Source organism: Musa acuminata, chromosome BXJ1-8 (assembly GCF_036884655.1).
Source record: "Musa acuminata AAA Group cultivar baxijiao chromosome BXJ1-8, Cavendish_Baxijiao_AAA, whole genome shotgun sequence".
In the NCBI taxonomy this organism is placed as follows: domain Eukaryota; kingdom Viridiplantae; phylum Streptophyta; class Magnoliopsida; order Zingiberales; family Musaceae; genus Musa; species Musa acuminata.
Genome location: NC_088334.1, coordinates 28,433,525 through 28,537,941, shown reverse-complemented (window position 1 = coordinate 28,537,941; position 104,417 = coordinate 28,433,525). Strand labels below are relative to the sequence as shown.

The 104,417-nt window shown below is 38.9% G+C and overlaps 1 protein-coding gene across 2 annotated transcripts; it reads left to right on the top strand.

Moving 5' to 3' along the window:
- Nucleotides 1-23,723: 23,723 nt before the first annotated feature.
- LOC135587695 (UPF0400 protein C337.03-like) lies at nucleotides 23,724-75,227 on the top strand. Of its 2 annotated transcripts, none has more exons than XM_065079376.1 (8): nucleotides 23,724-24,066; nucleotides 25,891-26,004; nucleotides 27,138-27,385; nucleotides 31,061-31,180; nucleotides 31,318-31,459; nucleotides 45,037-45,176; nucleotides 45,279-45,314; nucleotides 74,227-75,227. In XM_065079376.1, the coding sequence occupies exons 2-8, from the start codon at nucleotides 25,929-25,931 to the stop codon at nucleotides 74,995-74,997; spliced, it is 1,533 nt and encodes a 510-aa protein (XP_064935448.1). In that variant the 5' UTR covers nucleotides 23,724-24,066; nucleotides 25,891-25,928; the 3' UTR covers nucleotides 74,998-75,227. The 2 variants fall into 2 exon arrangements, with proteins under 2 accessions (XP_064935448.1, XP_064935447.1); XM_065079375.1 differs by having other exon boundaries at nucleotides 31,312-31,459.
- Nucleotides 75,228-104,417: the final 29,190 nt, after the last annotated feature.

Here is a 104,417-nt window from a genome sequence, read left to right as displayed (position 1 = left end):
AGGATTAGGTGTTAATCCTATAACCCAAGTAGGGGCCAATTGGGCCCGAGTTCGGACTGGTTTGGGCCAAGTTTGGAGCCCAACCAGTGAGCTGAATTGGCTTAGGCAGTGGCACCGCCTAGACTGGGCGGTGGCACCGCCTAGCACCCGAGAGCTGGGCGGTGGCACCACTTGACTGGGCGGTGGCACCGCTAGTCCACTGTCAGTGTCAGACACTAATAAGCGGTGGCACCGCCACTGACAGGCGGTGGCACCGCCGGCCTCGGAAACCCAAGAGAATTCCAAATTTGGAGCCCAAATTTGAATCCTCTTGAGGCCTATAAATACCCCTCATTTCTCAGCAGAAAATACAACCTTTTGAGAAGCTAGAAGTTGAGAAAAGCTTTAGGAAAAGTCTTGTTTTCAATAGCTTGAGTGTTCACCTCCTTTCTTTTCATTGAAATCTTTGTAAAAGGGTGAACCACTTGTAAGAGGTTGTAAGAGGGGTGTATGAAGGAGGTTGATCTTCGCCTAGTAAAGGAAGATCATTAGTGGATGCCGGTGGCCTCGACGGAAGAGGAATCGGAGGAGTGGATGTAGGTCACGATTGACCGAACCACTATAAACTACCGTCTTCTCTGGTTTGCATTTATCTTATTGTCATTTATATTACTGCAAACCATCTTCACTTTGATGCTCTACTTCTTTGTCTCCTTCTTACATATGCCTTTAAGTTAAAACGCAATCGAAACGGTTTCAAACGAAACATAGCTTTTATCGTACGAAGTTTCCGTAAGTGTTTAAATCGTCGAAAGTTTATCATACTTTACCGTTGCACTAATTCACCCCCCCCCCCCCCCCCCCCCCTCTTAGTGCTGCTCCGGTCCTAACACTTTATAAATATAAGGGTTTCAATAGTTAATAGGCTAGAGCTTTTTGCTTCATCTCCTATTCTCCTCCCCCTCTCCACCTTAGAGCAGGCCTGGAGTTTTGAGGAGCGTCATCACAGCCCTACTATATGTGTGGATAACTGCTAGAGAGGAGGGTGCTTGACCTCCTTCACTTTCTCCTAGAGATCTGTAGGGATTCAAGGATATACGATCGCCCTCTGTAACATAATCTATTTCACACGTGGTTTTCTATTTCGCGGAGTTTTACGCACCAATCTTCATACGACGATGAACATCTCTTTAGGAATTGGGGATTTTATTTTTTGTTCTTCCACTGCATATGTGATGTCGCCCCCAAGATTTCCCAATAGTGGTATTAGAGCCAGGTTATTCGAGCTAAAATTAGTTTTGAACTGTATGTGTTATGTTTTCGAGAAGTTTTTGACGTCAAAATCATTAACACAAAAGCAAGAAAGGGCAGCAACTATTGTTGCCCTCACTACCATCTGTGTGCAACAGGCTTGCTGTCGGCGACCGGCAGCCTACGGGGGCCTGCAGCCCGTTGGCGCTGCCACACACAGCTTGTGTGCAAAGGCGCCACGGGGCATCGGGACCTGTGGTTGTTGCGCCCGCATACAATAGCGCCGTGGGGCAGCAGCGCCTATTGTCGTTATGCTAGCAAGGTGAGGCGCAGCAGGGCAGCGGTGCCTGCAAGCGGTGCCCCGCGGCCAGAACCGCTCGCGGGGGTGGCACCACCCACGGGCAAGGGCGGCGCCTCCGCGCTCCCCACCACACACGCCGTCGTTGGCAAGGTGGTGATGGCCATAATAGGGAAGAGGGAGAAAGGGGCTTAGGGTTTTCTAGGCAAAAGATAGTTTTACCCTTAGAATTTTAGAAATTCAAGATTCTATCTTTTACCCAAATTATGAAAATTGCCCCTTAGAATTCAAAAAATTCCGTACATGTCATTGATTTAAAAAATATTAATTAATTAAAAGGTTTAATTGATTATATTTTTATTATCTTATAGTCCTACATGACGATGATTTATACATGTGATGTATAATATGTGGACGGATGATCATGGACCGTGTGATGTACGTACTTGTGATTATTATTATTGGGGCTTGCGAGCCTCTATTTTATTTCTTGTTTATTATCAGGCCTATGTACCTATTATTAAGTTGTAATCACATAGGGAGGCACAGCAAAAGTGTAGAAGCGATAGTGGGACCTACGAAACGGACGATCGCGATGCATGGAGATGCGTCGAGATGCCAATGGAACCGACGAGGACGAGATGGACGATCACAGGGCATGGAGATGCACCACTACACACATAGATCTTGATGTGAGTGATTAGGCCCACTGGCTCGGGCCTGATGACATTAGACTGTGGTCCATGATCATCCGGTGTAACTATTCATATGACGTGTGATTGTTTATACACCTACTAGATATGAATATATATATTTACATATGATATAGATATATATTAAATATATATATCTGTGACATGTCATATTAGGAGATTAAATTAAAAAAATCCCTCTCTCGACAATATTAAGTCAGTAAACGTAAGGCAAATTAGATTGACCCACGTGGCCTTCCATCGTTATAGGTAAGGACCGATTCTCGATGTAGGTTGAGTTGGTCGAATCCCTTGAGGCTCACCTATATCGTGATTCGCTATCTTGCCTACGACATAGAGATGTCACCAGTGACTTGAGGACATCGTATGCTTGGTCAAGTCCCTTGAGGGAATATCATCGAATCAGACTCATCTTGTAACGATGGTGTTGACTTAACCGAACATCATGGTTGGTAAAGTCCCTCGAGACCATGGTGATTCGGAGGCCAAACAGGATGAAAATCATAAGGAGTTGTAATCGACAAGAGTTGCCTACATTTCGGGCTTAGTGTGATTAGATGAGTCCCTCGAGGTTATATTAATTCACTGATTATATCCCGATCCCCACTTGAAGTTTACCGGAGACTTCTGTTTCACGTGCTGAGGGTGTCGCGTGACTTGCTAGCAAAATAGTGGGAGCATATTAAGATAGAAGTCCAGTAAAATAGTGCTAGTAAAAATAAACCGGAGACTTGCCAGTTTATTTTTGTAAAATCTGCATGCTATTTATTTCTGCTGTATCTTTATTTTCAGAAAATGTCACTTTCAAATCTCTCACATCGCATACTTGATGTCAATTGCCTTACTAGTCTAAATTATATGGATTAGCTCCACAACTTGAGAATTGTTCTCACGACGGAGAAAATTGTATAAGTCCTTGATACAATGATGCTTACGCCCAAGGAAGGGGTAAGCAAGGATGAGATCACTCACTACGTGAAATACATTGATGACTCCACTCTTGCTCAGTGTTACATGTTGGGATCTATGACTCCTGAATTACAGAGACAATATGAAAAGATGAATGCCAGATCCATTCGCCTACATGTCCGCAAACTGTTTGAGGAACAGGAAAGGACTCAACAATTTAAGATATCTAAGAGCCTTTTTCGCACTAGGATGATTGAGGGGATACTGGTTCAGAATCATGTCCTAAAGATGACTGAGTGGATAAAGAAACTCACAGGTCTAGGAATGGTCCTAAAGGATAACTTGTGTGTGGATCTTGTGCTTCAGTCCCTACCAGATTCCTTTTCACAATTCATAATGAATTTTAATATGAATAAGTTTTAGGTGACTCTCCCGGAGCTCATCAATATGTTGAGGGAGGCAGAGAGCACTATCAAGAAAGAGAAGCCAATTCTCTACACTAGTGAGATCATAAAGAAAAGGAAAGCAGAAAAGTCTCTTAAGAAGGGCAAGGGCAAGGGTAGACTAGATAAAGCAAAGGTTGCTAAGAAAGACCTGACAAAGGATAAAAGCCAATGCTTCCACTATAGAAAATATGGGCACTAGAAGAGGAACTACAAAGAGTATCTTGCAGAGAGGGCGAAACAGAAGCTTGGAGAAGCTTCAGGTACATTCATAATAAGTCTTCATTTGTTAGACTCTTAAGATAACACATGGGTATTGGATACCGGTAGTGCTCATCATATTTACAATTCATAGCAGGTTCTAGCAAGACCTAGGAGACTGGCGAGAGATGAGATGAACCTCAAGATGGGCAATGGAGCAAAAGTTGCTACAATAGTTATTGGCGAGGTCATCCTACATCTACCTGGTAGAGCTATTATTGCATTAGATGCATTTATTTTGTTCTTTATATTATCAAAAATATTATTTTCATTTCATGTTTGACAGTTAGTGGATATAAATTAGTTTTTGAGAACAATGGTTGTTCAGTATTATTAGATGATGAAATTATCATAAGAGGAACATTGTATAATAGTTTGTTTATGCTAGACTCTACTCCACATATCATGAATATAAGTGTATCTAAGAGGAAATGAGATGAGGTGAATAGTATATATCTGTGGCATTGTAGGCTAGGTCACATCCATGAGGGAAGGATTCAAAAGTTGCTAAAGGATGGATATCTAGATCCATTCGACTATGAGTCATATGCAACTTGCGAGCCTTGCCTTCGTGGAAAACTGACCAACTCTTCATTTAGTGGAACTAGAGAAAGAGTCACTAAACTACTAGAACTCATATATAGTGATGTATGTGGACCCATGTCAACTCATACCATTAGTGGTTACTCCTACTTCATTACTTTTATTAATGATTTCTTAATGTATGGATATATGTACTAAATAAAGTACAAGTCCGAGGCTTTTGAGAAATTCAAAGAGTATAAGAATGAAGTGGAGAACTAGACTGGAAAGAGTATCAAGACTCTTCGATCAGATCGAGGAGGTGAGTACTTAAGTATAGAGTTTACCTAGTTCCTCAAAGATCATAAGATTCTATCCCAATGGACACCTCCTTGTACACCTCAGCTCAATGGTGTATCTAAAATGAGGAATTCATACGCTATTAGATATGGTACGGTCCATGATGAGTTTTGCTAACCTACCCATCTCATTCTGGGGATATGCCCTAGAGACCGCAGCTTACCTTCGGAACAGAGTTCCAACTAAGTCGGTAGTGTCTAGACCATATGAGATATGGAAAGGGAAGAAGCTTGATCTTAAGGTTGTTAAGATTTGGGGCTACCCTACAAACGTTAAAAGACACAACCCCGATAAGTTGGAATCAAGAACAGAGCGGTGCAAGTTCGTGGGATACCCTAAGAAAACTTGTGGGTATTATTTCTATCATCTCAAGGACCAAAAGGTCTTTGTAGCCAAGAGAGCGGTGTTCTTTGAGAAGGAACACATTCTTGGTGAAGATATTGGGAGCATGATAGAGTTGAGCGAGGTTGGAGAACCTAGCTCAAGCACCACTATACAGCCTGAGTTTGTTCAGGTACCTAACGCACAAATTCCAACTTTACGTAGGTCCGGCAGAGTATCTCATCCTCTTGAGAGATATGTGGGACATATTAGAGAAGAAGATGTTGAGAATATTAATCCTCAGGCCTACGAGGTGGCTATTATGAGTATAGACTTCGGGAAGTGGCAAGAAGCCATGAATTCTAAGATAGATTCTATGTACTTCAACAAGGTTTGGAACCTAGTTGATACACTCGAGGGTATTATACCCATCAGTTGCAAGTGGATTTTTAAGAAAAAGATCAAAGTAAATAGAAATGTAGAGACCTATAAAGCAAGGCTAGTGGCTAAGGGGTATCGTCAAAGGCAAGGTGTTGACTATGACGAAACCTTCTTACCCGTAGTCATGCTAAAATCCATCTGAATTTTATTGGCTATTGTAGCACATTATGATTATGAGATCTGGAAGATGGATGTGAAAACCACATTCATCAATGGCAACCTCGAGGAGGAGGTATATATGATATAGCCCGAGAGATTCGTATCCAAGGGCTACCCAGATAAGGTGTGCAGATTGCTTAGATCCATTTATGGACTAAAGCAAGCTTCCCGAAGTTAGAACATAAGATTTGATGAGGCAATCAAATCTTATAACTTTGTTAAGAATGAAGATGAGCCTTGTGTGCACAGGAAGGTAAGTGGGAGCAAGGCTTGGTTATCTAGACACTTCTCCATGAAGGACTTAGGGGAAGCATCCTATATCTTGGAGATTCATATCTATATCTATAGAGATAGATCAAAGAGGATGCTTGGCTTGTCCTAGTTTAGGTATATAGACACCATTGTCAAAAGGTTTAGCATGAAAAATTCCAAGAGAGGTCTCATACCGATAAGAAATAGGATATCACTTTCTAGGAGTATGTTCCCAAAGACTCCTGAAGAAAGAGCAAATATGGATAAGATACCCAATGCCTCAGCAATAGGGTCTATCATGTATGTCATGCTATGTACCAGGCCTAATATAGTGCATGCTATGAGTGTTATGAGCAGGTATCACGCGGATCCAGGCTTGGAGTACTAAAAAGCAATAAAGTATATCCTTAAGTACTTGAGAAGGTCTAAGGATCTTTTACCAGTATATAGAGGTAGTAGCCTTAGGGTTGAAGGTTACACGGACTTGAGTTTTCAGTCCGATGTCGATGAAAGCAAGTCGAATTCGGGGTATGTTTACATCTTGAATAGAGGAGTAGTGTGCTGGAAGAGTTCCAAGTAAGATACTACTGTTGAGTCGACCATAGAGGTGGAGTACATTGCTGCAGTAGAGGCAGTAAAAGAGGGAGTCTGGATGAAGAAGTTCATCAGAGATCTAGGAGTCGTGCTAGGTAGCGAGGAGCCGACTCCCTTATATTGCAATAACAACATGGCGTTTACATAAGCAAAAAAATCCAGATCTCATCAGAAATCTAAGCATGTTCTGAGGAGGTTCCACCTGATCAGAGAGATTGTGACTCGAGGAGATGTAGCAGTAGAAAGAGTTCTATCCAAAGATAACATTGTAGATCCACTAACAAATCCGTTGTCTATGATTGTCTTTGAGCATCACAAGGGTCTGATGGGGATCAAACACATAGGTAATTATCTTTAGGTCAAGTGGGAGATTGCTAGTCATAGGTGATCAGCTCAATTATGTGTTTGAAAGGAAGAATCGTACGCTGTTAGACATGAGTACCGAATTCTTTGAGTTAGCAATTCCCCTCACCTCTGTGAGCTTTGCATAACTCTTTTGGTCATTGAGCAACTCATTACACTTTGCATGGTCTCATCCTTTACCAAGCGTCTTGCTTGCCTTGAGTACCATCAAATATTGTTGTCAATGTTAAGTTGTAGCTCAAACTCAGCCAACCCAACCTTTGTGCGCTCCGCATTCTTCCAAGCTTGCTTGTTCTCATGGTGCCTCTTGTACGAAGGGTTTGGCCATTCCTCTGAATACCAATCTCAGATGCCCGCTCCTTTGAGTGACCCCTTTTCCCTACATCTCCATGCCTGTTTTCCCCCAAAGAGTCGCGCGTGTACTAACTGCCCTCAGTGCAACCCTGCTAGGTCCCTCACATTTTCATGCCAAGTGTTTCTATGAGCGTTTGTCCTGCTCTGATACTATCTGTCACAAACTTAGCTGGTTTTGCCTAAGTCGTGTGGCACCCTTGCATGTCCATCTACAAAAGTCAGCCTCCCCGAAACCTCCCATGGTCCCTTAGGATTGGTTAGAGAAAACACCTCACTTGGGATCCACAAGCAAACATTTCCGAAAACACTTCATAGACAATGTAAATTACAAACAGACTTTACAAGCTCTGAACGGTTATACAATAAAGGGTCAAAATGGTCCATTACAGACTAAATATCTCTCACAAGTGTCTACATGACACGATCTTTATTTACAAGCCTAAGAAGACTACCAAACCTAACTAAAATGGGGTTGTTAAGCCTTCGATCGTTCCTCTACATGCTGTGCAAAGCATGAACAAACAGAAAGACATAGATATACATAAGTACTACATCAAATATCCTGTTTAAAACTTTATCCGTGACAACCTGGGAGACTAAGTCTCCCAGGCAGTGCCACTGTCGGCCAGCTTTTAGGATCCTGGTTGGGCCATGAATCCGGCCCAAACCAGCCTTGTTGGGAAATCATAGGGGGGGGCGACATCATATGCGCAGCGGAAGAACAAGAAAACAAAAATCCCCGATTCCCAAAAAGATGTTCATCGTCGTGCGAAGATTGGTGCGCAAAATCCGCAAAAACACAAAACTGCGTATAGAGATTGTGTTACCTAGGGAGATCGTATATCCCTGTTTCCTTGCAGATCCTTAGGAGAGGGTGAAGGAGGTCAAGCGTCCTCCTCTCTAGCGGTGATCCACACAGCAGGGTTGCGACGACGCTCCTCAAAACTCCAGGCCTACTCTGAGGTGGAGAGGGAGAGGAGAATAGGAAGGGCAAGCAAAGACTCTAGCCTATGAGGCTGTGAATCCCTCCTATTTATAGAGATCCCGTGTCAAAACCCTAATGGGTCCTTTCCCTAGTGGGTATTGGATCTGCATCCAATAAGACAAGGGCTCCGTCGGATATCTCATATCCGAACCTCTACTCATCGCAATGCCTACCATATGTGTGTGACCCTCTAGGCCCAATATCGAGCTGGCCGTGAGTCATACCTGTCAGAACTCCTTCTAACTCAGTGAATTATTATCTCTGTAATAATTCACTCGACTCATCGACTACGGAAGTACTAGGCCACTACGCCGTAGTCCCCAGACGATACAGGGGAATCCAATCCATTGGACCTGTCTGTCCTCAGTTACCATGTACCTATAGTCCCTCATCCATCTAATATCCCAGAGACCGTATATCGAGCATGGTGCTGTCAGACCCATACGGTTTCTACTCGAGTCTCGCTCTAATCGGATTCTCCCGGAGAACTCTTTCTCTCTCAACCTGAATGACCCTGGCCAGGGATTTGTCTGAGCAAGAACACATGGGATATTCCTCTCATGATACCGAGAGTGGATGATCCTCTATCGACACTCAATAGCCCTCGTAAGGTCGACTACCACTCCCAATGACCAGCTGTACTAGATCTGGGAACAGCCAAACCTATAAGTCTGGTATCAAAGAGTGGAGCACTCATACAGGACATCCTTGGTGTCTCAAGTCTAAGAACCAGATACACCACTAGGACTACGGAATCATTGTCTGACAATAAGGCATCATCAACCATCCAGCATTCCGTAAGCGGATCAATCAGTGAACTCATTCTCCAATGAGCACCTGTACTGTATCCCTAGTGTCCCTACACGAGCAGCTATGAGACCAGCTGCATCCATCATATGGACGGGTATACAGCACACTAGTCTATCCGGTTATCACGATGTCCCTCTCGAGTAACCTATGACCGGGATTATTTAGGATATGTGTTTAAAGGTGAATCGATCTCATTATCGTGATCTCATCACGATCCGATTCCCATTGCACAAATCCAAGGACATCACAATATATATGCATTTATGCAATAGTTATAAAGTGATATATGCCAAAATATAATAAGCAAAAAGATTCTGTATCAAGTCACACGTGCCATCACTCACGTGATTGGCTTGCTGGGCACTTATGACTAGCAATCTCCCACTTGACCTAAAGCCAATCACCTATGTGTCTGATCCCCATCAGACCCCTGTGACGCTCAAAGACAATCTGAGACAATGGCTTTGTTAGTGGATCTGCAATGTTATCTTCGGATGGAACTCTTTCCACTGCTACATCTCCTCGGGTCACGATCTCTCTGATAAGGTGGAACCTCCTCAGAACATGCTTAGATTTCTGATGAGACCTAGGTTCCTTCGCTTGAGCAATTGCCCCGTTCTTGTCGCAATATAGGGAAATCGACTCCTCACTATCCGGCACGACTCCCAAATCTGTGATGAACTTCTTCAACCAGACTCCATCCTTTGCTGCATCTGATGCAGCAATGTACTCCGCCTCTGTGGTCGAGTCAGCAGTGGTATCTTGCTTGGAACTCTTCCAGCACACTGCTCCTCCATTCAAGGTGTACACATACCCTGAATTCGACTTGCTATCATCGACATCAGACTGAAAACTTGAGTCAGTGTAGCCTTCAACCTTAAGGCTATTACCTCCATATACTAGTAAAAGATCCTTAGTCCTTCTCAAGTACTTAAGGATACACTTTACTGCTTTCCAGTGCTCCAAGCCTGGATCCGCCTGATACCTGCTCGTGACACTCAGAGCATGCGCTATATCAGGCCTAGTACATAGCATGGCATACATGATAGACCCTATTGCTGAGGCATAAGGTATCATATCCATGTTCGCCCTTTCTTCTGGAGTCTTTGGGGACATACTCGTAGAAAGCGATATCCCATGTCTCATCGGTATGAGACCTCTTTTGGAATTTTCCATGCCAAACCTTTTGACAATAGTTTCTATGTACCTGGACTTGGACAAGCCAAGCATCCTTTTGGATCTATCTCTATAGATTCTAATCCCCAAGATATAAGATGCTTCTCCTAAGTCCTTCATGGAGAAGTGTCTAGATAACCAAGCCTTTATTGTGGATAGCATTCCTATGTCATTCCCAATGATGAGGATGTCATCCACATATAACACCAAAAAGCTAATAGCGCTCCCACTTACCTTTCTGTATACACAAGGCTCATCTTCGTTCTTAACGAAGTCATAAGATCTGATTGCCTCATCAAATCTTATGTTCCAACTTCGGGAAGCTTGCTTTAGTCCATAAATGGATCTAAGCAACCTACACACCTTATCTGGGCAGTTCTTGGACACGAATCCCTCAGGTTGCATCATATACACCTCCTCCTCCAGGTTCCCGTTGAGGAATGCGGTTTTCACATCCATCTGCCAGATCTCATAATCATAGTGTGCTGCAATAGCCAATAGAATTCTGATGGATTTTAGCATTGCTACGGGTGAGAAAGTTTCGTCGTAGTCAATACCTTGCCTTTGACGATACCCCTTAGCCACTAGCCTTGCTTTATAGGTCTCTACCTTTCCATCTACTCCGATCTTTTTCTTAAAGATCCACTTGCAACCGATGGGTACAATACCTTCGGGTGCATCAACTAGGTTCCAAACCTTATTGGAGTACATAGAATCCATTTCAGAATTCATGGCTTCTTTCCACTTCCCGGAGTCTATACTCATAATAGCCTCCTCGTAGGTCTGAGGATCAATATCCTCTATATCCTCTGCTCTAATATGTCCCACATATCTCTCAGGAGGATGGGATACTCTATCAGACCTGCGTAAAGTTGAAACTTGTGTATTAGATACCTGAACAGACTCGGGCTGTAGAGTGGTTCTTGAGCTTGGTTCTCTAACTTCGCTCAACTCTATCATTCTCCCACTGTCTCCGCCAAGAATGTGTTCCTTCTCAAGGAACACTGCTCTCTTAGCTACAAAGACCTTTTGGTCCTCGAGATGATAGAAATAATACCCACAAGTTTCCTTGGGGTATCCCACAAATTTACATCGCCCTGTCCTTGATTCTAACTTATCGGGGTTGTGTCTTTTAACATGGGCAGAGCAGCCCCAAATCTTAACTACTTTAAGATCAGGCTTCTTCCCTTTCCATATCTCATATGGTGTAGATACCACCGACTTAGTTGGAACTCTGTTCAGAAGGTAAGCTGCGGTTTCTAGGGCATATCCCCAGAATGAGATGGGTAGGTCAGCGAAACTCATCATGGACCGTACCATATCTAATAATGTACGATTTCTCCTTTCAGAGACACCATTGAGCTGAGGTGTATAAGGAGGTGTCCATTGGGATAATATCCCATGGTCCTTGAGGAAGTGAGTAAACTCTGTACTTAAGTACTCACCTCCTCGATCTGATCGAAGAGTTTTGATACTCTTTCCAGTCTGGTTCTCCACCTCATTCTTATACTCTCTGAATTTCTCAAAGGCCTCGGACTTGTACTTCATTAAGTACACATATCCATACCTTGAGAAATCATCAGTAAATGTAATGAAGTAGGAGTAACCTCCAATGGCATGAGTTGACATGGGTCCACATACATCACTATGTATGAGTTCCAACAACTCAGTGGCTCTCTCTCCAGTTCCACTAAATGGAGAGTTGGTCAGTTTTCCACGAATGCAAGGCTCACAAGTTGCATATGACACATAGTCGAATGGATCTAGATATCCATCATTTAGCAACTTTTGAATCCTTCTTTCATGGATGTGACCTAGCCTACAATGCCACAGGTATGCACTGTTCAACTCATCTCGTTTCCTTTTGGACACATTTATATTCATGATATGTGGAGTTGTGTCTAACATAAATAAACCATTATGCAATGTTCCTTTCGTGATGATCTTATCATCTAATAATATCGAACAACCATTGTTCTCAAAAACAAATTTATATCCACTAACTGTTAAACATGAAATGGAGATAATGTTTTTGATAATAGAAGGAACAAAATAACATGCATCTAATGCAATAAAAGCTCCACTAGGCAGATGTAGGGCGACCTCGCCAACAGCTAATACAGCAACTTTTGCTCCATTACCCATCTTGAGGTCCATCTCGCCTCTCTCTAGTCTCCTAGGCCTTGCCAGAACCTGCAACGAATTACATATATGATAAGCACTACCGGTATCTAATACCCATGTGTTATCATAAGAGTCTAACAAATGGAGACTGATCATGAATGTACCTGAAGCTTCATCAAGCTTTTGTTTCGCCCTTTCTGTAAGGTACTCTTTGCAGTTTCTCTTCCAGTGCCCATCTTTACCACAGTGGAAGCACTGGCCTTTGTCCTTTGTTGGGTCTTTCTTAGCAACCTTTGCTTTACCTTGTTTGCCCTTGCCCTTTCCCTTCTTAAGGGATCTTTCTGCTTTCCTTTTCTTTCTGGTCTCACCAGTGTAGAGAACTGGCTTCTCTTTCTTAATAGTACTCTCTGCCTCCCTCAACATATTGAGGAGCTCTGGGAGAGTCACCTCAAGCTTGTTCATATTAAAGTTCATTATGAACTGTGAAAAGGAATCTGGTAGGGACTGAAGCACAATGTCCACACACAAGTTATCCTCTAGGACCATTCCTAGACCTGTGAGTTTCTCTATCCACTCAATCATCTTTAGGACATGGTTCTGAACCGGTGTCCCCTCAGTCATCCTAGCACGGAAAAGGCTCTTGGATATCTCATATCGTTGAGTCCTTCCCTGTTCCTCAAACAATTTACGGACATGTAGGAGAATGGATCTGGCATCCATCTTTTCATGTTGTCTCTGTAACTCTGGAGTCATAGAGCCCAACATATAGCACTGAGCAAGAGTGGAGTCATCAATGTACTTCACGTAGCGAGCGATCTCATCCTCGCTTGCCCCTTCTTCGGGCGTAGGCATCACTGTATCAAGGACGTACACGATTTTCTCCGCTGTGAGAACAATTCTCAAGTTACGGAGCCAATCCGTATAATTTGGACCAGTGAGGCGGTTGACATCAAGTATGCCACGTAAGGGATTTGAAAGCGACATTTTCCGAAAATAAAGATGTAGCAAAAATGAATAACATGCAGATTTTGCAAGAAATAAACTATCAAGATATGGACTTCTATCTTAATATGCTCCCACTATTTTACTAACGAGTCACGCGACACCCTCAGCACGTGAAACGGAAGTCTCCGGCAGACTTCTAGTGGGGATCAGGATCCAATCAGCGTCTTAGTGTAACCTCGAGGGACTCGACCAATCACACTAAGCCTAAAAGGTAGACAACTCTTGCCGATCACAACTCCTTGTGATTCCCGTCCTGTTCGGCCTCCGAATCACCATGGCCTCGAGGGACTCGACCAACCATGATGCTCGGTTAAGTCAACACCTTCGTTACAAGATGAGTCTGATTTGATGATATACCCTCGAGGGACTCGACCAAGCATATCATGCCCTCAGGTCACCGGTGACATCTCTATGTCGTAAGCAAGATAGCGAATCGCGATATAGGTGAGTCTCGAGGGACTCGACCAACTCAACCTACACCGGGATTCGGTTCCTACTCATAACGATGGAAGGCCACGTGGGTCAATCTAATTGCCTCACGTTTACCGACTTAATATTATCGAGAGATGTTTCTATGATTTGGTCTCCTAATATGACATGTCACACATATACATATTTAATATATATCTACATCGCATGCAAATATATATACATATCTAGTATGTGTATAAGCAATCACACCAGATGATCATGGACCACAACCTAATATGATTAGGCCCGAGCCAGTAGGCCTAATCACTCACATCAAGATCTATGTGTGCAATGGTGCATCTCCATGCCTTGTGATCGTCCATCTCGTCCTCGTTGGTTCCGTCGACATCTTGATGCATCTTCATGCATCACGATCGTCCGTCTCGTGGGTCCCGCTATGGCTTCCACGCTCCCGCTGCGCCTCCTCATGTGATTACAACTTAATCATAGGCACGCAGGCCCGACAATAAACGAGAAATATAATGGAGGTTCGCAGACCTCAATAATAATAATCACAAGTACACACATCACACGGTCCATGATCATCCGTCCACTCATCATACATCACATGTATAAATAATCATCATCATGTAGGACTACTAGATAATAATAAAAATAATAATCAACTAAACCTTTTAATTAATTAATATTTTCCGAAATCAGGGATATATAGGGAATTTCTCAATTCCTAAGGGTATTTTCGTAATTTGGACAAAAGATAGAAACTGGAATTTCTCAAATTCCGAGGGGCAAAACTGTCTTTTGCGCAGAAAACCCTAATACCCTTTCCCCTTTTCGCTGCTGCGCCGCCGCCGCCGCCACCCTGCTGGCGGCGGCTTGTGCGGCGAGGGCGAGGGCACTGCCCTCGCCTGCAGGTGGCACGCCCGCTGGGGTCGCTGCCGCTACAGGTGGGCGCCCCCGCGGGCGCCGCCGCCTTCGCGGGCGGTTCTGCCCGCGAGTCAGCGCCCGCAGGTGGTGCTGTCTCGCTGGCGGCCGCCCCTGCGGGGTTTTTGCCCGTGGGAGCAGCGGCCACAGGCGCCGCTGCCCTGCGGTGCTTCAGCCCGCGCTGCTGCCCCGCGGCGCCTCTGCCCGCGGGCTCAGTGGCCGCAGGCGCTTCTACCGAGCGGGCTGCCAGCCCCGCCAGCCGCAAGCCTGCTGCAAGCAGACCGCCGGCCGGCTGCTGCAGGCACAGCGCTTGCGCATGCGCCGGCGCTGTGCTGCCTGGCTGCGACTGCGGCTGGCTGCAGGCATGCAGATCGAGGGCAGCAACTGTTGCTGCCCTTCCTTGCTTTTGCGTCAACGATTTTGACGTCAATATTCTTCCTAAACACAACACACGCAGTTCAAAAACCAATCATTCGCACGAACAACCTGGCTCTGATACCACTGTTGGGAAATCATAGGGGGGGGGCGACATCATATGCGCAGCGGAAGAACAAGAAAACAAAAATCCCCGATTCCCAAAAAGATGTTCATCGTCGTGCGAAGATTGGTGCGCAAAATCCGCAAAAACACAAAACTGCGTATAGAGATTGTGTTACCTAGGGAGATCGTATATCCCTGTTTCCTTGCAGATCCTTAGGAGAGGGTGAAGGAGGTCAAGCGTCCTCCTCTCTAGCGGTGATCCACACAGCAGGGTTGCGACGACGCTCCTCAAAACTCCAGGCCTACTCTGAGGTGGAGAGGGAGAGGAGAATAGGAAGGGCAAGCAAAGACTCTAGCCTATGAGGCTGTGAAATCCCTCCTATTTATAGAGATCCCGTGTCAAAACCCTAATGGGTCCTTTCCCTAGTGGGTATTGGATCTGCATCCAATAAGACAAGGGCTCCGTCGGATATCTCATATCCGAACCTCTACTCATCGCAATGCCTACCATATGTGTGTGACCCTCTAGGCCCAATATCGAGCTGGTCGTGAGTCATACCTGTCAGAACTCCTTCTAACTCAGTGAATTATTATCTCTGTAATAATTCACTCGACTCATCGACTACGGAAGTACTAGGCCACTACGCCGTAGTCCCCAGACGATACAGGGGAATCCAATCCATTGGACCTGTCTGTCCTCAGTTACCATGTACCTATAGTCCCTCATCCATCTAATATCCCAGAGACCGTATATCGAGCATGGTGCTGTCAGACCCATACGGTTTCTACTCGAGTCTCGCTCTAATCGGATTCTCCCAGAGAACTCTTTCTCTCTCAACCCGAATGACCCTGGCCAGGGATTTGTCTGAGCAAGAACACATGGGATATTCCTCTCATGATACCGAGAGTGGATGATCCTCTATCGACACTCAATAGCCCTCGTAAGGTCGACTACCACTCCCAATGACCAGCTGTACTAGATCTGGGAACAACCAAACCTATAAGTCTGGTATCAAAGAGTGGAGCACTCATACAGGACATCCTTGGTGTCTCAAGTCTAAGAACCAGATACACCACTAGGACTACGGAATCGTTGTCTGACAATAAGGCATCATCAACCATCCAGCATTCCGTAAGCGGATCAATCAGTGAACTCATTCTCCAATGAGCACCTGTACTGTATCCCTAGTGTCCCTACACGAGCAGCTATGAGACCAGCTGCATCCATCATATGGACGGGTATACAGCACACCAGTCTATCCGGTTATCACGATGTCCCTCTCGAGTAACCTATGACCGGGATTATTTAGGATATGTGTTTAAAGGTGAATCGATCTCATTATCGTGATCTCATCACGATCCGATTCCCATTGCACAAATCCAAGGACATCACAATATATATGCATTTATGCAATAGTTATAAAGTGATATATGCCAAAATATAATAAGCAAAAATATTCTGTATCAAGTCACACGTGCCATCACTCACGTGATTGGCTTGCTGGGCACTTATGACTAGCAAGCCTAACTTCGGGCCTAGTTGGCCCTTAACATAGTTGATGGGATTACCTCCCAATCCCAACTCTAATTATATGCTAACTATGATTCCTAAGACATATTCTAAGCATTCTAGTTCTGGTATGTCAATTGCTCTTCCAGCAAGCTTCTGGCGATCTTTCGGCGAACTTCCGATGAACTCCCAACAATGTTCCGATGGACTCCCGACAAGCTCCTAGACTTCACGACGATCTTCTTGGCGAGTTCCGATGAGCTTCTTTGGCAAGCTCCTAGACTTCTCAATTGGTTCCGGCAGAACTTTTGACGAACGTTCGGACTTCCGATGAACTCTCGAACTCCCTATGAAATCACGTTCTTAACTCCGAGACCTCATTTTGCTTTATGTCTTGCTATCGTAGTTAATCCTGCACACATAAAAATACACTATGATATAGACAATTATTACTAAGCATGAATCATATCGTCCGGCATGTCATTGGTCTATCGATACTTCGTCCGATTCTTCGGCACATTATCCTCTCTTGTGGCCTATTGCCCAATCGGCCAGTTGACCTCTGTAACTCCGATATTATTGGTGCAATATCCGCTCTTCTTTACTTGATGCCCGAATCCATGGCCCGAAGCCTTCTGTCAATACGTCGATTGATCCTCCGGCCCGACGTCTAATTTTTTGACATGTTTTCCTCCGGCCCAACATGATTCTTCCTGCTTTAATTGTCTCTCCTTGATCGAAGTATCTCGCGTCACTCAAAACACATATCAAATCATAAACACTTTTCAATTATTTCATTATCAAAATATGAGATTCAACAATCTCTCCCTTTTTTATGATGACAATCAATTGATGACGAAGTTAACCTTAACTCCCCCTATCAATATACCATATTGATAAAACTTTGAATTCAAGCTGAATTCAAGTCATTGCAAATATCATCATGAATATTTGCAATACGTCATCATACATAACATGATCATACTTCTCCCCCTTTGTCATCAACAAAAAGGAGAAGTTACAACTATCAAGTATTTGGACCTAGAAGTTCAAATCATTGCAATATAATCATAATCTTCAGTTTTATCATCATACAAGCTAGCAAATTTAGCATCACTTTACAACATACATAATCATTAAATCATCATTAATTTTAAAGACATGAAAGATAGCAAATTATGCAAGTTTGCATTTTTGTTTCTTAAGATAGGCAATCTATCAATTTTTTGGTGATGTTCAAGAGAGCAAGCTTTTTCTTCTCTTTTGAGAAGTGCCATTTTTGCTTGCTTTGTAAAGTGCAAGCTAGCAAAATTTTACATTATTTTATAACATGCAAGCTAGCAATTTAGCAAGTGTTACTTCTCTTTGAAGTATGAAGCCAGGAAGTTTTTTTGAAAAATAATGCAAGATAACAAGCTAGCAAGATACAATGTTTTACATGAAGTAAGCTAATAAGTTTTGTATCTTTTTGTGATATGTACATTTGTAATTTTTGCTTCTCTTTAGATATGCTAGCAAGCAAGCAAGTTTTTCTCCTTGCAATTTGTGAGCTAGCAAATTTTACACATATGAAAGTTGGCAAGATTTTTGCATCTTTTTTAGATGAGCAAGCTAGCAAAATTTGCTCCCCCTTTGTCATTGTCAAAAACAAGGGAAGAATACAATGTTGTAGTTCTTTTCCCTTTACAAAAATTTTCAAAGTATGACAAAGATAAAGTATCAATCTTATTTCAATATGTATGTGCATCATTATGGTTTAAATTTACAACATGCACAATTTTAAAACTTTGTATATGGTATCCTTACTTCATGCATGACATAAATAAATCAATCACCATGGACAGATCATACATGATATTCATGCATTCATGCTACATCATTTTGGCAACAAATCATAGCATTTCAAATCATGATGGTATCTAAATGTCAAATTATATTACATCCTATCATGCATGATCATAACTTCTCATTTGTTTGCATCAACATAAATTCATGATTATGTCATGCATAATTTCATATCATCATATGAAAAATATCAAGAGAATTTTAGTGATGAGATATACAAATTATGAAGACAAATTGTGAATATCAAGAGACATATTATGATTCTTTTTGGATAACTCAAATAGCGAAAAGAAAGAATCATAGTAGACAATCTTGATTTATAAAAAGAATTTTCAAGTTATAATTCTGAGAAATCAAGAGAAACCATGATTCATTTTAATAAATCTCCTCTTAAATAAATAACGAAAAGAATTCTTAGGAAATCATGATATAGATAAAATTCATTCAATCTTGTAGGAGAACAAGATATTAATTCATGCATATAAAATCTTATGATTCACATAGAAAATCTCCTCTTTAGTAAAATACTAAGAAAAATCGTAGGAGTACAAAGAAGAGATCTTGATTCATAATAAAGCTTAATTTATAAATATCAAGGAATCAAAATCATGATTTTGATAAAACTCATTCAAATTCAAATCGTCAAAACCATCAAAATCTCAATATTTCTTTCAAGAGATTCAAAATGGCATAAATAATTTTATTGATCTCTTAGTGAAAAATTGATAAGGTAGGGATTGAGAAGTTTTCAAGAAAAATGCTTTTCTCTTTTTGTTTCTAACTTATTGATTGATTTCATACATGTATGTTCTTTTCTTTTATGCCAAATCCATGTATCATTCATTAATACAAAAAAGAACTTTCAAAAGATCACAAAGACTATCATATCTTCAAATATAAAATCATCATTTCTTCAAATCATCATGCTTAATTAAATATAAAATCATCAAGTATGATACTTACATTATTTTATATAAGCATGCCTTTGTCATTTATGTCAAATCAAGACATGTATCCTTTTTTAAATCGAAAAAGCCACTTTCATTATGGTAAAAATCAATAATCCATAAATCGCAAGAATTATCACGCATAATTTCAAAAGATACACTCATTAAATATGATTTTACTTCAAATCAAACATGATTTCATAAGGCATTTTTAATCAAAAATAATTTTTTTTTATTTATTATAAAATATGTAATTTTTATAATTATTTTTAAAATCACTAGAAAGGTAAGCATGATCCGATTTTATTTTTGTATTTTCATTAAAGATGCAATTAAAAAAATATATAATTTTTCTAAACTAATTTAAGAACAACTCATAAAAAGCATTATATAATTTTGAAATAAATTAAAAGAGTTTCGTTTGAGTTGTTTACCTCATTGTCGAATACTATTAAGGCGTAGTTTGCTACCTCGCCTTTATTGATTTTCTTTTTATCTTCGGATGAGCTCAATTCGTCCAAAGTCACCTTCTTCTTCTTCTTCTTCTTCTTTTAAAGTAAATTTTTAATTTTTTATTCTTGTTTTAAAATTTTCATGAGGAGTTCAAGTTCACAATCACTTGAGCTTATGCATAAGTAGTCTTCAATTGTTCTAAGTCCAAAATCCTTCTTATTTTTTGGAAGATGATTCTCAAGTTCTTCACATGCATTGCACGTAATTTTATAGATCATCAAAGACCCTATAAGTTCTTCAATTAGAAAATAGTTCAAGTTCTTTGATTCTTGTATTGTCGTTATTTTCGAATCCTAATTTTTAGAAAATAATTATAAAATCTTGTTAACGAGTTCAAAATCTAAAAAACTTCTATCAAGTGCTTTTAACTCATTGACGACATCCGTAAAATGGGTGTACATATCAACAACAGTTTTACTTGGCTTCATTCGAAAAAGTTTAAAATCAAGCATTAAAAGATTGACTTTAGAATCTTTTCCATAAATTCAAATCTAACGAAAGCAAGAAAACTCTCATTCGAGTTTTTCAATATTTGTAGTTCGTCCCATTAAACAAGGGAGAATGAATGAGAGAGTGACCCTCTTGAAAGTCGAAAAAAATCATTTCTCTTAAGTGTTAAACTAAATGAGAAATACGAGACTCTGATACCAACTGTTAGGAATGAGTCGGCACTAAGAAAAGGGGGGGGGTGAATTAGTGCTACGGTAAAATCACGTCGGTTCTGAAAAAATCTTTGTTTCATATGATAAAACCAATTTCATAAATGCTTAACTTTGAAGGTAATAAGAAGAGCGTAACAAGTAATGAGAAGGTAGTTTGCAGTTTAAAGTAAATTGCTCAAAGTAAAGGCAAACCAGATTTTTATAGTAGTTCGGTCGTCGTGACCTACATCCACTCCGCCGATTCTTCTTCCGTCGAGGCCACCGGCATCCACTATCGGTCTTCCTTCGATAGGCAAAGACTAGCCACCTTTTACAACTCGATTATCCTTTTAATCGGGATTAGGAGATAACCTTTATACCCTCACTTACTCCTCTCTCAAACTATTCTAACACTTAGAACTTTTGAAAGGAGTTCACATAAGATTGCAGTAGCATTTCTTTTTATTTTTACTCTCAAGTCTTGTATATCTTAATCAGGGATGAGAGAGATATTTATAGGCCTTAAGTTGATTTGAACTTGGAGCCTAAAAACATCTCATCTCGGGTTTCCTAGGTATGGGTGGTACCACCGCTTGGCATCCTGACACTGGGCGGTACCATCGCCCAATCTAGGCGGTACCACTACTTGATAGAGCTCGAAGACCGAGCTCTGGTAGTACCACCTCCTGACAGGGGTGGTACCATCACTGGCAGCATTTACTGCCAACAGTACCACCGCCTAGTCTGGGCGGTACCATCGCCCATACCACTTGGGAGACTGAGTCTCCCAAGCGGTGCCATCGCTGGCCAGGCTTTCAACATCTTGGTTGGGCTTTGAATCTGGCCCAAACCATCTCAACTTCGGGCCCAGTTAGCCCATAACAGAGTTGATGGGATTACCTCCCATTCCCAACTCCAATTATTTACTAACTATGATTCTAAGACATATTCTGAGCATTCTAGTTTTAGTATGTCAATTGCTCTTCCGACGAGCTTCCGACGATCTTCCGGCGAACTTCCGACGAACTCTTGGCAATGTTCCGGTGGACTCCTAGCAAGCTACTGGATTTCACGATGATCTTCTTTGCGAGTTCCAATGAGCTTCTTTGGCAAGCTCCTGGACTTCTCGGCTGATTTCGGCAAAACTTCTGACGAACGTCCGAACTTCCGATGAACTCTCGAACTCTCAACGAAATCGCATTCTTGACTCCGAGACTTCATTTTGCTTTATGCCTTACTATTGTAGTTAATCCTACACATATAAAAATATACTACGATCTAGACAATCATTACTAAGCATGAATCATGTTGTCCGGCATGTCATTGGTCTATCGACGCTTCGTCCGATTCTTCGGCGCATTGTCCTCTTTTGCTGCCTATTGCTCAATCGGCCAGTTGACCTCCGCAACTCCGATATCCTTGGCATAATATCCGCTCTTCTCGACTCCATGCCCGAATCCATGGCCCGAAGCCTTCTATCGATACGTCGATCGATCATCCGGCCCAACGTCCAATTTTCTAACATGTTTTCCTCCGGCCCAACATGATTCTTCTTACTTTAGTTATCTCTCCCTGATCAAAGCATCCTGCGTCACTCAAAACACAGTTCAAATCATAAACACTTATCAATTGGTTTCATCATCAAAATCCAATGTAAAAAATATTAGAAATATCAAATAAAATTTTGAAAATAGGAAAAACTATATTTTTGTCCACATGGAAGCAAAGGTTTCCTGAAAGTTTTAACTTGTGTTGACCAATTTTTGACCCAGTTATACAGTGTTTGAATTGCTTAAAAAGAATATAAGTGAGTGTAAATTATGGTTTTTTGGGACCACACTTTCAGAATATATTCTAAGCCTATTTATAAGTTCAAATGTTATAAAATATTGAATGAAAACATGACATTTTATCAACTTTTATTAAAATAAAAAAAGAAAATTCGGAATATTTATAATATAAAAATATCAAACAAAAAATTTAAAATAGAAAAAAGTTGTATATTTTTTATTGATATGAGAGTAATTCAAAGGTTTCCTGAAAAGTTTTAACTTGTTTTGGCTAGGTTTTAACTGGGTTACAGAATTGCCCCCAAAACAGTATAAGTGAGTCTAAATCATGTTTTTTTGGACCACACTTTTTCAATAAGTTTCAAAGCTATTTGGAAGTTATTTTAAAGATATTTTTAAAGCACATTGTAGTATTTTTTTTTGGGTTAAATTTAACCATTCAAGGGTTGAAATCAATTTTTATGGCTTAAAAATGAAAAGTAATGGTAGACCTTTTCAAATTTATGTTGAAGATTTAATAAATATAGAAATGTTTTTATATTTTTTATTTTTTAAAATATATAAATATTATTATTATATTATTCTTCATTTTATAGTTAATAATATTATTTTTAAATTTATTATTTATAATCTTTTTTGATGATTTAAAGTAATTTTTTATTTTTTTAATATCGATTGATATATTATTAAATTATTTTATATTATTCATTTTAAATTGGTTAAAGTTTTTGGTTGGTTCAATCAATTCAATTGAGTGGTCATTTTTAAATCTTCAATATAATGAATTTGAAAGGGGAAAGAGATAGAGAGGATTTAACTTTTTAAGAGAAAAACGTAAAAGGTGATTGAAGATTAATTTTTGTCATTTTAAAAATTTGAGACTCTCCGTTGAAATATTTGGAAATGAGAATGTTTATTGAGAATTTCATAAAATAAAAGGCTTTTCTAAAGAATTTATGTATATTTTTATACTGTATTATAGTATTGGACTGGTTCATCCAGCGGATCGATCTATAGAAAAAGGAAGGGGAAAAGAGAGAAAAAGGGTAGGTGGTCTTTTTTTTCCTTCCCAAAATTCGTCCAAAACAAATTCGTTTTTTATATCTAGAAAGCATGGCTACTAGGCCTATGCATCCGAATCCGGATTCGGCCCAGATACGGATCCGACTACCGAACACGGGCCCCGTCGGAGTATTATTCGGCTGCTGTCGGACATTACCCATTTTCACCCCCGCGTTGATGACGATGATTTGGAACACGTAAGGCTATTTTAGGAAGATAAAAGAAGGGAACCATGGTAGGAAGAAAGGAAAGGGGGAGGAGCACGGACAAGTCGATGGTCTTATCTCACAAGTCTTTTGGAGCCCGACTTGAATCCATTCCCTTCGCATTCCCTTGCCTTCGCGACGTCAAAACCCACAGGCGTCTTCGAGCAGAGTGGCAAGTAGTTGTTTTGTCACTGACAAAGACGAAGCAGCGAATTATTTCCCTCTCCGTAACAAAGAAGGGGAACTAATTAAGACGCGAGGAGCCCTAATTCTTCCTCCCCCGACCCACCTTTGGATATCGTGAAGAAGCGCAGGAGGAGAATGCGTCGATCCACTGGGCTTTTTCTTTCCTCGACAGGCTACTCTAGCCTCGCCAGGCCGCAATAGATTCTGCAGGTCGGATTGCCTGTGGTTTTGTGGATCGAGGGTTCTGTTCTCCTTCGTTTTCTGTTGAACTAGTTTCTTTTTTAGTTTTATGTTTGTATGCGAATTCTTAGTAATCCTCTTGTAAAAGAGGTTTCTTTTTATCTTTAGTTTTAATATCAATGGTGGTGAGTGATATCTTTCGTGGAAAGTACCAGTTTTGACATTTTATTTTGGAGTCTTTCGGCATGATATACTTTCAAGTTTATTTGGTGTTTGATTATTTAGCTCAATAATCAGGACTTGATTTTCTTTAGATATACTGATAAGTAACTTTGACTTATTTAGCTTAATAATTAGGACTTGATTTGCTTTAGATATACTGAAAAAGGGTAACTTTGACCTATTCACTTGGGGCAGTAAAGTTGACCTCAGTATAAAACAGTTGTCAGATTCATTAGAGGTTGAATGTTTACCATCTGAGCTTGTTACCTATCTTTTTGTGGGTTGTCTTAGTGGTATTATTCTACTTGTTGTGTAAGTAAAGATAAATCTGCAAACCTTTCATCTCTACTGTTGAATCTGATTATTTCATGATACGCTGGACGCATCAAATATTTGATATACATGAAGAAGGATGCATGTAAAATATATGGAAATGACTTAAATATTGTGGAAGGGAAGCTTTTATGTAGCATAGTATCTAGGACCTTCCTTCACTACTGCATAGAAGCTTTTGGCTGCTAATTATTAACCTACTCAGCAGCTTTTTATGAAGCATAAACACTTCCAAATAATGCCTGTTGTTTCTGTGTCATATGCATGTTGGGCATTGATACATGTGGAACACTTCTGGACAAGTGCTGGATAGTTCAGAATATATTAGGATTCTTTTACCATCTATACTTAAAATTATTAATGAGTAGAGGACATTTAAGTCATTTAAAATTGACTTCAGGATGTGTTAAACATATGGCAATATGTACACGATTTGGATTTATAATTTACTCAATGTTTTATGTTTGGGTTCGAAGTGATTTTGTGAACATTTGCTGCTTATATAATTGTTGTAATGCTTCTCTTCAGTTTAACATTTGATGATCATAATTTGCTATATACAGTTTAAATTCGCAATAATGTATCAAAGCATGCCTTCATTTCGATGTGCATGTCATCTTGTGTCCTACTTCTGTAAGATTTGCCATTTGTGTGTATTCTTGTCGTGTTGTGTTTGAGTCCTATGTCCATGTTCATGCTTGATGGGCAGCATTATGAACTTGCAGAACAAGTTATCTTCAAGTAGTTAGTAGTCAAGTCGGGGCTCTCTTGTATCAATGCTTTGAGGCAAGGCTGTAAATACTACATTAGATTTATAATAGCAAGGTATATGGAACATCTTCATAGTTCACTTATAGGTGGACAAATTGGCATCAATTATTGTAAGAATAGGCAACATTGTAAGACTTCCAAAAAATCCAATGGATATCCATTATTGTAAGAAGAATATAAATAGAGAAAGGCATCATGGAATTATTAGCTTCTCTTTGGCTTAGTTGGTCTATGATTAAAGTGTCTTTGCTAATTGCAAAGGCCCCTATAGAAGATGATTCTGATAATGATCTGTGCTCCAATTGGTTTCTTGAAGGAGACCTTCTGAAAACATGATTTAAGTGGCATGGTGTGTTTTGGTTTTGGAGGTTTTATAAGAGCATTGTTGTTAAATGCTGTTGATATGCTGGTTTAAACTGGCTTGATTTGGTTTAAATTCTTTCTTATTGAATTTATTTAAGAAGTATATACATGTTTACTAAGAGTTCATGTTGATATGCTTTTTATTTGATCTACCCATATTTGCAGGTTGTCATATTTAACTTTCAAAATATAGGGCAGGAACAATGAACAGTTCGTTTAATGGGCAGATTTTGGTCGACAAGCTTGTCAAGCTCAACAACACACAACAGAGTATAGAGAGTATCCTTCCATTTTCATTGATGTAAACTCATTTGGCAAGTCAACTATAGCAGTGTAGTACTTGTAATATTTGGTGTTGTTTGTAGCTTACAGTTAATGAACTAACCTTCATGTTCATGATGTTTAGAAGTTTTCCCAGGCTGTATAATGTAGTCATGTGTTGCCTTGCCATAGTGCTAGGTTGACCATTAGAAGAGCACCTTTGCAAAGCCACAAATTGTGTTATTTGTTGTTGCTTTTAGAGATAGAAATAAATGTGTATCTGGTGGCACATTCTTAGTTAATGATGAAAAGAGAGATTTAATAAAGTAGATAAGCCATCATATAAATTCTCACTATTCAGGTGCTTTTATATTTGTAGTCATGACAAAAGAGAATAACTGAAATGATCTTTAATGATAAATCAATGTGTCTAGTAAAATTTGTCTAAAGTTGTCTCTCCCAAGTTTTAAAATTTTGGTGCAGACTGATATTTACTGGTTCGATCAAGCACTAATGTTGAAACATATAACTCAAGAATGGTACAAAATCATTCATTATTTATTATTTTTTATCATATCCAAATCCAATGATACTGGATTGTGCGGATCAGTATACTGGCCAATATATTAATATTGTACCAATCTAATAGGTTATTGAAACCAGAATCAGACTGATTCGATTATTGCTCTGTACTTTATAATTTCTTCAGACAACACCATTGAGAGAAATAAGTTAACACTTCATGTGACTTCCTTTTGGATGCATTTTTAAACACCTTTGTGCTTATTTATTATTTTGTCATATAATTGAAATTAATGAATTTGCATTCTTCATATTTTTAGTTTACTTAATGTTGAATTTGTTGATCCAAATACAAATAGATCAAGTTAGATAGTGCTAGTGAAGATTTAAAATTTGTTCCATATTGGTAGTAGATTTCACTCTTAGCCAGAAGCTTCACATAATTGTGAGCGTGCATCTCTTTTTGGGAAAAAAAGCTATGATTATGCCCGTAATAGAAAGAATATTCTCTAGTCCAGTTGTGAGGATAGAGTCTTCATTTCTTTCTCTCATTTCATATTTGTGTAGGCATAATTTGCAGTATGCATGATTATCCTCACTCATAATTTAAGTATACTTAACTTGAATAGCGTTATCACATTGGTGTATCTTCCATAGAAACAAAGCAAAGCAGGTTGTCGAAACATGGCAGTGTCAATTTTATTGCGCTCCAAGAGATCAGCGAATATGCTTTCTATATCTAGCAAATGATATTTTGCAAAACAGCAGGCGAAAAGGCCTGGAATTTATTAATGAATTCTGGAAAGTTCTCCCTGGTGCCCTTAATGATGTATTTAATAATGGGGGTGAGTTTGGAAGAAACACTGTAATAAGATTGGTAAGTAGAATCAATTTATTTCTCTCTTTCTTTGGCATGCTTGTAGTAAGACCTTTAATTAAATTTATCTGACTTATAATTCACAGTTGGTTTCAAATTTAAGTTTGCTTACGTGTCATTCATGGTTGTGTATCTAGTGAATATTTCTGAATATTAAACAGCTCTTGTTTACTTAAGCCATATGATGGGTGCTGACATGGAACTTACATAGTGTAGAAATATGCCTAATTTTTCACATATTTCTGACAAATTGTTGCTGTAGAATTTTTGTGCATTATCCATGTATATCTGATTTTGTTGGATTTTAATTTAGTTTTAGTATCATATCTGTAGATTTTTGTGCACGTTATCCATGTACATCTGGTTTTGTTGGATTTTAATTTAGTTTTAGTAAGGGTAACATAAGATGAATTTGGAACATTGCTACAACTACAACCTAAAGGAAGATCCTTAATTAGTGTGAGGAATATATTTTAACTTATAAGATATCTTTGATGGAAATTGTTACTGCTTATATATGGCTAACTTCCAAATTCTGTCACAATGATTGTCACACTTGGCCCAACCTGTACTCTAGAAAAAAGCAAATGTAACTCCCATAAATATTATGTATTATCTTGTACAGTTCTTCTCTGTTGCTAAAATGCTTCAATATTATGAAGTTATCATGGTTGCAAACTTACCAGACCATGTGTACTGTTAGATGAGATATTCAACATCGAGGAACAAAGTTCACTTAATATTTAAATTGCTAATGATCTATGGAAGTTGCATGACTTTTCAGTTTCGGTGGACATAAAGTTATAATGTTGAATTAATTTAATTTAATTTTACGCTTGTCATTGATTACTTGTATCTGCAATTTATGTATAGGTTCCATGGAATGTGTTCTGTTAGCAATGACACAACCTAGTTGAAATGACAAATTTTGAAGGTACAAAATTGAATTAACAATTAGAAAAAAAAATAATATGCTACAAAATATCTAGCACTAACAATGCTCAGAAACCCTTTTACATAGAAAAATGCTCCAACATATATGAATCATCAAAGGAAACAGAAAAACAAGTTTAATATCAAAATCCATCTTCTGCAATTATTAGTGGCAAATCAAGGAGAAATAATTGCAGATAACAAATCAAGGAGAATTGTTGCAGAAATAATTGCAGATAACAAATCAAGCAGATAACAAAATCCACCTCGTATGTGGGTGGCTAGACACCTCCAAGCTGCGATAACAAATCAAGGAGAATTGTTCTTAAATTCTAGAGATTAAATAATTTCTTCAATAAGTTAGAAGTATTGGTTTGGTGGCAGATATCAATATGAGATACTTTATAATTCCCACAAAAGAAGCCCAAAAAGACACCTAGAGGATCTAAAGTATCAATCTTTTATGCCTGTCATGTATAGTAGTAATTACTATGATTATCCCCATGTTATGCTCACTAGGATATTTTTGGGTTTCTCCGGTGGATGTCAAAAGCCTCCATAAGTCAAAAGTCAAATTTGCAGATTGTCCCTTTATTTGATGGAGACGTTTATGTATAATGTTGTAGGAATATGCAATTAGTTTTAGTTGGATTCATGGTTCATATTCTAGATCAACCTAAGCCCTCTATTTCTTGATTTAGTGTATCGACACTTCTACTTAAATAGACTAGAAAAAACTGTCAGGAGTAACGTCCACTCTCAGACTTGATGGCTGGGGCTTATTGTGTATTCTTGCTGCATCCTGTCTGTGAGAGACCACATAAATCTTTAAAGTTTTCAGGTTTGATTCAGTCCATCTAAATGTCATTTTGTTTACAGTGTAAGACTTCTAGGAAAAGGAAATCTTTCATTGGTTTAGTCTGGTATTGATCAACTGCAGGATTTCATAGACTTTTATAAGAAAAGAAACTCTCTGGTGGGATTATTCAGTCTATTATCTGAATCCAAATGGGATCCCTTTCTTTTAAATGAAAGGAAAGGCTGCCTGTTCCTATTCATACCTGAATGTATCGAACCACCATCTTTGTCTTATATTAACTTTCTATTGTTTTGCCACTAAAATATTCCCAAATTGACCATTAAATTTGATTCTGAACTGAAAAAGGGACCTACCTAATAAATGATTAACTAACAGACAGATTCTTATTATATTGTTTTGAACTTTTGATCCTTTCTTAACTGCAATAAAAGTGACAGCAAGCTACCAGAAAAATGCCTAATAATGATACAAAATAATTTATACACAATCTCGATTTAGTTATTTTAAACAATATGACAAGTTGACAACAACAAATGATAATGTCCCAACTATTTGGGATCAGCTAAATTGATATTATTCTTATGATTTGAGCATCGTACAAGGCAATATCTCTAGTTAAATCAAGAGCAGTCACATCCTTTTTTATTGATACTACTAAAGTTCTCTTGGGCAACTTTTTTTCCTCTTATCACACCACTAATACTACTGGATTCATCTCATCCAACCACAATATTGATAGTCTCTTCTTTGGATGATGCACCTTTATTTTATTCTTTGTTGGGGTTATACCTAATTATTCATGAAAATATCTTTTTATGTCTTCATAGGTAATTCCGCACATCTACCTCGACATGTTCATCTTAGCTGCGTAAACTGTTTTTTGTACCTGTTTCTTAACTGCTTAACAGTCGGGCCGACCTTTTTTAAGCAGTCTTTCCTCAACATGATCCCTCTAACTGCAGATCAGGGTTCATCCAATTGTTTTGGCTAGAAATAATTATGTTCTCATGGTTATTTGTCTTTGTATCTTGTTGGATCCTTGGTTATGTACAAATTATCAATTGATTAGATATCACTATCCCTAGAGCATCAAGCTTTTGAATCCAACAACTAGGTCAAGTGCCATGAGCCATAAACTATCAGTTCATTACATATACATGCTGAGATTTGTGATCCAAGTTCTAACTAGGTCAAGTGCCATGAGCCATAAACTATCAGTTCATTACATATACATGTTGAGATTTGTGATCCAAGTCTTCACTTTATATGATATCAAAAATACCTATCAGATTATAACACAAGCAGTAGACAGGAGAAAGAATTTATTAGTAGAAGAAAAGTAGGATTAGATTAACATTTGTATTTATATAGAGATGTTTCCTTTTGAATGATGGGAATAGAAGGTTCTCGATGCTAAAGGTGCATTGTTCATATAAACTTTTGATTTCAGACATGCTTGGCGATCAAGTCTATGTTGTACATCTTTCTTGCAATTCAGTATTTGGCAACACTATGTTATGGATGTCATTTCATTCAACTGAATGCCTAGTTTTTATTTATGTACAATTGTTTGATCGATTGTAGTGTTTCTTTGGTTCTCACTTGGATTGCTAAGGCTGTTATCATGATATGTTGCTCTTTCGTGACTTGGGTGATTAGTATTTGAGTCATGGAAATGGCCTCTTTGCTTGCAAGGGCAAGGTTACACTTCTCCTTAGACCATATCTTAGCGGTAGTCTTATGTGCCGGGCTTGGATTGCAAAATATATAAGAATGAAAATTATTCTATGATGTGTCATTTGTTTAATAGGCCTTCTACATAAAACTGTTTGTTTTGTTACCAATTTTTCATTCATTTGCAAAATTTTATTTCAACCTAAAATTTTAATCAGCCACCTTTTGATTCTTCTAAATATCATCAGATTGACATATGGGAAGAACGCAAAGTCTTTGGCTCTCATGGGCAAGTTCTTAAGGATGATGTCTTCGGAAGAAATATTGATAATAAAAATAGAAATGAGAAGGGCATTACATACAAGTTGGTAAGGATTTCAAACATTTAGTCTAATGTGTATCTTGCCATGCTGAAATGTTTGTGCAATGCCATATTTTATATACTAGAGCTGTTAATTAAGATTACATGCATCACCATCTGCATGTTTGCCATTGATAGAAACAGCCTGCTGGGGAACAGCTGGAGAAGCTCATTTCAGGCTATAATCATGTTTATGGTCTTCCCTTTGATGAAGATACTTTATTTGGAAATTATCAAGCTGCCATTAACTATATCGAGAAAGTGCATAAGGAACATGGAAATGACTGTAAGTTGAATGACTCTTAGACTTTCATACAAAGTGGAAATACATCAAATACTTAGTCGACATGATAGTTTACTTCCTTTCTACAGTTTCTTAGAATTCTGCAAATTTATTGCATCATGAGGCTAGCAAATTTTTTAGTCCTACTCTAGGGCCAATAAAATAATTGATAATACAAATATGTTTTATACTATTCTTGTTCTGAATTACAAGGTTTCGACCATATCACTCTGCTGTCTATGGGCATAAAATAACCTCTGTAGATTGATTTCATCTGACAAATGGATTACTAACAGGACTTCGGCCTAGTGGTTAAGTTGTCTCTTTATCTTGAATATGTTCTAGATTGAATATTTGTGGAGGTGATAACCAAAAAACCGTATGTACAAAAATGAAAACTAAAAAAAGAAGTTGACATATGAATGTAACTTTATTTTGTAGGAAGGTATCTTTCTGAGCACTGCTAGTTTGGAAACTTCTAAAGATGTAAGATCTTACCTATAAGGACACTTTAAAATCCCAGTTTCTCTTTTGAAAGAACTCTATTTTATTAGCTTCCATAAATAGATATGAAATGACAAAATTACATGCATGAAAAATTGGACATCATTAACAAATAGTTGACTTTATTCAGAGCCTAGACCTTAGTTATCAGAAGTGTACTATCTTTAAGCTTTGCTTATGGTTGCCTTTTGGAGCTAAGTTTTCTACCCTTGCTTTTTCTCAGTGCATGTTTGGCTTCTGAATTGCTTGCTTGAGAACTACTTTTATTCTTGTTTACTCTGTTGGTGAGACATTTTTGTTTGCTTTACACATAGCTTCATTTTATTATATAATGCTTTAATAGTTGGATCCTTTTTGTTTCTTTTATTTTTTGTATTCTGGACATTTCTCACCCTTCAAGAGAGAATCTCCCTAGGACTTTTTTTCATACTTATATCTTAACATTCTAAATTCTCATCTTGACATTCTTCCTTCTTCTTCCTCCTCGTCCTCCACCACCTCCCCTTCTTCCTTCCTCTTCTTCTTCTTCCTCCACTGCCTCCCCTTCTTCCATCCTCTTCTTCCTTCTTCCTCATCTTCCTCCACCACCTCACCTTGTTCCTCCACTTCTTCCGTTTCCTCCTCATCTTCCTTCGTCGCCTCCTCTTCTTTTTTCCTCTTCCTTCTCTTCCCTCCACTGTGCCTATTCTTCTCTTTCGGTACGTACTGGTTCGATCACAGCAACAAAATGGGTCCGGTGCCAAAATTGCAGTCCTTGACAGTAGCAATAATATCTATGAAATTTCAGTTGAAATAATAATCAGTGATTTAAAAAGCGTTAGGCGCCAAAATGCGCCAAGGTCCAAAAACGCCCGAGGCGGTGCTAGGCGCTTGCCCGAGCGAAGCGAGGCGCTAAAATATAAAAAATATAAAATATAATTAATAAATATAATTATTTAAAATTTTAAATAAAAATATGCTATTAAATTAAAAAAATCTAAGATACAAAATCAAAATAATATATTATTAATCTAATAAATACAAATACTATTATTAGTATACTGTTAACAGTATACAGAAGGAGAAGAAGGAAGAGGAGTGTAAGGGGGTGTTGACAGAAAAAAGGAAGCGGTAGCGATAGTGGCAGCGGGAGTGGCGACAGCGACAACAGTAGCGAGCAGCGGGAGCGGCGACAGCGACAACAGCAGCGAGCAGCGGGAGCGGGAGCGAGAGCAGGAGCGGCGAGTAGCGGGAGCGACAGCGACAACGAGCAGGGTTAGGGTTGGGCAGCGACAGCTGATATCGGTGCTTTAGTTGGTTCGATTGAACCAACTAAAGCACCGGAGACCGAACCAGACCTAAAACGTTGGTTCGGTCGCCTGGTTTAACCCAGGCGCTCGCCCGAAGCGCCCAGGCGGCGCCTCTTTGAAGCGCGTCGCCTGGAAGTGAAGCGAGGCGCTTGGGCCTCGCCTCGCCTCGCCCGAGCGTCTTTTTAAATCACTGATAATAATAATAATTACAATTATTAATTATCACTTTAAATTAATCTTTTCCAATAATAATAATAATAATCTGTTCCAATAAACTTCAAAGTTGAGACAACAAAAGCTGATTAGTGCCAGCAAAAACTAACGCATTGGAAGATGATGAGATTAATTCTCTCCACAACTATGTATGAGTATGTAAGCCCTTAGGCATATCATTAGATACTATCCCTTATTTGCAATAAATTCAGTTCTCTCTCGTCTTTTTCCATCTCTCTCTTTTTCTCTATCATCCCATCCTCGCTCTTGTCATTTCTCTTGATTCTCTCTTGGAAGTGCTACTTTCCCCCAAAGAATAGCACTCTCCAATAAGAAACTCATCCTATAAATTTCCTATTCTCTGCACTCTTCATTTGCTCCCTATGGTGCTCCATGTTGATTATTTTTTATAACCACCTCCATGGATACATGGTATGCAGTGTGCACCATAGTCATCTAACCCCTTTGCCTTACTACAAAGGTTGGATGTAAGTTGTGACTACTAGATTGATACTTTTGTACATTTTAGTATCGATCAACATTTTTTGTGAATTTTTATCCTACACTTCTTGCAACTATGTTACCCTTATTGAGAATATGAAAGGGCTACTGCAGTGATTATTGATTGAAGAACCCATCAGGGTAGAGATCTCAGTTATCTAAGCATCACTGGAGAGTACCCTATTATTTCAGCAGTTTCTTGATATTACAGGTTTCAAGTAGCTCCCAACCAGCACAAGTCCAAGGAGGAACAAACTAAGCATATGAAGCTGATGACTACAATTTGCACCCAAAACATTACACTGAGAAATCCTATAACTCATCCAATAATTCCAGGTCCTCCATTACAAAATTAGCCCAAAACAATGATTGCGAGGTCTAAGGACAACCATTCATAACACATATTGACTCACTGTTATATAAGTGCTTGGTTATGATAAGCAGCCTATTGTGAAATTGATTTGTTACTCCATTGACACTTAAGACGAGGATGAAGATCTCAAGGACATGGTGATTCAAACGATTACACAATTCGACAATCAAATCAGAGGCATCAACAACCAATTTGAAGTAGTAACACAAACTTGCCAAGTAAGATTATAACCATGTAATCACACTATGGTCCTTACTGGATAGATTAGATGATCACATAAGTTCTCATTATTGAATTGTCAAGGTATTTGGGATGAAGAAGAACAAAAATCCAGCATCTGATTTATTTCACTCAGTCCCAAGTTACTGCAAGGTGAAGAAAATTTCTGCCTGCAACAGTCCTGTAGTCCAGCACACCACGATCATCTGGCCCTAATCAGCCATTTGAAAATAACTTCTGCAGGTCCGCAAGGCAGTATCCTATATGCTCAGAAAATACATACCAAATTGTGCCTGATTCAGACTCTAATTCATCACTCTGATTGACATCAAAAGTGGAGAAAAGTTAATGGCTTTGGTTATTATGTTACCTTTCTAAAGAGCCTGATATGGCCATTATTTCCGGCAAATTGGAACTCGACACATGGAATCTAGCTGGAATCCAACATGCCACTTCAGCTACCAAAGATGATGAAGATTGAGTATGCATCTAAAGAGAGTATTTATGGCAGTTATAAGTACAAGGATATATAAAGTGACATCTCATGTATGTTTTCATAGAAAACTAGGTAAACTAACACTTATGGGCTTTAGACTTCCATGGACGCATGCTAACTTGACTGTTAGATTGGTTTGGTTGGATAAACCCTCGACGCAATATGACACATACTAACTTGATATTCGGAAGGGTTTTATCTGACAAGCCCTCGGCTCAATCTTTTTCTGGAAGTGAGATTCAAAATGTGGGCATTTTTTGCACTTAAACTAAGTAAAATAAAGGATTTTGCTGCCTTCGAGAGAATCTCTCTCGGCGCAATCTTTTGTTGGAAGTGAGATATAGAATATGGGCATCTTCCGTCGTTAAACTAAGTAGAGTAAAGGATTTTGCTGCCTTCAAGAGAATTTCTCCCTCATCTAAGTTCCGAATACTTAACAACCTCTCTCTTCCAAAATAATAACACTCAGAAAAACAAGTTTCGGTACTTGGTTTTTTCCTTATAATTTTGATTTCAATGGCAGTTGAAGGCATAGTCCTAAAATATATAAGGCTAAAATTATCATGGATTTTAACGGATGGATCTGAATATGATTTCAAAAGAATTTATATGTTTGGGTCAGTCCTCCAAAGGTACTGTCAATCTGATTCTTTTTAGTATATAATTTAAATGTCATAATGCATGCCAGATCCCCGTTGCAACAGATGCAACATAAGGACATGTTCTCCTAAGTCAACTTAGAGGCACAACTGAGCTATTAATATTGGCCTATCATGTTAAAAGGATATTTACAAAAGCATTGCTACCACAAGGTTCAACATCACTAGCTTGGGGACTTTGTTGCAATTCACATCCTACACAAACCTCGTTAGCTTAATCTAGAACATCATTAGACCATTCCTACTATAAAATTAGCTTGTATTGGGTGATTCAAAGATCTAGATTGGATCACATTAGTCCAGTGATTTCAATAGGCACTCGGGCGAGGCGAGGCAAGGCCCGAGCACTTCAAAGAGGCACCGCCTGGGCGCTCGCCCGAAGCGCCCGGCGCCTGGGCTTAGGCGAGCGCCCGGGTTAAACCAGGCGACCCCGGTGCTTTAGTTGGTTTAATCGAACCACTAAAGCATCAATATCAGCCTCACAACATCCCTCTCGCGACTTTCCCAACCTTAACCCTGCTCACGATTTTGCTGTCGACATTTCCTCTCCGCTGTCGTTGCCTCTCTCCATTGTCGCTGCTCTCCGCTGCCACTGCCACTATCGTTGCTCGCCGCTGCTGTCGCTGCTCGTCGCTACTATCGCTGCTTGTCGCTCCCGTTGTTGTTGCTCGCTGCTATCGCTATCGCTACTCTCAGTCAGCAGCATCGGTGTTACTCAAGGTATGCAATACCATACCGTACCGGTGCTTCGAGGTTGGCTCAGTACGGTACGGTATTGGCGTACCGAGCGGTACACTAGGGTTTACTGAGCGATTTCCTCTTACTGTAGCACGGTCTGTCCGGTAGCGGATGGTTCGCATGCCGGTATGTCGTCGGACTGGTACGTATCGCCCGTACCGGGCGGTTGTTAGAACCCTTAAAGATTCTAAACTTGGGGTTGATCTCTTTAGGGGATCGGCCTCCTTGGAACTTTATAGGGGTTCCTCTCTCCAAGTTGCTGCTCAAAGGCTGCAGAAAAGATTCATCTATTGCTCAAGAAAAGAGAAGGAATACATGGCTATTTATAGGGCTTCTAAACCCTAACTCCTAATAGGACTCCTACTTAAGACTCTTACTTCTAACCAACTCCTAATATGACTCATACTCAAGACTCCTATTCCCTTACAACTCCTAATTCTTCTCTAAGAAAAAACCTCCTAACAGAATGTCCCTTTCAATTAGGACTCTCCTAGTTAGGTCCTAACAGAGTGTCCCTCTCAATTAGGACTCTCCTAGCTAGAGTCCTAACAGAATGTCTCTCTCAATTAGGACTCTCCTAGCTAGAGTCCTAATAGACCCACCCTCTTCAAATCAGCCTTGTCCTCAAGGCTGAGATTCCATGAACTCAGGGAACCGGGTCTTCAGCTCCTCATATGGTTCCCATGTGGCGTCTTCAAGTGGTAGATTATTCCAATGCACTAGTACTTCAGTAGAGGGATGTCAGCGACGCATCACGATCCTGCGATCGAGGATGGCCTGTGGTTGGGCTTGAATAACTCCATCCTCAGTTGTGTTGGGCAGTTGGATCTGGGGTGACTCGTGTTCTCCCAACTTGGGCTTTAGGCATGATACGTGGAAGACAGGGTGAATTTTGGCATCTTCAGGTAATTTAAGTCTGTATGCCACGGCTCCAATACGCTCTGTGATCTGATAGGGCCCATAAAAACGTGGGGATAGCTTCATGGAGGCTCGAGTGTTGATAGAGAGTTGCTTGTATGGTTGTAGGCGAAGATAAACCCAATCTCCCACTGAAAATTCTCTTTCACTTCGTCGTGTGTCGGCTTGCTGCTTCATTCTGGCTTGAGCGGTAGAGAGATTATCTTTTAACAGTTGTAAGAGTTTGTCCCTATCAATCAATTCTTGGTCAACCTGATCTACCTTGGCCGAGCCAATTACATACTTTGGAATCACAGGTGCTGGTCGACCATACAATGCTTCATAAGGGGCACATTTTGTAGATGAATGATATATAGTATTATACCACCATTCGGCCCAAGGAAGCCATTTTGCCCACTCTTTTGGTCGGTCGCTAGCGAAACACCGGAGGTACGTCTCTAAGCACCTATTTACCACCTCTGTTTGGCCGTCAGTTTGTGGATGATATGCTGTGCTCATCTTGAGTTTGGTGCCTTGTAACTGAAATAATTCGGTCCAAAATTTACTAGTGAAGATCCTGTCACGATCACTTACGATGGACCTTGGCATCCCATGCAGTTTAACAATATTTTCTATGAAAATCTGAGCAATACTAGCAGCAGTGTAGGGATTTCTCACAGCACAAAAATGAGCATATTTCGTAAGTCGATCAACCACCACGAGAATCGTGCTTTTACCTTTGGAAGATGGCAGCCTTCAATGAAGTCCATGGAGATGTCAGTCCACACTGAGTCTGGTATGGGTAGTGGTTGTAGCTTCCCTGGATTTGCCACAGTTTCACCCTTGTGCTGTTGACATACATCACATTGTGCCACATATTCAGCAATAATTTTTTTCATCCCTCTCCAATAAAAATTTTGCTTCACTCTTTTGTAGGTTCTTAGGAATCCAGAGTGCCCTGCTGAAGGTATAGAGTGCATTTCATGCAAGATGATTGCGATGCAAGGGGAGTCAGGTATAAGCACAATGCGACCTTTGTAGCGTAAATCCCTCGAATCCCAGGTGTAGTGGGCTATTGCACTTGGATCCTCCTCCAATTTTTTTATGATCTTGCTGATCTCTGGATCATTCTTCCATTCTTCCCTAATGTCCTCGAGAAGACCGGTGGTAGGAAGGGAGATGGCTGAAACCTTAGCTTGTTCAGGTAGCCGTGAGAGTGCATCTGCAACAACGTTTTCTTTCCCCTTTTTGTAAATAATTTCATAATCAAATCCAAGAAGTTTGGTTACCCATTTTTGTTGCTCAAGGGATGATATCTTTTGCTCCAAAAAGTACTTTAGGCTTTTATGGTCAGTTTTAATTTGAAATCGCCGGCCGATCAGGTAGGGTCTCCACCTCGTTACTGCGTGTACAATGGCAAGCATCTCCTTATCATATACTGACATATTTTGATGGGAGGGAGATAATGCCTTGTTAGTGTATGCGAGTGGTCGACCATTTTGCATGAGAACGGCTTCAATTCCGACTCCAGATGCGTCGGCCTCAATGATGAAGGGTCTATTGAAATCTGGTAGCGCAAGCACCGACGTCGTTGTCATGGCTGCTTTAAGTTTGTCGAAGGCAGCAGAGGCTTTGTCCGACCATTGGAAAGCATCTTTTTTCAGTAAAGAAGTGAGTGGTGCACTGATCTTCCCATAGTCCTTAACAAATTTTCGGTAGTAGCCCGTTAGTCCAAGGAACCCTCGCAGTAATTTCACGTTTGTAGGTTTCGGCCAGCCTTGCATTGCCTCAATTTTTTTTGGGTCTACCGCCACTCCTTCTTCTGATATTATATGCCCAAGGTACTCTACTTTTTGCTGGAGAAAGCTGCACTTTGGTTGCTTAACAAAAAGAGTATTCTCCCGAAGAGTCGTCAAAACAATCCGTAAATGCTGAAAGTGAGTCTCAAGAGAAGGGCTGTAAACGAGAATATCATCGAAAAATACCAGCACAAATTTACGAAGAAAGCTCCGAAATATATCATTCATGAGACTTTGAAAGGTTGAAGGAGTATTAGTGAGTCCAAAAGGCATTACCAAGAATTCATAATGGCCATCATGTGTGCGAAATGCAGTTTTTGGAATGTCATCGTTACATACCCGAATTTGGTGGTAACCGGATCGGAGGTCCAATTTCGTGAAGACTCGAGCTCCTTTCAATTCATCAAGAAGTTCATCCACCACTGGTATTGGGTATTTGTCCTTGACGGTGATGCCATTTAAAGCTCGGTAGTCGATGCACATCCGCCAAGTTCCGTCCTTCTTGCGTACAAGTAGCACCGGTGAGGAATAGGGGCTGCAACTTGGTCGAATCACCCCTGTTTCAAGCATCTCCTTTACGATCTTTTCAATTTCATCTTTCTGGAGGTGAGGATATCGGTATGGTCGAGTGTTCGCTGGTGGCTTGCCCGAAAGGATTGGAATTCGATGGTCATGTTGCAGAGAAGGAGGAAGACCGCGCGGTTCGGCAAATATGTCGGCAAATTCAGTAAGCAATTGGGCAAGATTTTGATCTTCAAATTCTATTTTCTTCCCCTCTGGTTGCTGCTGGAGGTGCATAAAAAAGGCACCATTTACCTTGTGTAAAACTTTCTCCATTCGTTGGGTCGAAACAGTGGTAACGTTGCTTCCGCGCTTCCCGCGTAGGATGATCTGTTTGCCCTTACAGTAGAATTTCATAATTAATTTAGAAAAGTTCCAAGAGACATCACCTAGTGTAGTCAGCCATTCTATACCAAGCACTGCCTCATAGTCATTGATTGGTAGGAGGAAAAAATCGGTGATAATTTCTTGGTCTTGTAGTAATAGTTTCACCTGCGGGCATCTTTGGTCGCACTTTAGGATTCTACCGTCGGCAACCTTTACATCGAACTTGCTGCAACCTTCAATATGCAGTGCCATCCGAGCAGCAACCTTACTATTCAGGAAGTTATTAGTGCTACCCGTGTTGATGAGAACAGTGATCGGCTGTTGTTTGAGAAGGCCTCCAACTTTCATCGTTTGCGGATTTGAATAGCCGGCTAGTGTGTGTACCGTAATGTCGGTCGGCTGTGGCTCTTCTTCCATGTCTTCTTCTTCATGTTCAAGGCTCTCTTCTAGATGTTCAATGACCTCTTCTTCTACTGGTTCAATCATAAGAAGTCTACCTTTTTTACAGCGATGCTCGCGGCTCCACGGCTCGTCGCAATGCCAACATAACCCCTTCGCAGATCGCTCCCGAAGTTTTTCTCTTGTTAACCTTTTCGGTGCAGGGACTCGGTTGATGGTAGGGGGGGCTGAGGGCTTTAGTATTGTAGGTCGTGGAGTGATCCTTGTCCTCCGGGCTTCATGGTTCAATCTCTCCTCTTGAAGTCGTGCGAAAGAGATGGCTGCCATAAGCGTGTATGGTTGTCGCGCCTTAACTTCTCCCCGGATCTTCGGCTTTAAGCCCTCAATAAAAGTCCCCAATAACTATTTTTCAGACCAATCACGAGTTTGATTAGATAATCTTTCAAACCTGGTTTGGTACTCCTGAATGGTGGAGGTTTGTTGGATCTTTGCTAGTTGTCCGTCAATGTTCTCGTAATAAGTTGGTCCGAAGCGGATCAGTAGTCCTTCTTTGAATTGTCGCCATGAAAGGGCTCCATAAGTGTGTTCAAACCAGTCAAACCATTGTATGGCATCCCCTTCAAGATGTATAGCTGCAATTTCCACCATGGATGCATCCGCAGTTTTATGGTACCGAAAATATCGCTCAGCGCGCGAGATCCAACCAATTGGGTCTCCTTCTTCCCATCTAGGGAAGTCCACTCTCATGCGCGAATAGTTGGGGTCGGTCATAGAGCCTCCCCTCTCTTGGAAGTCATCTCTTTGGGCATGATGTGATTGGTTAGAGCTCTCTCCTTGATGTGATTTCTTCGGGCTTGGTGGTCGGCCCAAACTGAATTCGGTAAGGAGAGTCCAAATCTTATTCTCCATTCGTGCCTCAAAGGCTTCAAATTTAGCATTGATTGCCTCCTCAGATGCCATAGTATATGACTCCAAATCTGTGATGTTAAGATCTCTCTTTTGTTGACGAGTTAAAGGCATGTATAGGTTTGATAGAAATCAGTGAAAGTTTGCTGCAGAATTGTGTTGTCTTGTACGAGCAAAATTATCGTCGAAGAAACAGCAGTTTCTTGACGAAATCTCCACAAAAAATTTGAAAGATTTGAGGAGAGAGTTGACAGCATTATCTCAGTTTATATGATAGCAAGGATGTCCATCAAGAAAATTTCGACAGTAACAGCAAGAAAATTGGTGTAAGTTGCGATAGCAGAATTCTCGTCGAAAAATTTCAGCAACTTACGATGAAAATTTGCAGCAATATAGGAACGAAATTTTTTTTTTTTTTTTGGATTTTCGGATAGGGATAAATAAATTGCAGCAGCAGTAAGGTAGGAAACCAGAACCTGTTGCAATTCACGGGGAGATCAAAGATTGATCTGCGGTGGTGGAGATGATGGTGGAATTTGGCGACGATCTTTTAAGCAATTGTGAGAATTTCTTTGGATGGTTGTGGAGGGTTGATGGATGGCTGTGGAAGGGCAGCGAGACGCCAAGAACGCTGCTCTGATACCAGGTGTTAGAACCCTTGCAGATTCTAAACTTGGGGTTGATCTCTTTAGGGGATCGGCCTCCTTGGAACTCTATAGGGGTTCCTCCCTCCAAGTTGCTGCTCAAAGGCTGCAGAAAAGATTCATCTATTGCTTAAGAAAAGAGAAGGAATATATATGGCTATTTATAGGGCTTCTAAACCCTAACTCCTAATATGGCTCCTACTTAAGACTCTTACTTCTAACCAACTCCTAATATGACTCATACTCAAGACTCCTATTCCCTTACAACTCCTAATTCTTCTCTAAGAAAAAACCTCCTAACAGAATGTCCCTTTCAATTAGGACTCTCCTAGTTAGGTCCTAACAGAGTGTCCCTCTCAATTAGGACTCTCCTAGCTAGAGTCCTAACAGAATGTCTCTCTCAATTAGGACTCTCCTAGCTAGAGTCCTAACAGCGGTACCATTCGAAATTGCATACCATGGTGTTACTCTTACGCTGCACTCTTGTTATCGCTACTGTTGGCACTATCGTTACCATTGCCGCTGGCACTATCGTTGCTTGTTGCTATTGTCACTGCTCTTGCTGCCGCTGCTCGCCGCTGTTGTCTTACTCTTACTCACTCTTCTCACATCGACTCGATAGTATACTGTTAACAGTATATTAATAGTATACTGTTAACCGTATACTAGTAACAATATTTTTTATTTATTAGATTAATAATATATTATTTTGATTTTAATATTGCTATTTTTTATTTTATTTAAAATTATTGTTATTGTTTTGAATTTTGAGACTTTTTGTTAATGTGATATTGTGATTTTATAAGATTTTCTTAATTTAATATCATATTTTTTATTTAAATAATTATATTTATTAATTATATTATATATTTTTATATTTTAGCGGCTCGTTTCGCTCGGGCGAGCGCCTAGCGCCTCGGGCGTTTTTGGACCTTAGTGCCTATTGGCGCCTAACAATTTTTAAATCACTGCATTAGTCAAAAAGTAATATGAGATGCTGCATTAGCCCTAGCTTGCTCAACCACTGTAACAAGTCATCTAGGGCTAGAGTTTAGTATGGTTGAATTGGCTTTATTTGGATTTTTTTAGTCATTCTGAAGGGCTTGATACTATTCCATTAGTTGCTAACTAGCATGAAATCTTTTCATCTAGGTCTGGGCCAACTTCTACCAGAAGGATTCGACAAAGTCTGAAGATTGTTTCTTATTTTGAATTGAGCTAGAGTCATAACTTATGTATAATTGTAGGACCTTTAATTGGAATCAGATTCAGCCCAACTAGGATTTGACCATCCATGGCAGTCCTAAGCAACTCTAAGAAGGAGAAAATAGTCTAGGTCAACCGTATTCTAAATTTGAAACTTTTTCTATGTTTTTAGTTATTTTAAGAAAGATTTCATCTTTTCTAATTAGCTGGTTTAGTCTGTCAAAATACTCCTTTCGTGAGTTTTATTGGTGTTCCATAGTCCCTGAGTAGAGGTTTAGCTAATTATACCTATTACAGCCAATATTTTGAAAATTCTAGAAGTTTCTCTTACAAGTTTTTCTCTTATAAGATTAGTTTTTTCTCTACGACTTTGAAAACTCTCTCTCTCCAACACCCCACCCCCCCCTCTCCTTTCTCGTGCCCTCCCAACCCTCCATTCCCTCTCCCATTCTTTCTGCTTTTGTTCTTTCTTGCAGGTGCTACTTTCTCTTGCAGAAAAGTGGTTACTGGATAGGAGCCCATACTTTTAGCACCTCTCTTCTATGTTGCAGGGTACTTGAGTCAAAGGTATTTGTGAAGAAAATTAAATTTGTGGTCTGGCTTCTCACTATCAAAGAATTCTTTCTCTGTAAGCCTTTGATTTGGATTGTGTTGTTTCTTTCTTTGGTTCCTTTGATCAACTATTCATGTTCAGTCTCCTAAGTTGGATTTCTCATAGGGTCTTGACAGTTGACATCTAAAATTTTCTCATGGATTTAATCTTTCGGAAACTAACTTTATCAGAAACTAACTTTTTTGTTTCGGTTTGGAGATTCTAATACATAAAGCTAAAGAGTCAAGCCTTTCCCTTGTCTCAATTTATTGATTAGGCATATTGTTTTTCTAGTGTTGATGTGAAGTTGACAATCAGTCTTAAAGTTCTTTATGTTTTCCTTAAAACTCTCTTTTTGGAGTTGTGTTCCACAGCTGACTGTGTTTTCATATGAAATATTTGGATAGTTTAAACTAAGGTTCGCTGTACTGTACCGTACCGGCATTTCGACCCGGGCTTGGTACGGTATGGTACCGGTGTACCGGGCGGTACATCAGGGCGTACCAAACGGTACGCCATGGTGTACCGAATAATTTTTTTATTTTTATACTGTAGCAGTATTACAGTATAGTACTGTAGCATTATAGCGGTACCGGGCGGTTCGTGTCAGGGTCTGCCGTACCGAACTGTACCGCCCGGTACGGGCAGTACGTACCGGTCCGAGTGCACTGTAGAACTGTAGCAGTGCACTGTAGCACTGTACAGTACTCGGTACGTCTGGGTGTACCGCTCGGCACACCTGGGTGTACCGCTCGGTATACCGTACCGTACCGGTACCGAGCCCAGGTCAAAATACCGGTACGGTACGGTATTGCGAACCTTAGTCCGTGTACTGATAACCTGTTGGACCGGTACATACTGCCCGGTACGGGCGGTACGCTTCGGTACGGCAGATGTTGGTTTAAACTTTAAAGTTTGATCTCTATCTTCTCCAATATAATTTGTTTACTCTGAATTCATCTTAATTTGTTTTATATTATTTTTTCCATTGTAGATTACATTCAATGTACTAGGTTTCCCCTAGTTTTATCACCAAAGATAAAACAATTCATTTCAAATTGCAATTTTGTTTCATGACTATAAAAAGATCGATTTATATGTATGCTTGAGTAAATATGTCTTCATGTTTCGTGGTAATATGACTCCTTTAAAGGTGGATGTTTGTTGAGCAATATATTTCAACGCATACTAATCCACTTGATATCTCTTTTTGTGATGTGTTTCATCTTTCTTTTTGTTTTATCATATGTATGATAGGGAATTCCAATGGATCTGAAGTAGTTGCGGAGTTGCAGACACAGCATGGCAGACTAGGAGAATGCATTGAACACCTAAAATCAGTTGAATCATCTAGAGCAACTCTGGTTACCTATCTAAGAGAGGCACTACATGAGCAGGTGGGCAGCTGGTTCATTGTTCTCAAGGCTTTGTGCAGGTTCTCTCTTTTTTTTTTGTGTTTATAATTTTAATATGTTTTGATAACTGTTTTGTGTTTTCAGGAATCAAAGTTTGAACAAGTCCATCAACAACTTCAGGTACACTTCTTTCACATAAGATCTCCTGTTTATTTCAGTTGACATATTACCTCTGACGAGCTCTTTGTTGAATTTTCAACTTCATGAACCTGTGACTGTCACACCCTAGTAAACCTAGATTCAGTGTGCTAGCTGAAAATTAGTAAAACAAAAATTTACTCTTATTTTATAGTAAAAATTGCTGCTTTTTCTTGCTGATAAGATGATTTTTTTTTGAATTGATATGCTTTTATAATGCAAGTAATATCGAGTCTTGATATGTTGGTCTCAGGATGGTGGAAGACCAAATAATTTATGGTAAAGTTACTGTATGGGAGTCATGTAAGGTGTAGTGCTGGATTAAAAGGAACTGTTCTGCATAGTAAGAGGCTTTAATTTCAAATATTTTAAGGAAGTCCTTGTACTTAAATACTTAAATCCTTGTACTTAAATATTTTATGTTGCTACACTTTATATTTAAAACCAAGATGGTTGCATTGAGCTACGTGAGCACGTGGACAAGTTTGTGTTCGTAAGTTATGAATGGGCAATTTCTTGGTGAACTTTTTTCTTTTTGGAAGGAAAATGCAGCTATAATTTTTTAAGAGCCAAGTATAAAAGAGTTGATTGGAGCCTCATCTGCAAAGAAAAAGAGAGTAAGGAGTGAGATCTACCAAAAAGGGCTTGTGAGTTGAGAAAACTCGATGCTTTGAGCTTCTCATTTGAAGGAAAAAATATCCCTGAATAACAACAACAACAAAGTTGTAAGTCTCACCTATTTGGGGTTGGCTACATAGATTTTTGACTGTCATTAAGATCTGTAAAAAATTGTATGCTTAGTTAAGTTTAAAGTATTTAAATATTTATTTATTGTTTCTATTTAAGTCTTTTTAGATATTCTTTTGTCTCTCCGTTTACTACTAACATTAATCATTTCACTTCTTCTAACTACTGTATTTGTAGGTTTCTTAAGCATATGCCCATACCGTCTTAAGCGATTATCTCTCATCTTATCCTCTATCAAAATGATACCTAATTGTTCACGAATAAAAATATTTCTTTTCCTTTCTGTCCTAGTAGTTCCATATATTTATCTCAACATTCTCATCACAGCAACACTTTTTGTATATGTTATTTTTTAACTACCGAACACTAAGAATCATAAAAGTATTGTTGATCTCACAATTGTCTTTTAAAATTTTTCTTTTAATTTCAAAGGTATTAATTGATCACATAAGACTCCTAATACCCCTTACCATTTTAATCATTCTGATTTTACAGTAAGAATAATATCTTCATCAATCTCTCAATCTTATTGAATAAATGATCCAAGATATAAAACTTCTTGTCCATCCAACTTAACTATATTCTCCTACCTATTCCTAATATTACTAAAATTGTATATCATATATTCAGTTTTAGTCCTATTTAATCTAAAATCTTTAGCTTCTAAGGATTGCCTCAGTAACTCAAGTTTTTAATTTATTTCACTTAGGCTTCCATCAAGTAAGATAATATCATCAGCAAATAATATACACTAACGACTAAAGAAGTCTATCTTATAAATGACTAATAAGTTCATTCATTATCAATGAAAATGTAGAGATTTAATACAAATCCTTGATATAATCTATTCTAGAATTCACTAGACATACTCCATATAGTTTTAACACTAGTACTTATATTAGTGGATATACTTTTATTTTTTAACCTATCATAATATATCTATATCTCTAGGAATTTTATCATAGACTTTCTCTAAGTTAATTAAAAGTTAAAAACCATATGCAAGTCTTTCTTTCTCTTTATACTTTTCCATTGATTGACTTAATAAATGAAAAACTTCAATGATTGATCTTCTAGGCATAAAACTAAATTGATTTTTAGATATATTTATTTCAAGCCTTATCCTAGTTTCGTAACTCTTTCCTAAAGTTTTATAGTATGGCTCATGATTTTAATTCATATATAGTTAGAACAGTTTTGAATATCACCTTTATTCTTATAAATTAGTACTATAAAACTCTTTCTTCATTTATTAGGCATCATTTTGAATCTCATAATTTCCTTAAATAAGCTATTTAACTAAGCTATTCCTTTGTCCCCTAAACTTTTCCAAATCTTGATAGGGATACCATCAGATCTTATACTCTTAATTATATTTATATTTTTTAAAGCTTCTTTTACTTCACTAGCTCTAATTTTACGAACAAATATATGATTATTAAATCTACTATTATTTATCGTTAAAGTTAAGCCTTGTGTGGAATGCTCATTAAATAATTTATAAAAATATTTTATCCATCTTTCTATAATTTCATTATCATCAACAACTATTCCTTGATCTTCGTCTTTAATGCGTCTAATATTACCTAAATTCTTGCACTTTCTTTTCCTACCTTTAACAATTTAATAAATATCGTTTTCACTATCTTTAGTACCTAATTTATTAAAAAAATTATTACAAGCTTTATATATGCTTTTTTAGCCTCTTTTTTAGACACTTTATATCTTTTAAATATTTTCTCATTTTTATAATTTTATCAATGTTTAAAACATAATCTTTTAGTAAAAATTGCTTTTTGAACTTCCTTGCACCACCACCAACTCTCTCTTAAAGCTATACCTCTACCTCTGGTTTAATTAAGGATCTCCTCCTTTGTCAAGCTCCTAATCTTATTAGCTATCATAGTCCAAATAATATTAATATTATCCCCTTCCAAGTTGTAAGTCGTCCTCCTTTCCATTCTATTCTTAAAAACCCTTGCCTTATCATCTTTAAAATTCCACCATTTAGTCTTAGTAAGTTTTTCTACTATTTTCTTGTTCCACTTTCTATAACAAATATCTAATACCATCAACGTATTGTCATGGATGATTGTCTCGCACCTGCAACACCTTTGTCAACGAATCGTTCGTCGCTTTTATTTGCTTGTACATATGTTTGGGCAGCATGTTTTGCCTCGTTTGTGTGTTTTGCTTGAAAACTGTAAGCAGAAATAGTTTGCGAGACTACAGAGCGATCGCTCGCCAGAATGGGCAAAATTACCCTAAAATGGCTTAGTTTTCACATGCCATGGCCTATTTTTTGTAGGATGTGGTGCAGAGAAAAACGTTAGCCATCTTAGCACCTTAGAACCCCTAGAGTGGCACCTGGATGGACGAGGATTTGGGGTAATGTTGGGCATTGATTGGATTCACAAGTTCGTACGTTAAGCCTACAGGAACTTGCCAACACCCCCGACACCCAGTGAGTAGTTAGTTGTTTGCAGACTTACGACTATTCGTATGCCTTCTAAAGTCCTTGTTTTCTCCTTCTCTTTTCTCTCTTGCACACCAAGTGTTTACTAAATTGCTTGTAAAGTTGTCCGCTTCGTGAGATGTCGGGATTTGTCCGCTGCTCGCTTTCAAACTAATCAGTTTGCTCTTTTATAAGTCCTTCGAGACCTATAAGAGGTTACAACTAGGCTGACCCTTTATGAACGAATAACGTAAGGGTATCTTACGACTTAGGCAATTCCAGCTAAGTCCATGACATTGTGGTATCAGAGCGGGTAAGCAATTCGAGCAAACAATGAAAGTTTCGCAATCTTGCCGTGACTAAGCATCGTGGAGAATCGAGCAAGATGGAACAAGTTGGACTATTGCCCTAAGCAATCGCAGGTGGGTTGCAAGTTGCAAACTTGCTCTTAAATTATTAGTGTCGCTCAAGAGGAGCGCGATAGCGAACAAAACAAGCGAGAAGTTGATTGTTCTCCACAAGTGGAGGAAGTGCAACCCGGAGCATCAACTGGGAAAAGAAGCCACTAGGAGAGGCTTACAACTGTGGAAACCAGCCTTGACATTCTTGAAGCGAGTCTAGAGGAACTCTACTGAGGCTAACGAAGACATCTTGGGATAGAGAACTCACAAAAGGAGGCGGAATCTTGGATTGACAAGGTTGAGTCCCGAGTAGATTAATTAACGGAAGACACCAAAGACTTCATGCAACACCTACACGAAGTTATGGCAGAACTCACGTCTAGGATTACATTGCTGACAAGGGCTCTGAATGCGAGAGGGAGCAACACTCACGTTGCTCTGGCACAAAACTTGAGGGCACCCGAGTTGCATTGCTATGGGGGTGCCAGGGACGCAAAGGAGTTTGAGAATTTCTTGTTCGATATTGAATAGTATTTTCGAGCTACGAGGCTCGATTGAAGAAACTAAAGTTTTGATAGAAACCATGTATTTGAATAGGGATGCAAAACTTTAGTGGTAAATACTAGTGATTTAAAAAGTGCTAGGCGTCAAAAAGCGCCAAGGTCCCAAAACGCTCAAGGCTCTAGGCACTCGCCCGAGTGAAGAGAGGTCCTCTGAAATATTGAAATATAAAAAATAATATAATTTAAAATATAATTATTTAAATAAAATATGATGTTAAATTTAAAATATACTGTTAACAGTATATTAATTAAGTTAGAGGGGGAGAAAAAAATATTCTCTAAAATTTTAAAATATAAAAAATATATAATATAATTAAAAATATAATTATTTAAATTAAAATATGATATTAAATTAAAAATATACTGTTAATAGTATATTACTTAAAGTTAGAGGTGGGAGAAAAAAATGTTAACAGTAATAGAGGGAGATAGCAGTAGCGTCGGAGGATTAGTTTAAGATAGTTGTGGTAGCGTTGTGAACGACAATAGCGGCAGTGGCGGAAGCTATGGATAGTAGTAGCAGCAATAGCGAGGGAAGTTGCAGACAATAGTAGCGGCAACAACGGAAGCTGCGGATAACAGCGACGACAACGGTGAAAGTTATGGACAGCAGCAGCGATAGCGATGGAATCTCCAAAGGGCGTCCGTCGGTGGTGGAGGAACCTGTAGTCCTCTCTCTCGATGATAAAAGGAAGCGACAACGGAAGGAAGCTATGGGGGTTGTCAGACTCGTTCGTCAACAACAAAGGAAGGCTCGGTCCGTTGCGTCTACAGCAAAGGTAGCGGTACAAAGCATCGGCGGCGGAGGCAGAAGCAGTGCTAGGGTTCCTCGAGGTCGTGTGGGTGTGAAGCATGGCTTTTGAGGTAAGAAACTATGAATCGAACTAGCCTTAAACTGGTTCGGTTCGCCTAATTGAATCGGGCGCTTGCCCGAAGCGCCCAGCGCCTGTGTTCGGGCGAGCACCCAGGCGACGCCGCATTGAAGCGCGTCGTCTGGTGTACACACGAGGTACTCGGGCCTCGCTTCGCCTCGCCTCGCCTCGCCTCGCCTCGGTCGAGCGCTTAGGCGAGTGCCCGAGCGCCTATTTAAATCATTAGTGAACATGTTGGGAAGAGTCTAACAAGGCTAGTGTCGATTTGACACATGGGAGGACTTGATGTGGGGGAGTTGATAACTCAGTTCATACTCGAGAACACGGAGTTCATGGCAAGAAGGAAGCTGAGACAACTCCATTAAAGTACTTCCATTCGGGACTACATAAAGCAATTTTCTACACCGATATTGGACATACAAGACATATCCGAGAAGAACAAGCTGTTCAACTTCCTCGATAGCTTGAAGTCATGGGCACAACAGGAACTGCATCAAAGGAATGTCACCGATGTGGTCGGGGCAATTGCAATTGTGGAAAGGCTCATTGAATTTGTTTCCTTGGAGGCAATGGGGAAGAAGAAACAATCTTTAGGAAATCACCAATCTAAGTTATTCCCGAGGGAAGGAGTCCGGAAGCAACCAAAAGAAAAGGAGTTCCCATAAATGGCTAAGCTCAAAAGGCATGGTCTTAAAACCCGACGAATGCTTCTTGTGCGGAGGACTGTATATTGTGAGGGAGTACTCACAAAAGTAAGTACTCAATGCATTGACAATATCAATCCATACCCCTAGTCTAGACAAGGGCCAGGCCGTTGCCCTTAGTTTGAGTAATTCAGAATCTAGCAGTGACGATGAGGTGTCGCAAGGGCCTCGCATGGGAGCAATGCATTTGTTGAATACATTGCAGGGTTAAGTGGGGGAGAACATGATGACGAAGCCATAAAAAGTAGGGAGTAGTGAGTTGATGTATGTTGACATCAAGCTAAATGGCCGAGCAACTCGTGCGATGGTGGACACGGATGCTACCCTAAATTTCATTGCTGATCGAGAAGTAAGGTGACTTGGGTTGAACTTGGAAAAGAACCCAAGTCGGATGAAGGCTATGAACTCAAAGGCTAAGCAAATCCTTGGACTGGCCAAGGGGGTCCCCATCGAGATCGGGATGTGGAGCAGAGGCACAAACATGATGGCGGTGCCGTTGGAAGACTTCCAAGTGATCCTCGGAATGGAGTTTATGCATACGACGAAGTTGGTGCCAATGCCATTCCTGAACTCTCTATATCTGATGGGAGGCGATGACCCTTGCGTGGTTCCAGTTTCTCGAGGAGGAATCAAGGACTTACAACAAATATTTACTTTACAATTGAAGAAGGGGGTGCGAAAAGGTGAATTAACTTTTGTGGCGTAGTAAAACTAGATCCACTTGATATAAAGGCTACTCGTGAACCTGCTGTGGTGGCGGATGTTTTGAAGGAGTTCACTGACGTTATACCACTTGAGTTGCCAAAAACTCTACCGCCATGCGGAGGCATAGATCATTGCATCGAGTTGGAGTTGGGAGTGAAGCCTCTAGCGAGAACCATATTGCATGGCCTCTCCAGAGTTGGTAGAGCTCAAGAAGCAATTAGATGAACTACTAAGCGGTGGTCTCATCCGTAGTTTTAAAGCACCATTCAGAACTCCAGTCATCTTCCAAGAGAAACAAGATAGGAGCCTTTGATTATGCATCGATTATCGAGCCCTAAACAAGGTGATGGTGAAGAACAAGTATCCCATCCCACTCATCACGGACTTGTTCGACCAACTGGGCAAAGCGAAGTATTTCTTCAAATTCGATCTTCGGTCAAGTTACTATCAGGTGCACATTATTGAAGGTGATGAAGTGAAGACTACCTATGTGACCAGGTATGGAGCGTTCGAGTTCTTGGTGATGCCTTTCGGCTTAACCAATGCTGCGGTCACATTTTGCACTCTTATGAACCAATTATTCAAGGAGTATTTGGACAAGTTTGTGGTTATCTACTTGGACAATATTGTCGTTTACAGCCCAATGGTCGAGGAGCATATCGAGCACCTTCAAACAATTTTTAAGGTTCTCAGGGAAAACACCTTGTTTGTGAAAAGGGAGAAGTGCTACTTTGCTCAGACGGAGTGGGGAACACCAAAGAAGGTACCGGAGTTGAGATCCTTGGTTTCGTCAACTATTATTGGTGCTTCATAATAGGGTACTTGAAGCGCGTAGCTCCACTGAAATAGTTGCTAAAAGAGCAGCCTTGGCGATGGTCAGACAAATGTGGAGCGGTATTCCAAGGCCTAAAGGCTGCTATGTTGGAAGAATCGGTACTCAAATTGTTGAACTATAGGAAGCCTTTCGAAGCCTATATAGATGTTTCAGACGTCGCTATTGGGGGAGTACTTATGTAGGAGGGTCATACGGTGGCCTACAAGAGCCCAAACTCAACGAGATCGAGCGGCAATATCCGGTGCACGAGAAGAAGATGACAATGGTGGTCCATTGTCTACGAGTTTGGCGGCACTACTTTCTCGGAACGTGATTTGTGCTAAGGACGGATAACATCGCATTGAGTTACTTTTAAATTCAAAAGAAATTCTCTCCAAAGCAAGCACGGTGGCAGGACTTTCTGGCTGAGTTTGATATGGCAATAGAGTACTAACCCAGAAGAGCAATTATCGTGGCCGATGCATTGAGCCAAAAAGTGGAGCTAGCGAATGCCATGCAGTTGGAAAGCGGAGGCCAAGCAAGTTAGTTGCACTCCAACTTCCTTTCCAAGATCAGGGATGGATTGTATAGTGTCTCCCAAGCAGTAACCTGATGCAACTAATTATAGAGAGCAAGGCATAGCGATTTTGGGTCTAGATGGACTCGTCGACACCAAAGTGTCTCGTACTTAGCTGGAATTGCCTAAGTTGTAAGGCACCCTTGCAGCAGTGTCATGAACTTAGCTGAAATTATTTAAGTAGTGAGGCACCCTTGCATCAATGTCATAGATTTAGCTAGGATTGCCTAAATCGTGAATCACCCTTACGCCAATGTCACAGACTTAGCTGTGATTGCTTAAGTCATAAGGCTCCCTTGCGTTATCCGTCCGCAAAGGGTCAGCCTAGTTGCAACCTCGCTCAAGTCCCGTAAGACCTATAAAAGTGCAAATTGATTCGTTCGAGGAAGGAGAAAACAAAAACTTTAGAAGGCAAACAAACAGTCGTAAGTCTGCAAACGATTGCTCACCGGGTGTTGGGCGCGATGGCAAGTTCTCGTAGACTTAGCGTGTAAACTTGTGAAATCCAATCAACGCCCAACACCATCCCAAACCCCTATCCAGCTAGGTGCCACCTGAGGGGTTCCAGTGTGCTGAGATGGCTGACGTTTTGCACTGCACCACAGCCTGCAGAAAACAAGTTGTGGCATGCGAAAACGAAACCAGTTTGGGGCAATTTTGCCTGTCATGGTGAGCGATCGCTCTACAGCCCTGCGATTTGTTTTTGCTTACAATTTTCTAGCAAAAACACACAAAACCAAGGTAAAACATGCTGCCAAGTATATGTACAAGCAAACAAAAGTGATGAACGGTTTGTTGACAAATATGATATGGGTGTGCAACGATTGTTCGTGACAAAAGGGAATATAGTTTATGTTCATCAAGATATTGCTCAATAGCGCAGTGGAAGCCGATGGGACTTTTGGAGTCGTTGCTCGTACAAGAAAGGTCGTGGGAGAGCATTTTCTTAGACTTCATATCAAGCTTGCCGGTAGTAGGGGGACTCGGATAAATACTCATGGTGGTTGATTGGTTTTCAAAGTTTGCAACATTCATTACTCTGGAGTGCAGCAATGAATGTTGCAGACTTTGAAAATCGTTCAACCTCCTACACTGCTCAACGGAGGAGGCAGCCAAGTTGATGATGAAGAATATGGTGAAGTATTGGGGAGTCACGCATAATATCATCAGTGGTCGAGATGCGCGGTTCTTGGGATGATTTTAGACCAAGCTATTCAAATTGCTGGTATTTAAGTTGTGTTTCTCCATAAGCCTCCACCCCCAAACGGATGACCAAATTGAAAGAATAAATTCGCTCCTTGAGCAATATCTTCGGCACCACGTGAGTGCCAACCAACGAGATTGGGTGAAACTATTGGACATAACCTAATTCTCCTACAATTTGCAGTGGAGCTCTATGTCCAACAAGAGCCCCTTCGAGATCATTACAGGATTGCAGTCGTCGACTCCTCACACCATGGCAATCGGTTATAACAGGAGTGGTCTATCAACGTATTATTTTGCAAAGGAATGACATCAAAATGCAGATATTGTCCGGGCTTACTAGGAGAAGGCAGCCAAAAAGATGAAGTGAGCAGATTTGGGAAGGCGACTATAGGAGTATAAAGTCGGTGACTTGGTGTTGGTGAAGCTCCAACCAGTATCACTCTAGTTCTTTAGGCATAAAGTACACAAGGGACTAGTGCATAAGTATGAAGGACCTTTCTCAATTATCAATAGGGTAGGCAATGTCTCCTACAAGTTACAGCTGCCAGCTCAAAATTCACAATGTCTTCTACGCAAGCAACTTGAAAGCCTACCACTTAGATCCGCAAGATGCTTCCTGAAGTATTCCAACTCGACTACCCCCACCAGATCCTCCTAAGAAAAGTGAGTTGAAATTATTTTGGCGGATCGCAAAATAGCTACCCAACGGAGTAGAGTAGACAGAGTACTTGGTGAAGTGGTGAAAGCTTCCCTATATAGAAGCCAGTTGGGAGCCCGAAGATGTCCTACGACATAAAGAAGCAATCATCAAAGCTTATCGGCAAGTGTCGACGAGGGTATTGACAGTTTAATTGGGGAGAATGTCACAGATGGTCGTCGCGCATTTGCAACACCTTCGTCAATGGATCATTCGTCGCTTTTGTTGCTTGTACATATGTTTAGGCAGCGTATTTTGTCTTGTTTTTGTGTGTTTTGCTTGAAAACTGTAAGCAGAAATAGTTTGCAAGGCTGCATAGTGGCGTTTACCAGAATGGGCAAACTTGCCCCAAAATGGCCTAGTTTTCACATGCCATGGCCTGTTTTCCACAAGCTGTGGTGTAGAGAAAAACGTTAACCATCTCAATACCCCGGAACCCCTAGGGTGGCACTTGGCTAGACGGGGGTTTATGGACTAGTTTTACGGGAACTTGCTAATACACCCGACACCTAGTGAGCAATCGTTTATGAACTTGTGATTGTTCGTTTGTCTTTTAAACTTCTTGTTTTCTTCTTTCTCTATTTTCTCTCTTGTATACCAAGTGTTTACTAAATTATTTATAAAGCTGCCATCTTCGTGAGACGTCGGAATTTGTTCACCACTTGCTTCGAACTAATTAATTTGCTCTTTTAAAGGTCCTTCGGGACCTGAGCGGTTGTAACTAGGCTGATACTTTGCGGATGGATAATGCCTCACGACTTAGGCAATTTTAAATAAGTCTGTGACAGTATGTTAATTTATTAAATATTTGTCAAGCATAACTTTACAATTCTTATAAATAACTTTATCTACCTTCTAGTGAGAAAAAAATCTTGACTATAATTTTGACCACCTCTTATAAGTAACAAAATGCTCACCTCTCTTCTTAAAATAAGTATTTACAATTATCAGATCATACGAAATTACAAAATCCAAAATCATACCACCATCTTCATTTCTCTTCCTATAACCAAAGCCCTCATGCACCCCTTTATATTTACTATATGTTTTCCTTACATGATCATTTAAATCTCCTCCAATTATAAGTTTTTTGATTATAGGCATTCCTTGAATAATATCATCGAAGCTTTCTCAAAATTCTATTTTGGTTTGATCATCTAATTCAGCTTAAAGGGTGCAAGCACTAATGACATTCAAAACATCTTGTCTTCTGATAAATTTTAGAACTATAATTTCATCTCCAAATCTTTTCACATCTACAATATATTCTTAAGATTCTTATCAACAATAATTCTCACACCATTTTTTGTTTAACTTTTCTAGTATACCAAATTTTATATCCAGTACTATACTATCAATCTCTCTAGATTTTTTCTCTACCAACTTAGTCTTTTGTAATATTTAATCTTCTTTTGATTATAGTGTTTACCAATTCTAATCCCTTTCTTGAAACTTAGAATTGTTGTACCATCCGAAATGATATGGTATGGGCGGTAAGTGTGAGCCAATACGTGGACCACCCCGTTTTTGGTGGTATGATTAAAATAATAATAAAAAAGTGGTGGGCCCTTGTCCAACTCAACGTTAAAAAGAAAAAACAAACAAATTAGGGCTCACGAACGTGAGCCCCCTTCTTGCTTACTATGTCGTTGCCCTCGTCATTATCGCTTCGTCATTTTTGCTTTCGCTACTAGTACGATGCTGTTGCTTCATCGCTATCGCTATTGCTTCGATGCTGCTTCCTAGGTACACTGTCGCTACTTATTCTCCTTCTCTTCTTTCTTCCTCCGTGCTTCCTCTTCCTCTGTTTCTCCATTGCCTTTTCCTTTTCACCCTCTTTTTCTTCCTCGTCGAAACATCGGTGTACATCAGCGTACCATGTGTTGAAACACTGGTATGCACCAGTATATCATGTGTCGATACACCAGTATGCACCGGCATACCGTATGTCAATACACTGATGTACCATGTCTCGATACACTAGTACTAATCGATACGTATTGGTTTGGCAGATCATGAAAATAGGATTGGTACTTGAAACTGCGAACCTTGGTTGAAAGTGTACCTATATTCTAAGTTGCTAACCTAATCCTTTGTTCTTGGACTAACTTCTTTACTCCTATTGGTCTAAAACATCGAGAGAACCCTTGCCTACTTTACACCACATTCGAGCGTCGATGTGATTGGTCACTTTCGGGCGACCTCCTAGCCCACTATTTGTAATTCAGGGTACCTAGGTGGTGCCTCGTGTCACTTTCTGGTGATGACTGAGCTCTATACTGAAATCGTTTAAGATCTATGTTTATGAGATTTGATATAATTTTACGTCAGTTGTTAGTGACCTAACGCAACCCTCCACATTTTTTTTTCGGACTTGGGATTGGCATTGGCTAGTTGTCCCAAAATACACTCCTCAAAAGCCAGAGAATAGGAGAAATTCCTTTTACAAAATTAATGATCATTGAATTGGATTTGATCCAAATAGAGGAGAGTTGTAGTGAGGTAACTGCTTTGAGGTTGTGGAGCAGGGATAGTGTTTCCACCATCAACAAGCTAGTGGTAGTACTGTGTCCGCCACCCAACCATATCAATTCACTAGTCTGGGATTTTATGAGGAAGTCCACAATTACATAGACTGTCATAAAAGAACCATCAAATTCAAGGAAAAAATTGAAGCTTACTCGCTCAATATCAAGGTATCAAATTCAACGCAAAAATTGAAGCTTACTCACTCAATATCAAGGGTATCACAGATATTCTTAATAGGGCCTTCAGGACCTTGGTTGGACTCAAAATAGTCACCGATAGCGACCATAACCTTCCTAAGAAGGGTAGAAGAACTGGTAGAGTGGTTGCGATACTTAGCCTCATTGAGGTTGTTCCATAAAAACCCAAAGGATGTCACGATAATAGAAAGGAGGCGGGATAGAGAAGGTTTGTTTAGAAGAGAGCATTCCTCCACTCAATTCCCCAAATACCGTGAGTGAAAGAACTGAAAATAAATTTTTAATTGTTGCTATAGAAGTTACCAAAAGTACAAAGCAAAGTTGCACTCGAATAGAATGTGGGAAGATGAATCCACATACAAATGGCAAACAAAACAAGGGTCCTCTACTGACAGTGGAGTATGTTGGAAATATAGTTAGATGTGGGTAGTTGTTTTTAGAAAACTTTCCGAAGAAAAATTTTGATTTTGGGAGCAACCTTGAGGTGCTAAATTGCCTTCCAACCCTGCCATGGTTCTTTTGTAGTGTAGTATTTAGTAAGGTGCTTATAGGCACTACTGATAGTGGTGTTGCCTGAAGGGCTAAGAGTCCAAATCTAGGAGTCATCATTAGGATTCTGAGAAAGGTGACTGACCTGGACACGAGCCATTAGTAAGGGGTGAAACAAAGACCCTAAGAATTATAGTATTCCATTGGGAATTAGATATAAGGTCAGACACAAGGGTATAGTTTCTCATTTCATTCACCTCAATGCCAGTTGGCTATCTATTAAATGGAGTGTTGTCAAGCCAAGGGTCTTCCTGGATTTTAGTAGAGGACCCACTATTGATGATCTTGCAGAAACCATCCTGGATGCTGGTAGTTTTAATAATAGATCTGTCGGTTGGGGAGACATTCCTAGTGTTGGAAGACACCCAAGGGTGGATATTGCCATATATGAAAAGAAAGAGTGTAACCCAGGCTGGGAAATCGCAGATCGACATCTCATGCGCCGCGAAAAACAAAACCAGATTTCCCAAAGTCAAGTACTTAGTCGTTGTACGATGATTGGTGTGCGAGAAAATTGCAAAATCGAAAATCACATGTATTATGTGAGAAGCGTTCCCCGAGGAGATCGTATATCTCTGAAATTTCCAGATCCGATGGAGAGGATGAAGGAGAACTCGCATACTCCTCTCTCAATCCGAACGACCCTGGCCAGGGATTTTATTTGAGCAAGCACACATGGGATATTCCTCTCGCAATACCGAGAGTAGATGATCCTCTACTGACACTTAATTGTCGTCGTAAGGTTGGTTGTCATTTCCTAGAACCGGTTGTACCAGTTTTGGAACTTCCAAACTTGCAAGTCCGACATCAAAGAATGAAGTACTTATACAAGACATCTTTGGTGTCTAGTCTAAGGACCAGACAATTGGGACTACGAAATCGCTGTCTGACGTCAGGTATCATTAACCATCTAACATTCCATATGCGGGTCAATAAGTGAACTTATTCTCCAATGAGTACTTGCACTATACCTCTAGTGTCCCCACACGAGCGACTATGAGACCAGCCGCCTCCATCATATGGACGAGTATATAGCACACCGGTCTATCCGGTTATCTCGATGTCCTTCTTGAATAACCTATGATTGGGATGATTTATGGTCTATATTTAAAGGCGAATCAGCATCATTATGATTCGATTCCCATTGTAGAGATACAAGGACATCACAATATACATCCCGATAATATATGATAAAATGTCAACAACATGTAGGTGATTGTTGTTGTAGGGCACCTATAACAACAATCTCCCACTTGACCTAACGCCAATCACCAACATGTCTGATCCCCATCAGACCTCTGTGACGCTCAAATACAATTTGAGTCAATGGTTTCATTAGTGGATTTACAATATTATCTTCGAGTGGAACTCTTTCCACTGTTATATCTCCATGGGCCATGATATCACTAATAAGCTGAAACCTCCTCAGAATACTTCTAATGAGACTCGGGTTCCCTTGCTTGAGCGATCGCCCCGTTATTGTCGCAATATATGAGAATCGGTTCCGCGTTGCTCGATATGACTCTCAAATCTGTGATGAACTTCTTCATTCAGACTCCCTCTTTTGTTGCTTTTGCCGCAGCAATGTATTATGCCTCTGTGATTGAGTTAGCAGTAGTATCTTGCTTGGAATTCTTCCAGCTCACTATTGCCCCATTCAGGGTGAACATATACCCTGAATTCAACTTGCAATCGTCGACATCGGACTGGAAACTCGAGTTCGTGTAGCCTTTAACCTGGAGACTACCTCCTCCGTATACCAGTAAAAGATCCTTAGTCTTTCTTAAGTACTTAAGGATACATTTTACTGCTTTCCAATGCTCTAAGCCTAGATCTGCTTAATACTTGCTCGTGACACTTAGAGCATGCACTATATTAGGCCTGGTACATAGTATAGCATACATGATAGATCCTATCACAGAGGCATATGTTATTCTATCCATGTTTGCCCTTTCTTCAGGAGTTTATGGGCACATATTCTAAGAAAGTGAAATTCCATATTTCATCGGTATGAGGTCTCTCTTGAAATTTTCCATGTCAAACCTTTTGACAATGGTGTCTATGTACTTGGACTGGGACAAGCCAAGCATTCTCTTGAATCTATCTCTATAGATCCGAATCCCCAAAATATAGGATGTTTCCCCTAAATCCTTCATGAAGAAGTGTCTAGATAGCCAAGCCTTTACTGTGGAGAGCATTCCTACATCATTCCCAATGATTAGGATGTCATCTACATATAATACCAAGAAGGTGATCGTGCTCCCACTTACCTTCCTGTACACACAAGGCTCATCTTCGTTCTTAACGAAGTTATAAGATCTGATTGTCACATCAAATCTTATGTTCCAACTTCAGGAAGCTTGCTTTAGTTCATAAATGAACTTAAGCAACCTACACACCTTATCTAGGTAGTCCTTGGACACGAATCCATCATGTTGTATCATATATACCTCCTCCTTGAGGTTGCCGTCGAGGAACGTGTTTTCATGTTCGTTTGCTAGATCTCATAGTCATAATATACAGCAATAGCCAATAGAATTCGGATGGATTTCAGCATAGCTACGGGTGCGAAGGTTTCGTCATAGTCAACACCTTGCCTTTAATGATCCCCTTAGCCACTAGCCTTGCCTTATAGGTCTCCACCTTTCTATCTACTTCGATCTTTTTCTTGAAGATCCATTTGTAGCTAATGAGTACGATACCCTTAGGTGCATCAATAAGATTCCAAACCTTGTTAGTGTACATGGATTCCATCTCAGAATTCATGGCTTCTTGCAACTTCCCAGAGTCTATACTCATAATAGCCTCATCGTAGGTCTGAGGATCAATATCTTGAGTGTCCTCTCTACTGATATGTCTTACATATCTCTCAAGAGGGTGTGACACTCTACCAAACCTGCACAAAGTTGGAACTTGTGTGTCAGGTACCTGAACAGACTCAGTTTCTGGAATGGTGCTTGAGCTAGGTTCTCCAACCTTGTTCAACTCTATCATGCTCCCATCGTCTCCACCAAGAAAGTGTTCCTTCTCAAGGAACACTGCTCTCTTGGCAACAAAGACCTTTTGATCTTCGGGGTGATAGAAATAATACCCACAAGTTTCCTTAGGGTATCGTATGAACTTGCATCGTTCCGTCCTAGATTCTAACTTATTGGGGTCGTATCTCTTAACATAGGCAGGGCAGTCCCAAATCTTAACAATTTTAAGATCAGGCTTCTTCCTTTTCCATATCTCATATGGTGTAGACATTATCGATTTAGATGAAACTCTATTCAGAAGGTAAGCTACGGTCTCCAAGGAATATTCCCAAAATCAAATGGGTAGGTCGACAAAACTCATCATGGATCGCACCATATTTAATAGTGTGCAATTCCTCCTTTTTGATACACCATTGAGCCGTGGTGTATAAGGAGGTATGTCCAGTGCGACAGAATCCCGTGGTCCTTGAGGAACTAGGTGAACTCCGTACTCAAGTATTCTCCTCGATCTGATCGAAGAGTCTTAATACTCTTTCCAGTTTGGTTCTCTACTTCATTCACTCCCTGAATTTCTCGAAGGCTTTAGACTTGTACTTCATCAAGGACACATGTCCGTACCTAGAGAAATCGTCAGTGAAAGTAATGAAGTAGGAGTGACCACCTATGGCCTGAGTTGACATGAGACCACATACTTTGCTATGAATGAGTTCTAGTAACTCAGTGACTCTCTCTCCAGTTCCATTAAATGGAGAGTTGATCATTTTTCTACGAAGGTAAGGCTCGCAAGTTACATGACTCATAGTTAAATGGATTGGATATGACCTAGCCTACAATAGGACAGGTATGCACTGTTCACCTCATCTTGCTTCCTCTTGGACGTACTTACGTTCATGATAGTACCTGAAGCTTCTCTAAGTTTCCGTTTTATCTTTTCTGTAAGGTACTCTTTGCATTTCCTCTTCCAATGCTTGTCTTTATTGTAGTGGGAGCACTGGCCTTTATCTTTCGCTGGGTCATTCTTGGCAACCTTTGCCTTGCTCCGTTTGCCTTTGCCCTTGCCCTTGCCCTTTGCCCTTCCTACGGGACTTCCCAGCCTTCCTTTTCCTTTCGGTTTCACTAATGTAGAGAACTATTTTTTTTTCTTGATGGTGCTCTCGGGCTCCCTCAATATATTGAGGAGCTTAATGAGAGTCACCTCAAGTTTGTTCATATTAAAATTAATAATGAATTGGGAAAAAGAATTTGGTAGGGATTGAAGTATAAGATCAACACACAGGTTATCATCTAGCACCATTCCTAGATCTGTGAGTTTCTCAATCTACTTTATTATCTTTAGGATATGGTTCTGAATCGATGCCCTTTCAGTCATCCTAGTACGGAAGAGACTCTTGGGTATCTCTAATCGCTGAGTTCTTCCTTGCTCCTCAAATAGTTTACGGAGATGCAGGAATATGGATCTGACATCCATGTTTTCATACTGTCTTTGTAACTCAGGAGTCATAGAGGCCAATATATGACACTGAACAAGAATGAAATCATCTATATACTTCTCATATCTGGCAAACTCTTCCTGAGGTGCTCCTGCCTCAAGATATGATATGACCGTATCCAAGATATATACGATTTGTTTTCCCTATGAGAACTTTTCTCAGGTTACGGAGCCAATCCGTATAGTTTGGACAAGTGAGGCGGTTGGCATCAAGTATGCCACGTAGAGGGTCTGATGGTGACATGTTTTTGATAAACAGAAGATGTAGCATAAATAAATAACATGCAGATTTTTCAGAAAAATAAACAATCAAGATATAAACTTCTATCTTGATGTGCTCCAACTATTTTTCTAGTGAGTCACGCGACACCCTCAACACGTGAAACGAAAGTCTCCGGTAGACTTCTAGTGGGGATCAGGATCCAATCGGCATCTTTGTGTAACCTTGAGGGACTCGACCAATCACACTAAGCCCAAAAAGGTAGGTAACTCTTGCCAATCACAACTCCTTATGATTCTTATCCTTTTTGGCCTCTGAACTATCATGGTCTTGAGGGACTCGACCAACCATGATGTCCAGTTAAGTCATCATCATCGTTATAAGATGAGTTTGATTTGATGATATGCCTTGAGGGACTCGACCAAGCATACCATATCCTCAGGTCACCAGTGCTCTATGTCGTAGGCAAGATCTCAAATCGCAATATAGGCGAGTCTCGAGGGACTCGACCAACTTAACCTACATTGGGATTCGATTTCTTTCTATAACAATGAAAGGCCACGTGGGTCAATTTAATTGCCTCACGCTTACCGACTTAATATTATCATAGGAGAGGATTTTGATTCAGTCTCCTAATATGACGTGTCACTCATACATATTTAATATATATTTATATTGCATGCAAATATATATACTTATCTAGTAGGTGTATAACAATCACATGCACAAGCACACCAGATGATCATGGACCACAACGTAATATGATCAGGCCCGAGCTAGTAGGCCTAATCACTTACATCAGGATCTATGTGTATCAGCACATATTCATGCCCGGTGATCATCTATCTTGTCATCGTTGGATATGTCGGCACCTCGGTGCATCTCCATGCGTCGTAATCGTCTGAATTAGCCTCGAGGGTCCCACTGCCACCTCCAAGCTTCCGCCGTGCCTCTTCATGTAATTACAATATAATTACAAGCGCGCAGGCCCGACAATGAACGAAAAAATAAAAGCTTGTAGGCTCCAATAATAATAATCACATACACACATCACATGGTCCATGATCATCCTCCCACATTATACATCGCATGTATATATCATAGTGATTTCAATAGGCGCTTGGGCAAGGCGAGGCGAGGCCCGAGCGCCTCGCTTCATTTCCAAGTGGCGCGCTTCAAAGAGGCGCCGCCTCGGCGCTCGCCCGAGCCCAGGCGCTGGGTGCTTCGGGCGAGCGCCCGGGTTAAACCAGGCGATCGAACCAGCGTTTTAGGTCTGTTTCGGTCTCCGGTGCTTTAGTTGGTTTAATTGAACCAACTAAAGCACCAATATTAGCCTTCCTCTTGCAACTTCCTATCTCTAACCTTGCTCGTCGCTACCGCTGCCACTGTCGCCACTCCCACTTCTCGCAGCCGTTTCTCGTTGCTACTGTTGCCACTATCGTCGCTCGTTGCTCCCGCTGCCACTATCATCGCTCGTCGTTCTCGCTCCCTTTCCCGCTACTCGCTGCTACCGCTGTCGTTGCCGCTGCCACTGTCGTCGCTTGCCGCTCCTGCTCTTGCTACCGCTTCTTGCTTCTACCGCTACCACTGCCACTGTCGCCGCTCGCCTCTATCGCTCTCGCTCCCATTGTCGTTGCTCACTGCTACCTCTTCTCACATCGACTCGATAGTATACTGTTAATAGTATATTAATAGTATACCGTTAACAGTATACTAATAACAATATTTTTTATTTATTAGATTAATAATATATTATTTTGATTTTAATACTGTTAATTTTTATTTATTTGAAATTATTGTTATTGTTTTGAATTTTGAGATTTTTTGTTAATGTGATATTGTGATTTCGTAATTTTTTTTAATTTAATATCATATTTTTATTTAAATAATTATATTTATTAATTATATTATATATTTTTATATTATAGCACCTCGCTTTGCCCGGGCAAGCGCTTGGGCGAGCGCCTAGCGCCTCGGGCGTTTTTGGACCTTGGCGCCTTTTGATGCCTAGCGCTTTTTAAATCACTGATATATCATTATGTAGGATTACTAGATAAATAATAATAGTTAATTAAACTTTTTAATTAACTAATATTTTATGAAATTCGAGATATGTAAGGAATTTTTTGAATTGTGAAGGGTATTTTTGTAATTTAGATAGAAATGACAAGACTTAGAATTTTTAAAATTCAAAAGGGCAAAATTATCCTTTTAACTAAAACCCTAATCCCCTTATGCGGTGGCCACAACTTCTTGCGACGTCGCCTCCTTGCTACCGGCGCCAGTGTGGCGACCGCAACTCCTTCGGCTGCCGTGTTGTGTTGGCAGGCGATAGTGTGGCGTCGCCTCGTGCGTAAGCCTATGCACGAGGCTGGCGGCCTGCCTATGGGCATTCTGCCCGCAGGAGATGCCCTTGCTGGCAGACGTCCGCCATCCGACGGTGGCTCTGCCTGCGGGTATTCTACCCGCAGGCGTTGTCCCTGTCTACAGGTGGCCTGCTCTCGAGCGCCTTGCCCGTGGGCACTGCCTCGACGGGCAAGTGGCTCCTCCACAACTCGCGTGCACGTCGCCTTCGATCGATCCACCGGGCAGCAATAATTACCGCCCCTGTTTCCTTCATTTACGTCAACAAATTTGACGTTGAAAGATCGCTCTAAAGACAACAAGGCACCTTTCTGATCTGAAAACTACGTCAAACGCAGCAAGAACACGTAAAACAATTCTACGCGATTAAACACAACACATGTAGTTTAGAAGCCAATCATTGCACGATGAACTTGGTTCTGTACCACTGTTGGAAAATCGCGGATTGGCTCTCATGCGTAGCAGAAAACAAAAGCAAAACTAGATTTTCTAAAGTCAAGTACTTGGTCGTTGTGCGATGATTAGTACGCAAGAAAACCGCAAAACAAAAAGACCGCACGTATTATGTGAGAAGTGTTACCTAGGGAGATCGTATATCCCTGAAATTTCCAGATCCGATGGAGAGGATGAAGGAGAACTCGCATATCCTCTTTAGCGGTGATCCACACGACAGATGCAACGATGACACTCCTTAGATCGCTGTGGGATCTCCCTCTCCACGCGCACCACAAGGCTACCAGAGCCAAGGAGGAGGAGAGGAGGCTGAGGAGAATAGGAGGGGCAACCACCAGAAGTTGTAGCCTATGAACCGTGAGGTTCCTCCTATTTATAGACGTGCAAGCAACTTAACTCTTAATGGATCCTATCCTTATTGGATATTAGATCTCTATCCAATTATCCAATCTTATTGGATCTCATCTATAGGATCCAAACTAGGGGCTCCGCGGATGTCTCATATCCGCACCTCTACTCGTTGTAACATCCACCATATGTGTGTGATCCTCTAGGCCTGATACCGAGCTGGCCGTGAGTCGATCCTGTTAAAACTCCTTTTGACATAGTGAATTATCATCTTCATAATAATCCACTCGACTCATCGACTATCGACGTACTAGGTCACTACGCTATAGTCCCCAGACGGTACAGGAGATCTAATCAATCAAACCTGTTTGTTCACAATTACCATATATCTATAATCCCTCATCTATCTAATATCCTAGAGATCGTATATTGGACATGGTAATGTTAGGCCTATACAGAATCCTGTTCGAGTCTCGCTCTAATCGGATTCTCCTGGAGAACTCCTCTCTCAATCCGAATGACCCTGGCCAGGGATTTTGTCTGAGCGAGCATACACGAGATAATCCTCTCGCGAAACCGAGAGTTGATGATCCTTTGTTGACACTCAATTGCCTTTATAAGGTTAGTTGTCATTTCTGAGAACCGGCTGTACTAGATCTAGAACTTCTAAACCTGTAAGTCCGGCGTCCAAGAATGGAGTACTCATACAAGGCATCTTTGGTGTCTTAAGTCTAAGGACTAGATACACAAATGGGACTACGGAATCGCTGTTTGACGTCAGGTATCATTAACTGTCCAGCATTCTGTAAGCGGATCAATCAGTGAATTTATTCTCCAATGAGCACCTGCACTGTACTTCTAGTGTCTCCACACGAGCGACTATGAGACCAGCCGTCTCCATCATATGGACGAGTATACAGTGCACCGATCTATTCGATTATCTCGATGTCCTTCTCGAGTAACCTATGACCGGGATGATTTATGGTCTGTGTTTAAAAAGCGAATCGGTCTCATTATCGTGATCTCATCACGATCCGATTCCCATTGCATAGATCCAAGGACATTACAATATATATCCAGATAATGTCATAAAATGCCAGTAATTGTAAGCAAAGAGATTGTCACAGTGTGTCACAGGTGCCATCACTCACATGATTGGCTTGTAGGGCACCTATAACTAACAACCCAAAGTGTGTTGTCATTGGTTAAGGATAGGTGTTATACGTTTGGCACAAATAGCTCTATTGACAAGGACATGGTCCCTTTTACCCAAGCATGCTTGATCCTTAGAGAGGGTCATGTTGTCCCAAGCAACAAGATGTATCCTATGCTGGTCTCGCTTTTCATTCTGAAAGAAATTACATGAAAGCTTCGAAAATCTAGCAAGCAACTTGTTGGAAACCCAAGAACTTAGCAAAATGTGATCTAGGAGAGAACTGATGACAGAGTTAATGAGCACCTGTTTTCTAGCTTGAGTTAGCAGAAGCCTTTGTGCCACCCTTGGATCTTATCGGGGGCTTTGTCTAGGAGAGCATTTTGGTATCTGTCAGGCAGTCTACCTCTAGATAGGCATTTAGCACCATTCATGAACTACTTTGTTAATGGTTGAATGAGATTAGAAAAAGTGGTTGACTTTTGAAATGGAGTTGAAGATGCAAAAAGGTAGTCCCAACACTGAAGAGGTTAACTAATAAGAAATAGGGTTGGGAGGATTTTGAGATCAGGATTGTCATGCCACACTAATCTTTACACATACAAAGGTCTATATTCTGGAGAATGGTGAAGTTGTAGTTAAGGTTTCTAGTCTTGGACCCAGACCTATACCAGTGGTCCTTGGCTAGACCAGTATGTGTTGTGTTCATACTGGCAACAATCAAAGATAAAATAGGGAGAAAATTGGGGAGGAGAAGGATAAGGAGAGAAAAGGAGTAAGCGAAAGGTGATAAGGAGCAATGGAAGAGGAGGCAAACAATACAGATACCTAGCAGCAGAGTGGTGGTGGTTGGTAGTGGTGAAGCGGCAGAGAGAAGGAAGAGACATAGGAGAAAAGGAGAGAGATAAGAAGAGAAAAGGGAGAAGCCACAATGTGGGAGGAAAGTTTGAAAAAAGGAAAGAAGACAGCCGTAGAACATATAAAAAATTGGAAGTATGGGCTTATCACCTGGTGCCCTTGGTCTTAACTATGAAAACCAGATGGTGAGTTGGTTCGATAGGTTTACTATCCCTGAATCGGATCAATAGAAAATCATCTTGACTTTGGAAAGACCGGTAAATACTGGTCAGTGCAGACCGGTATGGCTAGTGTTTATACCTTTGTTGTAGCATAATTGATAGGCTATTTTGTTTTTATGTTTCTAAATGCTGTAACTTGTTGGGATGGTGGAAATTTCTAGGTATATGTCAACAATATTATCATTGTTTTATTTTGTATTAATTCCCAACTTTGCATTGTCAACAATATTCCATATAGAATTTCGTATTCAGGAGGTTTATGGGTGACTATGTCCTCATCCGGTTCAATTGAACCAGAGATCCAAATTGAGTCGACTTAGGCTCGATCCAAGCTAAGTTGAACCAGGTTGGCACTTGCCTCTCCTACGGCTGGGCTGTGCCCGGTTGAAGTCGCCCTCCTAGCCCACTTATCAAGCTCTCAGGCCTTGCATGGGGGCCTAGGCGAGTGCTTGGGCGATCGGTGAGTTCACTAGTGGGAGGGGCTTCTTAGTCCCACTTTTCTCTATCTTGTCTTTCACACCTCCCACCTCTCCTCTGAAGATGCAAGTTAGATCCATGAAGGTTTAGCTTAGGCTTAATTTGAGCCTTAGAATCATGTCATTTCAATCTATGTCAAAATATTTCAATTACATATGTAATGTACTTTTATTTTCAATTGTAATAAATTGCGACTAGTATATTGTATTTTGGATGAATTTGAATCAGTATCAGAGCTTCACTTGTGTTATTTATCGATAGTCCCAAGTGTATATTTAAATTTTTGTTAGATCTTATGAGCATGGATTTTAAATTATTGTAAGACTTTTTGTGCCCTAAAGTGACACATGACGTCTTCACTGTTTGGGACCCTCTTAGATGTGAATATAGGCAAGAATTCTTATTTTGGACAAAGTGGGTAAAGAAGTTATCTCAAGATTATAGAATTAGACTAATAACTTTAAGCACAACAACATTTTTGTAGACGTGATTAGAATTGGTATATATAAGGATTACAAGGAGAGAATTGGCATAATTTGTTCATGGAAAACTGTGGATCGGGGAAATGTTAAGGAGACCGATAAAACTTGACATCAGTTTTGGTATATTGGAAAAGTTAAACATGGAATAATGTTTATATTATTGTAGATTAGCAATTCGATAATAAAACTCAGAGGTGGAGAGGGTTGGGGATAGAATTTTAGTATTAAAATAAAATTTTAAATACTGAATGTTATAAATGCTTATGTTTCTCAAATAAAATTAGATGATAAAAAAATAAAAGAAAATTTTGAAAAAAATGTAGTTGAAATATTCATGAAATACCTTGAAGTGAAAAACTTATCATTGGTCGTATAGGAAGAGAATATGGAGAATTTGAAGGAGTGTGTGTTTATGTTTTGGGTGGGAAGGAGGGTGGGCGGATTTTGGTTTTACAATTTTATGATCTCATGATTGTTAATGATATTTCAAGAAAATCATATAACGTTATTCATTGGCTAAAAGTGTGGTGATTAAAGGAAGAGGGGTATTTTTATTATGTGTGAACATCATGTGTGCTTTAAATTAAATAGTAATTTGAATAAGATATGTAAAATGATTAATTTTTGTGGTATGAGAAGAGGTAGAGGAAGACATAAAAAGATCTTAATAGAAACTATAAATAAAGATTTAATACTTTGAACTTAATTAAATATGACTTTTTACGGATCTTAATGACAACAAATGATTCATGTAGTCGATCCTAAATAGTTATACCTTCGGTTTTATTGTTGTTGTATGTGTAATGCCCATCCATGTATTGAGTATTAGAGTGCTCAATAGTTAAAAAATATATACAAAACATTAGTGTAGTTGAGATGGGAATGATGAGGTGGATTTACAGAGTATCTGGAAGTGATATAATAAAATTATTCCATTCTTAAATAATTAAAGTATTTTTGATAAAGGATAAAATATATTAAGAAGTTATAAACATATTTAGAGAACTATAAATGTTATGGTTATATGAGGTGAAGAAAACTTAACTACAAAACAATGAACGGGCTTGAATTGATCAATAGTTTTGCCCTTAATATAGCTTAGTGGTGAGAAAAAATTCATAAAATCCATACAGCTTGCTTTTAATAGTTAGGATATCATGTCTTCTTGTTGTTGTCGTTACTATTGATGTTAGAACCATAATTAAGTACCAGGCTTAGGAGGATCTGTATCTAGTTACTTGTGTTTTTGTTGGAGTTAGAGATAAATACTTGTGATTATGGCAGTGATTTAAAAAGCGCTAGGCGTCAAAAGTTGTCAAGGTCAAAAAACGCCCGAGGTGTTTGGCACTCGCCCGAGTGAAGCGAGACGCTAAAATATAAAAATATATAATATAATTAATAAATATAATTATTTAAATAAAAATATGATATTAAATTAAAAAAATCTTACAAAATCACAATATCACATTAACAAAAAATCTCAAAATTTAAAACAATAACAATAATTTTAAATAAATAAAAATTAGCAGCATTAAAATCAAAATAATATATTATTAATCTAATAAATAAAAAAATATTGTTACTAGTATCAAGGTAAGCAATACCGAATAATACCGCCCGTTACGGGCGGTACGTATCGGTCCGACGGTATATCGATACGTGGACTGTTCGTTACCGGGCGGAACGAATAATAATAATAAAATAATATTTATTTATTTATTTATATATTTATTTATATATTTATTTTTTTAGAAAAAGGCTCGACGACGTCACCGAGGCAACACAACGTTGCCTTTTTCGACGATGTCACCGAGGCGATGCGACGTCGCCTTTTTCGGCGACGTGACGTCGCCGAGGCGCTTATATAAATAAATAAATAAATATATATATATATATATATATATATATATATATATATATATATATATATATATATATATATATATATATATATATATATGGGGCGACGTCGCCCTGCATGGGGAAGGAAAAGGCGACGTCGCCGAGGCGATGTGACGTCGGCTTTTAAATAAATAATATATATATATATATATATATATATATATATATATATATATATATATATATATAAAATCTTTTATATATATATATAAAATATATATAACGAATGGTATACCGTTCCGAACCGTAACGAGCAAACGTCGAAACGCTGGTACGGTACGGTATTTCGAACCTTGACTAGTATACAGTTAACAGTATATTGTTAATATACTGTTAGCAGTATACTATCGAGTCGATGTGAGAAGAGGTAGCAACGAGCAACGGCAGCGGGAGCGAGAGCGGGAGAGGTGAGCGGCGACAATGGCAGCGGTGACGGTAGTAGTGAGAAGCGGCAGCGGGAGCGGCAAGTGACAACAGTGGCAGCGGCAACGGTAACAGCGGCAACTGTAGCAATGAGCAGTGGCAGCGGGAGCAGGAGTGGCGACGGTGGCAGCAAGCAGCAGTAGCGACGGTAGGAGCTGGAGCCGCGAGCGGCGATAGTGGCAGCAGTAGCAGCGAGCAACAGGAGCAAGAGCGGCGGGCGGCGATAGTGGCAACGGTAGCAGCGAGTAGCGGGAGCGACAACGACGAGCAGGGTTAGGTTGGGAAGTCACGAGTGGAAGGCTGATATCGGTGCTTTAGTTGGTTCGTTTGAACCAACTAAAACACCGGAGACCGAACCATACCTAAAACGTTGGTTTGGTCGCTTGGTTTAACTCGGGCGCTCGCCCGTAGCGCCCGCCGCCTGGGCTCGGGTGAGCGCCCAAGCAGTGCCTCTTTGAAGCGCGCCGCCTGGAAATGAAGTGAGGCGCTCGTGCGAGGCGAGTTCCAAGCACCTATTGAAATCATTGGATTATGGTTGATTGGATAACACATTTTGTCGAACTTCTTACCTTAGGATAATTAGAAGCCTACTTAACAAGAAATCCTATTATGTGGTGTCTACTTAAGGGAAAGCATCTGCCCCTATATCCTATTCTGTGGTGTCTAGTTACTTGTGTTTAGATTTGATAATTGAATTTACATCATTTCTTTTGGCTGTTAGCAACTTTTCTTATGTCTCTTATCTTGCTTGATCATCTATTTTTTTCCTGCTCTATTTCCTAGCCACAACATCTTCCCTTCTTTCTGTTATGCAGGAAACTAATAGTTGAATCAACATCAGTTTCTCTTTCCTAAGCTTTTCATTTCCCACTATTGGTTGTATTCTATTTTACAACATCCTTTTTCAGCCTAACCGAAAGCTAACCAGCCTTAAGAAAGTGCTAACTTCTAGCATTGGCATGCATTGGGTAAGGTTTGTCTTCTTGGTTTTTTCCTCTCTACTACTAGTCATTGTAGCTTCACCAACACCAGGCTTCCTCTAGTTGTCAAGTGATCTTTTGAGAATTGAACTTAATTTGCATTGGCCCTAGTCAATTGCAGTTAGGTGAACAATGAAATCCTAGGAGCAAGATACTTTTGATGGTATGAAATCATTCATAACTAAAGGTAGATAATTTTGATGGTGTGAAGTCGTAACATGTTAAAGCATAAGATGAAAGGAAAGGGTGAAAGGTGGGAAGGATTGTTTTCATTAGTTCTAGGTCATATCCTCTCTACAGTGAACCAAATTAATTTTGACCATTAAAACTCCAACTTTATTTGCTCACCCTATATGATCTTTTTGTTATGTTCCTTCTAATCTTTAATAAGATTAAGAATCTTTTCTAAATTTTATTACTTTTTGTATGTTGATGCTGTGTTAACCCTTCAAAAGCCATTTGAATTACTTCTAGGGATTCCATAAATTTAGTCATCTACATATAAGTATTCTTGCAATTGCACATAATTCAACAGAATTTCCTTATGGTGAGTAGTAGAATGATCAATCTCTATTCTAACTGGTGAAACTTCACATTATTAACTGCAACAATGGTTCTTGTAATTTTCCAAATAGACTTGCGCTTGTACAAAATTTTTGTTTAGGTCCCAGTATCATTAATTTCGTCATCATTATTAGTAATTGGGCTATTTGGAGCAATGACAAGGTTGATGTTGCTATCCGCGGGGATTATGTTTTTCTAATATGATCTGGTCATTGTTATACTAACATAGCCATTAATCGCAATTCTTATTTTTGCTCAGTATGGGTCAGGACAACCCCTTTTGTAGTATACTACATTCTCCCACTTCACACACATTGCCAATGAATTTATTGAATTGTTTAAAATATATAGATTAGTAAGACTATTTGCAGTGTGAGCCATGATGTCATGGTAAGGTTGCTCCTTTTCGGTATAGCTGACTGGGGTTCAAATTGCCAAAGTACTGTCTGTTTGCAGTGTGACTGCACTCATTAATTCTCCTTGGACATCACTCCACATTGGCAAAGAGTCTTATGTAATGAACCACCCTTTTTTCACAAGAAGTGATAATTGGCCTAGGTTCTGTAACTTTTTAATAAATTTGCACCATTTTTCAGAAAATACAAAGATAAAGAAACCTGATTACATTAACACATCTTGGCACTACATCAGAGAAGATTGAACTAAAAACAAGCATCAAAATAACTTAAGGCTTCAGATTTTCCTTAGTTTATAGTACTAATGAAAATGAAATTGAAGATTGGAGAACTAAATGGTATTCTACCTTTCAATAATGACAATACCTGACTGTCCTTATTTCAGTGTCCGCTAGTGGACTTATCTTTATGGATTAGCCTCTTATGACAGCTTTATTAACACTTTATGGTCATGGTTTTTTGCTAGTTGGGATGTTTTTGAAGCTAAAAATTTGCTGCTTTTATAAAATTCATGATGGTTCTCTATGTCACGTCTTTTTAATTGTTCCAGGCTGCTCAATCACGATATGAACAATCAGTCAACTTACTTAAACAGCTCAATGTTGGCTCTTCATCACCAGAACCAAGGCTTAACGGATCATCATCATTCTCTGATGCCATAACTCACATCCCTGAGTCCACAGCTTGCAGTGGTACTCAAACTACTCCAGTAAGATACACCCAGGAAGGGCCTCCTTCAGACAGTAATGCTCCTGTTGCTGTAGAGGGGAACCAGAAGGCAGCTGCTGCTGCTGTTGTGGCACAGCTTGCGGCATCCACTTCCCCTGCCCAGATGCTGAGCTATGCCCTCTCCTCCCTAACTTCAGATGGTGCTGTTGACCCCTCAAATAAAAAAGACCATTCTGATAACAAAAGACTGAAAGTAGAGGACAATATGCCTTCTTACGTGCCACTGCTTCAGCCACCCTTGCCTCCATTCCCACATCCTGATTTGTTGAGTCGGCCTCCACTGCAGCTACCATCTCCTGTTACACATCCAAGCTCAACTGTGGAGCCGCCACCACTACCACCTCCTTTCCCACCTGTACCACCACCACCTTCATCTGTGACACCCCAGTTCATGCAGATTGCTGCTGGACCTGCAACAGGCATGCCTTTTGGTTATGGTCCACCTCCTCCGCTCCCGAATTTCCCAATGCTTGGCATGCAGCCCTATCCAAGTGCTTTAAATCCATACCATGGGTTTCAAGCATCAGAGGGCGTCAATCATTTAGGCCAACCGCCATTGCCAGCTGCACCACCACCATTGAGCCGGCAATAAGAGCTAGAGAAAAATGGTTAGGGAGCTTCAGATGTGCAGTTATTAAAAGAATCCCTCTTTATATATAAAGAGAGCTAGAGAAAATCGTTTGTCTTCTATATAAAGAGGGATTTCTAGTTGGCATGTCCTTGTAGTTTTGGCTATAAACATGTAATGCAGATACCTGCTTCATGACACTCGACATTAACCATGTCCGAAGATGAATCAGAGAATTTGATATTTGATGGTCATCTGAATGAGGCACAATGTTGTTTATTTGGAAACCTATTGATTCCGGAACGAATGTTTAGAAATCATAGTCTTTATTTTGTTTCTAGAGAACATCAGTAGCTTTGGCAGCCTGATGCTCCAAAATTTAGCAGGTAATTGATGTGGATCAAAGTGGGCTATATATATTCTATAGGCATTTATAATCAGGCAGGGAGCTTTATTGATGTAGAATGAAGCTCAACTGGATTGACGATAATGGAAGAGGCATATATGTTCCCGAACAGGATTCGTGGGGGAAAATTTGGTAACACCTATCTGCCAAGCCATCAAATTATATAGTCCAACCATTGGCGCATAGCAGCGCATAATGCTACAATGTATGTTTATGAGCCTTTTACAAGCAGTTGTTCACTCTCTCTCTCTCTCTCTCTCTCTCTCTCTCTCTCTCTCTCTCTCTATATATATATATATATATATATATATAGAGAGAGAGAGAGAGAGAGAGAGAGAGAGAGAGAGTCAACATCTGCTTGTAAAATATTTACTTTTTGAGGTTTGACGTACAATAATTTTTATATGATTTGATACCTATGCCCTTATTATTCCCCTCTTTCCAATGGATCAACGGTATGTGGAGCCCTTGTAAGATTCTTAGCTTTTACATCAAATCTAACCTGATGTTCCCTATGAATCCTCAACCAAACTTAGAAGAATAGCAATAAAAATATTTGTGTTGCATCAAATCACCAGAAGAACGTCGATTTGATAAGGGATTATCGTGGACTTAGACCAAGGCGTTGGTGATGAGTCCCAAATATCGAACACTGGCTGAATGAGCTCTTAAATCCAGTCCTTCATTTACTAATCAGACCTTCCCAAGTAGGTCTCAAATGAGTAACTAGTTGGTTGCTGAATGAGAGATCGGCAAATTGTTGACGAGGATTCAATTTTGGGACCTGAAATCAAGTGATTTGTTAAAGATTTGATTCAATCACATTGTTGAAGAGGATTCAATTTTCAACGCCACGATTCTTTTGGTACATTGTTACATAGGAAGATTTTCTCACAGAGAAGAAAGAGAAGCAAGAAAAGATTTTTGGAACAAGCAATAAAATCCCTCTTTATAGAGAAGAGAGGATCAGTGATTACAGCGTAAACGGTAAAAATCAATTACCGAAGGTAATTAATTAAAAGAATGGTAACGTAACCGATAAGCAAATAAGGAAAATAAAATTAATAAGTAAATGAAATATACATTTTTGGGTTTTCTTTTCTTAAGAAAACGTAACACGTTACGAGGTATGGACACTATAAAATTTGGTACCTCGTGGTTTATGGATCGCACGACATTTATATTTCATTTCTGTTCTAGTTTGAGCTGCTGTGATTAATCTCTAAGATATAAATCATCGATGATTCTGAAAAAGGCTCATCTTTTCCTGTTTTACCCTTCTGATTTCTCGTCGTAGCAGATTCGCTTCCAAGTATGGCATGCACAGAATCTAGCAACTTCGAAAAAGAAACTTGTCTTACTGTTGTCATGAAAACTTGACCTGAAAGTGTGATAATTTATTGCTGATTTTAATGTGGGATGGAGCTATAGCCTTTAATTCTATTCGGTAGAGTTTCATCTTTTCCATCACCTTAGGCTGAGTGTCTAAAAGATCAAGCAAAATTATTTAAATTATTAGCGACCATAGTGTGTGATAGATACTATTCGTGGAGTTGCAATTTAACGTGGTGAGAAAAAAAAATATTAATAGTGTAAGCATAAAATATGTAATATAATATATATAATATTGGAAACAATCTTTTATGCTATAATTGAAATCAAATAACATTAGATCGGTTTTAAAAGAAGAGAGAGAACTTAGATTGATGGGTTTATGGAGATTGAGAGAGAAATTTTAATATCTTAACTGCGTCCTCTATAAGATGAGATGTCTTGTTTAACCTTTAGGAGTCTTATTTATAAGTTATTATGAGAGTTCCTTCCATGAAGAACATCCCCTAAGGAATCATATTATAATATGAACTTTTTTTTTATTGGCCAATATCTGTCATTAGAATCCAATTAATTCTATTATATATTTTATCCAATTATAAAGGGCCACATACATCTAACATTCTTTTACTTGCCATTAATTGATAAGATATAAAAGATATTTAAAATTAAAATAAATAAAATAAAATTTGTTTGAAAACAATTTTACCTAATTGGATTTCAAAAAATTTTGAAAAGCATTTTATACATGGTCATAAATTTTAAAAATAAGTCAATAAGTCTAATAAACATAATAATACTACATTAGGTCCAACTATCAATGTGAGTCATAGCGGTTGTATATCATCAATGTCATATTCTTTTCTATATACTACAATATTGTTAGTCTTTTCTAATATAGTCCATGATGACTCATGTAATTTGTCTTGTCAAGATAGTCCTATTATTACATTCAACTATAATATGCATAAACATAAATATAAATAAGATACTAAAAATAAATAACTTTAATTATGCAAAAGAAATATCAATAATATCATCCACCTACATATGTGTTACCATATCTTTTATGGCTTGCTCACAAATCCCATTCTAAGAACATGCTCTTAAATTTTTTACATTGTAAAACTTTGGTAAATGGACTAATAATTTAACACTTACTATTTCTAGACTCTTTCTCTAATCACCAAGTACTTTATTTCGATGTGCTTGGAACTACTAGAGTATTTGTCATTTAAGAAAAGAAAACTACTATGGTATGATCACAAAATATCTTCAACGGTTTAGCAATTGAGTCAAACACACCAAGTCCTGAGATGAAATTTTATTGCCACAAAGCTTGATTTGTGGCCTCAAAGCATGCCATAAATTTGGCTTCTATTATTGATGATGCAATAAGCAATTGCTTTGTACTTTTCTAAGAAATTTCCCTACCAACTAACATGAATACAAATCTTATAGTCTCCTACTATCGAGGCAATTTGCAAAATTAGCATTTGAATATCCTGTCACTTCAAGTTGATCTGATATCCTGTATGTGAGCATATAATCTTTCATCCCTTGTCGATATCTCATTACTTCTTTGCAGCTTTCCAACGTCTCATTCTTGGGTTGCTTTGGTATCTACCTAGATTTGTAACTACAAAACTAATATTTGATTTTGTATAGGTTTGAGCATATAATAGACTTCCAACTATACACTCATAAGAAATATTTTTCATTTGATTCATTTCTAAGTCATTTTTTGGGCATTGATTTTGGCTGAATTTTTCACCTTTGGTAATAGGTGTATCATTGGCTGAGTAAAGCTGCATATTAAATCTCTTCAAGATACGATTAATATATCCTTTTTTAGATAATCCTAATAATCTTTAAGATCTCTCTGAATATCTCAATGCCAATAACATAGGCTGCCTTATTCATATCAATTATCTTAAAGTTCTTGCTGAGAAATATCTTAGTTTCATGTAAAAAACTAAGATCACTACTAGTAAATAAAATATCATCCACATATAAGACCAATATAATAAATTTGCTCTCATTTACCTTTAGATATATGTACTGATCAACAGTGTTTTTCTTAAATCTGAAGGAAGTAATGGTATCATGAAACTTTATATACCATTGTTGGAAAGCTTGTTTAAAGTCATAAATGAATTTATTAAGTTTAAAAGCCCAACTTTCTTTTCCCTTTTCTATGAATCCTTTAGGTTATTCCATATAGATTTTTTTATTCAAATCCCTATTCAAAAATGTTGTTTTCACATTCTTCTGATGAAACTCAAGATCATAATGAGCTACTAATGTCATGACGATTCTTAAAGAGCCTTTTCTAGAAATTGGAGAAAAAGTGTCATTGTAATCGATGCCTTCTTTTTGAGATAAACCTTTGGCCAGTCTAGCTTTATATAATTCGATATTGCCCACTAAGTCACGTTTTGTCTTAAAGATTCATTTACAACTGACTCTTTTTCAATTATTGGACAATTCAACGAGTTCCCAAACACCATTCTAGACCATTAATTTTAATTCTTCTTTCATTGTATTATACCATTTTTTAAAATCGTTACTTTCTATGGTTTATAAAAACGATAAGGGGTCTCTTTTTATTTTTATATCAAAATCTGATTTTTGTAGATATGCCACATAATTATAAAAAATAATATGTTTCCTTTTCCTTTGAGATCTTCTCAAGGTTGCCAATTATGATTATTCTATAAGATCATCAATGGCGACATCAACCTCACATGAGAGTTCATCGATGTTATTTTATTGTTCATCCTCATCAATTCTCTCATTGATTTGAGGAACAAAAATTTCTCGAATAGGAGATGATATGGGAGAATTAACCTGAATCTCCTCAATATCAAAATTGATCCTTTGAGAGTTTTCACTCCCACTTATTTCATAATTTTCTACGAATCTTGCATTATTAGATTCTACTATCCTCGTACTATGATTATGGCAATAAAATCTATATCGCTTAGATTTTTCTAGATAACTAATAAAATATAGAAATAGTTCTTGGATCCAATTTCTTTTTATATGGATTGAATACTCTTATCTCTATAGGATATCCTTAAATATGTAAATGTCTCAAACTGGGCTTCCTACTAGTCCATAAATCAAATGGAGTTAATGAAACTAACTTACTAGAAATATTGTTCAAGATGTACATAGCTATTCTAAGAGCATCACCTCACATTAACTCAAGTACAAAGGAATAACTTATCATGCTCTTAACCATATCCATAAGAGTATGATTTCGTCTTTCAATAATATCATTTTGTTGTGGCACATATGGTAATGCATATTAAGCATAAATACCTGGTTGTTCTATGAATTTAGCTAAAGGACCAACATTCTGACCAAATTCATCATATTTGCCATAAAATTCACCATCCTCGTCAGATATGATAATTTTAACTTTTCAATCTAATTGTCTCTCAATCTCATTTATATATACTTCAGAAGTATTAACGGTCTGAGACTTTTTATATATTAGATAAACATATTTATATCTGGACAGGTCATCTATAAATATGATGAAATCTCTTTCTCTACTAAAATAAGGAATATGAAGTGGTTTACAAATATCAATATGAATAATCTCATACAGTGATTTACTTCTTGTGGCATTTTTTTTATATCTTTAGTTTGTTTTCCCTTAGTGCAATATATACAAACATCAAAATAAGTGAAGTCTAAATGTTCTAAAATGTTATCATTCACTATCTTTCAATTCTATCATTGGAGATATGTCCCAATTTTCTATGTTATAGTATAAAAGATCTTTCATTATTGAAACTATGTTTCAATCCAATACTTGATTGTAGGGTCAATAATATCTTTGCAAACTCAAGATTCAAATTAATTCTGTATAAACCATCACATAGAATTTCAAAACTAACTTTTATTAAATCATAAAATATATTGAGTTTATCATTCCCAAAATAAATACAATATCCTAACTCATCAATTCTAGATAGAGAAATTAAATTTTTAGAAATAATAGGAATATAACATGCATCAACAAGATCTATCAGACCCGTCTCTAGGCATAAACGATAAGTCTCCATTGACATCACTTTCTCTTTATGATGATTTCCCATACTGATGAATCTTTCATGTTCTTTCGGTTTCTAAATTGAAATAAATCTTTGCATATTATTGGTAACATGAGTTGAAATACTAGAATCAATCTACCAAGTATTACAAGGAACTTCTATAATGTTTGATTTGAAACATACAAAGGTCGAGTTTATACCTTTCTTTTCGAACCAAGTCTTGCGTTTAATATAGTCCTTTTTCATATGTACTTTCTTGCCACAAAAGAAACACTTTATTATAAGAGTTTTCTTTTTATTAGTTAGTTTAATATTTCCAAACCCGACATATTTCTTTGATGAATGATGCTTCAATTTTTTTTTCTTGTTACCAACTCCTTGAGTAGCAATCATGACATTATATGAACTTTCCTACCTTAATCTCAATTCTTCCTAAACACATATACTAGTTAACTCATTCAAGTCTCATTGATCCTTATTAGTATTATAGTGAATCTTGAATTGGCCAAACTGAGAAAGAAAAGAGTTAAGAATAAACTGCACGAGGAAAGACTCATCAACATTCATACCTAGTGCTTTTAGTTTTGTAGCTTTATCAGCCATATTGAGAATGTTATCCTAAATTCCTTGAGCACCATCATATTAAGCTATAGTTAGTTCTTTCATTAGCGTGCCAACTAATGATTTATTAACGAATTTAAATGTCTTTAATAACTTTTAAATATTCTCATGCGCTAGTTGCAATCGATAATGAAGTCTATATATTATTTGCAATTGTCAATCTTATGAACATTAAACTAAGCCTACCAGATCTTTTCCAAGCCTTCATTTCATTAACTTATTCCATAGTACTTTCATCAGTCAAGTCTGTGGACTTTCAATAAGAAATTCTAAATTAAGATCTAATATACTCAATGTGAATTGCACATACTCTAACCATTCTGAATAATTTGATTCAGAGAGTACAAAGACACTAGAAGCATAAGAATGTATGGACAAGAGTACAGATCTTTTCCAAGCCTTCATTTCATTAACTTATTCCGTAGTACTTTCATCAGTCAAGTCTGTGGACTTTCAATAAGAAATTCTAAATTAAGATCTAATATGCTCAATGTGAATTGCACATGCTTTAACCATTCTGAATAATTTGATTCAGAGAGTACAGAGACACTAGAAGCATAAGAATGTATGGACAAGAGTACAGATCTTTTCCAAGCCTTCATTTCATTAACTTATTCCGTAGTACTTTCATCAGTCAAGTCTGTGGACTTTCAATAAGAAATTCTAAATTAAGATCTAATATGTTCAATGTGAATTGCACATGCTCTAACCATTCTGAATAATTTGATTCAGAGAATAATTTGATTCAGAGAGTACAGAGACACTAGAAGCATAAGAATGTATGGACAAAAGTATCACTATAAAATATAAAATAACATTAATGCTTTGAGTTTTCAAAATTTGATGAACTATTAATATCATCTATATTTTATCTTTAGGTGAAATATTGACGTATCCAGTATTCACTCAAAATGAGGACTAACACCATCCTTGTAGAATAGTATCGCTACATTTGGGTATAAAACCCTAAACTACAAGAATATCCAAAATAGTATCATCCTATCCCATCACATAATTATTTGAAATAGATTCTCTTTTGGGATTATCTAAACATCCTAATTATGTGTATCATTATGAATATTATTTTCTTAATATAATTTAGGACTAATTCTTTAATGTGCTTTTATAAGTTATTGATTTAGATCACTTTGATGGCTACAAGATCAATACAATAATATAAAATATAGTTTAAAATATCCTATAAATGATAAGACTTTTATTATAATTCATATCCCAAAAGCTTATTATCCTAAACCACTTTGGTAGCTACAAGTTAGATAAAACTTAGGAAGATAAGTTACAAATAATATTCATCAAATTTATTTAATTTAATTTATGCTAAGTAGTTCAATAATAGAATAATAACCATAATAGTTATTGAATATTAATCAGTAAAAGAAAAAACTCATATAATAATAATAATAATAAAAATATATAAATCATGTCTTCAAATGAAAGATAGATATTAATTCATAATTTCAAATATATACATGTGAATAACCAAATGAATATCCAAGAACAATAATTAGATTTTGTTTATCATATGTAAAATGTAATCAATAAGTCATATGAGAAAACTATAAAAGAAAATCATAATTTATAATTTTTAATTAAATAATCAAAATATAATCATGATTAAATTCAAACATAATTATAATAAATCATATTTATCAATTTTATAATTGAGGATATAAATTTGAAATTCTCAATTTCATAAGGGTAAAACTATAATTTTATTAAAAATATATAAGGTGTAATTATGACATTTCTAAAGGGCAGAACGGTTAAAATACTAAAAAGTATTTATAAAATATAGAAGGGCAAAGTTGTAGTTTAATCAAAAGGCAACCCTAGGGCAAAACTATAATTTTACCAAAATCCCTACTGCCTACGCTGTCATCGCTTGCGCATGGCTACCGCTACCGCGACACTACCTATGCCCACACACGATTGTCACCTGGGCGCAGCCTGTGCCTGTGCATGGTCACCGCTTGCATGGTCATTGCTTGCACGTGGTTGTCGACTGTGCAACCCCCCTACAACACCAACTCGATGTGCGAACGTCACTTGGGCACGGTCGCTGCCTGGGTGCGGCCTGCTACCCTCGTGCGACCACCGCTTGGTCGCGGGTTCTGCCCATGCGCGGTCGTCGCTTGTATGCGCAATCGCCCGTGCGATTGCTTGTGCGCTTGTGCGCGGCTGTTGCCTATGCCCGACCGTCGCTTGCACGATCAGCGTAGTGATGGCCTGGCTGCTACGATGTGCATTCGCCGATGACTGCTAATGCTGCTACGACACGCACGCTGCTCGGCGCAGTTGCTACCGCCAGCAGATCCGCTGGTTGTACGTAGCAAACTCGACTATAGTGTTGTACAATGACCATTGCTGCTTCGTGATCATTCAAGATCGCATTACAAGAAATCTAACATTGCCTGCAAGTAGACAACAAAAAAGAAGAGATATAAATTTAGATCAACAAAATATAGATCATTCAAGCATCATAAATAAAAATAATAGATCTAATATATTTAATCTCAAGAACCAAGGCTCTGATACTAATTGTAAACATAAAATCCGTAATATGCTACTTATAATGCGGAAGCAATCTTTTATACTAGGATTGAAATCAAATAACATTAGATCGATTTACAATGCAATCTGAAAAGGATCTCTGTGTGATATGTAAAAGCACCGTATTTAGATCCAAAATCTGTAAGGAGAACTAGACTCTCAATTTTTTTTTTCTATCCTTTTATAGGACCACTTAGATTGATGGTTCAGAGAGGTTAAGAGAGAAACTATAAGTTATTTATAGGCGAGAGCAGAGGGTGTAGGATAAGTTATTTTGAGAGTTCCTTCCATCAAGGGCATCCCCTAAGGAATCTTACTATAATATTTTTTTCTATTGACTAATATTTATCATCACAATCTAATTAGTTCTATTATATATCTTATCCAATTATAAAGGACCACATAAATCTAACAACCAGGACATGCATCGTGACAATGACAATCAATGTTGGAAACAAAGATGGACAAAGACATCAATATAAGTAGTAGCATAATTCAAAAAATAAAAATCTATTTCGACAATCTATTTGAGAACTAAAATAAAAATAAAGAACTAAAATAACTATAAAAAAAAACCTTACATCATTTATAGTGATATATTTGAGAGAAAGATTCTTGATCCTTCTTTGAGTAGATTTAGGTATCATGGGAAGATTGATGAAGGTACTGGAAAAACAAAATTTGGAAAGAAAAAAGAAATATCTAATTATATAATTATAGAGAGACGCCATGAGCAGCAATAAGCTCAGATTTCTGTCATTTCTCTTTTGTTGAGCAACAAGCTCGGATATCTCTCTTACTGTCGTCTCTCGTTCAATCCCGATCCCTTCGAGTTGTCGAGGGGGTAATAGAAAATGGCTCCAAAATGCATTAGTTTGCATCATTTGAAGCTTTGCAGGGTGGGAAGTTCAATAGAGGTGGGAGAGCGTACAACAGCAATCGCGTCCGCCAAACCGATTCAGCTGGCAAGCAGCAGCAGCCCAATAAATCACAGAAAGTTGAGGCCACCGCATGACCATATAATCTCTCGAACCAATCCCATTCCTTTCGTGTCGCTGCCTCGAGTAGCATACGTAGAAGATATGTTATCAGATCAGATCGTGTATGCTCTTTCTTCTTGTTAGAATATTGCATGCGAATAGCCAAATGAGTTCCAATGAGGTTATTGCCTCCGATTACTTCCACGTATCGGTTGGGTTTGCATCATATCATATCTACTTTCGGATGGTATATTATTGGATCGTGGATGGAGGTATAAGCATTAAAAAAAATTCATAAGATGTTATTATTATATAAAAAATTTTAATATCAGAATTAAAATTAAATAATAATATATTAAATTTATGATATGTACCTTTCGATATAATCCAGAAAAATATTTATATGATCTGCAAGAGCACATCAATCTAGAAAGAGAATTAGATTTATCTTCTTCTCTCTTCTTATGTTTCACAGGATCACTATAATTGATAGATTAAATATTAGAAAAAATAAAATAAGAACTATAATCTTTCAATGACTAATTCATGTGACTAAGAGAAAATGAGAGAAGATATGTAATCTCTCAAAAATATCACGTATCCATGTCTCCACATATCATCTAGTTAGTTCTTAAGAGGTCATATATATTTATAGGTGAGGGTAGAGAATCTAGAATAAATAATTAGGAGAGTCTCCCATTAAGATCATCTCCTAAATAATTCTATCATAATTGGACTTCCTTTCTATTAGTTGATATCCATCATCAAAATTTAACCAGATCTATAATATATCTTACCTAATTAGATATGACCACATAATATAATATTCTCCCACTTGGTCTATTAATTAATAAAATATAAAAAAATTTAAAATCAAAATAAAAAAAATTGTTTGAAAATAATTTTATATAATTGGATTCTAAAAAAAATTAAAAATATTTTATACATGGCCATAAATTTTAAAACAAATCAATAAGTCCAATAAGCATAATAAGACTACATTTAAGTCCAAGTACCAATACAAGTGTAGTTGTATGTTATCAAATATTATGCTTCCTTTTATATACCACAATACTATTAATCTTTCCTAATATAGTTCATAATAACCTATGTAATTTATCTTGTTAAGATAATCCTGTTATTATGTTCAATTATAATATATATAAATATAAATATAAATAGGATAGTCAAAATAAATAACTTTAATTAAATAAGAAAAATATCAATAATAGCTTCTACTTAAATATGCATCATCATATCTTTTATGGCTTGCTCACAAGCCTCATTCTAAGAACATATGCTTTAAATATTTTAGACTATAAAGCCTTGATAAATGGATCAGTAATTATCAAGGTGTTATTTCTTACGGATTAAAACAAGCTTCGAGAGCTTGGTATGAAAGACTATCTTAAAATTGCATATAGTGGGTGAGCTCTGGTAGTACCACCACCTGATAGGGTGGTATTACCGCCTAGTAGGTAATAATTGTCGATGGTACCATCGTCCAGAACACTTGGGAGACCGTTCCCTAGGTGGTTCCACTGCCCCAGTCTAACGATGCCATTGCCAGACAAGGTCCAGCAACCTAGTTAGGCCTTGAATCCGACCCAAACCAGTCCAATTACGAGCCTAGTTGGCCCTTAATAGAGTTAATGGGATTACCTCACAAATCTAATCCTAATTACATGCTAACTATGATTCTTAAGACATATACTAAGGAAATCAAGTCCGATTAGTCTAAGTTTCTTCCAGCGAGCTTCCGGTGATCTTCTAGTAAACTTTTGACAATCTCTCGACAATATTCCAACAGACTCCCGACAAGCTTGTAGACTTTACGATGATCTTCTTGACGAGTTCCAATGAGCTTTTTTGGTAAGCTCCTGGATTTTTCGGTCAATTCCGATGGAACTTCCAACGAACGTCCGGACTTCCGATGAACTCTCAAACTCCCGACGAAATCTCGATCTTGACTCCGACAGTTTGTTTTGCTTTATGCCTTGATTGCTATTGTAGTTAATCCTGCACACTTTTCTCAACATATAGAATTAATCAAATAATTTACTAATTGATTTCAACATCAAAATCTGAGACTCAACAATCTTCCCCTTTTTTATGACAATAATTAATTGATGATGAAGTTAACCTTAACTCCCCCTATCTATATGCCATACTTGAGAAAAGACACTTTTGAATTCAAGGCACTTGAATTCAAGCATCAAACTAATAAGTTATATTCATTTAAACTTATCAATATGTATATCATGATACTTATCATGATTTACCGATTCAAAATATAATACTATATATTTATCAATAAAAATTATGTCAATATATGACATCCACTTTCAAATCCAATATAGAGAGATGATAAACAATCATCATTTTCATGTACAAATGACAATTCATCAATCCATGGCATGATATCAATTATAAATAGAAAATGAAGCTAATGATACCTTATCATAATGATAGACATTTATCAAGCATTCATGAAACATTTTAAGTATCTACAATGATGCATATGCAATACATTTTGATATGTTTCAAGTATTTGCGATGTGTTGCAATGTATTTGACGATTCCAATTATATTTCAAATATTTGTAAAACATTCAAGCATTTACAACAAGATACATTTTATACATTTATCTCAATCATTCATAATGCCAATTTGTTATCAATTTTTCACATTTCTCCTCCTTTGTCATCGACAAAAAGGAGAACCATTCAACAATGCAAGTGTGGTAAAAAAAATTCAAGCAAGTTCTATACTAATTTATCCAAGCCAAAAAGGAAGGTAAGCAAAACCTTTGCATGATAACTTCTTTTGGATAAGCTAACATTTTTACTTTGGATGCGCAAAGGCTTTTCGATTCTTCTTTAGATGTGCAGGTTTCTTTCTTCCTTTGTCATAAAAATAAGAAGAGGAAGAAGGGTAAGGAAGGAATTCATCAAGAACTAAATTTATGAAATGATTTGAATTAAGTCAAATGAAAATAAATAAGTTTCAATAAAGAGAAGGGATTCATGAAAAAGATCAAGATATCCGTACAAAATCAAATCCTCATTCTTGCAAGTGATCATCATGTACTAAAAATTCATAAAATTCTTCTTTCATGAGAAGAGCAAGGAGAAATTCATGGGAAAGGAGCATCATATGAAGGATAAAAAAATCCACGAATAAAATTTCATAAATCAAATCTGTTTCTCATTAAAAATTCACAAGAGTGAAATCCGTGAGAGATGTATTTGTTAATGAGTTACATGAGTGAAGGACCAAGTGTATCAAAAAATAATTAAGTGAAGGAGCAAGGGTATATATTTGATACCAAGTAAATTGATATTCTAGATTTCATGAAAGCTTTAAAAAATCGAGAAAGTCTGAAAAAGATATACAACAAACTTATGCATTCGGATAATTTAACATCCCTAACTCTTTTCTAATAAAATCAAATTATTCTTCATTTAAAGGTTTTATAATTATATCGGCTAATTGATATTTCGTATCAATAAACTCTAAAGATATGTCATGGTTATTAACAAGATCTCTTATGAAATGATGTATAATGTCAATATGTTTAGTTCTAGAGTGTTAAATATGATTTTTTGTTAAATATATTGCACTTATATTATCACATTTTATGGGAATATTCTTAAGGTGAATCTTATAATCTTCTAATGTATTTTTCATCCATACAACTTGTGCAACATGCACCAGCTACTATATACTCCGCTTCGGTTATAGATAATGCAACCGAGTTTTGTTTCTTGAAAGACCAAGAAACAAGTGTATGACCTAAGAATTGACATATTCCAGATGTACTTTTTCTATTTTCTCTACATCCAGCAAAATCTACATCAGCATAAGCAATTAATTCAAAGTTTTCATATTTTGGATACCATAATCTTAAATTAAGGATTCCTTTTAGATATCTAAGAATTCTTTTAACTACTTTAAGATGAGATAGCTTAGGATTAGATTAAAATCTAGCATAAAGTCTTGTACTAAATTTGATGTCTGGTCTAGTTGCAGTGAGGTATAGTAAACTTTCGTCCATGTCTAACTTAGTAAAGGTACTCATCGGAGTTTTAATAGCTTTTGAACTATCCATATTAAACCATTTTATCAATTCTAATACATATTTGGTTTGACTAAAAAAAATACTATCACTAAGTTGTTTGATTTGTAAGTCTAAAAAGAAAGTTAGCTCACTCATTAAACTCATCTCAAATTCTTGACTTATACTCTTAGCAAACGATTCGCATAAAGATTCATTTGTAGAACCATAAATAATATCATCAATATAAATTTGAATAATAAGAAAGTTATTTTCAAAATTTTTAATAAACAATGTAGTATCGACCTTGACTTTAGAGAAATTATTTTGGATAAGAAAGGAGCTAAGCCTTTTATACCAAGCTCTCGGGGCTTATTTTAATCCGTAAAGAGCTTTGGTTAACTTAAACACATGATTAGGAAAAAAAAAGTTCTTAAATCTGGGTAGTTGTTCAACACACTTCTTCGGAAATAAAGCCATTTAAGAAAGTACTTTTAACATTCATTTGAAATAACATAAAATTATTACTACTAGCATAGGCAAGGAGCATCCTTATGGCTTCTAATCTTGCCACATGAGCGAATGTTTCTTTATAATCGATACCTTCTTCTTGGTTGAAACCCTTGGCCACTAATCTAGCTTTGTTTCTAACCACGATATCAAATTCATCTTGCTTGTTTCTATTGAATCTCGGATTTTGATAATGAAGTCAATTGATCGGTTAATTGATTTAATCTATATTATTGAGTTAAGTGTGCAGGATTAACTATGATAGATTGAAGACATAAAGAAAGTTTACCGGAGTCAAGTTTGATGGGTGTTCGAGAGTCCCCCGAAAGTCCGAAGAATCGTCGGAAGTGCTGTTGGAACCAACCGAGAAAGAATCAGGGACTTGCTGAAGTTTTCGGAAGTCTATCGGAAAGATCGTCGGAGATTTGCGGAGATCACCAAGAAGGTTCGAATACTTGCCAAAGACTCGTTGAACTCGCCACAAGACCGGGAGCCTGCTAGGAGTCTACTGGAAGAAATCCGAGGGTGTATCGGAAGTCCACCGAAAGTTCATTGGAAAGCTCGTCGGAAGGAAACTCGACGTTGCCAGTTAAAAATTTACTTAGGGCTATGTCTTAATTTCATAGTTTATATATAATTTGGGTTAAGATTAAGGGTTAATCTAATAACCCGGTTAGAGGCCAATTGGGCTCGAGTTTAGACTGGTTTGGGCCAAGTTTAGAGCCTAACCAGTGAGCTAGAACAGTCCAGGCGGTGGCAGCGTTGGATTGGGTGGTGGCACCACCTAGAACCCGAGAGGTCCAGCAGTGGCACCGCCAGTATACTGTCAGTGTTAGACACTGACAGGCGGTGGCACTGCCAGAACTGGGAAACCCAAAAGTAATTCAAATTTGGAGCCCAAATTTGAATCTTCTTAGGGCCTATAAATACCCCTCAATTCTTAGTAGAGAACATACCTTTTTGAGAAGTTAGTGTTAGGATTGGAGCGGCACTAAGAGGGGGAAGGGTGAATTAGTGCAGCGGATTAAAACGTTGGTTTCGACAAATCTTTCGTACGATAAAAATCGGAATCGAAAGTGCTTAACTTGAAAGCATATTCGCAAAGTTGTGCAGCAAAGGTAATGAGGAAATAAAGCAAGTAAGAAGGTTTGCAGTAATGTAAATAGCAGTAATGAAATGCAAACCAGAGATTACACCGTTTTTAAAGTGGTTCGGTCAAGTGACCTACATCCACTTGCGAGGCCCCTCTTCGATGAGGCTCCCACCTTCCACTAGCAAATCTCTTGAAAGGGAAGGGTGAATACCCCTCTTACAACTTTTTACAAGCGGTTCACTCTCTTACAGATTTTCAGCAAGAAAGAAGGAGGTGAACACTAGCAAATTGAAAACAAGACTAGCTAAGACTTTTCTAAGGCCTTTCTCTCAAACAATTGCTGCTCAAAAAGTTGTAATCTCAACTGAGATTTGAGGGGTATTTATAGGCCTCAAGAGGATTCAAATTTGGGCTCCAAAATTTGAATTCTCTTTGGGTTCCCGACGCTGGCGGTGCCACCGCCAGACCCTTCGGTTCACTTGTTGGGCTTCAAATTTAGCCCAAACCAAGTCTAATTTTGGGCCCAGTTGGCCCCTAACCAAGATATAGGATTATCTCTTAATCTTAATCCTAATTACAAGTGAACTACATAACAAAACACATCCTAAGCAAGTTTTCAACCGCGAACGTCGAGTCTTGTTCCGGCGAGCTTTCCGACGAACTTCTTCCAACGGGCTCCCAACAAGCTCCCGAACTTGTGATGACTTTAATGAGTAGCCGAGCCTTCTCGGTGATCTCCGTGAACCTCCGACGATCTCTTCGGCGAACTTCCAAAAATTTCGACAGGTTCCCGATTTCTTCTCGGTTGGTTCCGGCAGCATCTCCGACGATTTTTCGGACTCTTAAACGTCCATCGAACTTGACTCCGGTATTCTTGCTTTGTGTTTTCTGGTTATCATAGTTAATCCTGCACACTTAACTCAATAATATGGATTAGATCAATTAACCCATCAATTGATTTTATCATCAAAATTCGAGATTCAACAATCTCCCCCTTTTTGATGATGACAATCAATTGATGACGGAGTTAAACATAACTCCCCCTATCTATATGCCATATTATGAGAAGATAAAAACACTTGAATTCCATCCCATTGAATTCAAGCATAAACCGATAAGTTCTAACCGTAGAACTTATCGTTATTCTCATTAAGCATAAGTAAATGCGAAACTTTGATGAAAATCCTTTTCAAGTCGAATGATAAGAGACAATTTTTACTACGATAGGAGATAAAGATTTTCAACATAAATTTTATGATATACATGTTAGACATGCTTTCAATATGATCAATCGATCTTGCGATATTCTCAAAGATTTTGCAAGGCATATAAGACATTCATATCAAGCTTTTGCAATTCATATAAGTCATGCTATTAAAATGATACAAGTCATCACTTTTCTCCCCCTTTGTCATCAACAAAAAGGGAATGAGACTTGAAGCACATAATTTGTCATACAAAGATTTTATCATTCAGCATTGATCATACAAAGATTTTATCATTCAAAATTAAGTATGCTAAAATATTTACGCAGAGTTCATCTTAAAGGAAAATTCAGCATTCATCCATATTATCAAATCTCTTCTTTCTATAAATAACAAAAATTGTAGATGTACAAGGAAGAGATTGGGATAAGAAAAAAAATTTCAAGTAGTAACTCTAATAAGTCAAGATCATAATTCGAATACAATTCCATTCAAATTCAATTCGTCAACTTGAAACTCATAATCAAGCCATCAAAATCAATTTCGAGATTCAAAATATCATAAAATCATTAATCTTGATCAGATGGCAGCGGTGTTTGACTCAAGATAATTTAACATGTCATTTAGAATCGAAAGAGAAGGATCAGATTCACCGAGGAACGGAGAGAGAATGAAAAACTTTACGAAAAATCCATTCAAACAAGTTTATTCTTAGGGACAATTTAACATACCTAATTCCCTTCTAATGAATTCAAATTGGTCTTCATTCAAAGCTTTTGTAAATATATCTGCTAATTGATGCTTTGTGTCAATGAATTCTAGAACAACATCATTGTTAAGGACATGATCGCGTATGAAATGATGCCTAATGTCGATGTGCTTAGTTCTAGAGTGCTGAATTGGATTTTTAGTAAGACATATGGCACTAGTATTATCACATTTTATGGGAATATTTTTAAAGTAAATTCCATAGTCTTCTAATGTATTTTTCATCCAAACAACTTGTGCACAGCATGCACTTGTAGCAATGTATTCGGCTTCCGCCGTAGATAGTGCAACTGAATTTTGTTTCTTGGAAGTCCAAGAAACAAGTGCATGTCCTAAAAATTGGCATGTTCCAGATGTACTTTTTCTATCTATCCTGCATTCGCCAAAATCGGCATCTGCATAAGCTATTAAATCAAATTTTTCAGATTTTGGATACCACAATCCTAAATTTGGAGTTCCTTTAAGATACCTAAATATTCTTTTAACACTTTTAAGATGAGATAATTTAGGATTTGATTGAAACCTAGCGCAAAGTCCTACACTAAACATAATATCTGGTCTAGTCGCGGTGAGGTAGAGTAGACTACCTATCATTCCCCTATATGTTTTTTGATCGAAATTTTCACTATTTTCATCCATATCTAACTTAGTCGAAGTACTCATAGGGGTGTTTATTGCTTTTGAATTATCCATGTTAAATCGTTTTAACAATTCTAATGTATATTTAGATTGGTTAAGAAATATACCATCACTAAGTTGTTTGATTTGTAATCCTAAAAAGAAAGTTAATTCACCCATTAAACTCATTTTAAATTCATGACTCATACATTTGGCAAATGATTCACATAGTGATTCATCCGAAGAGCCAAAAATAATATCGTCAACATAAATTTGCACAATAAGAAAATTATTTTCAAAATGTTTAATAAACAATGTAGTATCAACCTTGCCTTTGGTAAAATTATTTAAAATAAGAAAGGAACTAAGTCTTTCATACCAAGCTCTAGGAGCTTGTTTCAAGCCATAGAGAGCCTTAGTCAAATTGAATACATGATTAGGAAGAAGAGAATTTTCAAATCCAGGAGGTTGTTCGATATATACTTCTTCGAAAATAAAACCATTCAAGAAGGCACTTTTGACATCCATTTGAAATAGTTTAAAATTATTACTACTAGCATAGGCAAGGAGCATCCTTATGGCTTCTAATCGAGCCACGGGAGCGAAGGTTTCTTCGTAATCGATACTTTCTTCTTGGTTGAAACCTTTGGCCACTAATCTAGCCTTGTTTCTAACCACGATACCAATTTCGTCTTGCTTGTTTCTAAAGACCCATTTAGTACCAATGACTAAATGGTCACTAGGTCTAGGAACAAGCTTCCATACCTTATTCCTCTCAAATTGATTCAATTCCTCTTGCATTGCGATAACCCAAAAATCATCTTTTATGACCTCGTCAATGCATTTAGGTTCGATTTGAGAAAGGAATGCGGCGTTAGCACAAAAAAATTCTTGAAAAAGGAACGAGTTTGAATCCCTTTTGATGTATCTCCTATAATTAGCTCCTTTGGATGAGCATCTATATATTTCCATTCCTTAGGTAAGGAAATTTCGGAAGAAGGTGCATCCAAGTTGCTATTTTGAGGAGGGGGTTCATTTAAATTCAAATTATCAAAACCAAGATCATCATCAAAATTATTTTTCTTTAAATTAGAAACTTCATTAAAAACTACATGAATAGACTCTTCTATTACTAAGGTTCTTTTGTTAAAAATCCGAAAAACCTTAGAAACGGAAGAGTAACCAAGAAAGATGGCTTCATCGGATTTAGCATCAAATTTTCCTAAGGCATCTCTTTCATTCAAAATAAAGCATTTACAACCGAAAACTTTAAAATAGGAAATATTTGGTTTTTTGTTATTCCATAATTCATAGGGAGTTTTTGATAAGGATGGTCTTATTAGGACTCTATTCATGATGTAACAAGTCGTATTTACGGCTTCGGCCCAAAAATACTTAGGTAAACTATGTTCATTTAACATAGTTCTTGTCATTTCTTGTAGGTTTCTATTTTTTCTTTCAACTACTTCATTTTGTTGGGGATTCCTTGGAGTGGAGAAGTTGTGATTGTATCCATTAACTTCACAAAAATTTTGAAAGTCATGGTTTTGAAATTTGCCACTGTGATCACTCCGAATTGATGAAATCATGAAACCTTTTTCGTTTTGAGTAAGTTTACAAAATTTAGAGAAACATTTAAAGCAATCACTTTTGTGAGCTAAGAAATAGGTCCAAGTGTATCTAGTATAACCATCCACAATTACAAACGCATATTTGCTTCCCCCTAGACTTGTCGTGTCAATTGGTCCAAATAAGTCCAAATGAATCAATTATAATGGTCTAGTGGTGCTAATTTGAGTTTTTGGTTTGAAACTAGTTTTTATTTGTTTACCTAGTTGACATGCATCGCATACTTTGTCCTTAATAAACTTTATATTTGGAATTCCTCGCACTAATTCTCTAGATGAGATCTTAGATATTAGTTTCATGCTTGCATGGCCTAGTCTCCTATGCCAAAGCCAAGCATCATCATTTAAAGTGGAGAAGCACATTGTTAGGACTCTAGCTTAGAGAGTCCTAATTGAGAGGGACATTGATGTAAAACTGTTAGGACTCTAGCTAGGAGAGTCCTAATTGAGAGGGACATTCTGTTAGGACTCTAGCTAGGAGAGTCCTAATTGAGAGGGGCATTCATGTAGGAGGTTTTTTCTTAGAGAAGAATAAGGAGTTGTAAGGGAATAGGAGTCTTGAGTAGGAGTCCTATTAGGAGTTGGTTAGAAGTAAGAGTATTAAGATGAGTCCTATTATGAGTTAGGGTTTAGAAGCCCTATAAATAGCCATGCATTCCTTCTCTTTTGATAGGCAATAGATGAATCTTTTCTGCAGCCTTTGAGCAACAATTTGGAGGGAGGAACCCCTATAGAGTTCCAAGGAGGCCGATCCCCTAAAGAGATCAACCCCAAGTTTAGAATCTGCAAGGGTTCTAACACCTGGTATCAGAGCAGCGTTCTTGGCATCTCGCTGCCCTTCCACTGCCATCCATCAGCCCTCCACAACTGCCCAAAACAATTCCTACAATTGCTTAAAAGATCGTCGCCGAATTCCGCCATCATCTCCACCACCACGGATCATCCTTTGATCTCCCCGTGAATTGCAACAGGTTCTGGTTTCCTACCTTACTGCTGCTGTAATTTAGTTATCCTTATTCAAAAATCCAAAAAAAAAAAACTGTTCCTATATTGCTGCATAAACCTTTTGTCACAAAGTTTTCATCTCTACGACGAAAGATACATTGCAGAATTTCAACCGCATAGTACCATTTGTTTGATCCTGCTACTGTACTTTTTCTATCCAAATTTCTATAAAATTTTTATGACATCTTTGACACTTCCTAACAGCAGATTTTCCTTTGGTTTTTTCAAAAAATTCTCAATATAAACCATTGATCTTTTACGTCAAATCTGCTATACTTGAAAATCTGCACTGTAAAATTTCAACCGCATAGCACTGTTTGTTTGATCTTGATACTACATTGTTTCTATCCAAATCTCTACAAAATTTTTATGATAGCTTTGACACTTCATAACAGTGGATTTCCCTTTAGTTTCATTAAAAAATTCTCAATATAAACCACTGATCTTTTACGTCCAATCTGCTATACCTAAAAATCTATGCTGCAGAAAATTTCAGCCACATATTGTTGCCTTAACCCATCTATTTGCAATCTTTTTTGAATGAAATTTCTTATACACTTTATAGATCATCTTAGCTTCTATCTAAGATTGATCTATTAAGAAATTCATCTCTAAAAATGATTTTATGTTGCTGCAAATTTTCGTCGTAACCCGTTGAAATTTTTCGACGAGAATTCTGCAATCGCAACTCGCACCAATTTCCTTGCTGTTATACTGCCGAAATTTTCTTGATTAAATTAGATATCCTTGCTGTCATATAAACTGTGATTTTGCTATCAATTCCCTCCTCAATTCTCTCAAGTTTTTGGTGGAAATTACATCGAGAAACCGTTGTTTCTTCGACGACAATTCTACTCTTACAAGATAGCACATACTTGCTGTAACTTCCACTGATTTCTATCAAACTTTTGCTACCATCTACCACAGATCCAAAACATTCATCCATAGCCCTAAAACTCCACTAAACCACACTCTCAAACTGTACCCAAAACAGCCACAAAACAAGCCTAAATCGTAGCCTACATCCATCGATCCACCAATCCTTTCGACCATCACTTCTCTCAACTATACATGCCTTTAACCTAACAACAAAAGAGAGATATTAACATCATAGATTTGGAGGCATATACTATGGCATCTAAGGAGGCAATCAATGTTAAATTCGAAGCCTTGGAGGCGCGAATGGAGGATAAGATTCGGACGCTCTTTACCGAACTCAGATTGGGCCGACCACTAAGCCCAAAAAAATCATATCACGGAGAGAGCTTTGCCCAATCGCACCAGGCTCGAAGAGATGAGTTCCAAGGGAGGGGAGGCTTTATGACTGAACCCAACTATCCATGCATGAGAGTGGACTTCCCTAGATGGGAAGAAGGAGACCCGATTGGTTGGATCTCGCGCGCGGAGCGATATTTTCAGTACCACAAAACCGCGGATGCATCTATGGTGAAAATTACAGCTATACATCTTGAAGGGGATGCTATACAGTGGTTTGACTAGTTTGAACATACTTATGGAGTCCTTTCATGGCAACAATTCAAAGAAGGACTGCTGATCCGCTTCAGACCAACCGATTATGAGAATATTGATGGACAACTAGCAAAGATCCAACAAACTTCCATCATTCAGGAGTACCAAACCAGGTTTGAAAGGTTATCTAATCAAACTCATGATTGGTCTCAAAAATAGCTATGAGGACCTTCATTGAGGGCTTGAAGCCGGAGATCCGAGGAGAAGTTAAAGCGCGACAACCGTATACGCTTATGGCAGCCATCTCTTTCGCACGACATCAAGAGAAGCAATTGAACCATGAAGCTCGGAGGACTAGGGTCGCTCCTCAACCAGTAATATTGATGCACTCAGCCCCCCCTACTATTGACCAAGTCCCTACACCAAAGAGGTTAACAAGAGAAGAGCTTCGGGAGCGATATGCAAAGGGGTTATGTTGGCATTGTGACGAGCCGTGGAGCCATGAGCATCGTTGTAGTAAAGGGGGACTTCTTATGATAGAACCGATAGAAGAAGAGGTCATTGAACATCCAAAAGAGAGCCTTGAACATGAAGAAGAAGATGTAGAAGAAGAGCCACAACCGATCGAAGTTACGGTACATACACTAGCTGGCTACTCAAACCCGCAAACGATGAAAGTTGGAGGCCTTCTCAAACAACAACCGATCACTGTTCTCATCGACATGGGCAGCACTAATAACTTCCTAAACAGTAAGGTTGCTGTCTATATGAACTTACCTATTGAGAATTGTAGTAGGTTTGCCGTTAAGGTCGCCAACGGACGGATTTTGAAGTGTGATCATAGGTGCCCGCAGGTGAAACTATTGCTGCAGGATCAAGAGATAATTGCAAATTTCTTCCTCCTCCCTCTTGATGATCATGAGGCCATACTCAAAATTAAATGGTTGATGACATTAGGTGATATTTCTTGGAATTTTATGTAACTATTTATAAAATTTTACAGTAAGGAAAAATAAGTGATACTGCATGGGAAACGTGAGGGCGACGTAACAATGATTTGCATACAACAAATGGAGAAGGTTTTGTATAAAGCATGCAGGGGCTTTTTGGTACAACTTGAGCAGCAAATTAAAGGAGAGCCAATAGAATTTGAAGTTCCAAACCTATTTCCTTTGCTTACTGAATTTTCAGATATATTTGACGAGCCGCACAACCTACCTCTTATTCGTCGGCATGATCATTGTATAATGATTTTTCCAATCAAATCTCCAGCAAATACTCAGCCATATCGGTATCCACATCTCCAGAATGATAAAATAGAAAGGATTTTAAAAGAGATGCTTGAAACAGGAGTTATTCAGCCAAGTTGCAACCTCTATTTTTCACCGGTGCTACTTGTACACAAGAAGGACGGAACATGGCGAATATACGTTGATTACCGAGCTCTCAATGGCATAACTATCAAGAACAAATACCTTATTCTAATAGCAGATGAATTGCTAGATGAAAGGGAGCATAAATCTTCACAAAGCTGGACCTTCGATCCGGGTATTATCAAATACGAGTGTATGAAGAAGTCATACCGAAAACCGCCTTTCGAACACACAACGGCCACTACGAATTTTTACTTTCTTCAACAAAAGGTGAAATATCTTATGCATATCATATCAGAGGAAGGTGTGATGGTGGACCCCTTCAAAATTGAAGCAATGCAAAACTGGCCTACCCCGAGGAACATAAAATTGCTACATGGCTTTTTGGGTTTAACAGGCTACTACCGTAAGTTTGTGAAAAACTATGGAAAGATCAGTGCACCACTTACTTCCTTACTGGAAAAAGTGCTAGTCATAAGTGCCCAGCAAGCCAATCACGTGAGTGATGGCACGTGTGACTTGATACAGAATCTTTTTGCTTATTATATTTTGGCATATATCACTTTATAACTATTGCATAAATGCATATATATTGTGATGTCCTTGGATTTGTGCAATGAGAATCGGATCGTGATGAGATCACGATAATGAGATCGATTCACCTTTAAACACATTTCCTAAATAATCCCGGTCATAGGTTACTCGAGAGGGACATCGTGATAACCGGATAGACTGGTGTGCTGTATACCCGTCCATATGATGGATGCAGCTGGTCTCATAGCTGCTCGTGTAGGGACACTAGGGATACAATACAGGTGCTCATTGGAGAATGAGTTCACTGATTGATCCGCTTACGGAATGCTGGATGGTTGATGATGCCTTATTGTCAGACAACGATTCCGTAGTCCTAGTGGTGTATCTGGTTCTTAGACTTGAGACACCAAGGATGTCCTGTATGAGTGCTCCACTCTTTGATACCAGACTTATAGGTTTGGCTGTTCCCAGATCTAGTACAGCTGGTCATTGGGAGTGGTAGTCGACCTTACGAGGGCTATTGAGTGTCGATAGAGGATCATCCACTCTCGGTATCATGAGAGGAATATCCCATGTGTTCTTGCTCAGACAAATCCCTGGCCAGGGTCATTCGGGTTGAGAGAGAAAGAGTTCTCCGGGAGAATCCGATTAGAGCGAGACTCGAGTAGAAACCGTATGGGTCTGACAGCACCATGCTCGATATACGGTCTCTAGGATATTAGATGGATGAGGGACTATAGGTACATGGTAACTGAGGACAGACAGGTCCAATGGATTGGATTCCCCTGTATCGTCTGGGGACTACGGCGTAGTGGCCTAGTACTTCCGTAGTCGATGAGTCGAGTGAATTATTACAGAGATAATAATTCACTTAGTTAGAAAGGGTTCTGACAGGTATGACTCACGGCCAGCTCGATATTGGGCCTAGAGGGTCACACACATATGGTAGGCATTGCGATGAGTAGAGGTTCGGATATGAGATATCCGACGGAGCCCTTGTCTTATTGGATGCAGATCCAATACCCACTAGGGAAAGGACCCATTAGGGTTTTGACACGGGATCTCTATAAATAGGAGGGATTCACAGCCTCATAGGCTAGAGACTTTGCTTGCCCTTCCTATTCTCCTCTCCCTCTCCACCTCAGAGTAGGCCTGGAGTTTTGAGGAGCGTCGTCGCAACCCTGCTGTGTGGATCACCGCTAGAGAGGAGGACGCTTGACCTCCTTCACCCTCTCCTAAGGATCTGCAAGGAAACAGGGATATACGATCTCCCTAGGTAACACAATCTCTATACGCAGTTTTTGTGTTTTTGCGGATTTTGCGCACCAATCTTCGCACGACGATGAACATCCTTTTGGGAATCGGGGATTTTTGTTTTCTTGTTCTTCCGCTGCGCATATGATGTCGCCCCCTTATGATTTCCCAACAGTGGTATCAGAGCCAGGTTGTTCGTGCGAATGATTGGTTTTGAACTGCGTGTATTGTGTTTAGGAAGAATTTTGACGTCAAAATCGTTGACGCAAAAGCAAGGAAGGGCAACAACAGTTGCTGCCCTCGATCTGCATGCCTGCAGCCACCTGCAGCGGCAGCCGCAGCCGCAGCCAGGCAGCACAGCGCCGGCGCATGCGCAAGCGCTGTGCCTGCAGCAGCCGGCCGGCGGCCTGCTTGCAGCAGGCTTGCTGCCGGCGGGGCTGGCAACCCACGGGCAGAGGCGCCGCAGGGCAGCGGCGCCTACCGCCGAAAGGAAGCGGCGCCTGCCGCCGCAGGGCAGCGACGCGCGACGCCTGCCGCCGCTACTCCCGCGGGCGAAACCCCCCTCACAGGGGCGGCCGCCTGGCGGGACAGCACCGCCTGCGGAGGCAGCGGCGCCCGAAGGGGGCGCCCACCCGCAGCGGCGTCGCCGCCAGCGGGCGTGCCGCCTGCAGGCGAGGGCATTGCCCTCGCCCCGCCGCACAGGCGCCGCCGGCAGGGTGGCGGCGGCGGCAGCAGCAGAGGGGGAATTAGGGTTTTGGGCAAAAAGACAGTTTTGCCCCTATGAATTTGATAAATTCCAGTTTCTGTCTTTTGTCCAAATTACGAAAATACCCTTAGGAATTGAGAAATTCCCTACATGTCCCTGATTTCAGAAAATATTAATTAATTAAAAGGTTTAGTTGATTATTATTTTTATTATTATCTAGTAGTCCTACATTATGATGATTATTTATACATGTGATGTATGATGAGTGGACGGATGATCATGGACCGTGTGATGTGTGTACTTGTGATTATTATTATTGAGGTCTGCGAACCTCCATTATATTTCTCGTTTATTGTCGGGCCTGCGTGCCTATGATTAAGTTGTAATCACATGAGGAGGCGCAGCGGGAGCGTGGAAGCCATAGCGGGACCCACGAGACGGACGATCGTGATACATGGAGATGCATCAAAGATATCGACGGAACCGACGAGGACGAGATGGACGATCACAAGGCATGGAGATGCACCATTGCACACATAGATCTTGATGTGAGTGATTAGGCCTACTGGCTCGGGCCTAATCATATTAGGTTGTGGTCCATGATCATCTGGTGTGATTGCTTATACACATACTAGATATGTATATATATTTGCATGCGATGTAGATATATATTAAATATGTATATGTGTGACATGTCATATTAGGAGACCAAATCATAGAAACATCTCTCGATAATATTAAGTCGGTAAACGTGAGGCAATTAGATTGACCCACGTGGCCTTCCATCGTTATGAGTAGGAACCGAATCCCGGTGTAGGTTGAGTTGGTCGAGTCCCTCGAGACTCACCTATATCGCGATTCGCTATCTTGCTTACGACATAGAGATGTCACCGGTGACCTGAGGGCATGATATGCTTGGTCGAGTCCCTCGAGGGTATATCATCAAATCAGACTCATCTTGTAACGAAGGTGTTGACTTAACCGAGCACCATGGTTGGTCGAGTCCCTCGAGGCCATGATGATTCGGAGGCCGAACAGGACGGGAATCACAAGGAGTTGTGATCGGCAAGAGTTGTCTACCTTTTAGGCTTAGTGTGATTGGTCGAGTCCCTCGAGGTTACACTAAGACGCTGATTGGATCCTGATCCCCACTAGAAGTCTGCCGGAGACTTCCGTTTCACGTGCTGAGGGTGTCGCGTGACTCGTTAGTAAAATAGTGGGAGCATATTAAGATAGAAGTCCATATCTTGATAGTTTATTTCTTGCAAAATCTGCATGTTATTCATTTTTGCTACATCTTTATTTTCAGAAAATGTCGCTTTCAAATCCCTTACGTGGCATACTTGATGTCAACCGCCTCACTGGTCCAAATTATACGGATTGGCTCCGTAACTTGAGAATTGTTCTCACAGCGGAGAAAATCGTGTACGTCCTTGATACAGTGATGCCTACGCCCGAAGAAGGGGCAAGCGAGGATGAGATCGCTCGCTACGTGAAGTACATTGATGACTCCACTCTTGCTCAGTGCTATATGTTGGGCTCTATGACTCCAGAGTTACAGAGACAACATGAAAAGATGGATGCCAGATCCATTCTCCTACATGTCCGTAAATTGTTTGAGGAACAGGGAAGGACTCAACGATATGAGATATCCAAGAGCCTTTTCCGCGCTAGGATGACTGAGGGGACACCGGTTCAGAACCATGTCCTAAAGATGATTGAGTGGATAGAGAAACTCACAGGTCTAGGAATGGTCCTAGAGGATAACTTGTGTGTGGACATTGTGCTTCAGTCCCTACCAGATTCCTTTTCACAGTTCATAATGAACTTTAATATGAACAAGCTTGAGGTGACTCTCCCAGAGCTCCTCAATATGTTGAGGGAGGCAGAGAGTACTATTAAGAAAGAGAAGCCAGTTCTCTACACTGGTGAGACCAGAAAGAAAAGGAAAGCAGAAAGGTCCCTTAAGAAGGGAAAGGGCAAGGGCAAACAAGGTAAAGCAAAGGTTGCTAAGAAAGACCCAACAAAGGACAAAGGCCAGTGCTTCCACTGTGGTAAAGATGGGCACTGGAAGAGAAACTGCAAAGAGTACCTTGCAGAAAGGGCGAAACAAAAGCTTGATGAAGCTTCAGGTACATTCATGATCAGTCTCCATTTGTCAGACTCTTATGATAACACATGGGTATTAGATACCGGTAGTGCTTATCATATATGTAATTCGTTGCAGGTTCTGGCAAGGCCTAGGAGACTAGAGAGAGGCGAGATGGACCTCAAGATGGGTAATGGAGCAAAAGTTGCTGTATTAGCTGTTGGCGAGGTCGCCCTACATCTGCCTAGTGGAGCTTTTATTGCATTAGATGCATGTTATTTTGTTCCTTCTATTATCAAAAACATTATCTCCATTTCATGTTTAACAGTTAGTGGATATAAATTTGTTTTTGAGAACAATGGTTGTTCGATATTATTAGATGATAAGATCATCACGAAAGGAACATTGCATAATGGTTTATTTATGTTAGACACTACTCCACATATCATGAATGTAAATGTGTCTAAGAGGAAACGAGATGAGTTGAACAGTGCATACCTGTGGCATTGTAGACTAGGTCACATCCATGAAAGAAGGATTCAAAAGTTGCTAAATGATGGATATCTAGATCCATTCGACTATGTGTCATATGCAACTTGTGAGCCTTGCATTCGTGGAAAACTGACCAACTCTCCATTTAGTGGAACTGGAGAGAGAGCCACTGAGTTGTTGGAACTCATACATAGTGATGTATGTGGACCCATGTCAACTCATGCCATTGGAGGTTACTCCTACTTCATTACATTTACTGATGATTTCTCAAGGTATGGATATGTGTACTTAATGAAGTACAAGTCCGAGGCCTTTGAGAAATTCAGAGAGTCTAAGAATGAGGTGGAGAACCAGACTGGAAAGAGTATCAAAACTCTTCGATCAGATCGAGGAGGTGAGTACTTAAGTACAGAGTTTACTCACTTCCTCAAGGACCATGGGATATTATCCCAATGGACACCTCCTTATACACCTCAGCTCAATGGTGTCTCTGAAAGGAGAAATCGTACATTATTAGATATGGTACGGTCCATGATGAGTTTCGCTGACCTACCCATCTCATTCTGGGGATATGCCCTAGAAACCGCAGCTTACCTTCTGAACAGAGTTCCAACTAAGTCGGTGGTGTCTACACCATATGAGATATGGAAAGGGAAGAAGCCTGA

Bases quoted from the DNA above. Each gene is read 5' to 3' on its own strand.
- LOC135587695 (XM_065079375.1), top strand. From the start codon at position 25,929: ATGAACAGTTCGTTTAATGGGCAGATTTTGGTCGACAAGCTTGTCAAG. The intron at 31,181-31,311 runs GTAAGGATTTCA...TGCCATTGATAG, and splicing joins AGGGCATTACATACAAGTTG to AAACAGCCTGCTGGGGAACA. The intron at 45,315-74,226 runs GTACACTTCTTT...TAATTGTTCCAG, and splicing joins AAGTCCATCAACAACTTCAG to GCTGCTCAATCACGATATGA.